At 32.8% G+C, this 119,931-nt stretch overlaps 12 protein-coding genes, 1 long non-coding RNA gene and 1 pseudogene across 18 annotated transcripts; 6 read left to right on the top strand and 8 right to left on the bottom strand.

The window, feature by feature from the left end:
* Nucleotides 1–3,954: 3,954 nt before the first annotated feature.
* On the bottom strand, nt 3,955–5,897 carry LOC25493641 (bifunctional dTDP-4-dehydrorhamnose 3,5-epimerase/dTDP-4-dehydrorhamnose reductase). The gene is made up of 2 exons (XM_013602207.3): nt 5,317–5,897; nt 3,955–4,644 (listed from the first exon to the last, which is right to left on the bottom strand). Exons 1-2 carry the CDS (start codon nt 5,761–5,763, stop codon nt 4,195–4,197), a joined length of 897 nt encoding a protein of 298 aa, XP_013457661.1. The 5' UTR covers nt 5,764–5,897; the 3' UTR covers nt 3,955–4,194.
* An 11,861-nt stretch (nt 5,898–17,758) lies between these two features.
* Nucleotides 17,759–25,347, top strand: LOC25493640 (agamous-like MADS-box protein AGL19). Of its 2 annotated transcripts, none has more exons than XM_024782925.2 (8): nt 17,759–17,973; nt 18,087–18,293; nt 21,411–21,492; nt 24,272–24,333; nt 24,451–24,550; nt 24,644–24,685; nt 24,806–24,847; nt 25,014–25,347. In XM_024782925.2, the coding sequence occupies exons 2-8, from the start codon at nt 18,112–18,114 to the stop codon at nt 25,119–25,121; spliced, it is 618 nt and encodes a 205-aa protein (XP_024638693.1). In that variant the 5' UTR covers nt 17,759–17,973; nt 18,087–18,111; the 3' UTR covers nt 25,122–25,347. The 2 variants fall into 2 exon arrangements, with proteins under 2 accessions (XP_024638693.1, XP_013457660.1); XM_013602206.3 differs by having other exon boundaries at nt 17,760–17,973; nt 18,082–18,293.
* Nucleotides 25,348–28,978: 3,631 nt separating this feature from the next.
* LOC25493639 (pre-mRNA-processing factor 17) lies at nt 28,979–36,029 on the top strand. 4 transcript variants are annotated; one of them, XM_039833024.1, is made up of 4 exons: nt 28,980–29,180; nt 29,389–29,398; nt 29,966–31,762; nt 35,596–36,029. In XM_039833024.1, exons 1-4 carry the CDS (start codon nt 29,051–29,053, stop codon nt 35,600–35,602), a joined length of 1,944 nt encoding a protein of 647 aa, XP_039688958.1. In that variant the 5' UTR covers nt 28,980–29,050; the 3' UTR covers nt 35,603–36,029. The 4 variants fall into 4 exon arrangements, with proteins under 4 accessions (XP_039688959.1, XP_039688958.1, NP_001411959.1 ...); XM_039833026.1 differs by having other exon boundaries at nt 29,038–29,180; nt 29,394–29,398; XM_039833025.1 differs by lacking the exon at nt 35,596–36,029 and having other exon boundaries at nt 28,979–29,180; nt 29,966–31,766.
* A 1,430-nt stretch (nt 36,030–37,459) lies between these two features.
* Nucleotides 37,460–43,142, bottom strand: LOC25493638 (protein FIZZY-RELATED 1). The gene is made up of 10 exons (NM_001425031.1): nt 42,521–43,142; nt 42,311–42,433; nt 42,056–42,160; nt 39,960–40,139; nt 39,814–39,876; nt 39,519–39,713; nt 38,888–38,989; nt 38,735–38,797; nt 38,553–38,621; nt 37,460–37,996 (listed from the first exon to the last, which is right to left on the bottom strand). The coding sequence occupies exons 1-10, from the start codon at nt 42,992–42,994 to the stop codon at nt 37,943–37,945; spliced, it is 1,428 nt and encodes a 475-aa protein (NP_001411960.1). The 5' UTR covers nt 42,995–43,142; the 3' UTR covers nt 37,460–37,942.
* Nucleotides 43,143–49,025: 5,883 nt separating this feature from the next.
* On the bottom strand, nt 49,026–56,549 carry LOC112420957 (uncharacterized). Its single transcript, XR_003010888.2, has 2 exons — nt 56,421–56,549; nt 49,026–49,346 (listed from the first exon to the last, which is right to left on the bottom strand). It is a non-coding gene; the product is annotated as an uncharacterized lncRNA (long non-coding RNA).
* Nucleotides 52,805–56,755, top strand: LOC25493636 (albumin-2-like; annotated as a pseudogene).
* A 678-nt stretch (nt 56,756–57,433) lies between these two features.
* On the bottom strand, nt 57,434–59,470 carry LOC25493635 (expansin-A18). The gene is made up of 3 exons (XM_013602201.3): nt 59,257–59,470; nt 58,623–58,938; nt 57,434–57,943 (listed from the first exon to the last, which is right to left on the bottom strand). The coding sequence occupies exons 1-3, from the start codon at nt 59,414–59,416 to the stop codon at nt 57,631–57,633; spliced, it is 789 nt and encodes a 262-aa protein (XP_013457655.1). The 5' UTR covers nt 59,417–59,470; the 3' UTR covers nt 57,434–57,630.
* Nucleotides 59,471–60,366: 896 nt separating this feature from the next.
* LOC25493634 (PGR5-like protein 1B, chloroplastic) lies at nt 60,367–64,299 on the bottom strand. The gene is made up of 11 exons (XM_013602200.3): nt 63,990–64,299; nt 63,760–63,887; nt 63,340–63,436; nt 63,131–63,231; nt 62,722–62,778; nt 62,318–62,394; nt 61,678–61,729; nt 61,169–61,279; nt 60,990–61,087; nt 60,800–60,875; nt 60,367–60,665 (listed from the first exon to the last, which is right to left on the bottom strand). Exons 1-10 carry the CDS (start codon nt 64,168–64,170, stop codon nt 60,818–60,820), a joined length of 960 nt encoding a protein of 319 aa, XP_013457654.1. The 5' UTR covers nt 64,171–64,299; the 3' UTR covers nt 60,367–60,665; nt 60,800–60,817.
* Nucleotides 64,300–74,811: 10,512 nt separating this feature from the next.
* Nucleotides 74,812–76,029, bottom strand: LOC25493633 (F-box/kelch-repeat protein At3g06240). The gene has a single exon (XM_024780750.1). It carries the CDS (start codon nt 76,027–76,029, stop codon nt 74,812–74,814), a length of 1,218 nt encoding a protein of 405 aa, XP_024636518.1.
* Nucleotides 76,030–78,017: 1,988 nt separating this feature from the next.
* On the bottom strand, nt 78,018–80,564 carry LOC25493632 (subtilisin-like protease 4). The gene has a single exon (XM_013602198.3). It carries the CDS (start codon nt 80,518–80,520, stop codon nt 78,253–78,255), a length of 2,268 nt encoding a protein of 755 aa, XP_013457652.3. The 5' UTR covers nt 80,521–80,564; the 3' UTR covers nt 78,018–78,252.
* Nucleotides 80,565–84,224: 3,660 nt separating this feature from the next.
* LOC25493631 (FAM10 family protein At4g22670) lies at nt 84,225–90,447 on the top strand. The gene is made up of 11 exons (XM_024782595.2): nt 84,225–84,457; nt 84,545–84,584; nt 84,824–84,970; nt 85,050–85,137; nt 86,453–86,533; nt 86,635–86,699; nt 87,351–87,491; nt 88,292–88,408; nt 88,501–88,806; nt 89,290–89,347; nt 90,142–90,447. The coding sequence occupies exons 1-11, from the start codon at nt 84,348–84,350 to the stop codon at nt 90,249–90,251; spliced, it is 1,263 nt and encodes a 420-aa protein (XP_024638363.1). The 5' UTR covers nt 84,225–84,347; the 3' UTR covers nt 90,252–90,447.
* A 10,957-nt stretch (nt 90,448–101,404) lies between these two features.
* LOC25493630 (MYB-like transcription factor ODO1) lies at nt 101,405–102,944 on the top strand. The gene is made up of 2 exons (XM_013602196.3): nt 101,405–101,719; nt 102,153–102,944. The coding sequence occupies exons 1-2, from the start codon at nt 101,457–101,459 to the stop codon at nt 102,706–102,708; spliced, it is 819 nt and encodes a 272-aa protein (XP_013457650.1). The 5' UTR covers nt 101,405–101,456; the 3' UTR covers nt 102,709–102,944.
* A 3,123-nt stretch (nt 102,945–106,067) lies between these two features.
* Nucleotides 106,068–109,783, top strand: LOC25493629 (uncharacterized). 2 transcript variants are annotated; one of them, XM_039833748.1, is made up of 5 exons: nt 106,068–106,205; nt 107,668–107,890; nt 108,158–108,273; nt 108,467–108,961; nt 109,229–109,783. In XM_039833748.1, the coding sequence occupies exons 2-4, from the start codon at nt 107,762–107,764 to the stop codon at nt 108,948–108,950; spliced, it is 729 nt and encodes a 242-aa protein (XP_039689682.1). In that variant the 5' UTR covers nt 106,068–106,205; nt 107,668–107,761; the 3' UTR covers nt 108,951–108,961; nt 109,229–109,783. The 2 variants fall into 2 exon arrangements, with proteins under 2 accessions (XP_039689682.1, XP_013457649.1); XM_013602195.3 differs by having other exon boundaries at nt 108,467–109,783.
* Nucleotides 109,784–117,658: 7,875 nt separating this feature from the next.
* Nucleotides 117,659–118,702, bottom strand: LOC112420928 (uncharacterized). Its single transcript, XM_039832797.1, has one exon. It carries the CDS (start codon nt 118,700–118,702, stop codon nt 117,659–117,661), a length of 1,044 nt encoding a protein of 347 aa, XP_039688731.1.
* Nucleotides 118,703–119,931: the final 1,229 nt, after the last annotated feature.

Here is a 119,931-nt window from a genome sequence, read left to right as displayed (position 1 = left end):
TCTCTCTCTTTGGTTCTTTATTCCATTTTTCTTTCATCTTCTTTTATTCAAATCAAATCAAGAGCAGCAACTATGTGTTTATATGTAAAAGCTAAAACGATTTTGCTGGAGGACGACAAAAGGATAAATTGTTGCATTTGAGTATTCTTGAATAATTACTATCAAGACAGCAATGAACTGAAGCTAATATTTTTGCAACATCAACAAGAATAAACCTTATAGCAATATTTTGTTCCTGGGTTGCTCTTGTTATGGAAAAATAAAATTAACCCAAACGGCAAACAGATTTATATCAATGATTGAAATTAACCCATTATTACTCTTGTGATTGAAATTGTTATCTCTCCCATAGGTACAACAACACTCTATTCAGCCCAAGAATTAGGAGTCATTCACCGTTTCTCTCTGCACTATCACTTCATCTCACTTAATAATTCCATAAGAACAAAACCCAATTGAATGGATTTAAACTTAATTTTGGGTCAACAACATCCTATTAGAAAATGAAGACATCTGATTTTGAGATTTGACATTTGAAAAAATGGTCAGTCTAACTCTGAAGCTTCTAACGTCAAAGCCGCAGGCCAGCCTCTTCAGCGTCACCGGAGCCACCGATGAAGAAAACCTTCTTTCAGGATTGGGATATTCTTGGTTGAACAAAGGAACAAAAGCAGTTAATGGGGATGAGAGAGAGAAAGATGCCCCCTCCATAACTAATAGATCGTTCAATTACAATTTTATCCCCATTTTTTATTTATTTTTTTCCTCCATAATTAATAGATCGTTCAATTACAATTTTATTCCCATTTTTTATTTTTTTTTCATAAAGCAAATGTTGGCTTTTTGACCAAATAAAAAAGGTTCAGCATGCTAAAATGGACCTTCATAAAAGAAGATGGGTCTATTGTAGCAAAACTTTTATATATATAGGGTTTGCTAATAGACTCACTCATTTTCATGAAAGTCTGTTTTAGCAAGTAACACCTTTTCACTTGGACCAAATGACCATATTTTTGTTTTTTGAAATAAACTAAAATTGAAGGGCACAAATGTAATTGTCATTTTTTCTTTTCTTTTTAGTTTTTTTTTTACGGGAACTCAAAAGGTCTCCCTCGTTCTCTCTCTTCATTCTCTTCTCCATTGTTATCCCTCTTTCTGAATACTATACACGCATACTCCTTGTATTGGCATACTGTTTTAATGGCTTTGAACCTAATTAAATTTCTTTATAAAAAAAAGACCTAATTAAATTAAATTAAATAATTTGTAACACAAATATGTGATTTGCATAACGTCCATCAAATTGAGAAATTGACCCATGTTCAAGCCAAGTTCGAATACCATGGAAGCATATGACAGTGAAAATCATATGGAATTTTCTATAGTTATGATGCGTTTTTGAGTTTTGGTTAAAAAAAAAATTGTGTTTCTAAAGCACTGATCAGAAATGTTAATGGCAAGCAGCGAGGGAGAGGAGGGATAGCACAAAGAAGAGAAGGAAGAAAGAGAATGAGGGAGACCTCGTAAAAAAAATAAAAAGAAAAGAGAAAATGACAATTACATTTGTATCCTTCAGTTCTAGTTTTCTCAAAAAACAAAAATATGGGTCTTTTGGTCCAAATGAAAAGGTGTTACTTGCTAAAAGAGACCTTCATAAAAATGAGTGGGTCAAAAGACTATATATATATATATATATATATATATATATATATATATATAGTCAAAGCTGGTCAAAAGACTATATGTGCTTCTTTAAAAAAAAAAAAAAAATCTATTACAAAGCTGGTCAAGCAGTACAATGTGTACACATAATCATTGTAAGTCTCTAGTTGATGCCCTTACTTCATCTAATGCTCCCATCACCGAGTTTTATGATCTTGTATCTCAATATTGAAGTCTGTTGACTAGTAATCCTGACTTTATAATGGTTTTTGTTCGGATGGAAACTAATAGGTTGTTTATAGTTTTGCAAGAGCATCTTTATCTCACCATAACCTTGATATTTTCTATGATGTACTCAGGACCGTTCTTTGGGGAGTGCAAAGAGTTCAACCGAGTTGAGCCTCCCAAATGATGAGCCTCAAGAAAAAAATGATTACTCAATATCCCCACCTCTACTCAAAAAAGAAAAATAAATATGTTTCATATTTCAATTTCTAAATAAAAAAAATCATGTTGCATGTTTTTACATGATAGGTTAACAATTAACTAATTTTACATGATGGTAACTAATTGGTGAGAGTTTAATATTTTAACCTCGAATCTCTAAGGAACGATTATAAAAGGGCATTAGTATCAATTGAATCAATAAAAATTTATATCTTCTCCAATTCATTGAAAAAAGTTTCTTAACAAACACTTGTCAATATATTAAACAAGTCTTGCAACAATTATGAATTTCGTAAAAATAAATAGCTTATTGCATAAATTGAAATTATATTTTATTTCTCAAATTATTTAGAACCTCTCTTCGTTTAATTATTTCATAAACACCAACAATTTATAACTGGCAAAGACTTCTATTTAAAAACAAAAATATAAATTTAACAAGAATTATTTTGATTGGAAAGTGAAAACCTCGCATAACATGAGCTGAAATGAAAACCTCGCATAACACGAGCAGATCTAAATTTAACAATTATCATTGTAAAGGTTGTAATTTTTGAGAACGAAAACTATTGATAAAAAAACAAAACATGTGTCGTGTGTGTAATACTATAAGAGTAAGTATTTGCTGAATTAAACTATGGTGTGCGGCCACTTCCCCTGGCGACTGCTTATCCTTTTAGTTGGTTTGTCCCTTCTAAACTTTCTAAGGAAGGAAACTGTCCCATGTCACCACTCCTTTTTAAGAATGATAAATTGACATCTAAAAGGGCTTATTTCAAAATTAATAATAAATAATGTTGTACAATATTAATTTAAAATACAATAAAAAAGTAGCTTGACAAATTAAATTGTTTTGTAGTGTTGTTTTTTACAAACAAGTAATACTAGTGAATCCACAAGCTATTTGTAAATATTTTTGCTTCAATAAGTTCTGTTACCGATCATCGGAAGAAATAGAGTAAGAATCTTCTTCATTTGAAGAATGTCCTAACTCCAAGAAATATGGTCTTTTAGCAGGAATTTTTGCGAGGGGTCTTGAAATACATTTCAACAGTTAATGAAAATTATGCTAGTATTTTTATGAAAATATTACCCCATATTTAACATTTAATAACAACAAAATCTGAATTTATGTTTTTAACAAAAATTATTTTTAATGAGACTTTTGTGTAAAATAAAAAACATAGAATCTTGAAACCTTTTCTTTCTCTTTAACATTTTGGCTGCCTTATATACTTTTTTACGAAAAATGTGCATCGGGAGAAAGACAAAAAATCACTTTTTTTCTTATATATTTTCTCTATCATAAGAAACATGCATCACTGTAAACTTTTTTTTTTTTTTTAAACCTAAACTAACCCCTTCAAATCACTGTAACGTTTTCTAATTATTTATTTTTGTAAGTTTAACGCATATATTTTTTTAAATGAATCCTAAGAAATATAGAGAAAAAAATATTACTTTCTCATCTCATATATTCCACATTATTTATGATGTCATTTTTCAATACATTTAAGAAACATTACTACACCCCTCAAAAAAAAGAAACATTACTACTATAACTTTAAAAAGAATATGACATGACATTTTTTATATCAAATCATGACTAATTTAACTATTGATCCCAAGAACAGTTGTCCCAAAGGCCAAAACTGTTTATTGTTCAACAATACCTTAGAAATTCTATAAAAAAAATTCACAGGGTGCGTTTCCTGAAACAATAGATCAAGTGTTACTAAATACATATCTAGGTGTAACCAAAAAAATACATATCTAGGAAATATATATTTTTTCTGCATTGATCCTGCTGGATCATTGTTCCCTCCCACAGAAATCCGCAAAAGCTCTCGCTCAAACGGATCAAATGCAATTAAAATTCATACAAGAGATAAAACATACAAAACAATTCCTTCTTAATGAGTAACTTGCAACTAATTTATTCAAGAGTTGGTACAAATACAACATATAAATAAAAATACAGGCACTGAATCATATGAACGGAGAGGCACATCTTTGTAGCATCCACACAACTGAAATAAATCAAAACAATGATATGATATATGATAAAATTGTGAGCCTCGCTACTCAAGCTTTAACCTTCTGATTTGGCTTGAAGACATTCTCAATGAGTGATTCCTTGATAGACAATAGTTCTGGAAATTCCTTCTTCAATTTTCCCGCATCAAGCTCATTGTTACTTCTTGGAGCAACTATCACCTTAGCTTGTTCCTCAAGAGTGAAATTCTTCCAGGTGAAGCTTGAATCGATATAGTCTTTGTACATCTGTAAGATTTCATTGTGGCTAACAACTCCAGGATTTGTGAAGTTCCAGATTCCAGTGAGGTTTCTCTTTGCCATCTCAATTGAGATGGGAAGAAGTTCATCTAAAATGGTCATCGAGTTTGGAATATCTACAACCTTCTCATATCGAGTGATCTTTGTGATGAAATTGCGAGGGTTGGATAAATCAGATGAAATAGGCATCCTCACTCTCAAGGTGCATACATTATCGTAGTTCCTGAGCAGATCCTCTACCTGTGTTCACAAAAAAGGAAAACAAGTTAAACACATATCTCAAGTCTAACCTAAAATCCCACCTTGCTTTCTTTTTGTTAATATGTTTTTCTACATGCGCAATCAGTACGACTAATGCTACAAAATGACTAAGATCCGCTTAAGAGACTAATGTTTTTCGGGAAAAAATTACAAACAAGCTTCCCCGTAGTCATTTGTTTGGAACAACATTAATCATTCAATCAAGACCAGACAATCTAGATTCAAACTCAATATTTTAAATTATAAAACAAAATTGAAATCTGCATTTTTTTTCTAGACAACCAATGATACTCTAACTACATGAATGAGAGGAGAATTCATGGCTGCATATAAAAGTTAACATTAACACATTAAAGAAATCTTCTATACGCATCTGAAATCTGAAATGTATACATCAAGCATAAAATTATTTTAAAAATATAATATAAAACAGATCTAAGGTAAACAAAAAGAAAATGAAAATGACACATAAACAGATCGATCCTAACCAATAATTCAATAGATCAGCATTCACGTTTTAAATAAAATAGTAACATTCAGTAAGCTCATTGTGATTGCACAGCACGATCCGAAACAAAAACATGTAATTATATTATATAAACCATCAACCTTAAACATGTTTGTTTAAACAGAACAATTAATGTAACATACCATAGCCTTGGTCTTGGAGTAAAAAGAACCAATGAAATTAGGAGTATCTTCTTCCTTAAAACCAATACCGGATCCAAGAACATGATTCACATCATACTCAAAAATACATCCAGTAGCAAAATTAATAACAATAAGTCCACGTTCACGGCACACGTCAGCAAGAGTGAGAGTACCAACAACGTTAGCACGAATAGTTTCAACTTTATGAGTCTCACACCAGTCCACGTTGGGTCGACCCGTAACACCAGCAGCGTTAAACACGTGTGTTGGTTTAATCTCAGCTATGTCAGATTCCAATGAAGATCGATTCTCAAGACGACCCGACCCGTATTCGTATTGGATCCCTTGGGCGGTGCACAGTTTGCCTAAGAGTCCTCCTATCCAGCCGGTGCGGCCGTATATGAGAAACTTGAGGGGGGTGTCGGAGGAGGGTGCTGGGAAACCCATGATATGTGGAGTGAGAGAGACACGGAGATAGTATTGCTGGCTAGATCTGTGCCTCTGCTCTCTCGATGTGTATTGTTTTGCGTTTAGTAGCGTGATGAACCTTTCTTTATAATGTTAAATATAAACGGAGAATCAAATCAATCGATACGGAGCACGATGTAGCACTAATAATATTCCCATTTTAGTTTTCTTTTTTTTTTATAATTTAATGGAATATGTTCTACTCGCATACGCAGAGATTAATCTTTGAAATGGAATAAAGGTGTCAAAACTCTCTATGTATTTTTAAAGTAAATGTCAAAATTGTAGGTAATGTTGAAAAGAAATCTTTTATCATTTCGTCAATTCCTCTAATTGTTGGTGAGGTGTATGATAATTGTTTAACTTCCTTTTTATGCCATTAAATTAATTAAATATAAAATTAAATCGAGAATAATAATAAAAAAGTAAAGGATAAATGCATATTGTATCCAAAATTGCTGCAAATACGCAATCAATCATGCATGATGATATTAGTTTGATTATATATTATTAATTGGTCATTTTAATGATCAATTCGATTTATCGGTTTATTCATTTTATTAATCGGTTTAGTTCAGTTATGTGAAAATATAACTAAAAAATTGTCTCGTTGTATAAATCATATATCACTGGACCAAAAACCTTTATTGATGTAATTGAGTCTATAGTATCAGGTTGTTTTAGAGTCATGATATTTTCAAATGGGTATTATTTTGTTTCTTAAAATCTACGGTTCTCATGTATATAGTTGGTGTTTGCTAAAAAATGTATATAGCTGGTGTGAAAAATCATCTAGATATCAACATTGTCGATACCGTTGAATATTGAATTTCTTGTAAGGTGAGATTTATTTTTAAGAGTTTTTCGTAAGAAGTTTAAAATAGTAAATTTGTATTGGAATGTTATAAGCAACTTTCCTTCAAAAAAAAATATTATATCGTTGGTGTTATTAAAAAAGATAAAAAAAAAATTAATATTGTTATATTATTGTTGACATTGAAAAATATATATGTGATTTTTTTTAAAGAAAGATATCTATAACTTTCTCAAAAAATAAATATCTATACTTATAATTTTGTATCTATATATAAAATTTATATAAAATATCATTTATAATTTACACACAAATTTTCTATAAAATATCATTGATAATCTACAAGTGGTGGTGTAATAAAAGAGCGGAAAGACGAGCACATGAATGTCCGTTTTTTCGCTAGTACTCCCTCCGTCTTACAATAATTGTTTCTTTATCATTTTTTCTTTTTCTAAAAATAATTGTCACTTTAAAATACAAATGCAGCATTTATTATTATTATTACTTTCATTATTATACTGTTATTTATTGAATTTCATCTAACTTTACTAGTATTTCACTAACTATAATTAATAAGGGTATTTTAGTAAATGATCTTAATTTTACCATTGAAATCAACACAATTAATCATTTTCTTAATAATCGTGTACAAACATTAATTGACTATAATTTAGAACAGAGGGAGTAATAAATAAATAAATCTTGCTAATAAGTGTTCCAAGGACATTGTTTAAAGAACCCACAAAACGAAATTTTATCTTAAAAATACATGTAAAGGTCATAAATACACAATTTTCAATTTAAAAGTTACTATTTTTATATATTTAAACAGTGTCTTAAAAACACCTGTTAATATTTTCTAGAGTATAAACACACAAATTGTAAGTTTAATTGTAAGTTTCCCTATCAAATCCGGTGTAAGTTATATATGCATCAGTAACTTTCAATCATAGTAAATTTGAACACATCTATAGCTCTCATTTAACTCGGAAATTGTAAGTTTTTCATATCAAATCGACCGTTAATTTTGTTTGTTTGGACATTGACTGGTTTTGTTCTTTGTTTTATATTCTAACATTGTAACGTATTTTCGGTATCTTTTGACATGTCTTGTGCTAAGATATTGCTTTGTTGGTTTAATATATTTTATTTTGCCTTATTAATGTGATAAATGTTGTTTTTTGATTGAATATTTTATGATCGTAAATGCAGAGAATAATCTTTTAAATCGGATTAGTTCTGCTTATAAATGTAGCGATTAATATTTTAAACCGATTAGTTCTTTAAAAAAAAAATATTTTAAACTAAATAAAGGTCACAAAGCACTTTATCCCTTCTCAAAGCTAAATTCAAAACAAAATGTCTTATGAGCGTCGAAAGAAATCACTTACCATTTCATCTGGTTGTTGGTGAGTTGTATGATAGTAGTTGTTTAACTTCCTTTATGTCATTAAATTCATTAAATAATGAGCAGTGATATATGTACAACCATTTGTGACAATTTTGATGACAACTTTCATTTTTTCTCTTCTCATTGGTCCAAGACAATAGAGAGAGAATAAGAATATAATGTGAGTATTAGATAGATATTTGTCAAAAAGTTGTAATAAAGTGGTTGTACAAATATCATTTCTCTTAAATAATATAACTAAAGCGAGATGCTAATAACAAATTGGAGGAATACTGGCAACACATATTTTAACACACACTTTTCAACACATTCTCTTTATTTGGTTTAAATTCACATAAGTCACACTAAACCATGTGGGTCCTATGTGAATTTTAACCAATAAAAAAGTGTGTATTAAAACCTGTGTTGCTAACATTTCTCAACAAATTGTTCCCCTAGAAAAAAAAATACTCTAACCAAAATTGCTGCAGACACGCAAGCATGCATGGTGATAGTTTCATTATATATGTCATTTTAGTAATCAGTTTAGTTTGGTTTGGTTAATTTAAAAATATAATTAAAAAAATTGTCTTAATTTATAAACCATATATAACTGGACCAAAAACCTTCATTGATGTAATTGAGTCTAAAGTATCAGGTTGTTTTAGAGCCATGATATTTCTAAATGACTGTGGAAGGAAACAACAGAAACTAGAGGGAACCGATGGATACATTAAATTGATTTTGGAGCTTGGTTTTTATTATTTTGTTTCTTAAAATCTACGGTTCTCATGTAGCTGGTATGAAAAATCTTCTAGATATTAAAATTGGAGATGTCCAAATGAAGTCAAACAAAAAAAAATGAATGCTAACATTTATATCTACAACTTTTCATAAAGATTTTTAAACACAATTTAAAATATAAAGGGGTGGAAAAGACACATTTGCACGCACTAATAGAGGCGCAATGCCGGTGCCGAGTCTGATACACTATAAATACATTTTTTAACATGTTGGAGAAATCTTTTAATCAATTTTGAGTTTAGAAACTTGTACCCTGGAAGAGAAAACACAGAGGAGGCAGAGTCCACCACCATTGGAGGAGATTTCTCAAGAACCGTTCATTGGTTGTTCTTGTAATTTTTCTTTAATCTATTTCTCTTGTTTATTTGTTATGGTAAACCATCCATTGTTGGGGATGAATAGACCTAGATGAATACTTTTGTTATGTGATTTGATATTTGGTTGTTGATGAAACTTACTGAATTATTTTTCTTATCTTCATGCTTAATGCTTTTATTCGCTTGATCATCGATTAACTGATTTACGGTTCATATTGTGAAACAAGAGTTGAATTTATGAATGCTTTGAGATAAGATGTCTTTGTAGTCTAGGGATAGATGCAAACCCTTGAAATCATTGAGAATTCTTTATTCATTCATGTTTAGTTCTAATCTTAAATTCACTAAGGAATTAGGGGTTGCTTTAGAATTGATGATTTTGTCACTAAAGAATTAGGGCAAAGGTAATTTAGAGAATTTGGCAATTATTCAATAGAGGAGTTCAATAGTCATAATCAAATCATCAACTCAAGTTTGAAATTTAGTGAAACTCAACCGTCACAATTTTATTATTAAAAAGTTCAAACCAATTTTATTTTTCTTAATTTTCATTATTGCTATCAAACAAGTCCATTACCTTTTTGTTCAATTAAGTCACAAATATTATATAACGAGATCTTCGAGTTCGAGACTCAGTCTTACCGTTTTAATTTTACTACTTGCACGATTTCATACACTTGCGAAAATCGCCGTCAAATTTTTGACGCCGTTGTCGGGAATTGCCCAATCACTGTTGAATTTTATTTTATCTTAATCGATTTTTTTTGCTCTACAATAGAATTTTTGTTTTTATTTTATTTTTGTTGATTTTCTAATGTCGTGTGTCAGGGGTGTTTTTCTTCTTTGTTGAGATAATTCACCAAATATAATGGGAGATTTTAATGATTATCTTATACAACTTTCGGAAGAAACTGAAATTTGTATTCTATTTGCATAATGTTGTATATTTGAGGAGTAGATTATGAGAGAGACACATTTGAAAAAGACCTCCTTCGATTTCCACCTCATAGGTTTGATTTTTTTATTTTATTTTAAAGAAGGATATATGAGTGACAGTTTTGATTATTATGTCTCACCATCATAAGGTGAAGAACTATTGGTCTTGGAAGCAGAAGAAGATGAGTTTATCATGAAAAGATCAATTAGAACCAAATGCTACCTACTCAAGTTTGTCACAAAGATTCATATGACAAGAACTTTCATATCAAGGATGTTTTGATTGAATTCATGAATGATAATCAAGTTTCAATTGAAAGATTTGAGAGTCAATGTGAGAGGTTATTTGAGCAGGTTGTTTATTTTGAGAAGTTGGAGATCTGAGATAAATTCTCTGTTGTGGAAAAGAAAGATGAGGGAAAAGTAATAAGTATTGAGGATAAAGCCTTATTTATCTGTATACAAGGCCTTTTTGCTTATAAAATTTAAAGAAAAAAATATGTTTTCCTTCATAGGTCTAAAATAAAAGTTTTAGTGGTCTTACCTTTGAGCTGGCCCTAGATGTTTTGAGCCTAAAATATACTATTTCACTTATATTGCATGAGACTGGCATGAACTTCCATTATTTTGTTACAAACCTGAAAATATCTCATGATATGTAACTCTAATAGATTTTTTGTTTGTTTGTAGATGTAGGTAGGGCCGGTCCTAGGCCATAGGCGGGGGTTCGACGGCCTATGACCCTTGCCGATAGGGGGCCCAATTTTTTTTATGGTGGGGGATGTATATAGAAATATTTCGTTTCGGGTGGTATATATAAGAAAGTTTACATAAAGGCCCCAAACATTGACATGATAATGGACTGGGCTAAAGTTTGTTAATGTTTTTGGCACAATTGTCTATATGTACCCCCGTATAGTACAAATATTTCTATATACACCTTCCCTACAAATTTTTTGGTTGTTCTTATTAAGAGAAATGTTAGGGTCACACCCTCTAACATACATCAATCACATTTTGCCATGCCATCCACTTTTTTTTGCATTATGACTTGTTAACGATTCCACCATCCTTCATTACATTTATTATTATTATTATTATTATTATTTAAATTAAAAAAGGGTTAATTAAGTTTTTGGTCCCTATAAATATCTGCAGTTTTGTTTTTAGTCCCTATAAAAATAAATCACACTTTTTAATCCGTACAAAATTTTTCGTTAGTGCTTTTAGTCCCTATAAAATTTTCCGTCGGCATTTTTAGTCCCCATCAAAAATTTCCATCAATATTTGGTCCCTAAAATGCTTAAGAAAAATGTCACAGCGACTAAAAAATGTGATTTTATTTTGCAGGGATTAAAAACAAAACTGTGAATATTTATAGAGAATAAAAACTTAATTAACCCATTAAAAAATAAAGCATTTAATCTTGGAGTACTTCAACCTTCCACCCAACAAGGTCTCCTCCAATTCAACAATGAAATCCAAAAACAATCCAACACAAACCTTCCTTTCACTTTGATAAAATTCAGAAGCCATTTTTACAATTCAAATACTCTTTCCGTTCCTTTTTAAGTGTCACTTTTGGAGAAAAATTTTGTTACTATTTAAGTGTCACTTTCAAAGTTCAATGCAACATTAAATGTTGTTTTACCAATATTATCCTTAGTTATTTATTGCGGAGAGAGAAATATATAAAATGTGATATTAAATGAATAAGGTCATGATAGTAAAAGTATAGCTTATTGCATCAAAAGTAGTATTAATTGTTGATTGTCTTGATTTGTGTAAAATTTCAAAAATGTGACAATTAAAAATGAACGGAGGTAGTATCAATTTCGACAATCTTTTTCATCGAATTTCAATCCCCAAAATCTTTTTTCACATTTTTTCTTCAATTCAAACATCAAAACTTGAACCTTTCTAAATAAACTCCATTAAAAGGTTGCCATCAAACAGTTCCAGATCCGGGTACCTTAGTTTGCATATCTTTAATACAAACCACATCTCTCTCTCTCTCTCTCTCTCTCATGCCACAAGCTTCTGGTTCGTTTCACGTTTTCGATCTACCCTTGGATCCGAGGCTTACAAAATCATCAGACTTTTCCTTAACAGAATACCTAGATCTGCCTTTACAAAAATTAGAGTTCACAACAATGGCAACAAAGCTTGAAAAACGAGAAAATAAACATCAGGACAAAGATGAAGGAAGCAGTAACGAAATCAAGCAACAAAGAAGATGAAGGCTAACAGAGAGAGAGAGAGAGAAGGGAATATGCAAAGTCATTGAGTTTGTGTTTGTGTAGAGAGTGACGATGGTCACAAGCAAAACCTGCTCAACCGATTATCAGGTAATGGTATTAAAAAATGAGTTGATGTGGCTTCACATAATAGGGTGTGTTAAAAGGTGTGACCCTAACATTCCTCTCTTATTAATGTGCCAAAAAAATTATTATCAAAGAAATTAGTGATAATTTTTTCGGCCATTTCTTCATGATAATTTGCTTCACTAATATTAAAAATATTGGGGATATTTATTATCCAATAAATTGGGATAATTTTCATAACAAAACAAATTATATTTTAGTTGAAAATGAACCTACTAAAGAAATTAATCTTAATCTTGTCTTTCAAAGGTTTCAAAAAAATAAGGGTTAAATATGTTTTTGGTCCCTATAAATATGTCAACTTTTCATTTTAGTCCCTCTAAAATTTTCCTTCAATTTTTAGTCCTTATAAAATTTTCAATCACTACTTTTGGTCCCTATTTTTAATTTAATTTTTGTATTTTTTAATAAAATTGCGCAGAAATGTGTATAATATTCTAAAAAAAATTCCTAAAAAAATTAGAATTTTTTAACAAAACACAAATTAAATATGAATTTTTAACCGAAAAACATATAAAAATTCATATTAAATTCAAGTTTTGTTAAAAAATTCTAAATTTTTTTTGGAGTGATTCTTGTAATATTTTGAATTTTTCTGGAAAATTTTATTAAAAAATATGAATTCTACATATGAGTTTACTTTAAAAAAGGGACCAAAAGTGAAGATTGGAAATTTTATAGGGACTAAAAGTTGAAGGAAAATTTTAGAGGGACTAAAACGAAAAGTTGACATATTTATAGGGACCAAAAACATATTTAACCCAAAAAATAAATTACATCAATATTGTAATCTCAACTTTCTTGAATTGATTGAAATGATTGCATAGTTGAATTTGATAATGCAAGATCATGCGAAACACGTTCATGTATCATTATAATGAACTTGTTAGAGATACTTCTAACATATAAAAAGAGGAATGATGTACTTCTAGTATACAAAAGAGTTCTTGTGTCTATGATTCTTCTAAAAAGTAACACTAATTTTGTATCATGTATTATTGTTGTTATGAGTTTAACATTGGAGAATTTGCATCTAAGAGTTTAAAATTTAGTTAATTACGTGCTGATATACTTTTACTTTTTTGGTGTTAATATTTTTAGGTGCTAAAATTTCAGTCTACTTTGCGTGTGCTATTGTTCTATACTTCTACGATATTTTATTATGTTTTGATGATTTGATTTATTTTCAGACGTTGTCTAAAAAAAATTACTTGATAATGGAAAGCGGAAAAAACAAATGAAAAGTTAATAAAATTGCAACAATGAACTAACAAGTTTTATTTTATGTGGACAAATAAACTAATTGAGCAAGAAGCTCCAAGCCAACAAGACTTTAGTAATCATAAGCCAAAGTGAAGAAAGTCGAGCTGCAAGAGCTTATGTGGACGAATAAATTTAAGTAGACTTTGATTTTTGGTACGAAAATTTATGTAGACTCTCAATTTCAATTTTTGTTATGAGAAATGATATTTGTACAATCTTTTTTGACAACTTTTAAACAATTTTCTCTCTTATACTCACATTATATTCTTACTCTCTCTCATCATTTTTCTCTCTCCATTGTTTTTGACAAATGAAAATAGAGAAAAAGGAGGTCGTCATCAAAGTTGTTAGCAAATGGTTGTTCAAATATCATTGCTCTTTTGTTATAATGCTACGATGTCTCATACTGCAGTCGAATCATACCATTTTCTTCTCGACATTTTACTTTTTTTCATCGGCTGCATTTAAATAGGTTTGAGGTTTAATAATGTGTTAATGTTATGTATGTAGCACACTAATTAACGGTCCAAGTAATCATCTAAAAGACGGTTCAATGATATATTTTGATTTGAGGATTATTGCGTTCTATGTATGTTTTTGTTAGGGACTAAAAGTAGTTTAATTAGGCGTGTTATTTGAATAATTGTTTTTTTTTTTACAATTTTGAAGACAACCATAAATTTACAAAGAAAAGTAGATGTTAATACAAAAATAAAAACAATAGAAACAAAGAAAATAAAAACATAGTTTAAGTATAAGAGAAAAAATTGTCTCAAGATGATGACTGTACAAATATCATTTCTCTTTTTTACCTTTGTTTTATATAAGATCTCAAAAGGGTCTTATCAACAATTGTAGCTTACATACTCCTAATTTGTTGAAAATTGCAAATTAACTTGTGATATTTTTTTTATACAAAATTAATTTAATTTATTAATTTATTTGAAATGATCAAAATAACTTATAATTTGACATGGAGGCAGTGTTTTTTATTTTTATAATGCTTTATTTAGGGAATTCTTCAAAGCTTTCTATATCGCTTATCATATACTTTTTTTTTTTAGTTTTAGTGTAGTCATTTAGCTTTTAAATTTTCTAGTTAGGTTTATGAATTTAATTTGCATGCCATGATATTGCGAGAATTATTTACACTATCAATTAATTATAATTGTTGAATCATTAAAATTATTTGATTTTAATCTCGTGTACCTGAAAAATCATATCAAGGGAAAGTTCTGATTAATAATTTTGAGATTTTTTTTATTTCAAGTGGATTTTTTTTTTCTTTGAGGTAATTTCAAATGGATATCTTATTTTGAAAAAAATCATACTAATATTATCTGTTTTTAAATCTCAAACTTGCTCATCCAACCATCAAAGTTTAGTTTGCAGTTATCCTTACGAGATTTGAACTTAATCCTTATCAATCGAGCGAACCTATATTAGTTCATAATGCTTAATACACGAAGTCTCATTTTATACCTTTCTTAGAACAAATTCTCATATAACAATCTCTGAAAAAAAGTTTTTATAAAATAAAATGAAAGAATAATTTGATAATTTTTTTTGTTTGTCCCATGCCAAACATAATCATCTTTTTGTCTTCTTCGAACTATGGGCCAAGAACAAGTTGATTTATTCCAATTTTATCATCACACTGTATCTCACTTCTTTATCTTCTTATTTTTTGTCACCAAACTGAATTATTTTTTGGTGATAACTAGGGTACTCATGGAAGAATGGTGGATAATTTATCCTAACCAATACACATTAGTCACATAAACACATTTTTAAGTGGTATCCATGAACTATTTTGACCCCACCAATAAATTGGTCATTTATCCACCATTTTTCAAGGATAATCTAAAAAAAACCTTATTTTTTTCTCACGCTTTTATTTTCTTTCAACAGTCTTTTTCTGTAGAAAGAAAAATATGTATAATTTCCCTTGCAATCCATACTGGCACTTGGCATGATCTTGTTGGCCACTTACTGTCGGTGATTTGCTTATAAAACTAAAAGTGTAAAACTTTAACGTGGTTCAAATATCAATTTTCGTACGGATGAAATTCCCTTTTCTTCACCATTGCATTGCTGTTAGTATGTTACTATGTCCGAAAACTACAGGCAACGGACAAGGTTGTTTGGTCTTAAACGATGCAACTTGGGCTGTGTGTTCCTACACCCACGAATTGTCCAGATACACGGTCACTACCTGGGATAAACATGCATCTTCTTTTTCAAGAGTGAAGCAAAAGTAGCTAAAATAGTTTAATAATGTGGATTCTCGTGCGCACCACAAGGGCATTTATATTACTATAACTTTCTTAATTTGGGAGTTGTCTTCATTTGTTTTGAGGGTTTGCCGAGAAAAGAAAAGGATTCGGTTCTTTTCTAGTTACCTATTACCTATCCTAATCTTCAAATATACTATATTTTAGAGGTAATCTTCAACTTTCTGTTTAGTACTTAAAGTGAGAGTGTTATATACATTATAAATCTATTTAAATTAAAGGTTAAATTACACATAATAAGTTGATTTTTGAGTTCTTTTTTACCACCTACATAATTGTAATAAGTTGGTCATTTAAATATTTTTCGTACCAACCGATTTGAGGTTGACCTAATGGTTGACTTGGGATCTTGATGTTTGCTCCCCTCAAAGTCTAAAGTTTGATTTCTTTTGGTGCCAATTTCGATCGGCAAATCTATACAAAGCTAAAACTCTGACTTTAAATGGGCCCCCCACAAGTGGGCGGTTGAATTGGTCCCCTCGAATTAGTCGGTTATTAGATTAGATACCGAGTTTAAAAAAATGATTTTTCGTACCACTTAAGTATTGTGATATTTAATTGTAACTTTTAGGCCCTGAATAACTTACATTTTTTAGATCTGAAATCTAACATATTGTTACGATTAAATAACTTAAAGGCCTAATTGATACTGAAAAAATTTAAAGGACCAATTTATTACAATTAAATATTTTAAAGAACGTAAGAGTTTAAATATTATTTATCTTTTAAATAATTATTCATGTGGTGTGTCGAAATAAATTTTATTTAGGACTGTGCCTATGCAAGAGCGTCCTATAATTGATATATATATTTTATAAGACTCTTAAATAGGAGGAATTCTTTTATAGTCACTAACATAAATGAACAGTGTTTGGACATACACACATTAAAATTCTTTTTCTAATAATGAAAAAGAAATTGATAATAAAATAATTTAGTATTTTAAAGAATATCATTTTTGTGTGTTTGTGACTAAGGAAGAATGTCTCGTTAAATAGTTGTTGATTTTTAGATGTTCAAATAACATACATTGTTTTCCTAAATCATATATCGTTGATAAACGTTTGTCATAACCTTTATACTCCCTCCGTCCCAAATTGTATGTCACTTTAGAAAAAATATTTGTCCCAAATTGTATATCACTTTAGAATACCAATGAAACATTAATGTTACTTTTTCTATTATATCCTTAACTATTTATTACTCTTTCTTTTTTCAATTCTTTCATTTATCTTTCTCATATCATTTATTAAGGATAATTTTGTAAAACAACTCATAATATCTCTTTTCCACACAATATTAATTACATTTCTTAATATGTGTGAAATGCCAAAAACATCATACAATTTGGGACGGAGTATTTTATTTTTAAAAATACTAACAAATGTTTTTGTAGCACTTGTTAAATAATTAAATACAATAAAATTATTTTAGAATTTATGTAAAAATATATTTTTTAATATAAATTTTATTTCATTTTATTTTTCCATTAGCCATGCTAATTAGAATGATTCTATTTTTTTTTAGAGAAATACTTATAAAGACACAATACCAAATCAAAATCATATAATCATACACTCATTATAATATCTATTATTTAATTATTTCAAAAAGATATTATTATTTAATTCTTTTCTTTTTCATACTTTTTTCTTTTATATGTGCGCTTAAATGACTTATATTTATGTTTCTGACCAAAGAAGTGTTTTTCCTATTTTTTTAGTAATTGTTTTGCAAATCAGTAGTCTTTATTTTATTCTATATTGGCTAAGATAATACCTAGACATCTAGGTAGGTTACATAGGGAGAGTGGGGCATTCACTGCAATCAATCAACTGGTCATTCATCCCCTCTGCTCTTTCTTATTTTTCTCTTTTCATCATAGCAAAACTTCTGCTAGGGTTTCTCTGATTGAACCTGTATTGGCTTCTTTGAGGGTTGAGATAACAAAAGATTCCATTCTTTTCTTCCACTAAATATTTGTCAGGTACAATTACTTACTTTCAGCACCACTTTCTATTTTTGGATAAAAATACGCCACTTGTGTTCCAACCTTTGGTTAACTAGATCTCATTCCATTTTGTGTCTTTTTCAGTTCAGATCTTACCCTCAAAGAGAGTTCATAATGGTGAGAGGAAAAACTCAAATGAAACGCATCGAAAATGAGTCAAACAGACAAGTAACTTTCTCAAAGAGAAGAAATGGACTGCTTAAAAAGGCCTTTGAACTTTCAGTGCTTTGTGATGCTGAAGTCGCACTCATCGTCTTCTCTACCACAGGGAAACTCTATGAGTTTTCTAGTTCAAGGTATGTTTAATTTATTCACAAACTATATATTTAATCTATTTTGTTTATTAATTTGAACAGTATTATTGTGTACTTGGAATTTATGTACTATTATTTCTATATTAAGTATTAATTTTGAGAGCCCTTTTATGGAAAAGATCGTTGATATATATATCTATACACAAACAAATCAATCATATCAAGCAATATAAAGATTTTCACTGATGCTATAAAGGTAGGTTCGTACGGCTCATGATTTCAGCTACAAAGAACTGTGCAAATTAAAATTAAAACTGATTTGGTTAAATATCCCAACCATAAGGTCTGCTGCATCACCTAACTCTAGTGGTGTTACAAAACAGTAGTGAATAATTAACATAAGGTTTTAATGGATTAAAGCATCAAGGTGAGTGATTTAGCAGTAGATTTGATAAAAATATCTTGCTAGTTAAGTGGATTTGAGGTATATATATGTATGTTCAACCACACGTGTCAAATTTTCTTTCAAATGAGTTATTTGACACCTTTTCCTATTTTTAATTTGTGGATTCAAGAAGTGGAACCGAAGTTTAGAATATGATAAAACACAATTAGACAAATATAGATTTAAAATTCGTCATGAATTAAACTTTTAGTATAGGAGTAATTTAATTTTAAACATCTTGTTGCTACAAACACTTAACATAAAAAAGGTAAATTTCCCCCTTCAAATTGGTCATGGAACTAGTTAGTTATTTAGCCTCTAGAAAGTAGTGTTATAAAATGCAGTTTCTTGATTATAAGAGAAATTTGATTGCATGTTAAATCACCATAATATATGTATCAGAAAATCATTTTAACAAATTCACCTTAAATCTAAACCCATAATTATTATAATTGACAACCTCTTTCCAAAATATTATAATTGATAACCAATTGGGAATCTTTAGATTAACATCAAAATAAGTGCCAGTTCTTGATTTACCAGATATTACTAGTACTATTTTAATTATAATAATATGTTTATCTTTTTTAATTACATGTTAAAAGCATTGTTTCTCTTTCCTCGGCACGAGCATTACCTGTTGGAAAAAGTTAACCTTGTTGGTTTAAATACAGTTTTTGGGTTTGCGATGTCTTGTTTATTGCTTCCCCCCTCGCTTAAAATAATATCAAAATCTTAGGGGTTATGCATTGAAAATATACTGGGGACTTGTCTTTTTGTATTTGTCAAACAACTGTGGAGGTGTAGTGAATGTAGTAGTTACATATAAGAACCGGTTCGGTTTGGCAAGAAAACTACACTAAACCGATACCACAATTATAAAAACTGATCCGAACTGTTATAATGGTTTTTCTTGAATCGAACATAATTGAACTGATAAGTTATATATTTTGGAGTTTGAACCGAACCAGAACTACCTTTACATAAGAAGAAAAATGTGTTTTTTAAAATGTATTTCTAAACGAATTGTATCAAATTTCTATTATTAACTAGTAATTAGACTATTTAAAAAATATAAACCAAATCAAATTTTAAAGCTATTTAAAATTAAAAAGATTTTATCGTATGCATAAATAGTCTGTGAATTGAACCTAACTAATTCAGTCCAATTCACAAACTATTAGAACAAGTTCAATTTTTTCGGTAGAATAAAATGTAGTTTAGTTCGTTTTTTTTTAAACAACCTTAATTACAAAAACAAATAGCATTGTCTTATGCAATCCATGACTCACATGCATATATTTTACGTCTAAATTATTGTAGCACAATTATCTTTCACTATGTCAATGCAAGTTCAATTAGGTATATATTTTGATATTGTCTTTCCTAGAAAAACCTTTCTTTTATTTGGATTGACTTATTTATGTGCACTTATTTACGGTCACAATTGTTTGTCAAACTATTTGGCCAGGTTTATGAAAACAACTTATAATGTTCATAAGTTCTTTTTAGTCGTAGAGGTGGTTGGATCGAGTTAGGCTTTACAAAATCCAATTTTAATATAATAAAAAAATTCAAGGCTTAGACACGATATATAGTATGTCATAGACTTATTTTTAGGTCCGACGTGTCTAACCTCTTTAAAAGTTTGATATGACATATATTAGCATATTTATAAAAATGTCTATTTTATATGAATGTGTTTAACTACGTAATTAATAATAGTCCAATATCATTAAGTTCCAATTTTATAGTATCTAACAAGAGAATATAGATGATATGATTGTGTGTATATCATGTTTAAATTCTAGTTTATTTTGTCACGGTATCTATCATTTCCCTTGTAATAATACATGAACATTGCTATTTATCTAGAGAGTTTTTATGAATTGATCAAGAAAAGATTTCAACCAATTAAATTTGTTATTTGCCGGAAATCAAGGGAGGTAATGATGTGTAATTAAGGAAAGGTGTTAACAAATACACTGTCTTAAAATTTTCTTGATACATTTTGTCATTGTATCTATCATTTTCCTTATAATAATACATATAAATGTGTAGAAAAATTATCTAGGTTAACAAGTTTAAATCACTAAAATATTAGGAAACTTAATAAATTTATTTAAAAGTACATAATCTAATATAATAATAGTAGTGAAAATATATTATTCATATTTACCTAAATTGATCAAACCGGCAAACCGAAAAGTCTATTTATAGCATATGTAGTAGTCTGATAAATAGAATTCTAGATAATTTTTTACCTTCACTATTTAAAAAAATAGGCTTTTATGATTTCAAATTCACTTTTATTTTAAAGATGTTAATGAGTTTTCTTAATGCATTGGTTAAAAGGATAAATATAAAAATATTATCTTAACATGTGTAATCAACTTTTTATAAGTTAAGAAACTGCATTTTCCAATGTTAAATTTTTATTTTTTGCTTTTTTAACAAACTTGTTAGTATAACTTTAATTTAATCTATACCAAACTGATCCATATAATAATAATATAAGCTGATGGATTTTTTGAAAGGGTCTAAGTCCTTTCAATTTGTAGCTCGGATGGTTATAGCGTTTCCATTCATTTGTTGCATACTTCAAAATGAATTACATGATTTCTTCTTTTGGTTATATATAAAATTTCTGTTCTTCTCGAGTTATAAGAAACTTTAACTTGATATACTTGTTACTGTCCTTGGAGATACTTCAGTATAAGCAAGACAGTGGAACGCTATCAAGGGAAAGTCAAGGAACTGGTTCTCAGCACCAAAGGAATCCAAGAAAATACACAGGTTAGCTCTTCATCATCGTCATGTATATATCCGGTGAAATAGATTCCTAAATAAGTTTTGTTGTAAAAAATATCTAAAATTTGATTAATTGAAGCGCGCGCATATATATATATATATATATATGGAACTAGTTTATATTTACACTTGTGGACATGGCTTTATCTTATTGAGGATCCAGTTTCTTGTGCATGTACGGGTAACTAACTAATAACTATAACCTATGAAGTTTGTTTTTAGTCTCTCTTTAAAAAGTGACCATTTGTCCCTCAATTTTTGAAATATATTATTTTTAATCCTAAACTTTTTAAAATGTGTTGTTTGTAGTTCTCTGGAAAAATATTGAAGGGGATTAATACTGAATTTTATGAAGAAAAAAAAAAGCATGTTCAAATTTGAAGAACAAATCACGCCACTTTTCAAATGGGAGATTAAAAACCAATTGAACTTTATGAAATTTTGAGGGATACAGATATATTTAGCCCCAAAGTTTTAATCACACATTAAATAAATTACAAACTTGTCTATGTGAATTTAACTCAATTAGTAGGGATATTGCATCATACATGTAAGGGTCGTGGTTCAAATCTCGCACACATTAATTATTATAAGTTTTTAGGCATTAGGCAACTTGTATATTATCTTCTATTCAATTTTGTATATTGAAATTATTGAAATAAATGTTTTTGAACATATATCGTAGTGAGCAAGTCTTACTTGAGCACAAACACAAATAAAAAGTGGTTAGAAACACTAACATAGATGGAAGAAAATAAATGATAAAGAATTAGTCTCATCATTCAATTATTTTTTCTTTTAATTTTTTTAAGGGTGTGCATAACCACTTTTTATTTGTGTTTGTGACTATATAAGTATTTCTCATATCGTAGTATTGTTTACTTAATATATCTCTAATAATAAATAAGAAATTTAATCAGTATACTCTATCAATGTATAATTATTTTACATATATGATGTGTTACCATAGGACAATACATCATTGAATACATATATAAAATAATTATACAGACATATTGTGTTAATTAAACTCATAAACAAGTGGGCTCATTGGCACACTAACACGAAATTCTATTCTCATGGCAATCTATGTTAGCTCGTCCCATTAAGTCCGCATACCCATTTTTGCATCCGAAAAAGTCTTACCCTACTGTCATGCTTCAAATCTTGTTTCTTATCTGATATTTATGGAAATCTCACTTTGCTTTCACTTATTTGAAAATTGCCTAAATTTTTTGTGAATTATATAACTTTATTCATAAACAAAATGACTCTCATGCAATTTTTGTATCTTGATCGTGAAATGACTCTAAAAAATTATGCATGACTATAATAGGAACTAAATTTGCTTTGACATGCACATAGAAATAATAAAAGTATAACACTAGCTTTGGTGGGAGAATTGACCTGATAAACTCCGTTGAACAACATTCTTATTTTCGACCTATCATTTCTTAAGATGCATGTCAATGTTTTGAAGCTTATCATTCAAATCCAGAGACGATTCATATTGGGTGAATCAAAAGGAAGAACAAAAATACCTCGGGTTTGTTGGTCAAATGTGTTTAAGGCAAAACACGAGGGTGAGCTTGGGATAAAAAAACTTACGTTTGTTTAATCTTAGTCCTTTAGGGAAATGGAGATGGGGATGCTTTTGGACGGCTCGATACTTTGGCGCCATGTCCTGGTTGTTGGGTACAATATTTAACTCAAGATTGGCCTTTGAACTACTTGAATTCATTGGCTTGGTGGCAAGATATCTCTTTGTTGGGATCCAACCCTAAGTAATAGGTTGGTTGATTCTCATATGAGACAGTTAAAAATCTTTGGAATGGCCATCAATTTCTTTCTGGCACGAAGAGTGGATTGGGTTATGACAACTTTTTCATCAATTTCCCATGTTTATTAGATAGCAGAGAATGAAACCTCGATGGTGGCCTATGCGGGACACTCGTCGTATGACATTTGGGTTTGGGATCTTAAATGGAGGAGACCTTTATTCGTTTGGAAAGAATAATTGGTTTTAGATATTTTATGTCTCATGGTGAAGTCTCTTTGACGTAGATGATGAGTGGTCATGGGTACATGACACTAGTGGTCAAATACTTTATAAAATCAGCCTATTTTGCGCTATCGGCAAAGGTCCCACCCAACCAGGGTCTCTCCAACAATGGGATTAAAATTCTTACTAAGGCGTGGAAAAGTATCACACTATCAATGGTTTTTGCTTTCTCTTGTTAGATAAGACTCTGGCTTTTATAAACCTTCTGCGTCGTTGTGTTATCCCATATGTAATTGCAACTTGATTTATGTTTTGTAGGTATGGGCTAGAGTCTGCGAGACATCTTAAGGTGACATGTAATTTCTCTCGTAAAATTTAGTAGTGTCTTTCGTTGGTTCGGGTGGCAATTGACAATGTCACCCGATTTGTTTGGCTTGTTTTCGATTCTACTCTTTTGGTAGGTTAATAAGGGGCAACAATCAGCTTTGATTTGACATTCAGTTGTTGAGATGATTTGTAAGACACGAAATGATGTTATTCTTATCCTTTGTTGTGTTTTTTTTAGACTCGATTCATAATGGGTTGGACACTTGAAGTATCCATTGTACTCATTTTTATTTATCTATTATCGTTTAGCCTTAAAAAAATTAGCAATCACATCTGAATTTATAATTCGTTGGTTTATTGGTGAGTGATTATGTTGGAAATCACATTGCATGCATTCTTTTAAAGAATTTTTATCCTTTTTCTTTCTTCATGCAGCATCTAAAGGAATGTGATATCGACACAACAAAGAAGTTGGAACACCTAGAACTTTCCAAAAGGTTTTTAGAACCAACTTTCTTTAATTTGGTTCCATTTTGACTGTTACATATTGAGAAGACAAAAGGACACATGAATGATTATTCTCATGTTCTATTGGATATTTTCATGTATTGTAGGAAGCTGTTGGGAGAAGAATTGGGTTCATGTGCTTTTGACGAATTACAACAGATTGAAAATCAACTTGAACGTAGCTTAAGCAAAATAAGGGCAAGAAAGGTACAATTTAGATCAATCAAGTTTTGCTAAGTTTTAGTTATTAATGAATAACCAAGTAACCTAATTGAAGAACTTGGTGCTATTTATGTTCAGAATCAATTGCTCAAGGAGCAAATTGAAAAGCTAAAAGACAAGGTATTGAACAATGTTACTACTATAATGATTGCATGTTTCTTCTTTCATTCAATTTATTTATTTATTTATTTTCGATTGCTTAGTATAATTATCAATATTTTTTGCTCTAACTTAATTCAGGAAAGGTTACTTCTTGAAGAAAATAAACGCTTATGCAAGCAGGTTAGTCTCTTTAATTATGAAAGATTAACATAAACATAACTAAATAATAGTAATTAAATGTAATCACAAGTGTGCGTCACCCGACATGCCTTTATTAAAAGCTTAATTTTCCATTGTTTTTCACCTTGATTAAAAGAAAACATCTGACTTCACTTCATTGTTGTAGTGTGGAATTGGACAAAATGATTGTTTAAATAAACAACAAGAAAGTGTGCATGACGAGGAGGTGGAGACAGAATTGTTCATAGGGCGACCAAAGAAAAGAATGAATTGAGAGCTGAAACCAGCAACATAAGAAGAATATAATTAACATTGAAAGTTAATAATGTCTATATAAATAAATATTCATCCGCATTGAAAGTTTATGTTATATCTAATTAAATACGTAACTTTTGTTGTACTGCATCAATAATATTAATCACAACGTACGATGCTTGTGAACGTTGTTTGTCAGATAATAATCTAACTCATATATCAATTGTTAATTTTTGTTTTGATAATTATAAGGCGTGTTAGCCTCTGTGTCATGTAGTGAAAATGGACAAAAACAATAGGAAACAAATAATTAGGTAGTGGAGTATTGTACAAATAGATAGTGGCAAAGCATTGTTTGAAGAACAGGAAGAGACGTGTGTTACAATATGCCACCAATACCCCTAAGTCCTAATCATTTATGGGGCAATTTCATTTTTATTTACACAGTAACTGTGTTGGGTGTTGTTACGATTTGCTAGCTTCTATTTCATAGTATTGAACCCAATTAGCTTGAAGACGACTCAGAATTCTGTCTATTTAATATTTTGAGGGAGATATGTTTGGACCACACTTGATTTTTAAACCCTAGAAGACGCAATGTTACCCACTCTTATTATTAAAATCTTAAAAAATAGTGTTGCACATAGCTCAAAAATTAGCTTCAATGTTACCCACTCTTCACAATGCAAAGGCATCAGAAGAATGCTTTGTATACAACACATCTCCATCCATAATGATTTAAGATTGGATCATGTTAACGAGTGTTCCAGGCAGTGCTACAGAGCACTAGTTAAGCAATTAAAAATGGAAAGAAATGACAAAGTTAATATTAAAAACAACATTTTTTCAAGTTTTAAAAAAAGTAAAATACACGATTTTCAAGAAAAAATTTCTTGTGATAATTCCTTAACTAATGTCCCGGGGCATTAGTTAACATTTTCCTTTAAAATTTAGGTATGTCTACCAGATCGTAACAAGTAATAATGTAGTAAGTGAATTGTTTTTATAAGGATTGTCGTTCAACTTGGTAATTAGCGGAATTTATTTAGAAGAGTAAATAAGAGAAAAGATTTGAAGTGGTTGCATGTTTTAATTGTCCTGCCCAATGCGAGATTAATTTTAGATGATTCAGATGTTTAATAGTGATTAAGGAATCCTTAAAACCCCTTCGTCTTTGTTGGAATTTAAATAAAGAAATCATTCGTTTATAACTTGCTTATATTGGATTTAAGAAAGTAGAATATAACTCCGTGATGAATCAGCTAGGAATCAGATGACGTTTATTTTAATCCCCGTAATTCACCTTGCAAATTAGAGGGTCCCTAAAGATGAGTTATTATAACACTAAACTCATACTTATTATGTTAGAAATTAACTGATTCGCTATTGTCTTGTTATTTATAACACTCAAATTAAGGTTGAAAAATACTAGGAACATTCTCTATCTAACACTCTATCATTTTATGTGATATTTATTTCTATTGTGTTGTATCCACATGGATTTCACTCAAGTGAGTGTTAGAAAGAGAATGTTTATAACACTCATCAACTAGGGTTAACTATTCATATTTCTATTTTAGCCCATCATAAAAATAGAAGACTATTACTTTTTCACCCTACCCATTTCTCGCACGCCTTTTTTTTTTTACGAAAATGCTTTGTGATTTTCAGATTTTATAATCCGAATTGAGTTTTCCCTTTGCTTTGGGGTGGGAAAATGATTTTTTCACCAATTCGGATATTAAAATCCAAATACCCCCAAAAAATAGGACGTGTTCCTTGTTCTTTTTGGATTATAGAATCCGAACACCCCCTAAACACCCTTATTTAGAGGCAAAATTGTTCGGATTATATAATCTGAATTGTATCAGCACAAATTATGAGCTTGTTTGTAACTTATATAGCTAGTTTAAGGACCATATTAATCTTTCTAACTCTCATCATTTTGTTTTAGGTCATTGTTAGTTGTTCTAAAAAAAAAAAACCAAGGATCAAGACTCCCATGGAAGGGGCTTCTTACAGGACTCCGCCCCTCAAAATCTAAAATTTCATTGTTTAGACCTATTTTTTTTTTGAATTTTTCACATTCTCTGAAAAATCAGAAAAAATTTGCAATAGTTTTATATGTTTTTTAATTTTTTTTTGTGGTATTTTTATATTTAATTTGACATGTTTTATCATTTTTTTTTACTTTGTTTTTTGTTGTTTTTAAAAGCAAAAATTTTCAACTAGTGAAGTATGAGAGATTCTAATTGTTGCTTATGTATAAGCAGCAATTTGATCTGCCAAATTCATATTCATTGAATCCATCCACTATAAAACTCATCTATAAAAAAAAAAAAAAAAAATTGTTAATGAATTGGATTTAATCCATACCTTTAAAAATATGGATGAATTTAATTCTTCCAACTTATTTTAATAATTTAATGGATCAAATTGCAACCCTAGATTTTTTTTTTAAGCTTAAATGCTATTTTTGTCCCCCCTGTTTTCAATTTGGTTAACTTTTGATACCCTTATTTCCTAAACCAGTTTTTTCGTCCTCCTATTTTAAAAGTAAATGAAATTTTTTAGTCTCCCTTCTCTTTAGATAATGTGGCTCGCTTATTAATGATGTGAATCCTACCTAATGTTGTTGACTTGAAACATTCATCATACTTTCATTTCCACGTCATTAATATTAAAGTTAAATTGAAAATTTAATAATTTTAACTTACAAAAAATCTGAAAAATTAAATGTCTAAATTAAAGAACCCTAATTTTGCAAAATTTCTAAATTGATTTTCCTTTCTAAATTGAATCAAGTATCCATCATTCCATAAAAACATTTGCATTGTGAATGAACAATTGTTCTTTTCATTGTATGTCTTCAATATTCTTTTTTACGGCCATTATCCTTTTCTTTCTTTTTTTTTTTTTTTTTTTTTTGGTAAAAGAAGAGGGCTGACGTCCTTACGACCATTATCTAATAATATGGACTAGCAAAAGTGAAATCTGAGTGTTGGGAAGATAGACGCAACTGAATGGCTTTCTTTCAAGGTTTTCACCGTGAACTTCATGTCTGACGACTCACTATACAACACCACCTAATCACGATAGATGCCTATTCAATTTAGAAAAGAAATTCAATTTGGAGATTTTACAAAATTTAGGTTCTTCAATTTAGACAATTTTTATAAATAATAATTATTAAATTTTTTATATTTAATTTTGACATTAATGACATGGAAATGAAAGTATGATGAAAGTAATGTCAACAATGTCATGTAACATCTACATCACCGATGGATACGGCACATCATCTAACGAGGAGAACTAAAATTTTCTATTAACTTTCAAAATAGGGGACTATAAAACTTGTTTTTAGAAATAAGGGTATCAAAAGTTAACAAAATTAAAAATAGGAGGGTCGAAATTGCATTTAAGCTTTTTTTTTTTGGTTTAAATGTGTCATTGGTCCCTGCACTTTCATCAGATTTTGGCATTGGTCCCTGCACTTTTTTTTGTTTGGCATTGGTCCATGTACTTTGTAAAAATATTGGTATTGGTCCCTCTGTTAAATTTCTATTAAAAAAAAACACAAAACTAACGAAGTGCCACGTTGCCAAATCATTTCACACCACGTGGCACCAATATCAAAATTTTTACAAAGTGCAGGGACCAATACCAATATTTTTAAAAAGTGCGGGGACTAATACCAATAGTTTTGTATTTTTTTTTAATAGAAAGTTAACAGAGGGATCAATACCAATATTTTTACAAAGTGCAGGGACCAATTCCAAACAAAAAAAAGTGTAGGGACCAATGTCAAAATCTGATGAAAGTGCAGGGACTAAAGACATATTTAAGTTTTTTTTTTTATTAACTTAAAAATAAAGAAACAATTCAAAATTAAAACGACAAAAAATATTTGGGTTCACCTCTCCTTACCCTTTCACCCAAATTCGGATGAACCCTAATTTCCAATTTCTTCCCCAAATTTGGAATTCTCTCAATCCACATCAAACCCAATCGGTTGTTTCTAAAAACCTCCGTGTCGGAGACGGTACAGACGCCGTGTTCATCTTTAGCTTCAAGGGTAAGTCACATTCTTCCTTAAATTGCTATTGAAACCCTGATTTTTTTATTTCTTTGAAATCCGGATTTTGGTTACTAAGACAGATTTTGCTCTGTTTGGATTATGTTTTGGTTAACTAAAAATCATGCAAGTTTACTACTCATTTTCCTGGGTTTTCTGAAATGGGTTCTTGGGTTCTTAACGTGTAGTCTTGGGTTCTTTTTCATAGGGCAGTGGAGGTAGATGATCCAAGTTTACTCAAAAACAAATTTGGCCAATATTTTAACTTCAATTCCACTCAATATAATCGAAAGCACAATCTCCAAATTTAACTTAAAATACTATTTGTAAACTTTTATGGGTCATTTACAAACAATATAAGCTGTTGTATGGGTCAATTGATATGTTTGAATTTTTTGAGTAGAATTGAATCAAAGTTATTGTGTGGAATCGATTGATATGTTTCAATGTTCTTTTGATTGAGATGGGTTTCCATTCAAGAGTCTGACACCACTATAATGTTTTTTTTGTGATTTGAATCATTATTTGGCTATGGTGGCCTGATGGGCTTAATTTTGCGCACAGTTTTGATCCTACTGTTTGGTCCTATTGCGCTTCTTGTTACTTTATTATTTCACTTAAATAGGAAATACTGCTTGGAACTTAGAGATAATACTATTTGGTCCTTTGTCTCTCACCTTTAATTATTGATAATACTGTATAAGGCATTGGTTTTTCTCTCCACTTGTTGTTTTCTTCTTCTTCTAAAAAATCTCTGTCAAGTGATTGTTTAAACCTTCTTGCAGCAATTTTAAAAGCTTCATCTTCTTTCAATTAACATTCACAACAACAATGGATCTACTCAACCAATACTCCGACAACAACAACAGCGATCCAGGTTCACCAACTCAAAACCCTAATTCACCGGAAAATTCTCCAACCCGTCTCCTCCCATCCCGTTCTGCCGCCCCTAAAGTTGACGACACCATGCTCGCCCTAACCGTTGCCGACCCCAAAACCCTCTCCAAACCCATCGACCCAACTCAACACCTCGTCGCCTTCAACCCTACCTACGACCAACTCTGGGCCCCCATTCAAGGCCCATCTCACCCTTACGCTAAAGACGGTTTAGCCCAAGGTATGCGTAACCACAAACTTGGTTTCGTCGAAGACGCTAATATTGAACCTTTCCTCTTCGATGAACAGCATAACACCTTTTTAAAATTCGGTTACGCTGCTGATCCTTCTGCGTCGAATTACATCGGTGATTTCGATGCTTTGCAGAAGAATAACGCTGCTTCTGTTTACAATATCCCACACCGCGAACAGAAGAAGAGGAAAATTGAATCTCTTAAGAAGAAAGAAGAGAATGATGATGAAGAAGACAAAAATAACAACGACGAAGAGGGTGTTGAGATTGAGAATCCAGCTTCTGAGGCGTGGTTATTGAAGAATAAGAAGAGTCCTTGGGCTGGGAAGAAGGAGGGTTTACAAGGAGAGTTAACGGAAGATCAGAAGAAATATGCTGAGGAGCACGCCAAGAAGAAAGGCGAAGAAAAAAGTGGTTTTGGTGGTGAAAAAGTTGAGGCTGTTAAGGATAAGAGTACTTTTCATGGGAAAGAGGAAAGGGATTATCAAGGTAGGTCTTGGATTGCGCCTCCGAAAGATGCTAAGGCGAGTAATGATCATTGTTATATACCGAAGAGATTGGTGCATACTTGGAGTGGACATACGAAAGGGGTTTCTGCAATTAGGTTTTTCCCGAATTCAGGTCATTTGATTCTCTCGGCTGGTATGGATACTAAGGTTAAGATTTGGGATGTTTTCAATACTGGTAAATGTATGAGGACTTACATGGGTCATTCCAAAGCTGTTAGGGATATTTGTTTTACTAATGATGGAACAAAGTTTTTGAGTGCTGGTTATGATAAGAATATTAAGTATTGGGATACCGAAACGGGGCAGGTTATATCGACGTTCTCCACTGGGAAGATCCCTTATGTTGTGAAGCTTAACCCGGATGAGGATAAACAGAATGTTTTGTTGGCTGGTATGAGTGATAAGAAGATTGTTCAGTGGGATATGAATACAGGGCAGATAACTCAAGAGTATGATCAGCATTTGGGGGCTGTCAATACCATTACTTTTGTCGATAACAATAGGAGATTTGTTACTTCTAGTGATGACAAGTCCCTCAGGGTATGGGAGTATGGTATTCCCGTGGTTATAAAGTATATTAGTGAGCCACATATGCACTCTATGCCTTCCATTTCGCTTCACCCCAACGCGAATTGGCTCGCCGCGCAGAGCTTAGATAACCAGATTCTTATTTATAGCACAAGGGAGAAGTTTCAACTTAACAAAAAGAAGAGGTTTGCTGGACACATTGTTGCTGGATATGCTTGTCAGGTCAATTTTTCGCCGGATGGACGTTTTGTCATGTCGGGAGATGGTGAGGGTAAGTGTTGGTTCTGGGATTGGAAGAGTTGCAAAGTCTTTAGAACTCTCAAGTGTCACGAAGGCGTTACCATTGGTTGCCAGTGGCATCCTCTGGAACAGAGCAAAGTAGCGACGTGTGGCTGGGACGGGTTGATAAAGTACTGGTAAGTAAACTCTCATGCTGTGCCGTATATAATTAGAGTCTTATATAGTATGTTGTTCTTTGAAACATGCTTCACTGTCAGTTACTCATTGAATGCTAGTTTTTTGGTTACCATGTTGATAGAATTATGTGTATCGTTATTCAATTCAAGCTAATATAGGTCTCTAGTTTATTTAGCTCATAACACATCTCTTAGCTTCTTTAGATTGCATCAAATTATAGGATCATGATAGTCATCATTAGTTTATTGGTCCAACAGTCTAGCAGGAGAAATGTGAAGGTGTTTGAGTAGAGATCTGTGTAAAGTTTTATTTGGTGAAGTCGCCTGAGTCCTTAGACGATCTTCATAATGGCAACCTTTAGGGTGCGTTTGTTTCATGGATACACAATTTATTCTCAGGAATTATCTTTCCCTGGAATATAAAGGTGTGATTTTTATTCCTAGGAAAATATGAAAAAAGTGTTTGGTTAAATAGTTTTGTTCCTGGGAATTTTATTAAAAAAGAAACTGGGAATAATTGAAATGTGTTTGTATTGCAAAACTTGTTCCTGGGAATGAATGATGTAATTCCAATTTTACCCGTTTAATAAGAAATAGAAAACCAACTAATTAAACATGAACTGGAATAAGAAAATTCTACAAAGAAACATTCAAGGAAATCAATCAGCAAGTAACCACATGTAAATGATGTCAATACGATCCTTTCTGCATTATTATTTTTATGCATATGCTTTACGAAAATGGAGCCTAGTCCATGTAGACAATAAAGCAACTTATTCGTAATTATTTTTTTTTGGGTCAAGAACTTATACGTACTCTATTATTTATACACTAGTGATGCAATTGCATTTAGTATTAGAGAGTTTTCAATCACTTTATTGTCTCATTAACTAACATTAATTCAACAATATAAGGGATCCTCATCATTTCAGTATCTTAGTATGTTACGATGGTGAAATTAAAGGGTAATAATGGGTTTTCATTTCATCTCATGGGTTTATGGTTACCGGGAATAAAGTTTTCCCAACCCCATCTCATGGGAATAAAATTGAGGAGAACGTGGGTAAACATGGGTGTTTTTTTGTTCCTGGGAATTATTTATTCCTGAGCTTATTTTTTTGTTCCTATCTACCAAACAAAGGCATGTTTAGTTCCAACGTAAGAATCCTGGGAATATTTTTTTCAGAAGGGAAACAAACGCCCCCTTAGCTTTTAGGAAAACAATCCCTGTTATCTACAACCCTTTTCGACACTGGTGTAGGTATTGTCTCTTGTCTTCCTAACCCTTTATTCTCCATAGTCAATATGAGTGTGAAAGCCACTGTGCATGGATAACTTGTTTTAAGCTTGCTCTTATTCAAGTAAAGAATGTTCTATTTCTGCTGAATATTTTAACTTGGAATGAGAAGAGTTGCATGGCTATTTAACTCCTATCATGTGTATATTAAGGCGTTTAACATTCAATAAACTGCCATTTTCATCCACAACTTTGGCACACACTTTCACATTAATCTCTACACAAAGGAAACCTGAAAAATATGTCTCTGACCTGTGAATTTATTTGTTGCACTGGTCATGCCATTTTGGGGTCTTTGTTAGCAGTAAGTTGGCTATGTTGCCAGTAGCGGTGCAATCGTGCATGATAATAGGATAGTGGAGACGACATACACTGCGACCCCTTGTTCCTGCAACCTGTGTTCAGCAGGAACCGTATTTGCGGCCGCGAATCGCGATGAAATCGCAGCGCAGTCACTCTTTCCCGTTGGCCGTCTAGGGTTTGAGGGTGAAATCTCACAAATACCCATATTTTTAAACTGCTCTGTTTAATTTTAGGGTATTCTGGTCAATGCGCGTTTCTTTAAGGAGTTGTGTTATTTGAACAACCATTTGATTGACAACTTTTGGGACAACCATAATTTCACAAAGAAAAAGAGGTATTGGCACAAAAACCAAAGCAATAGCTCTGTTGTCAAAGCGGAAATGCGGCGTGGCGCGGCCACCCCAAAAATTGACTCGGCCCCCGCTTCATCCGCTTTCTCCAAACGCTCCGCGTTGGAGCACTGTGTCGTGCTTTGTTGTTTTTGGCCGCGCCGCGTTCGGCCGCTATTGACAACAGAGAGCAATAGAGAGAGAAAGTAAAAACATAATGTGAGTATGAGAGAGAAAGTTGTCAAAAAGTGGTTGTACAAATATCATTTCTCTGTTTTTAAGTTGCCCGTTTATTTATTTGTATTCGAGAACATATTTCTTCTGGTTACAAAAAATAGTTCTCCTTCATTGCGACACTTTGTTCTCCCTGTACTAAGCTTTGTTTCCCTGCGCAAAGCTACAAAGCTGTGTCTCCTTTTGCACAAAGTTACAAAGCTGTTCTTCTCTGTGTTGTTGTTGGTTTTCTTACCTTCTTCTGCATGTGAAGGAGACTGCTATGTTCTTCTCTGTTCTGTTGGTTTTCTTTGTTTTTCTCTGTTCAGTTAGTAGTTAAGGTATTAGGGTGTTTATTTTTAATGTTAGTAGCAAATGACCAAAATTAATTATAATTATCAAGTATGATTGCCCTTTAGTCTTCACAATAGTGGCTATCCACTATGCTAAGATTAACAAGATCGACAAGTAGCAAGACACATGCTTGTTTGGCACGTTTAATGCCACATGGACTAACACTCATTACTACTGATCAAGTCTTCAGAAAGGAATTGGGTTTGTATTTTTTAGATGCCAACTGGCATTAACATGGCATATTAGGCACCGTTGTTACCACTAATGGGGACCCTAAACAGAAGGACTACTGCAAAGGTCATTGGGTATATTTTTTGCATTTCTTTAATATAAGGACTACTGCAAAGGTCATTGCCAAGGTTTCAGATGAAAGTGGTGGTTAAATTATTTAATGTTCTAATGATACATTTGACATTTGGATAATTATTGGAATTAGGATGTGAATAATACATTTGCTTTTGGTTAGAAATGAACCCCTTTTTCTAAATCATGATAGCCATGGTGTCAAATTATTGAGTTAAATCATAGAATCCTTCAAGTTTATGATTTTAGGTATCAAAATTGGCTTAATTCACCCGCAATCGCTTTTATGTAAACTCAGGCAGTTTTGCTTTGACTCATATAGCTAAAGTAATGATAAGACTCCATAATGCACAGACATTAACCTCTTAGTTGTAGCACTCAACTCCAATCGCTTTTATGTTTTCTGGTTCATGATTACATAAGCAAACCTATGGTTGCAAGTTTGCAACATACCCAATAGGCCAACAAGATGATTGAATTCAACCATGTTGAGCTGAAGCCTATCACTACCAAGCTGAATCCAGTTCCTCATTGGATTTGTTCATTTTCATCCTTTTGAATGTGGCAGCCAGCTCCTCATGTTTAGTCTGGTCTAATCTGAAGCTGTGATCCCATCTTAGTTTAATTTATTGGTCGCTTACAGAGTTCAATTGACACCATGGCTATGCTTTATGATAGAACATTATGGCGTAATTTGATCCAGGTACCCACTTAGTGGGATTAAACTTGGTTGTTGTTGATGTTGTTGTTACAGAGTTTTAAAACTTAGCTATTGTGGTTTGCTTTAATATTAATTTAGATTGTATTTGTTTTGCACATAGTATTAAATTGTATTCAGCAATCAGGATAGGTAATGCTACCAACACCATTTGACTTTGAACTACTGCAAATATCCATAATTGCACTCAAAACAAAATGTGATTTGGACCAAATGTATGTATGAGGACATTTAGCCGTGTTCATGTTCATGCTCTTAGTTCAAGTTTCTGGATATAGATGTTTATTGACATCAATGTCTGTATGTTGGATCGCAGGGACTAGTTCTAGTCAATGATGCCTGTTGCTGGAACTAAGTAGCAGAAGCAGGGTAGACGAAACACCACTTGGCGACCAAAGGAGTAGCAACATAGTGAATTCACTTGTTGATTTGGTCTTCCTTGGCTCAATGGCATTAATTGAATATTATCATGAAATTTTTCTTACACTTTTCAAGATAGGGTCGCCAAGCATTACGTGCTAATTGCGTTGCTGTAGTACCATATCGGAGATTTTTTTGAAGATGTTTTAGTCTTTTGTATAATAGAACTTAAGTTAGATATTCACCAATTTGAAAAATTCCATTTCATGTTGCTGTTTAATTTAGCTTTGCAAGCGCATGTAAATAATTTTGTTGGGATTTTTGTCATTCAGTAAAGCAAAATCCAATTTATTATGCATGTGCTTATAATAATATTGTCATTGATTTTTATTTCTTTTTATCAAAAATTGTTTTTTTGTCAAGTATACTAGTGCCTAGAAATTCACCCTTAAGGTGAATAAGTGAGGCGTCCGAGGTTTGAACCCCAACCCCTACATATATTATGTAATGTCCTTATTAACCGAAAGAAGCTCACACATACTTTTATCAAAAGTTGATATTACTCATTTTAATCTCTAAAATGATTTGTTCACATAAAATGAATAATATCAGTTGTTGCTCATTTTAGAGGAGAATTGTCCAACACGTTTATGGTGAAATGATGTTTATGCCAATTATTTGGCAAAGAAAGGAAGGTATAAATCAAGTTGGGGAGTTGTGGAGGGACCCATAACTGGAGATTGTGGGTTGCGATTCTATTTCTATTGGTAGGGATGCTTCTATTAAATAATTAGTAGAGATCATTGCAGGGATGGAGCTTAACTGCTTCAATTATAGGGAAATAAAAAAGTAGCAAGCTTTCATTTTTTAAAGAGACAGAAAATAGATATGTACAAACACGTATCATCAGCAGAAGATTTTTCAGTATGTATAGCTAAAGGATCCTAATAAATGTCCAATAGATAAAGTTCGGTTTAGATATATTGTTGATTGTCTAATAATTTATAGTGTTTTTTTAGTCTCATTTGAAAAGCTACATGTTTTCTTTCCCGGTTTTTAAAATGTCATTTTCTATCACCGAAATCTAGTCTTAACTCTTAACCCATGACCCATCTCTAATGTTTAATAGGAGGACCACGACTTTTTATTTTTTTATGTGATGAAAGAGGACTGCAACTTATCTTTTCTTTTTTAAAATATTTTTTTAAAAAAGACAAAAATTATATATTTCAAAAGTTGGAAATGAACTCACTTTCCAAAGGAAGTCAAAAATATAATTTTGAAAAATTTTGGAAACTAAAAAATTATATAAACAATTTAATATATTTTTGGAGTACTTTATTCTTATATCAGTGACAATAATTGTTAGTTGAAGTAATCCATACCCCTCAGTCAGGGTCCTACCTTACCATGAAACCCTACAGCGAAGCTGGTGTTTATGAATTATGCCTCTTATTTGGCACAGAAAGGTATTAATTTAATCAAGTGGAGATTGGGACTTGCAGAGGGACATATCACATATAGGTGGAGCTTGTGTGTTGCGAAAGGTCTTCAAAGATGTAAAATACAATCATGTGTCAGCAGAATATTTTTCTTAATAAACAAAGGGGCTTGAAATAAAACCAATGTCTCATTCTACATTAGTTTGGTAGATCATCCATGCAGCATTTTAGTTTAGGTAAGAGGTAAAAAGCTCACCAACTCTGATCCGGTTCAGAAGATAAAATTTTCTTCTCGAGTCATAACATAAGTTGATAGCATAGCATTGAAACCATGATTTCAAAGAAACTTAAATGCACAATCAGAACTTAGAAGTTTTTGTGAGGGGAAGAAAAAAGAAGTATTGATATAAAGAAAGCATTGACCCCACGTCACCACAGTGAAGGAAAAATAATTATATACAAGTTTGTTAAGGATGTTTTCTCTGTTAATGCATCTTAAAATTATATATAATGCAGGAGAGCACTATCAAAAAGAACAAAAAAAAAAGAGTAATAAAAAAACTTGGCTACAACTCCATCAATGCATTGTATAAGTCCAAGACAATAAATTACCCATTTGTTATCATCTTTTCAATATAAAATGAGACTACACATGAATGCAGGAATAGATATCACCGGCAGCCATATCAAAACTTTTATAGCTCCCTCCAAGGCTCTCCCAGTTGGTAAAGATGCTACATTGGTGGTGTTTTTATATTCAAGGTTTTTCCACCATGGTGTTCTCTGCTCTGAAATTTAGTTCTACACAGCAACCCAAACTTAGAAATATGCCACATGATTAGGCTGCAATGCCAGGATCAATCACCTGATAGTAGTTCTTCCAAGAGATAATGCTCCGATTTCACTTTCAGTATTCTGCATCGTTGGTCACATCAGTTTGTCAATTAACATATTAACAATGAAATAATCAATAAGATTAGTCGGTTTATATTACATTCAAGTATATCTTCCCATACTAAATGATGTTATACGGACATAGCATTTAAAGATAAACTGATGAATTTGAAAGTAGGCATTTAAATTTGTCATTTGGTTATGTAGGTAATTGACATTTGATAAATCTCACACATGAGATATGTAAGACAAACTTTACGAGCAAGAGATAATATTTCTCGTATACCCGGTCTCTTTCATGAGACTAACATAAAATAAATAAAAATAAAACAGTGAATGGTACATCTTCATGAATGCAAAGCAACTTATAATTAAAAGTCTCTCAAACAACAAAAATAGACGAGAAAAGAAAATGATACTGCAGCCCTTCTAGAAAACTAGTGAAGTGAATTAATGTAACCTAATCACCAGACTCAAGTCATATTTCCAGGAATAAAAGACTAATATTCAAAAACCTAAACTGGCAGGGCCAGTGGACGGGACAAGATTTTTCTCCATCTTTTAATGAATAGTTTACCTGTGATTTAGGGGAAGGGAAAACATTCCAGAACCTAAGCGTTTCATCTCCAGCTCCAGTTACAATAGTCTGAAATAGTACTCATCACAATCAGGAATATAGCATAGATGATAAAAAAATATTTTCTTTGTCATTACATACTCAGTAATCTAGAATGAGGATTAGTGAAAGAACTAAAATACCTGTCCATCCGGAGAGATGGCAAGATAGAGAACCCTATAAGTATGGCCGGTAAGAGTCGCCAGCTGCATCAAAGGACAAAAAAATATGGTAAAACTTGTTTAACTTAGGTGATAACAAAAGACATACACTTTATCACAGAAGACACTTTGTACCTTTGACATAGTGGGGTATCTCCAAACAATTATCTGGTTCTGGGAGTAGCCATGTGTGCTTACTAGTTCATTGACATTTTTGGACCAGACAAGATTGCAAACCTGCAAAATATATAGATTAAAAATCATTTGATTTGTGTTAAGAAAGAGAAAGAGCAGAGAAGACCTATTTATCCTTCTCTCAATATGTGAAGGCAAATACCATATATTCTGAAACTTATGAACTGAAAAAGAACTTCAATAATCTAACTTTTGCAGTTATGAATGGTAACCAGCTAGAACTAGGATCTGCTTTAGTTTTATTTAGGATTTTTTTTACAACCTTTTAATAGAGTAAGAAAACTAGACTGGAGCCATTTTCCCAGTGATGTCTGAGTAACTACATATGATAAAGTAAGGAATGATTTCATAGCACCACATAAAATGCGTGTGTAAAGTGAGCAAAACATGAGAGGGGAAGGTGTTTGGGGGAAGTAGCATTCCCCCTTCCCTTCCAACAAATTAAATATAAGTTTTCTAGCAACTAGACAACAACTATATAAGGCCAACAACCAGCGGCGCCAAATTACAGCAAATTTTGAAATACAGTGCATTTGTATGAAAATATAAACCAGTTAAGAAGTACTCTTACCTGACTTCCAGTGTCCATACAGCTTAGGTGTGAGTTTGTGGTTGTATTCCAGAAACGAATACATCTATCTGCAGTTCCTCCTCCAGATGCAAGAAGTCCATGAAGATGAGGAGACCATGCAATAGCTTTAACAGCTGCTGTGTGCTCACAGTACTTGAGGACAGGCTGGGTTGAGTGTTGATTCCAAACAAACAACTGCAACAATATGAATTGAGTGAGTTTCAGTGCAGGAGAAGAAAAGAATAATAGTGCAGTTGGATACTTCAGATAAATCATTAAGTTTGTGATTGCATACTTTGTTGTCATTTCCTCCAGATGCCAACTCACGGTTATCATATGACCACTTCAGTCCACAAACCTTCGAAAAATAAAAAATCAAAATCAAAATCATGATGAATAGCATGTAAAGTGATGAAGCTAGGAAATAGAACTAAATCTAACCTCTGATTTGTGTCCTGACAGTTTACTAACAAAATCTTCTTGTGTGCGTATATCTCGTTGATAAATATTCTTATCCCGTCCACCAGAAGACAAAAGAGATGAACTCCAGGCCAAGGCACCGACACGTAACCGATGGCCCTCCATTGATCTTATCTTCTTGCATCTTGCTGCATCCCAAATCTACATGGATATAGTAAAAAACAAGGCATGAGTTAATTTGCAGCATAGAAACAGAGAGCATAAAGTTTCCCTAAAAAAAAGAATAAGTAGACTTCGCAAGTTCCAGGGATGCAATGGGAAAATAGACATATTTCATATTTTGATACCAGAGCAGTTAAGCAGAGATCAACTAAATACCAACTTTTCATGGGGAAGGCAGTCCAAAGGAATATTAAGATGGAAGTGATGCACTTTCTATATACCTATGGTAGAACGAAAACAGGGTAATCCTATATACACTCTTGAGGGAGAATGTGTATGGTTTATGGATCAGTTAAGATTCAATCAAGCAAGCAAATTAAGTGTTCTGCGTTAAAAGTCAAATATAGAGCCTGCCTAAAGAGTATAGACTATCTCAGTAGATAGCTATCAAGCTAGTACCAGTTGCCAAAACCAGATCCTAAGTTGCTTAGACCCGCTTTTATTAAAAGGCTGCATTTCCTAGATCTGGTAGAACCTCAGAGGTACTGAGTTGAGCTGACAGATTATACAAGTAATACAGAAACCGTCTCATTTTTTTTTTCTTCCAGCAAAAACAGTACAGAACCAATAAATTAATTAACTATTTCATTAAATGATTAGCTAACAGAAGCATGATTCATGCATCAGCTGGTTCGAGTGGTGAATTATCATAAAGACTCTGACTCTCTCCCCTCTTATCATATTGGTGTTTAAGATTGGTTCTAGTCCACATCAATTAGTATCGAAGTATTGACTACTAAATTTTTTTAACCCAATGGGTTTGACATCGAAACATGAGTGCCACATGGGTCATATGTGAGAGACATGCGCCACATGGGTTAATGGTGAAGCCTATACAAAGCAACATGTCCGAGAATCAAAACATAATTGAAACTTATAATCATGTGAATATTATAAAATTAAATGCCAGATGTGTTAGCTGGTATACGGTTCACCATTGACCCAAGTTTATAGTAACAGAACTTTGATGATCAAGAAGAGTAAAGAGTCATGAAGTTCAGATATAAACAATTAATATAGACATAATACACAACACGACACGACATTAATATAGACATAATACACAACACGACACGGCATTAATATTGACACAATGCACAACACGACACAGAATGAATATAGACATAATGCACAACACGACACGGCATTAATATAGACACAATGCACAACACGGCACAGAATGAATATAGACATAATGCACAACACGACACGACACGACACGACACGGCATTAATATAGACACAATGCACAACATGACATAGAATGAATATAGACATAATGCACAACACGACACAACACGGCACATCACGACAAATACACAGCAACACGACAAGAGCTCATCACGGCAAATACACGACAAGAGCTAATCAAGGAAAACTATCAAAACATATAATTGTATCAGTATACATAATTGCATAATCAAACATTAAATTCATTAAATATTATAATATACCCTTTTATATGCCTTATGTATGTTACGACATATATAGAAGGTATATAACTGTCTAAGAGTCTACCCAGGAACAGGAAGCTCCCTGTCATCAGGAAAAAGGCGTGCTTACCAAATAATTAGGGTTTCAGTATCAGTAATAGCAGTTAATCCACCACATTTAGAATGATAAAAATGGCTATAACACTTATTCAGAATGTAAGATAACACATGCTGTTATCATTCCAATGCCGTGTCCATCCCAAATGGGAAAAAGTATTCCTTTCAAATGGGAAATAGAAGAACAATATATGGAAGCAAAATAAAACAGACAAGGGAAAACCCAAGAAGAAAATCACAGCAAATAAAAAAAACGTAAAGAAACCTCTAATTGCCACAAATACAATCAAATACACTCATTAGGAAACCCTAATTTATGATCAACATTTAGCACATAAACTCTTACCTGAACTTTACCATTGTTAGTTCCAACAGCAAGATGAGTACCGCGTTGAGCCCAACCAACAGAACAAACACAATCATCAACCCCCAAATCACATAATTTAGTTACCTGCATAAACCATATCAAGATCAAATAAATCAATTAAAAAAACAAACTTTCAGGTTACAATCTTCCTAGCCAAACACCATCTAGCTCATAATCACATAAAAATTGAAAATTTTGAAATCAACCACATAAATCATATGATAAAAAACTCACCTTGCTGCTACAAGCATTCCAGAGATAAACACAGTTACCCAAACCAACAGCCAACACATTGTGTGAAGACCAATCTACCAGATTCAGATAAAAATCATCTTGCAAAGCAGGTGCATCCAAAACCTATATCAAAATCAAAACCCTAAATCAACAACATTCAAACAAAGATCAAAGAAAATAAAAAAAGATAAGTTTTTTTATGAAATTCACCTTATAAGGCGATCGAGGAACCTTCCTAGGAGCCTTAACCGGACTATGATTAATACCAGGAACAAAATCATCATCCATAAACGGCGAAAGCGAGTGCATGGACTGTCTCGTCTCCGTCTTATACCTAAAAATATTCCTATTCGGCAATGTCATCGACGGCGAGTCGGTTTTCTCCGGCGTAACCGGACCTGCAACATCCGGTCCAAACAACGCCGTTCTAAGAAGAGTCGTATAAGCGCTGGAACTATCATCGCGTCCTTCCGTCGGAGTATTGATATCAAACAAAGCGAATTTCGAAGCAGATCTACTCGGAATGAACCTATCGGAGTAGATTGTTCGAGAAGGTGAGGTGTAATGGTTGCTGTTGATCATACGGCTTACATGGCGGAGACTCTCCGGTGATGGCTCCGGCGGTGGAGAATTATCTCCGACGGTGGAAGTCGGTGGTGGATTTCGATTACCGGTTCCGTCCATGGCGGAGCTGTGTTAATTTTTCCCGGGAAAAAAATAACGCTGTAAAAGAATTTTCTCTTCAGTTTTTATATAAAAAAAAAAAAATTAATTAATTTTTTATTAAAAAAAATAACACTACTCGATAATTGTGCAGAGAGAAAGAAAGAGAGTTTCTTTGTTTCTCTTTCACAACACTGTTTCCTCACTCTTGCACCACCCAAGCTTCTTCTTATATACACACTTTTTTTTTTTTTTTTTTTTTTTTTCTCTCCTCAATCTTATGACAGAAGAAAAGAACAAATTGTTTTTTTGTCTTTTATTTTTTGTTTTCTAAAGCGTTTCACTTATGACTAAAGATAATGCTAAATCTAATATCTTATTATAATTAATGTGATTTTTTATAAAAGATTGTGTGTAATTATATTTTAGCATGTTAATATCTTCCTTTTTGCTTTTTTTGTATGGCAAATATCTCGCTTTTGTTAAAATTAAAGTTTTGTTTCCAATTTCATTCCGAAAAAAAGTTTTATTTTCTTTCAATATCTTTTTGACGGATATTAATATCTCATTACTACATTTGGCGTGAGTGTACTTTAAAGAACAATGAATAACTTTTAATTGAAAAATTGGAATTTTGATTTTATAATAATTTATTACAAGATTATTCATTAATTGTTTCAATAGATTTCTTTTAAGAAGTTAAATTAATCCATCCAAATTAACGTCGGGGATATCGAACCTAAAATCTTGAAAGAAAAAGATTTTGCATCAAAATACTTCTTTTTTTCACTACCAAAAAGTATTTTGCATCAGTCAAATATTGAACATCACTAAATATATGTTTGGTTATACGTTCAATTTTATGTTTAAAGGGTCATCACGCATCAATTTGGGTCAAAAATGTCTACATTAGATTAAGAATAACTACACAAATAAGTTGTATATCACATATTTACTCAAAACCTTAGGACATTGTGTTTATGAGTCATCTTACATATGTACTGCCTCAATCTTTCTAAATAATATGTGAACTCACCTCACACTCAAACGTTAGTTCTTTCATACATTATCTTTCCCCTCAAGCGAAAGTTTTTCATTTACATACATTTGCATTTGTATCGTCATTGGCCTCACTCAACAGAACATGCAACTTGACGACCATTGTCAAGAAGACTTTCGACGCAAGGAATCAATCGAACCATTCATCGTTGGATCATGATGGAAGTCCGGGAGATCTATATTAGGCCAAGAGCGACCACAAACTTGAGTTAGACATTACAACTTTATCCCAGGATTTTAAGACATCGAGTTTATGGATCATCTCACTTACATATTGTTCAACCTCCACTTTTTCAAATAGTATGAGACTTTTAACACACCTCACACTTGTCACAATTATATTAAAAAGAGTGTTGTCATTCAATTAATTTATTTAATTATTGCTATCAAATCAAATTCCTTTAGAGATATAAAAATTATGTTGACCAAGGACCTTTTGGAAAGAAAAAAGTTACGCTGACTAGACAAATTGGGTCCACTGAGAAAAGTTAGACTTCCATATTTAGAGTGTAGCGTATCTCAAATATGAATAATTCTGATGAACAGACGCTGTGGAAACCAAAAACATCTATATGATAACACATATTTATGAGTACAAATTAATATCGGTATTTATATTTTACAAGACTTACATACATTACACACCAACCACTTCTGCTAAATCTCATTGGGGTATGTGTAGACGTCAATATCATTAATAATAATAATGATAATAATAATAATAATATAATCATTAATTATTTAAAGGTTTTGTCTAGCATATGCAATATTGCACATCTTAAAGCAACTAAGAGTAGCAACATTTTATTGAAAAACATCAATTATTTATTAAAAAGTTATATATTTAATTTTTTTGAGGAAAAAAGTTATATATTTGATATAAAATGCACAAGTTCCAAGACAAATTTATCATATTAAATTTCTTAACATGTGCAAATTTGCACATGATAGAAAATCCCTTATTTAAAATATTATAATTAATTATTAAAATAATATTAATTTATTTTAGAGTACTACTATATCATTAATAAAAGTTTCATATTTTTATAGTTCCACATTCATAATTTTATTATATTTTGCACCCCATTTTTTTTCTTCTAAAAATATAATAGCATTGTTTCAATATAATTAATAATTGAACATTAAAATTGTCATGTCTGGTGCAGAACAAATAATTGTTGGTGGTGGTTTTCTGGTAGAAATGGCTCCGTCGCGGTGGAGAACAGAGTTTTAGCATGGAGGAGAGCAACTTTCTAGGGGAGAGGATAATGGTGCATGCAAGCACGTTAACACTCCAACGCTCAAGTCAATAAAAGAAAAAAGTTTATTTTGTGCTAAAAAAATGGTGAATGAATCATACCTTGTGTGTGATGCAAGGGCACACTTATATAGGCGAATAGGTTGACAACGGTCTTTGTGATCTGCAACGTCATCATAAAAAACTGTTAGTGAAGGGTTTGATGGCAGAGATTGCTTCAAAGCATGCTTATGTGTCGTAAGCCGCTCAGAGCTTCTTGTGCACCCCTCGTTGACACCTCTCTTGGATCGGTGGGCCTTTTGTGCTTTATGCTTGTTGTGCCGTCTGTGTGGACGAAGGCCTAGTCTGGAACAAATAAAAACAAAATTAACCCTTCGGTTTTTTAGGAAAAAAGGCTTCATGTAATTCAGGTTCGGTCGAAAAGTAAACAAATATAAAAAAAAATGGTTCAGATAATTCAGAGTTCGATTGAAAAGTAAAAATTGTAAATAAAAGTTATTGACATTTTCAAAAATACTTCTAACAAATATACATACTTAAAAATACTATTTCAGATTCTTAAGAACCTTTTTCTTTTAGAAGTCTTTTTTGTTACAAGGAGATTCATATTTTTTTTAAGTAGACAAGGAGATTCTTAAAAATCTAGTTACTATTTTTATTTTTTTAATGACAACATAATTTCTTCGTTTATTTTTGCCGGATATCTATTCACAAATATCTATTCTTCAAAGAATTTAGTTAAAATAAATTGAGTCAAAAAAATCTTTAAAGAAGAAAATATGTTTTTATATAAATATTATGATATAAATTTTTTATAAAAGATCACGATGAAGTTCAAACTTCAACTTTTCTATTTATATGTGAGTTTTAAATGGTTACTATAATTTCATCTATTAAACAAAATTACAATATATCAAAAATAATAATTATTATGTGCTTAAGGACCTTAATATTTTGTAGTTGACTATAGTGGTTTTATTTTTTTCAAGTTGTTGACCATAGTGGTTAAACAACGTTATTCACATGAATGCTAGGATCTAGATGTTGATGCATCACATCATGAAACTTTTTTTTGAAGGAAGGAATCATGAAACTTGTTAGTGTTTTTTTAATAATAATATATATAAGAATAACTGAAGTCTCATTCTGATATATGTTCAAAAGGTTTTGTTCGTCGGTCCTTGATTCAAAACTAGGTTTAATCTACTCAAACCCGAACCAAGTTGCTTACACATCGACTTGGTAGATTCATACTATCAACGAATCTATAACAGGTTCCGTATAAAATGAACCCATGAAAATATTGATTCATGATGGATCAATTTTTTCAATGATTAGATTATATAAACCCTTAAATTTTATCATGGTCTATACACACTCTAATCCATCTTCCCTTATAATTTTATAAAAAAAATCATTTTCACCCTTTATAATTATGATAATTTAAAATATTACATATTTTTACGGTAATTTTTTTTTGAAAAATTTTGTACAGTAATTTTTGTTGTTGGTATTTACACTTTTTTTTTACGAATTTGTTACGGTTATTGTTGGTCAGAATATTGTTATTTTATTTTATTTTTACGAAAACGTACAAGTTTTTTTATAAGGAGATAGGACATTTTTTTTTACAAATGGGAGAAAAAGTACATTTTTTTTTAAAGAAAAAAGATACTTTTTATTGTTACCTAAAAATTATAATTCAATTACGGTTATCAATTATTTATTTTTTTTCGTTGTTTTTGTAGAATAGTCATATTATCCTTTCAAAAATAATAATAATAGCAGTAATAATAAATAATAAATTCTCTAACCGTTCATACTTCAGTGCTATCTTTTATAATAAAAAAGTTTTTCATTGCTATGTTTAAGTAAATGAAAATAAATATAATTTTTTTTGTGAGTAAATATTAATTTAATATTATAATATAAAAGATATGATAAATTATTAAATTCTAAATATTGATTGAAAACGATGAGTTTAAATTGATAACAATTGAAGATTGAATATTAAAATTACAGAAAGAGAGAGAAGGCAAGAAACTATTTTAGAGAGAGTAAAGAAAATAATTAGATGTGTGAGGTGTATTGTGTTATTGTGCTTATATATAATCCAATGGTTATAAATATTGGTCCATTATGGACCAATATTTACACAGGTCCAAGCTAAATGACACCTCTAAAACATCTCCCTCCCATTCGATACGTAAAGCTTGACGGATACAAAATCCATCTTCTATAATCGTCAACCAAAGACATTGTACCATCATTTGAAGGATTTCTTCCTTCACATGCATAAGAGGATTCAAAAAGTCCTCCAAAGTAGGATCCATTGCCTCTTCTATTCTTATACTATATAGTTCACATACTAACTTAAGTGTTGAAGTGTTTTTTGCAGACAACCCTGCCATTTCAATCATTGGATACAGTGGTGGAGGTGGGCCACGGTCCACCCCCCAATTTTTTTTTATACATGTGTAAGTATAAATATACCACTAAATTTAAATACAAACTTCAAGCTGGCCTACCCAATTATCTTCACCTCCACGTACCACGTGTATGTTTCGTGATTTGTTTACTTTAAGAACAAATATATATTTGGATCTCATCAAATGATTGATATTTCATTTATTTGAGAAGTGTATAATACGTTAATTTTAAGACATTAATTCTAAATATAGCATGAATATTTATATTGAAACTTGAATGAGAAGTTAATGTAAGTATTAATTTTGATTCTATTTTATATGTTTTCAAGTATTTTGGAATGCGTAGAGAATTATTTTAAATTTTAAATATATGTTGTTTAATTTATTTTTTTTCAACTTTATATTTGATGCACACTACAACATAAATTTATTTTATATATTATAGTTTATTTAGGTGGTCCACCCTAATTTTTTTTTTTGCTCCGCCACTGACTGGATACTGTTTCAAAAAACACATAATTCATATTAGTTTTTTATAAAAAAAAATATACTTTTTAATCTGAACCTATACAACTAATTTTTGTCGTTGTTATTGTTGAACCACGACAAGTTTGACGAGGCAATTCATTGATCATGTGTATTTAAAACTTACGTCCCTGTAACAAAAAATATTTGGTTCAAATTTAGAAAGATTTTTTAGTTTTTTTTTTGTAACTTTATATCGAAAGGGATTAGAAACATAATAGAGTGAAATGAATTGGACCGATTGAATTCAAATTTGTAATAAATGAAAAAGTTTGCTATTAAAATCTGAATATAGTAAAAAATTTAAGGACATCAATTAAGTTCCAAGTGTTTGTTACCACATGGTTACGATGACTAACATAACAATAAATAAAACTTCATAATTCTAAAATCCTAATTGTGATTCAAAACTCAACAATACCATATAAGAAATAGAACTCTGACTCGAGTTCAGATTCAACTAATTCTCCAACTATAATGAATTGCATTTAACATCTAATCTTGATACAACAACGGTTGCTGTTTCGGACTAGAAGAAGGCCAAATCCGTTAAGCAATTCGCATTAGACGGGAGGGTATGTTAACGACTGGTTGGCTAAATGAGAGAAGAAGGGAACATGATTTATTTTTTATTATTATGTATTTTTATTAAACAAATATTTTAAAATCTCAATCGTTAGATATTTTTTTGCCACGTGTCTTGCATCCAAACCCTAAATAGAGTAAATGAAGCTTAGCCTAAATGGAGTATGAACTCGTCTTTTCTCAGGACCATTCCATCTTGATTCACAATAAAAATAATAACTGTTTTTCATTCTTTCTACACCGAAAAAAGTGTTATAAAAAATTGTATCGTAATTTTTTTTTCCACACTCAACTCAACCAACATATAGCACGATCTGTGTACAGAATTTGTCATGAATACTTGTCAACTGCAATAATCAAAACTTAATTAAGTAATACTCCTATTAACTTTGTCCATACGCAACAACGCTCTCATAAACAGATCCTATCATACTTGTACATGAGATTTATTAAAGGTTGCTATAAAATTGGTGAAGATGCCATGCCAGCCTTTTTTGAATAATGATGGTATGCCAACCTATTTAAAGAGTAATACTATAAGTCTCTAACATAATAACTTTCAGCCAAAATGGTATATAACAAAATAAGGAATGGGTTGAGATAAATGGAGAGAAAAAACAACAATAAATCACATCACACTATATCATTTCAAATGACGATAAGGCAAATAGAGTAAGCATTTTGTTTTTTCCTTGCATTTTTTAGGTTGGTTGAAAGTAGGTGACTATTGGATTGATCTAACTGCTAGTTTTTTCTAATGTGTTTAAATAAAACAAAGTAGGGCCTTTTGGCCCTCTTTTGTACCCAAAGAAAAGATTAGAGAGCACTTTTTGTTCAAAAAGAGATACAAGTAAAAAAAGAATAAATATATTTGTATAACTATTTTGTGACGACTTTCTTTTTGTTGGTTAAAAATAATAGAGATTGAAAGAGGAAAAGAGAATGAGAATACAATGAGAGTATGAAAGAGAGAGTTGTTTAAAAGTCGTCCCAAAATAATTATACAAATATCATTTCAAAGCATTCAACACATAATCAAGTGATTTAGCTCAAATGGTTAATGAACTTCATCAAATGATGAATCGTTTGGGAGAATTCAGGTTCGATTCTTAGGCGAAACAATTTTTCTATTAAACTATACTTACCTCACGACCACTCCATATTTCCAGGTCCCCTTCCTCTAAGAATCGGAGGATTAACAACAAAAAATCAACCTAGAGAAAGAAAAAAAATGGTCGTCTAACTTTAATTAATTTTTTTAATTTGAATTTAAATAGATAATATTCAATCATCGATATAGTGAAAAAATACATTATTTATTAAAAAAAAGTAAAAAAAAATTAATGAATCTAGTCACATCCGCCTGTATATCAACTACGAGTAGAAATAGGATAGATTGAGTTAAGTTTTGCAAAGTCTAAGTATGACTGTCCAAACATTTCAGCTCAGGTCTTACATGTTATCCGAGGTAGATTTATTTTTACACTTGAGTTTGATTTTTATAAAAGTTTAGAAAGATATGGTAGTCAACTCAAAAGGCTATTTCATATTAATGATTTAAAATAAATACACTAAATATACATCAACAATTAGACTTAGCCTACCAAAACTCTAAAAACACATAACTCTCAAACATATATTTTTTTCATCCTTGTAGAGGAGGGGTTATTTTCCCTTATCACCACTCACCAAAGTGTAGTAAGGGGTGATATCCATGAAATTAAGCTTTAATGGGGAGCACCTAATGACAAGAAATCATATAGGGACTTTAGTGTCATTTTAGGATAAAAGTATGCAGTTTATGTTTCTTTTAGTCGAATCTTGTAAAAAAGCGTTCAAAAAGTCATGAAAAGATAAAAGGAGGAAAAATGCCTTGAAGACATGAAAATCTACCCGAACCAGACAACTACGTGGTTGAACAATGCTTTTTACAAGTTTATCATTGATGATTCTTGGGGGAATAGTTGTTACAAACGTTCTAGTGAGAAGAAATGGATAAATGAAAGAAGAAATCAACGAGTCAACTACTGTGTACCTCAAATTGTGGGCTATGAGCCCCACATCGTGAGCTATGAGCCTCACATCACAAAAATACAATTGGAAATCAAGGAGATCGATACTATCTATCTCACATCGCGGGCTATGAGCCTCACATCGTGAGATAGAACAACATACCAAAAGAGATGCTCACTATTAGCCTCACAACACGAGGTCGCATCATGGGACAATTTCCATAAAACTTAGAGAAATGAGTGCCTATAAATACTGACCCCTCAACCAATAGAAAAATACTTTTTGACCGAAGCTATTCGGGAACCAAATAATTATCAACCGGTGATCCTTTTCTCAAGTTTTCTTATTCATATTTTCTTTATATGTGTTTAGAAAAGCTATGAGTAGTTTTTCCTCTTTGGGTTAGGTCAAGAAAGAGAAACTTCTTTGTAATTGTTTGATTATGTAACTTTAAATAATTCTATGCATTTCCGTCAATTACTTTGCTATTTTATTCGGTTAATACTTAATATTGTTCTTAATGATTTTTATGCATTGACAAATGTTCATAAATCGATTTAGGTCACATTGATTATTAACCATAACTTTGTTGGCTTGACCCATTTTAACTTCTCAATTATTGATTATATTTAGACATAAACTAATAATAATTGTTACTTACTTTGATGTTCGTAAACCTTCAAGGGGTACAACTCACCTAAGACATCAGGGAGGGGTAATCGTTGAAGAGAATTAGTGACCATGACATTAGCCTAACTATTTTGTTCAAAGGTATTCATAGTTTGTAGTTACTCAAACGATTCAGGGAAGAAAATCTAAAATAGTAGTTGGGTTGAAACCACAATCAATATTTATAAAAGAGTTCTTCTCCACATGAATTGTAGTTTCAACTTAACTACTACGATTATGGACGGTCTAATTTACTTTGGGTGGCCTCAATTTGGTGTATTTAGGGAGAACCCGAACGATGGTCAGTAGGTGAGCTAATGACTCGAGAAGATCTGATTCGTTGAGGAAATGGGTATTGGCCTAGTTCGAAATGAAATATAAAATACAATGAGAAGAGTTGAAGGCAGTAAATATGAAGATGGGTAAACGAAAAAAAGGTAGCATTTGAAAATTGATGGGAAGCTTCTTTCAAAATGGAAATTGATGAGAACTAATCGAGACTTGATCTTCTTTATTGGAAAGAGAAAAATATAGTTCATGAACAAAAAAAATTTAAGGCCTTTTCTCTTTTGTTAAAAATATTTTTTTGTGAGGTCTAAAGTCTTTGTTTGGTTGCTCGACCCTTGTGCCGACCGGCCCTATGGGCACATATGTGTGTAACCAACCAATATATGATTGACTGTGAAGTCCCGATACTTCAAAATGGATGACGTACTGTATTCCCTGCGTATCCTGCACCGATACTTGCCCGATACTTCCCAATACGTATCCGGAGAGTATCCAAATATTAAATTTTATTTTTAAAAAAAATAATTATCCGATACATCCCGATACGCACGGATACTTGTGTTTTTTATATTATTTTGATTTCTGTTTTTTTTTTTTTGTGTAAAAAATAAGAATAAATTACTATAATATATATACATTTTCTTTATCTTTCTTTAGTGCCCGTACGACCCACACCACACCACACAACCAATTGCATCTTTCCCTTTCTCTTAATCGTCAATATTATATTTATATTAATGTGCTACGAGCATGATTTCTTGTGTTTGTTAATATACTTGCATATTAAAAAAATTGGTTATAATTATATAGTACATTTAATTATATAATTTTTTTTTTATTAACGTATCCCAGCCGTATCGTATCTTGATTTTTGAAATTTTTCCGTATTGGCGTATCGGTGCAGTGTCGTATCCGTATCGTATCTCGTATCCGAGCTTCACATTGATTGTTTATGTTATCTGGCTCAGTTAGTATCTCTCTTCTGCAAATTTTTGACCAACAAAGCTAATTTTGAGATAGCAAATAGCATGACACATCCTAATTACGTTATCTGCCTCAACAAAACTACATGCACATAAATCACACGTTCTAACTTATTAATCTCTCCCTGTCATTGAGGATTCAGGGCACATCCACATGAAACATCCACTCACATGCAGTAGCAAATAGCAATACGTTACACATGACACATCCACTCACGGGAGAAAACGAAGCTCCCTTATTTTATCATTGCGTTGCGTGTGTCTATATATATCCTTTTTCATTTTCCTGTATTTGCACACACAGCATTAACCTTCCTTGAATTGGAATTCAAATAATTCCTCCTCGTCCAGTAAAATGACAAAACCTGGTTACATTAATGCTGCATTTCGTTCATCTAGGAACAACGAAGCTTACTTTTTCATGAATGATAAATACGTACTATTGGATTATGCTCCGGGAACCCCCAACGATGAGGTTTTGAACGGACCTGAATTTGTTCGTGATGGGTTCCGTTCACTTGCTCATACCGTATTTGGAAGCTATGGAATTGATTGTGCCTTTGACACGGATAACACCTAGGCATTCATATTTTATGAAAACCTTTGTGCTCTCATAGACTATGCTCCGCAGTCAGATGAAGACAAAATAATCTCGGGTCCTAAGATAATCTCTGACATGTTTCCTTTTTTCAAAGGGACCGTGTTTGAAAACGGAATCGATGCTGCGTTCAGGTCAACCACAGACAAAGAAGCTTACTTATTCAAAGGAGACAAGTATGCTCGTATAGATTATGGAACCAATAGTCTCGTTCAAAGTATCGAGAACATCAGCGATGGGTTTACTTGTTTCCATGGCACTGTCTTTGAAAATGGATTGGATGCAGCTTTTTCCTCTCACAAGATCAATGAAGCATACAAGATGAATACAACACATGTGTCCTATTTGTTCCAGGCTCAACAGACATGTATGATGAAGAATAATATGGAAGTCTCTAGAATGGTGAAGAATAATATGGAAGACTCTAGAATACTGGGGAATAATAAGGAAGCTACTAGATACTACTAAATAAGCACTAGGGAAGTCTTAACTTTTCTAGATCCTTCTAGGCTTATGTACTAGAGTATCCATATCTCTAGACTTTTCTTTGTTTCTAGATATTTCTAGTTTGTAATGGAGAGCCTTCCTAGAGTAGTATAAATAAGGCTCACCATCTAGTGTTTTGGATACTGAAGCATCATCAAGCATTGAAGCATTCAAGTAATATAACTTTTCTTTGAGAATATTAGAGTGTTTCTCTATTTTCTCTACCTTTCCTTTTGTCCCTGAGCCAGATTTGGCATCAGAGCTGGTTACGATACCACGGAGTTGAGTTTGAGCGAAGAAATCAACGGAAAGTGAGTTTTCAAGTGAGCAAGGTGTTGCTTTCTTAAAACTTCACTTTGCGGCCATTTGTTCGCGAAACTACGTCGAAGTTGAGTTTGAGCGAAAAAAATCAACGGAAAGTGAGTTTTCAAAAGAGCAAGGAGTTGCCTTTGTGAAACTTCACTTTGCGGCCATTTTGTTCGTGAAACTAGCACCGTCATTTTGTTTGGAAAGTGAAGAAAACCCTTGGTTAACAAGTCTTCACCACCAACAAAATTACCGCTCACCACCACAATCTTCACCAAATAGTTTGTTGAACCTTCATCGTTAAAATGCCACCTCGAAGACAAAATGAAAGAAGTCTGCAAGAGATGGAAGATATGAGGCGACAAATTCAACAACTACAAGAGATCATTAATGCCCAACAAGCCCTTTTGGAAGCAGAACAAAGGAGATTCGAAGGTGATGTTTCCTATAGTGACTCTTCATCATCTAGAAGCAGTCACTCACAACGACGTCAGCTTCAGATGAATGATATTAAAGTAGACATTCCAGATTTTGAAGGGAATCTACAACTGGATGATTTTCTGGATTGGTTACAAACTATTGAACGTGTATTTGAGTATAAGGAGGTTCCAGAGGAGCAAAAAGTAAAGATTGTTGCTGCCAAGTTGAAGAAACATGCTTTAATTTGGTGGGAAAATCTTAAAAGGAGACGTAAGTGTGAAGGGAAAAGCAAGATCAAGACGTGGGACAAAATGCGTCTGAAACTAACCCGTAAGTATTTACCTCCTCATTATTATCAAGCTAATTTTACTCAAAAACAATTGCCAAAAAAATCTTCATACCAACCTCTTTTCCCCACCAAAATTCATATTGATTCTCATAAACCACTAACCCATCAACCTATTTTCTCATTAAGACCCCAACCTAACACAATCAAAGAGAAAAAATCCAATATACCTAAATGTTTCATGTGTCAAGGGTATGGACACATAGCCTTAGATTGTGTAAATCATAAAGTAGTCACCATTGTTAATGGGGAGACAAACAATATTTTTGAAGAAGAAAAAGAAGACATTCATGAATCGTTTGAAGAAGAGTTGATGGAAAAACCAATATATGATGAAGAATATGTTGGTGCTGATATTTGTGAAGTGTTTGACGAAGAGGGAAACATAGATCCAATATATGATGAATATGGTCCCGATGACATTCATGAAGCATTGGAAAAAGAGGAGCATGACGAACCAATATATGACGAAGAATATGTTCTTGCTGAATATGGTGAATATTTGGAGAGTGAAAAAAGTTTCCAAACATCAACAAACAAAGACATGGTTTTTAATGTCATCATCGATAACAAAAGTGGTGAAAACGTTGCATCAAACTATATAGAAGAAGAGTTAAAGTTCCGAATGATTAATCACCAAGATCCATACAAGCTGCAATGGCTCAACAAGGATAACGAGGTAAAAGTATCTCAACACTCCATTATCTCATTTTCCATTGACAAGAATTATAAAGAAAATGTATGGTGTGATGTTATTCCAATGGATACTTGCCACACTCATCTTGGGATGCCATGGCAATATGATCGTCGTGCATTATATGATGGTTATGCCAACATCAACACTTTTGTGAAATATGGTATTAAAATCAAGTTGGCACGTCTACCACTTAATGAATTCATTGAAGGAAAAGAGGAATTCAAGTTACTAGAACTTCTAGTCACAAAGGAACCATTGAAGGAAACAACAAAGTTATGTATGTCCCGTCCAATTCCTAAGCCACCTTGGGAAGTTGTTAGTATGGATTTTTCCTTGGATTACTATGGTGTCTCTGCTACTTTCAATGTTGCTGATCTTTCACCATACTTTGGCGATGAAGAAGACTTTCGACTCGAGAACGAGTCTTCTCCAACCCGGGGAGAATGATGAAGAATAATATGGAAGTCTCTAGAATGGTGAAGAATAATATGGAAGACTCTAGAATACTGGGGAATAATAAGGAAGCTACTAGATACTACTAAATAAGCACTAGGGAAGTCTTAACTTTTCTAGATCCTTCTAGGCTTATGTACTAGAGTATCCATATCTCTAGACTTTTCTTTGTTTCTAGATATTTCTAGTTTGTAATGGAGAGCCTTCCTAGAGTAGTATAAATAAGGCTCACCATCTAGTGTTTTGGATACTGAAGCATCATCAAGCATTGAAGCATTCAAGTAATATAACTTTTCTTTGAGAATATTAGAGTGTTTCTCTATTTTCTCTACCTTTCCTTTTGTCCCTGAGCCAATGTATCTTGTGACTCGAACTCTTGACAATTGGAAATCTCTTTGGGGAATAATACCTGAACAGAATTAACCGTGACTGGTATGACTGTGTAATCGTCATAATGCTGCCAGTACTGTGATACTTAAAGAATAAAAATTGATGTAATAAAAGTGTGACTCCTTGTTGTTTTCCACATAATTGTTGGCTTCTGTTGTTAATTATGTAAGCTAGCTACATATTGACCTGCATCACGCAGGATGAAAATAATATAAGCTTCATTATGTATTTCATCCCTACAAATATATTGTACTAGTCAATATGTCTTTTCCATTAATAATGAGTGTATGCTTATTGAGCTATTACTTGCTCAGATGTGTCGAAGTTTTCTGGTCTTTTTTCTCTCTTGGATAAAAGATTCAACATTTACTGATAGAAAACTCGCTATAAGAATAAGATGCCATGATTTAACCAACTTTACTGATTCAAAAGAAAAACAAAATAATGAGACAAAATTACTTTATTATATGAAGGTTGTGTGGAGGAAATTCGATTCCCAAACAGTTAGAAAAGTCTATAAATACTTGTAATTGTATCACTTGTATTCATTAATTCACTTTTCATAATCAATACAATTCACTCGTTCTCTCTTAGAGTGCAAGAAACACATCTTGCACAAACAAATTTGTATCTCTATCCTTTGGTTTATGCGTGTAGATCAGGACACAGGTCCTGGGTTTTCAAATTCTATTATCAGCCAAGTAAAGATGACTGGCGGTAATGGTCTCCTCAACACACTCCCAATTCTTGCTATCAAGAAACGCTTTGGTTATCAAGAAACTCTTAGATGTGGTCAATAATGGAGTTCAAGAACTCTCTGCAAATGTAAATGAAGCAAAGAGGATTCTAAATAATGATACAATCACATCTCACCATGTACATTTTATGGAGTTGTTTTAAGAATTAATTCAGCGAATTAAGTGATGTTACGATGTGATTTGATTAGAGATATATGTAAAGAATTTGATAATATCATTGCATAGTGATTAATTAATCTCTCGATTACATTGAGTTTACATTTCACTTTCAGATTTGTAAAACTAACAAAAAGTCTCTTTGATTGTGGAAAATTAATCACAACAGATAAAAATATATAACCGTGGTGTATTTAAACAAGTAAATTAAAAGGATGAGCACTGATGGCAACATACTTCAATGAAAATTGACATGTGTGGAATAGGTTAGTCCAGCACCCCAGTTGGAAGGAGCAACATTCCAAGCTATTATAGTTTCTTTGGTTGTGTAAGAAGTAATCTTGAAAGAAAGAGTTTGGCCACTAAGTGTTGCAAATGCTTGGTAAGAAGCACCCCAATTGTGGCTCATGCTAATCCATCCTGTTCTACTTCCTTTAACCCACATGTTTGCTATATCACCTCCACCTCCCACATTCATCACGTACACCAATAACCAATATCCATTTCCTTGGAAAGAGAATCGAAATCCTTCACTTCTCACGCAAGGTACTCTAAGAAATTCAAATTTTTATCAACAAATCACATTGTAAGTATGATATCACTCAAGCCAATGACAAATGATGCAACACATTAATTATGCAAGAAAAAAGGTTGAATTTGGATCACAAAATCATGCAGTTGTTGACCTATATTGTATCAAGATTGGATGATTCATATTTCAACTTCACATTTTAGACGCAATTTACTAAAGCTTAAGCATGAACTACCTCTTTTTGATTTGACCGTTTATATCACATAACTGCATCAACTGAGTCATTATTATGACCATAGAAAATATGGACTCTATGTCCATGCAATCATGCAGATGTCAATTTGGATCATTAGATAAGGATCAAATAACTACTCTTGGATTAAATTCATCAAAGTTGAAACGTGGAATGTCTGATTTTGATCCGACGGTCAAAATCATGTGACCGGAACAGACGGTCTGTCCACACAATCATGTTGGATCAAGATCCGATGACTCACGTTTTCACTTTATATTTTGAATTTGATTTACCAAATTTGAAACGTGGACCGTTTGATTTTAATACGATATTCTAGATAGATCACGTGACAAAATCAAATGCATGGTTACGTGACATTAGAAAACATGGATCGCCCTTTTGTTATTAATCCATTCTATATTTTATATATATGTGGAGCAAATAAGCTAGATTTGTTAATTACCTGCGATACATAACAGGGACGATACCAGCCTTCCACTGAGCAATTTTCATGAAAGCAGGCTTAGACATGTCAAAATGTGAACGTGGTGGGTTGCACCATCCACCGTTATCAGAGGCCTGAGACCAATTAGGAGGGCAAATATTTGTGGCAGTGACTGTAGTGTAAGGAACATTGGTGTTACATGCACTCGATTGAACACATTTTATTTGATAACAAGTCCCACATGCATACCCATTATTGAACAATGTTGAACTCAATGCTGCTGTGTCTGTCCCATAACCGTTCACAAACAAATTCCCATACCCACATGCTCCTCCTTTAATAAGTCCGTCAAATTTTAATTAGTTACAACAAAAAACATGTTAATGTAAAGTAACATTTATTTAAGGGAAAATTAGTAGTATTAATCGTGGTAATTCTAATGACCAATTTACAAACTATTTAAGATTATAATTTTTTTTTGTCTTAACCCACCCTAGTAATCTAGAGTTCGGGGTCGCGAGGTAAAGTTTGGTCAAACATTGTTTTAGTTATGATTCAAACATAGATTCTTCTCAATGATTTGTTCTAAGTGATAGCGAGATTGATTTTGGCTTATACATCAATTGCTGAAATATATATATATATAACTTACCCATGGTGGCAGAAGCTGTCTCATCGCCATAAAATGTGGCATGTGCAAGAGTCCATGGACTGGGTTGAAATGTGCCCATTACTAAAGCTGGCTTTCCAATGATTGTGAGCATCAATGTAAGTGTAATGAACAAGCTACAATATTGATAGATTGCAGCCATTGTTAAGATTCTGTATAAATTAATGAATGTGATTAATGGATGCTCATTGATTTGTACTTGTACATGTGTTCTTATATATAACTTTCAATTTCAGTTGCACGTCACTAATTGAAAGAAGTTGCCTTCGTGAATCCCACGAATATGTCTCTATCTTTGCTAGTCAACAATATTACTGATGTTGTTTGTTTGTTTGTATATTTTTTGTTAAGTTATTGTCTAGAAACAGTATTGCTAGCCAATGATGTAGTTACATGGAGAATGATCCAGGAATATTATATCATTACCGTATTTCTTAAATAAGTAAAGAAAATGGTGTTACTGTACAAAATATAAAGTCGTGCCAACATGTTTAATCATATGATATATCCTCTCAGAGGATTAACAATTCTTTCACAGCTGCACGTTGTTAATTATATAATTAAACATTTTCACTAGCTGAATTTAGATATTCAAAAAGTACATAGAAGTCCATGAAATTGAACTTAAATACCTCAAAGTGGTTTTTAGCTAGTCTAGAGTCTAGGCATTTATATTTTTCGAAGGTCCAAACTTATATTCAAGAATCAAGATGTTGATCTAGTGTTCATTTTAATTTTCCATGCATTGTATACTTTAAGCAGAGGCCATAAGCAACTAACCTATGAAAAGGTTATAATAATCCCGCTGAGCTTTTAATATCAAGCAATTTATTCAATCATATTCGCTAAAAATGTTAACATTCGATTTATTATACCATCATACAATTGGAAATCCATGCTTTATTAATATCCAAGAATGGCACATAGTGCATTGCACCGATCTAAAGGGCATATTTAGAAATCAACTTGGTGTGACACAAATGGTAGATGCTTGAGTCACTTAACAATGTGACGTAGGGTTCGATCTCTGACCTCTGTTCCAAGCAGGAAGGAAATTTATTTCAAAAGCGCGTGACAAAACTCCAACACACGTAACACATTATTAAAGGTTAGACTCATTGATGGTGTTAAGCACCCTCGTAACTCTTCCAGTAAACAATGCAGTGTATGCTATACAGAGTCCAGATTACTTTACAAGTATACAAAGCCCATATACTTACAAGTTGGATAGTGACAATATTCAAACATTGAGATCAATCACATTATTATGCGTGACAGTGATAACATGACACATAATACAGCATGTTGCTGATTGATAATTTGTCACTTTCATAGTAATTCCTATTAATGAGCTCACATTGCTTGAACAATGAATATGATTCCAGGAATACCTGTATGCATACACAACATAACATAACATAACATGAGGATTGCCAAATGCTTCAATATTATATTTCAACCCTAATTCAAAACATTTATGCTTCAATATATTTGGCAGAGTTATTAGAGTATGCTAGGAATGTACCTCCACCTATGCATTACTTCATTCTGGCAATGTAATCAATCTTGTACCGGAATCATACACCATTTCAGTTCCACAGCTGATTCAAATGTTACATTCGATTGTTAAATTAATGTAATACCATGAATTAGTTTTAAGGATAAAATATGAATCATATGAAGTATATGTATCATGAAATAATTTTTGTACTTACTCAGAGCATTTGACTTTGTTGTTGGAACCACCGCTTGAAATCGACAGTATTGTTCCAAAGAAGGAGGTATTTTCAGTTCCGCAGTTTGGACAGGGACCCTTTAAGAATTTAAATAATCAGTGTATGTAGGCTGTAGCAGTTCAATATAACCTACAACATCGTGTTAAAAAAATTCATACCTTTAAAATCACAAAATCTTTTATAATGGCCCTTGTTAGTGATAGAGCTAGATATACAATGAGGGGAACAGCCGCAAACCAAGTGAAAATGAAACTAAAAGGCTCCGGCAGCTGCACTCAACAATCAAAAATATTAATATCTGTTATCGTACCGTGAAGTGTAATATATTTTTCAATATAATTGGATGAGTTTTGCAAATCTTCGGACTGTTATCATGTCATGTTACATTGTGAAGCACTGGTTTGTTTTCCATCAAATGGTTAATCCATTTTCACTTTCCTATCTGAAGTTTATCCTACAGAGGATTTTTTTTTTTCCACCTACAAGATATAAAAAATCTAATGGTGTACAGATAAACTGCTTCCCGAGGTTTAGAAGGCAATGGAATGCAAGAAAGAAATTAACCTTAAAATTGAAACTATTGTCTGATGCTATGACATTCTGGAAACAAATTACAACCAAATGACCAGTTTGCAATTTAAGGTACAAGTACAAAACGAGAACATACCTCTAGCAAGTAAGTGATCTCAAATCCTGTCAGATCATCAAGAAAGAAGAACCTAACAGATTACAAGGTAAAATTAAAGGCAAAAAGGTCAGCACCCTAAGTGCAAACGTTAAAATTAAATCAACAAAAATGTACTTTAATCCATCGTTAGGGATGAAACCTTTGATTTAAGAAAGATAAATGATAAAAAAGCGGATACTGATATGAAGATTATAAAATATGTAGGAGCAGGTAGAATGTGACATCAGGTTCAGGTCCACGAATGGATATGTAAAAATCAGCATATATTTGACATTTCTTGCATTCCTTCCAATCCCTCAAGTCATAGTCATAACGTATAAGACTATTCGATCCACAGAATCAAACATACGAAAGAAAGATAAATACTTTATTTATAGGTCAATTCCACAGCAAACACTCATATGGGTATTACAACATTGTTTTAAAACTTTCAGTTTCGCAATATATTACTTGTCTGAGACCAATTATATATTTGGCAGAGGCAGGAATCAAAACTAAAACCAAATAATACAGAAAAATGTTTACATCAAATGGTGAATCAAAGGTTTCTACATCATGAACCATCGATGTCAATATTAATAATAGAACACAGATAGGAAGAGAGGTGAAAGCTACTTACAATCCTAATGCAACCACAGTGGCTGGAACATTCAGCAGGAACATCCTTAAATAGTCAACAGACAGGTCACTGTAAACCTATAACCGAATTGTAATAAGCATATTATAAAGGTTCGACACAGAAGATTCAAACAGCGAAGTACTCGTGAATCCCATATGATAGGATAAAATTCTGAAGCTGAATTCTAGTAAATAAAGAAGCATTTATATGACTGATCTTAGTTGCTTTTATCACAATTCAAAAAAAATCTCTTAATTGGAACAAGAAAGTTACTCCTGTATTCATTACTAAACATCACAGGAATGACTTGCTCAAAAAAAAAAAAAAACTACTCCATATAACTATGACTAAGTGACTAACAATCAAAACTGAAACAAGAGAATAGATTACATATCAACACTTACCTTTTTACTTCGAAGGCTGCACCTTGGACCCTCAACAACAATTTCACTCCCTTCTCTCTGGAAAACAACCATGAGTTCAGTAAATTATTCCAGAAAGAGGAAGATACAAAACTACTAAATCAATTACAACTGCATTCGAAAAAAATTGTGACCAGTATAGCAAAGAGAACTGATACTTAATATCTTAAACTTCATAAAATGGAACCTGAAAAACAAATTTTGTTTCATGAACTGCAGTAACCGGTTGATCTAACCTTTAATTTGGTCCAAATGATATACTACTACTACATCTAATTTCCTTTAGTTATCACTTCATGAAATCCATTTATAACTTATCAGTGACACAATGACGACTTCGCACCACAAAACACAAAAGACTTAATGAACTGAAAATAGGCAAATTGCATACCTTTAGATTCAATTTCAACTTATCATACTCTTTGTCAGTCAAAATTGGATTTCCAGAAACATAAGCCATAGAAGCTTCAAGAAATTTTTGTTCATCCGAACCTACACAACAGTAATTCAACAAAGACTTACAAAAATATAGACTTACATATTAACACCAATCCATTATTCATATATATAAGAGTAATAACAGAGAAAATTACACCATACTTAGCATGACAACACTGCTTCCTTCCCACATAAGTTCCTCCTTGAGATTATCAAATTCTTCATTTGACATAATAGCCTTTCCCTCATAATAGAATGACTGTTAAATAAAACAAAAAACCAACCACAAATTTTAGTCCACATATCCAAAAGCTGTGTTGAACAGTATCAACGGTCATAAGCACTTATGAGACTGTTTGGGAGAACTTATGAAAATAGCCTATGACGTGTTCATAAGTTGATTTCAGCTTATTTTCATAAGCTGTCCAAATAGATCATACGAAAACAATTGAATTTTTTTTTTTTTTTTTTTAGAACTAACTTATAAAATAAGTGCTTATCCTATAAGCTGAAAATTAAGTTGTTTATCCAAAGAGAGACTTAATGGAAGAAAAACAGAAACTAATTTGGTGGGATATATACTTGGAGTGCTTGAAGAAATTCTTGCTCGAGTTCACCAACGGATTTCTTCTCCTTTTTTTGATCTATGCTACAATATGGGAGGACATTGGTATCAATAACAGCATCTCCGTCAAAATCTCCAACATTCCCTGAAAGAAAAATAAAACAAGTAATAATTAGTCTCTGCAGATGCGCAGCGATAATATCCAAATTACACGCAAAATAAAATGAAAAGGTGATTAAAGTAAGACCTTGTTGATCTGCAGTGGCTTTAGGTGAAAGTAGGAATAATCTGCGGCGAAGGCATAAGTGGCGGGAATTAAGGTGAGGAGGAGAAACAGAAGAAAAAGAGAATGGAATGAAGGGTGTTGGGGGTGCAGAACATGGACGAGGGGGTGCTAAAGTGAAGGCTACTTTGGTAGCAGTGAACATGATGAATGGTGGCAGTGTAACTGAGAAAATTTGAGAGTAGTGGTTTTGTTTAATTTGGAGTGTTAAAAAAAATGGAAAAAAATGAAGAGTAGTAGCTTGGAGATAAGGCAATGAGAACGTGTGGAGGGAAATGCAACGGCTTATTTTCATATCGTCGTTTCTTGTTTATATATCTTCACACAAGTCATCATATTTCGTTGCTTATGTGTATGTGATGACTTGTCCATCTGCGTGCTGTGGCAGTGTGGCATTTTGATTTGGGCACCATGGTGTGTTGCGTTGGATTTAAGCTTGACAATGGTTTTTTGTCACGTGGGCAAATGGGTCCCACAAATAAGAAAATGTTTCATTAAGTTTATGGAAGTTTATGCTTATAACAAAAAATAGCAAATTGTTTTGGCATGATCTTAGAGGCTAGATTTATCTTTTTTCTTATACTATTATTTTTCCTACACTATCTCATACTCATGCGCCCTGTGTTATTTTTCAAAATGTCCTATGAATTACGTAATTCGGAAAAATACGAAATGCAATTTGGATTACGTAATCTGAACTGCTTCGATATATATAAGGAAAATCACTCCTCCTATTGTACAGTTTTACAGTTTCAACTTTTCACTTTCTCTCACCCTTTTCCCAAAATTTGAATTGCACAAATCTGTCAAAACTTAGAGTTTTTTTGCTCAAAATCACTCCATGCAAGTTAATTAGGTCCCAAAATTTGAAGCTTTAACAAACATCAAATTGAAGGTTAGTACTGATTCCTTATGCATGCAAGTTAATTAGGTCAATTTTTTTTTTCTGTGCTCTGAAGTTGTTTGGATTATAAAATCTGAATTGCACTTGTGTTATTTTTTCCATGTGTTGTGTTGTGTCTTTTAAGTTGCTTACCCTAATATGCATGTTACAGGTATGAATCATGTTCATCGCAGAAGGGGTGATAATGAGGTTATGCACGCTTCCATTAGGAGAGAGCGTCGGCAGAAGGCAGAGGCAGAGGGTATAGTTTGAGTTCCCAGAAGTAAGGGTGGCAGGGAACGTTGTGTTGATATTGTCGATGAGCCTCAGCCTGAGTACGATCAGATGGACATGGAGCATCGAGTGGAGGATGATGCTGAGGCTGAGGAGGATGTGGATGATGACCAGCAGTAGCAGCGACAACGGAGGGGGATGCGTTTGTTGGAGCCATGAAGGCTGCTGATGGCGAGGTGCCTATTAATGTGATACTTTAATGATTGTAAACTGCTGTTAATCTTTGTGAAACTCATGTTAATGTTTTGTTTTTAATTTTTTGTAGTAGCGAAACAATTTAAAATGCATCAACAACAAGAATACAATTGATTTGATGCATTATGATGATACCAAACCTATCATGGCTGCATGGTGGTGGCGTGATAGACTGAGTGCCACCGGTATTTCTTGACTTCAGGATACAAACTACAGCCAGATTAACCATGACCTATGTTCTGCATTTGCGGAGAGGTGCCACGAGGAGACTTCGAGCTTCCATATTCCAATTAAGGAGATGACAGTGACACTTGATGATGTGTCATGTTTGATGCGTCTCCCCATTGATGGCATGCTTTTTTCCCACAAGAGTATTTCAAGGGACGATACGGTGGAGATGATGATGTGGTATTTGGGGTTTTCTCCGGGATATGCTCTTAAGGAGGTGAATGACATCGGAGGTGCACATGCATGGTTTAGCTACTTGAGGAGGATTTTCAAGGAGAGTCTTTTGCAGCAGTTGGAGGCTGATAATGAGGGTGATATGGAGGATGAGGTGCATAATTTGAGGGCGCATGCTCTCCGCATATATTTGTTGTACTTGGTGGGGATCACTATCTTCATTGACAAGAATGCTACCTATGTGGATATTGTCTATCTGAGGTACTTCAGAGACCTGGAGGTTGTTGCTGGTTATTCATGGGGAGTTGCTGCACAATCACACTTGTATAGGGAGTTTAACAGTGCCGGCCATTGGAACACCAAGCATCTGTCAGGATACTTGACTTTGTTGCAGGTATAAAGAAATAATTATGTTTGTTTTTTCATCTGTAAGTGTTGATTGTTTGTATATTTATATGTGGTTGTCTTTGTTGCATGCTTGAGTGTATCAACATTTCAGGGGTATAGGCAACAAGGATGCGTGGGGTGGATATTGGGAACATCAACATCCGTGTGCCATGCTTTCTGCACCACAGGTGGGTTTATCTGCACCAGACGAGTACATAAAGCATCTGGTTCAGCTGGATCTGGCGGGCATTGTCATGGCCCCATATGGAGAGCACTGTGTTGCATGTCCGTTTGAGCGGGCCAGCCTTTACTCTGGATGACTCATATACGGTAACTGCAAGGTAAGATATATGTCGGAGAGGGTGCTTCGTCAGTTTGGGTACATTCAGACTGTCCCCAGACATCCACATGAGAGTGCACCTCCCCAAGAGACCTTAGTGGATATCACCTACCGCTTTCATCATTTTCTCGATCATGTGTTGACACCTCAGCAGTTGTGTCACCATGCACTGCAGGGTGTGGAGGCGGAAGAGGGACACATCAGATGGTTTTATCGCGTCTCTCATCCGCGCATGATTCTTCCACTGGAGGATGTTCAGGTGTCGAGGCCACTAGAGCAGCAGACCCTTGATGAGGTTGCTACTGAGGAGGATGGAGATCAGGGGTACTCGGAGCTGTCTAAAACGTTGACCCGTATCAGAAACCGTGTGTATGTTGTGATGTACAGTAGTGTGGTGTCGCAAGGGTCTGAGGCATGGAAACATTTGGAGGAAGTCTTGAGAGAGGTTTATGGTGGAAAGGTTTATCGTCGTAGGAATAATGTTTAGGGTGGCAGGGGTAGAGTCATTGGATTATTGTAATTTTTAATTATGATATGTTTGAATAATTTGGATAATTTTTAGTGATGTAACATTTGGATAATTTTATTTTTATGTTTGATTAATGTTATGCTTGAAAATTATGTTGTGTTCTTTTGAATTAAATTTTATGTTTTGCATATGGTCAATGCATGGTATGTCGTTTAGAAGCAACCTAAATGCGCCAAAACATGCATGTTTCAGCCAAAACATATGGCTTATGCCTCTGTGCTGATGCAGTTTGGATTATATAATCTGGAATGATTTTACACATGTTGACTTTTTACGGGGTGATTGACACATTTCAGATTATATAATCCGGAATGTGTAAAACCAGGCAGAATTATATAATCCGAACCCATCCAATGTACTTTAGCATCAAAGATCTTTCGAGGTGCTTCAAACTCCAAAATGCACGAAATTTTCTGGATTATATAATCCAAAAGTAGTTCGGATTATATAATCCGAACTAGGGGTATTTTTGAAGAAAAAAATAGGACGCGCTAGAATCCAGCAGGGTGGGAAAAGTAATAATCTTGTATTTTAATTAAGTAAAAAATTGTATTTTAAATTTTGGGCCGGTTTTTGGGAAGTTAATTTGTTAATCCTTCAACTTTTTGTGGCTTTGGCACGGGCACACCCCGTTAACACCCCCAGTATAAAGATCATCTCGGTAAAAAAATTAGATGAAGTTTAGTTTAATAACCACATTAATATCTATAGATAGAAATTTGTTAGAGGAAGCATAACCATAGTATGTGCACAAACCCAACCCAAGTGTTAGGTTTCTTAAGCTCTTGCTTTAGGTCTCACCTTAAAAAATTATGTGGTGAAATATCCCCCCTGCCTCCCTTCTCTCTAAAATTCAAATCTTCTTCTTTGTGTCATTTTTCAGGATCTTCTGTTGAATTATAAGCTACTGATCAGGCCAACCAATTAAAAAGGAGAAGTAAAATTGACAAATGTTAAATAAAACATGAATTATGAATTTTTACAAAATATTTTTTTAGCTCTAATTAGTATTATTTAAATTAAAATTGTAAGCTTATTATTTATAAATAATTGAAGAATGGTTGGATATTATCAAAATAATTTACATAATATAATTGAAGTAGAACATTGGGCCTATGAGTTAATAAAAAAGGAGGAAAAATATAGAAACGAGTTTGGGTCTCAATACCCGAATAGCCCAGCACAACATCCTTGATTCTCACTACAAAACCCTAGCTTCTCCCTTTCACTCTTTATAAGCGCCTCACTCTCTCTATCCCTCACCTAAAAATAACGCTTCTCAAAAACTGCAATCTTTATTCCCTCTTTATCTTCCCTTGTTTTCTGAATTTGAATAGATCGGTAAATTGAATCTTTCATTATATGTCTACCTTTCAATATATATAAAATATGTATGTGTTTGTTGACTTTTATGATTGAATTGTGTATGTTATGTTCGAGAGGGGAAAATTTGTTATTATTATTTACAAGAAGAATTTTAGGTTGTTCACCTTGTTTTGTAATTTATTGGTCTACTTTTACAATTCCTTTTGCCTATTTAATCTTATTTTGGTTTGCGTCCACCATATCCACGAATGAAGCAACAAAACTCAATTCATGGACTTTCACTTCAGATCAGGTCAAAGGGGAACTGAGTAAACATCCCACGAGTGTGATTTCTTTGATTAAATGTCAGTAAGATGATCCACTTATAATTCCTTCAAGTTTATTATTTTTAATTAGTTGATTTTACTATGATTGAATTCAATTTATTTTATTTATTTGAATTTGTAGGTTTTATCTTGGTGGTATGATTTAGTGATTGGTTTATGTTTTATATATTTTATCCATCGATATATAAATTTTTTATTATGTATTTCATAAATTCTCCTACCACAAGGAATTAATTTCTAAGCACTTATTATTCACTGTATTTTTAAGTACAATGTTATGTATTTTTTAATAATATAATATTATTGTAATATATATCAAAGATAAATTACATATGAATAGAAGGCAAGCGAGCAACAAGTTGTGCTGCTAAACCTTTTTGAATGACAAAGTCAATTCTCGTAAAAACAACATTCATGGACCTAGAAAACATGACATTGTTATCCATGATCATTTGAACTCTATGTAGAAGGTTAACAACCTCTAGCACTAGGAAGCCAAAATTATTTTAAATAAAATTTTTGTAGTTAAGTAAAACTATTGAGGTGCAATATTTGAAGTAAAAATAATACTTTTATGCAAAGTCCTTAAAAAAAACATAAACAATAAGATGTTGTATAAAATAAACATTTCAAAATATGCTAAGTTACAATAAGAGATGTCATTTTGTCAAACTCATTCATGAGAATTGTTGTTTTAGGTTGAACATTTATGTTTTTATTTGTATTTCTACTAACCATTACATTTTTGTTCAGCCAAACTCGTATTGTTATTAACAATGGTGGTGGTAGTTGTTAACATGAATTTTCATATGTTCATTTTGACAGGAAAAGTGATGTGCAAGTGGTTACTCGCAAGAAGACACAAGTCCACCATAGATGTGATCCTTGTATAGGAAGCTTTCACTTCCTTAGGATCAGAGTGGTTAGTTGCGACGTATATATGTAGGATCTCGTCATAGACCTCATCCTTTCTTTCAACATCATTTATTTCGTCTAGTATATCAACAAGCTTTTGGATTGTATATTAAAAGAGAAAAGTGATGATCAAGAGTACAAAAAAATTTAAGTCCAAGGAGGAAGCATGGTTTCGACAACAAAGGAATTTGACAGATGTTTGGATTTCGACTTAAAGAATTTCAAATCCTTGCTGAAGAGGCAAGATCAAAGGTTCAGACACGTGGAAAGAAAGCTAAAGTTGTTGAAAAGATTTAGTTTCAAGCCGTTACTTTGTTAGTTATTTTTTCATAGAAAAAATGGGTCACAATTCATTAACAAAAGTTCTATAAACTCAAAGTACACGAGTGAAGAATGTATGTAACAATGATTTGTTGAACCATCTTTACTTAATGCAATGCAATTTATCTTTCTTTAAGTTTCTTTGCCTTTTAAAATTCTATGTATTTTAGTTTTTTTAATCTTCAAAGATATTATTGATTTATGTCAAAAGACAATTATCTTCATCGTAGAATAGTTTTCTTCATCTTGTTCATAAGCAAATCCATGAACATTCATATATTTTTTGGAAACTCATTGCACACTATGCCATAAAATTTCTAGTTTGATCCTGCAAGTAACAATTTAAAACTAATCTTATTGTTTACCACAAACACCGGTAAACATCAAATCGAAATATTAGGAGTCGAGGTCTAACTTCTACCTCATTGTTTTTTGAAGAATTAGAATGTCTCTTTGTACCATTAGAAAGCATGGTGCTAATTGATAATGCTAGTTATATTGGAAGGATTTGCAATGTCTCTTGTGGCTAGTTCTTTTGGAGTTTTATTCATCAAAACTAGCATAAATGGATATGTTAATATTGCTTCCCAATTTCCTTTACCATGTTGATGAACAACGATCTCCAGAGCGTCAAGTTCAGTCTTAGTCCAATCGTCCACTTGATATCTTATAATTGAAGACCTCTTTGAGGTAGTTGTGTCAATGGTTTTGGATCTAGTTGTATAACCTGAAGATGAATCATTCTGAAAACAATTAAATAAGCTTCCTCTAGTTAGCAACATGATGAAAGTTATCTATGAATTCTACTACAACATTTTTTTACTTACAACCACACTATAAAAACATATCAAAATATGAAGATTTTTTTTTTCTATTTAAGATGATGATGCTTTTTAAACTATGGTGACTTAAGGTATTACATATTCAATCCACAATGATTATGATATAAGGAGTATAATCATAGTACATTGGATATGATGAATACTTATGATTAATCTTATCCTTGCTAGTATAATCCATGCAAGATGGAAGTGGAGTATGTGCACCTATAATAAGGAAATTTTATAGTTATATTATCAAGGATTTAAAGCCTATTACATGTGTATGCATTAATTTTCCATGTTCCATAATGTCAATATGTTAATCATTTACCTTAAACTTTAAAGTCCTTTAGAGGATATGGACTGAGCTTAGATTTATGAAACTTTGAATTTGAATTGCACTGTAAGAAAAAATTAGATTAGCATCATGAGTTTACTACCAACTATAAGAGTGATTATTCTCAAGATGTAAAAGTGATTCTTATATTATTTTTTTAAAATGTTTCCTTCAAAACAACTTTAGTAAAATATTTGTTTTCTAAACTGGTGTATATAGTATATATAATATCATAGAACATAGCACTGTGAGCTCCATATTATGTTTCATCGTTGTCCAAAGGGTTGAATACTTCTATATTATTCATGAATAATCAGTGGAGTGATTTTTCACATGAGTGATGCTATTTGTCCCAATAGAAGATCGTGAATAGTTCCCGAAATTAAATCAGCCAATTGAATTTGTTTATGTCCGGGATAAATGGGAGGTAATGGGGCAGTTTTTTTGGATGATACATGGAGTAGCTATCGTGAAGTTTTCGCTGAATTTCTTTCGCTAAAAGTAGCAATTTCCTTTTCACATATATGTAAAACCTATGTAAGTATCTTTTGTAATTAATAATGTTGATATCATGAATATTATCACTCGCATTTATAATTGTAACTACAATAAACATAATTGTACAACTGTGCAAGTAGTTTATAAATCTTGATCGCAACTAGAATATTGCATAATTGGACATACTACAGTATCATGATCATTAGGTGGTATTTTCGGATGATTTAAAGGAATAAAACCTCTAAAAAAGATTTGATTGAACTTTTAAAGTTTTTTGTTGGTCAAAGAGACTTCACTTAATGTTAGTTTCTTTCACATAATATATCTATAAGTAAGAAATAAAAAGTTTATGGAAGAGGTAAATTAAAGAAAGTTGTGGCTTTTAATATGGACACGACTTCGTAGTTTTAATTAGATTCTTAAACCACAGTACAAGTTTTGTCTTCATGATTTTGATTGCATTCATGTCTTGCCGTTTACATTAGTTTGTTTTTAAATGGCGGATTTATTATTAGTTCTACAAGTGATATACCAACAAGTGTATAGTTTTATCACATAGTAAAAATAACGATCCAGAGACTTTTCCTAAGTGTTTAGCTAGATGTGCTTGAATGATTGAGAGTTTGATGGTTTTTGAAAATATGCAAATTAATAAAAAAAGTTGTCCTTGAATTATTCGAGATCATCACAACAATTTACAGTCTAAATCTCAATCTTTTCTAATGTTGTGAAAAATCAAAGCCTAAAGTTGAAGTAACTCTAAATTAACCAAGTTCTTTTTCAAGGTACAAATGTGTGTTTTATCCAATACAACCCCCTATTATCACATTTGCTATGTTGCTAAAATTCATTAAGTTCTACTAACTATGTCACCTCAAGGCCTTCTAGACTATTCCAATGCTTCAAAACCCTTGTCTAATCTTATAAGTCCATAAACTTCCTTTGTCTTAATTTCAACAAAGGTTATTGCTTTGATTTTTCTTAAAAACGATAAGATTAGATTGGACTTTGAAATCCCACAACAAAAGAAATGATTTAAATTATGGAAAGCCCATTCTTTGATTACTTTACATAATTCCATGACAATAAATAAATCAACTCGTTCATCAAAGTGGTGGGCTTAAAATAAAAATATAAAATAAGACATGAAAGTAAAAAAAAAAAAGAATTTATTAAATACAAAGATAAAATACATGAGATTTTTACTAATTGCTTACAAAGATGGAATGTGCTTTTAGCTAGGATTATAACTCTATTTACTGGGGAATTCTGTTCTTTATCCAATCAAAAATGTTCATTCTCAACTGAAATGACTATAATGCTCATGCGTGAGATAACTCACGTTAATTATAAATCTTGCGTGAGTTAACTCAGGTAGGCTGCGTGACTTAAGTCACACATGAGTATTTTCGAAAGTTTGGTTGGGAGCAAGCAATTTTTTATGGGAGAAGAGCATAATTCTTTATAGGGAAGCTAGATTCATCTATAAACCCAATATCTCAATCTTTCACCGGGACAAATGAAATTGGCTTGAGATTTTCCCGTGTTCACACAGTTAAGTTCATTAACAATCTATTGATTTTGATCTAGTGGTTCACAAACAAAACTGACTTTTTTTTGGTGGTAAAAAAAAACTGACTTTAATTTTGTTTTATATTTTTAAATATCAAGTTTAAATTTAGATTGTTTGATCTTGATCAAATGACTATTGATGATCGACAACGTCGATGCATTAAAATATTAAATTCAGAGAAACATGATCCAGCAAAATCATGTATGTTCCGAATCTTCCTTGCATAGGATCATTTACTATTGTAGTGTCTTTCATCTACTGAATAGTTGGTTGGACCATTCATTTGTATTTCACATAGCACTCACTCAATCAGCTGGATTTAAAGCATCTAAAATAACTTGGTCATTTCAACAAGTTAAACATATTAGACCATACTAAAAAATCAATAAAAGATCTAAAGAGTAACTCATGTCAGTGACCTCATGCATTGAAGACTCCTAATAGGAAAAGGGACACAAATGGAGTGCAAATACAAAATGTTAGGGCACTGATAACTATCTTATACTGGCACATTCTTTCATCAAATAAATGTTAGTAAGTCTTGGATGGCCACACTATTTGAGCACAACATTTAGTCACACTCACATGTTTGAAAAGAGGTAGAAAAAGAAAGAAAATAAATAAATAATATGTAGCGGGGCCGCTCTAAGAGTAAGGCTACCAAAACCCTCGCTTTAAGCCTCCAAACAAAAGAAATATTTTAAAAAGAAATTATAAGCAAAAACGTCTCATATGAAAACAAAAAAAATCTCATATATTAAAATTTGCTTAGACTTCACTTACTTTTGAGGATTATTGGACGGCCTGTTTTTGTACGTGGGTGCCCGAGCGTTTTATCCAAATAATTGTGACCATGTAAGTATTTTCTCAAATAGAGACATACATTAATTAACTGAGGATGTTTAATCATTAACCGAGGACGTTTAATCATGAGTATAATATTTAGTGTATCGCAATTTCTCTACTCTTTTTTGTTTCAACTCACATCACAATGGAAAATATAGAGTGAAGAGCAGTGGTAGATTATTATATTAGTATATGTATCCTTTTACACACATATCTTCATAAACCACCTATATTTTACTCCCTTAGGTGATCATACAAATCTAATATTATCGCTTGATTCAACTCAAACCTCTTGTTTATTATGTTTTTACGTAATGCAAGAGAATTTAACACCACCACATCACCAGTAAGAGAATTCATGATCCTCGTGTGTGTATTAGTCTGCATAGGGAAATGTACATATTTCCATGCTGAGTTAAACCTCAAATGCTGAACATTAGATAAAGCAACGTTTAGTGCAAAGGGAGTAAGGCTAATCACATATGGCAACTGTGTCTGTGCATGTTTCAGAAACAAGACTGAGAAAAATATGTGTTTCGCTTCCAATATATTAAAGAAAAACATGTCAATCTTTCCACATATTACCTAATTTTTAATATGAAATTCATAAGCTCAATTGCTAAACCATCAAACTTGAACACGCCTAGTTAACTGATTTGGAACATAAAAGTAAAAAATAAAGCACAAAATTAAACAAAGGCGTAAACAATTCATACAGAGTGTAATGAAGTTCGAACATATATATACAAGTTAAAATCCTAATATCGAATCACATACCTCGAGCGAAAACAATTCATCCTTTGATCGGAAGAAAGCTTTTCTTGTACTTTCCTATGTGACAATCAAATTTGTCTCCTTTAACACCAAGCTTCTCAATCATTTGAGTCCTTAAATCAACCCAGACTAGTTCTTTATCACCTTTGCTGAAGAAGACTATATTGTTCTTATTCCCAACTCCAATGGGGAAGTTAACAAAAGGTAAGGGTCCAACAATAAAGAGATTGATCCAAGATTCTCTCGCACCAAGTTTACCCAAAATTGATATGCGAAAAGTACTCATATTCTTTAAATAAGTTGAGATCAAAGTAATAGATTCATTTAACAGAGTTAGGTGCCTCACCACGAATCGAGAGTCAAAACTACCATCCATGTTTGAGGGCTTGGGTGTTGTAAGCAACACCTCGTTGCTAAAGTCAAATGAAAGCAAACATTCTTCAATATTTTTTGATTCACTTTTTGCCCACCAATGAAAAAAACCATCCATGTACACTCCCATACCTCCCAATGATGAATAGAAATAACAATTACGCATATCAAAATCAAGTTTCTTCCAAGAGTTATTTTTGAGACTATATACTTCCCACAAGGGGTCGTAGGATTTATCTTCCCATATCAAATCACCTTCGTCTTCTACACTATTTTCGGCAAAAAAATCTATCATTTGAATAACTTTATAATCACCACTAACATGATCATACCCAAACCCGTGAAGAAATAACCAAGGGGTCCGATCAGGTGGTATGTTTTCAACAGGGCTAGTAGGGATGACCTTAGATTCACGAGTAGTTGGGTTCCACAATACAACTTGACGGGTACATGTAAATCCTTGTTTGAGACAAAGAATACCATCAACACTAGAACCCACAATATAAATATCTGTATCATCCTCTTGAAATGGATGCGGCCAATCTACTTTAACCCGATTCTCAAACTTGTCACCAGAGAGCCAATAAAAGTCGCAATGATTACTGTATTCATATGTCCTAGGAAGCAATTTGTGCAGGACAAGAAATGTATCATCATAATAAGGATGATTACCATGGATGATATTGTCGGTGTACATTTTCATAAAACGAGGATTTCCAAATAAGAGAGACCATAGTTTGCATACGCATTGAAATCTCTTCAATGATTTTAAGGGAAGTTTTGACAAAATGAAGAGCACTATATCATGAGGTAAATAGTTGCAAACCTTTTCGTTAGTGACAGCAACTAACACTGATTTTTCCATCTCCGAGTCCGATGGTGGATTCCTGCAACTAGAGGGGAATGAGATTGAGAGAAATATGAAATGCAAATGTGAAAATATATTGTATTGAGCAAAGTAATCTGAAACCCTAATGACAACGGGTTTTTTCAACTGATATCCGTTTCGGAAGTCATTTTTCTAGCGTTGGTCCCCACGTATCCCTTCCCTCGTAAATTTCTAGCGGCAGTATAGGCAAAGCTATAACAGACAATATAACTTAGAGGAAAAAAGAAAAGAAAAAAAATAAACGAGCTTATCCATAAGAATTTTTCAACAGAGAAATAAAATAAAAGGTTTCAATACAATTTTGTCTCTCTATTTTCCATCTAAAATTAATTTTTACACTATGCTTGTTTGGTAAAATTTATGAATTTTTACACTATGGTTGGTACAAAAAAATTTGAAGGAAAGAATATGATCTGATCGGATCAACTGAACTACGTCCGGTGCGGTGAGCTTAGTTGTTCTTAATTGTTTGGACACTCGACACTCAAATCAGTATTTGAATGAAATTGTACCTTGGGAGACCTTACATAGGGAGTTGCAGGTTGCCATTGTGTTCGACGTGTTGTAGCTGTTGATCGGAGGGTGTGATAAACGTTGTTTGTCCAAAGTTGGATTGGGCCTGTTCGTTGGGCATTGGATTGTGAGCATCTTTTGAACATTCCAGAACAGTAGCCCCCCAATCATCATTTTTGGAGTGAGTGAAGAGTGACGACTTTGAGCAGTTTGATGTTCTATGCGAGGGCAAAGATTATGCTCAAAGAAAGCTTTTGCTTGTATGCGACTCACGATGACTTTTCAGTTCGCAGAGAACTGAATTGTAAAAAAGGTGATGCTCGTGACGGATTCGTGGTTCGTTTGGAACCTCGAGCATCAAAGGTCCTAGAAAGTGTAGTGCTCATATGGTACTTGTAGTTTCCGAAACTTCAAGTTTTGGGACGAATTAGTTCGAACTCTTGGTGAGCCGTAGTTAGCTAGCAATTTTAAGAATATGTTGCTCGAAGAGAGTCTATAGTTCGTGATGAACCTCTTAGGGTATTGATGCTCGCGAGGAACTCATAATTTGTGAAAATGACTTTTAAGATTGTGGTGCTCGCAAGAGAGCTTTAATGGTTCGTGAAGAACGTGAGGGAATGACTTTGACTTGCAAGGAGCTATAAGCAGGTGTTGTGCATGTGAAAAACTTGCTAGTTCAGAAAGGACTTTCGCTCGCTGGGAGCTACTGGGATTAACGAGAGAATAGTGCTCGTATGGGCATCTAATTCTTGTGGAACTTCTGGTGTTTTGATGATTTACATGTTATATTTCTTCCGAAATGTTTTGTCATTATTTTTAGTTTGTTCCAAGTTTGTATTCCATGTGTTTTCCGAAATGTTTGTAAGTCACTTTATCAATACCATATAAAGTAAGGGGTTTTCGTAACAGTTACCTGCAATTTTTGGTAGTAACAAATCCCACTTTTCTTGAAATGCATGCTTTGTGTTCATAATAACTTCCGCTAAAATCCTGAATTCTTTACTTATTCACCGTGTAAATTACTTGACGAAAAAAATAAACAGGTTAAGTTACACTAGTGTTTCGGTATTTGTTGAAGTTCTAAGATATGGAAATGACATGTTCTTTGAGTAAATTCTGATTCTGTTCCCCGATTCACATGCTCTTCTACTTCTAGTGTTGGTGTACTCTAATCATTATCTTTACATTTTGCTAAATCTTTATTAACGAAGATATTGTAAATTAAACTTCAGTGTTTAAACTTTAAACATCTTTAAAATTGATGGTCTAACAAATATATTAAACAGTCTTGTATATTGGGCTATCTGGAAAGTTGCTGATAATGATAGATACCAAAGTATCTTGTATCTATCCATGCATATTTCTGGCGAGGCATAATTATCATGAGCATTTTAATCCCAATGTAATTTGTTTTTGGAGAATTATTTGACACCAATGAGAAAAGTGGATACTGATACCCATTAGGCAGTTAACCCAAAATTTAAATTCACTGAACAAATAATTAAATATGAAATAGTAACATGACATCAAATGATTGGATGTTGGGTAACATATCCAATAAAACTCCAATCTAATGGTGTTTTCACATTTTTTTCTTTCTATTAATGTTGTAGCTAGTAGGGCAATTTTCTGACCATTGCATTTGTTCTCTTGTAGTACAAGCTGTTGCTTGGCTTCATTATTGTCTTATGTGAAATTGACCAAGATAGGACTCCTGACAGTGTGTTTAGCAGAAACCCATTTTAGAAATCCTTGACCGTGTTCTACTGTCTTATGACCGGACCCTATACGGTTGAATGTTACTGAATATGTCTGTTTCTGGTTGGCTTCTGAAAAGTAGAGCTTGTTTGGATGGACGCTCACATCAACTCCTTTTGGTGCTGCGACTATGGCAAAATAAGATGACTGAGCCTCACCGACATTGGTAACTGTCCTTGTGAATGTCTGCGAGGAGCCAAGCACGACAGAAAATGAGGGGTAGTTAAGCTCTCCCTCGGGAATGCTTGATGTCTCAGTGCAGTTAATTTTTCTGTGTGCGATGATCCCAACTTCCCTGTCACTGTAGCCTAAACCACATAGATAAGGTATATAATCATCAGGTTGGATATCATATACTAATCCAGGATCATCTGCTCTTGGTGGATTCACGTGGCCCGAACCTGTGGCAAAAAGATTTGCCGGCTGAAGTGTTTCATCGACAATGAGTTTGTTTTCTAAATTTAGTGTGTCTGCAGAAGTCATTATGGCAGATTTTATGGCTGCTGGTGACCAATCAGGATGAGAGCTTTTGAGCAAAGCCGCAATGCCACTAAGATGTGGGCATGACATTGATGTGCCTGACATAATGTTGAAATTTAGTTTTGAATTGGTGTTGTTATCCAGGGGGAATGGCCATGCCGCCAGGATGTTCACGCCTGGTCCTATAATATCCGGTTTCAATATACCAGGACTCGGCAAGTTGGGACCTCTTGAAGAGAATGATGCAACGGATGGCGCTAAGGAGTTCCCGATAATCGTTCCCTTAAACGAAATGGTTGCTGTCGGTGAAGTGGAATTTATGTAGGCCTTGATCTTTAGTCCAGCAGCATAGCTTACATGTGTTGCTGGTAGGACATGTACATCAGCTGAGAGACTGAAACCATTGAGTTCATCATTCATGAGAATCATGGCGGCACCACCTGCTCTTTGTACTTCCTGTCCTTTGGCAATTCTTCCTATACCCCCTCCCCTCTCACACAAAACAACCTTTCCTCTGAAGTCAATGTCACTCAAGGATCCATTAGCACAAAATGAAGATTCTACTTTGCCATTTATTCCTGCATATGCTAAGGGCAACAGTGTTGGAGAGAAATCGGAAGGCTGGAAAACAGATTCGCCCTCAAATTCTTCCCCATTTCCAAGCACTGCTGTTGCCACAATGGTTCTGTCAATAGTGCTTGCTCCAACTGTGAGCATCCATGGGGCTCCATTAACCAAGGAGGCATCAGAAGGACCAAAGTTTCCTGCTGCAATACTTACAAAGATTCCCTTCTGAATTGCTGCAAAAGCGCCTATGGCAGTGCTATCATTGAAAAATGGAGGAGGCTCACTTAGACCAAGTGATATCGATATTACATCCACACCATCCTCCACAGCTGCATCTAATGCCGCAAGTATATTACTCTCGGCACAGTCTTCTCCAAAGCACACTTTGTAAATTGCTAGGTGAGCATGAGGAGCCATCCCTGCTGCCGTACCTTTAGCATTTCCTAGCACTTCTGCATTTTCGACAAAAGCACCAGCCGCTGTACTTGCTGTGTGAGTCCCGTGTCCATCCTCATCAATTGGTGCTTCAGCTTTCTCTCCTTTTACTGCTGCATTGTTGAAGGATCTTGCTCCAATTAATTTGTTGTTACAAACTGTACCATTAAGTTTGCATCTCCCTTTCCATTTCGACGGTGGTGGTGGTATTCCTGCGTCACTAAACGAAGGATGATCATCAGGTGTGATTCCTGAATCTAGAACACCAATAATAATTCCCTTTCCAAAATTTGATTCCTTCCAAGATCCGATATTTTGCTGCAACCCCAAGAAATCTGGGGTATGTGTGGTTTGACGACGTAGTGTCCTTTCGGGATGAGCTGAAACAAAACCATTCTTCTGTTGAACAGCTCTCAACTCTTCTTGAGTTAGTCTTGCGGCAAAACCACTCAACACATTTCGGTATGAATAAATCATTCGCGGTTGTTCATCAGAGCTCATAACCGTAGTTGGCATGAATGAATGATGCCAGCTTTCTAAATCTTCTTCTGATTGAGTGAATAGCTTACCCTCTGGCTTATTCACATGGATAATGTATATTTTTGAAGTGCTTGTCTCAGTACTCCGAGCGGTAGGGTGCAGTTCACTTCCTTGAGTAAAATGAATATGGAAACTCAACACGAAAGTGAGAGCAATGAAAAGGAAATAATCCATGTTCAAGAGAAACTTTACTTTCTGCTTGATGGAAGAATGAAAGAAGTGTGCTCTAAATAAATACATTCACAATGATTATATATTTATATGTAACTTTGTAAGTAACACTTTTTGCTGGCTAGCATGGTTATATTATATATGTCATGATTCATGTGGTGTATATTTATTCTTAAGTCGGCAACAATGACTAGTATTTGTTTTTAAAAGGTTGTTGTTGTCTTGTTGTTCCTACCTACCATATTCTGTTTAGCTTAGTTTTTTGGAAGATTGCTTCATGGAATCGTGGATATTTTCTTGAGTTTTAATCTCTGCAGGCTGTATCTTTGCATTTGCTGTGTAGTCCCACTTGGAATTTTTCTACTGCTTCTGAGAATCAAAATGCACACTGTGTATACTTTAATGTCAAGTGAACTTTAAAAACTAATGCCAAATTTATATCAAGACAAATTTATATAATTTTGCATTCATACAATGTGCAAGGAACACTTGTCAAAGCCACATTATGCCTTTTCAAGAAAAAAAAATAATACAGCAAAGACCATTTTAGTCTTTAAGAAAAACTATGAGACTTTGTTTCTTAGGAAAAATTAAAGTACTTGTTACTTGGAAATTGGATAATTAGGTGGTTAACAATAATTAAAAAGATCCAAATTTGTTCCCAACAATAATTATAAAGAGACGATTTGATTTTTACAACAAAAACATCCTTAAATAATTTATTCTTCAAAAAACAATCAATTTTTATTCTTTCACATTCAAACAACCATCGTCTACATAAATATATCATTGTAAATTTGTAACTAAGAATTAAGAAATACTACCATTATTTTTAATTATTTGTACAACCATTCTTTTTAAAGATTAAATTGTCTCCTTTTAATTATTGATAGGACAATACCTTCTTCTTTAAGATATTATTTTCACCCTTTCGCTTTGATAAATACCTTTTAAATGAGGGATGATTCAACACTTTCAATTAGAGGGATTCATAATTTCTTTTCACAGCTAGCTACTTTAATTAATTCAACTTTTACCACAGTTTAACAAGAAAAAGTTTACATCAAAGAAAAAAAAATAGGCTCAAAAGGAGGCACTAGTGGGAATGGGGCCAGAAAAATGCCTAGAATGCTTCAACCATATATCTCCTTATCAAGCCAATAAAAATCGTTTTGGAATAGTCTCAAAACAAGTTCTAGAATGCACTACTTGAAAAATATCACTCAAACTAAAAGAGGGGTATAAATTCATAGTTAAGCACAACCCTTTAACAAGCTCAAGTAGAATTAGTAGTGGGCACTAGTGTTCAAAAGTGTAGGGCACTAGCGTCAAAATATGTTTTGGGCACTAATGTTCAATTAGAAGTATAGTTCTCTATGTTTTGGAATAATCTTTATCTTTAATTAGCATAAATCTTAAAAACAAAAGTGTTGGCTCCAAATTAATTTGACTTCCTCCTCTTTCTCTCTGTTTTTAACCATGATATCTTTCTTCACCTCCTCCTCATACATGTTCCTTGCTCCTTAGTAAGAGTTTCACATCTATCTATTGATTCAGCTTGGCTTAGTAGGATAACTGGTTGAACTTTGTTTCATACTTAGCTATAATTTCTACCAATCGTTAAATCTGCCTCCTCTTGTCATAGTCTAGAATTTAGTAAGCAAGCAACTCATCGAATGTGTCCTAATTAAAAATCATATTGGCTCCAATCAGAGTGGTTCTAATCTAATGTACATCTGAATGTGAGGATCTCTTCAAGAGGTATACCATTCATGGTTCTCACGATAGCTTGCAAATTGGATGCAAATCAGGCTTGGGAGATGTGTGTGTGAGTATCAATAAATTAAGGTAACTATAAACAAAAGTTTTTTTTATTTTAATAATAAGATAAGCTTTTTATTTAAGACTCGATTTGGAACCAAAAAAATTGGATACGGGTCATTTTAGTCTATGCGAAAAAATATAACTCAAAATAGTCCCTCGCAAATATATAAAGGGGACACATTAGTCCCTTCAAATATTTTTAAAATATTTTAAATTATTTACGTCTAATTTTATGCGAAATATTAAAAAGACTCAAATTAGTCTGTCACTAATTTGAGTCAATTCAGTCTTAGAGTCTTGCTAAGTTATTTCTCTCATTCTTTTTTCCTCTTGCCAATTACTGAAGTCCTATTCACTGCAATTAGGCATTCTTTTAACTTTTAGCCATATAAGTTAAATATTCCAAAATCTTAAATTTGGTTCAATTATATCCGGTTGAAGTTGAGTTCATTTAATTAGTGAACTTAGTTTTTAGAATAAATTCAACTCATTTGGTTCATAAATCAATATAACAAGTTAATTGTTGAGTTCAATACTAAACTATGTTTGAGTTGACTCAAATCATTACCAACTATTTGTGTATATGATTTGAGCCTAAAAGTTAAATCTTATTCTTTAGTAACAAACAAAAAGAAGAGTCGAGAGTAGGGATGGCCAAAAAGAAACATGTCCACATGCACCCATAAATAAATTAGTTAATTCACTAACATATCCATTTATGTTTATAAGATTTAACTTTTTATTGCTTTTTAAAAAAAAAATTGACTTTTTATATATTTATTTTTACATTGATTAATTGAAAATCTGTATGAATTTCAAAAGTTTGTATGAATTATGTACGGAATATAAAATTTGTATGAGTTATGAAATTTGAATGGTTTATGCATCGATTATGAAATTTGTAAGCGTGTTTAAAGTTGAAGTTTTTAGGTATTCTTGTCATGCCCCTTTACTGCCATTTCAAAGAAGATATTTGTATTTGGAATACTACGATTGATGGCCTGTTTAGTTTGCATATCATATGTGTTCAGACCTGCTGCACCCATATACACAAGCGCAAAGACATATCAACTGGACAACTTTATGGAATCTCAAAGTACTGCCTCGAGTCCGCTCATTTCTTTGGCGCCTTGCTCATCAATGTCTACCTACCGGTGTCAATCTTATTAATAAGGGTTAATAGTGCTTTTTCCCCTGTAAAATATGTTATTTTCGGTTTACCCCCTAATTTTTTTTTTAGATTTGGAATCAGTCCTTTTAAATATTTTTTTCTTCATAATACAGGCTGAAACTGTTCTAGAAGCTGAAACTGTTGCTTTACTAGAATCCATCAATTTGGCAATATCAAACAGATGGAATAATGTCTTGTTTGAAACAAATTGTAAGACCTTAGTTGAAGCCCTCGCTTCATCAATTGTTTCCTACCAATGAATTTGGTGACCTTGGATCCTGTTGTCGAAGTCTCTTGGTTAGTAATTCCGACTTTGCAGTGTCGGTTCATTAGGAGGCAAAGCTAATAAAGTTGCTCATACTGTTGCTAGAGCATCTTTATCTCACATTAACCCCCATATTTTCAATGATGTACCATCTACCACGTACTCTTTATTTACGAATTAAATGATTAAGTTTGCTTCCGCTAATAAAAAAAAAGACAATCAATATTTTTTTTTCTTCCAAGAATCCATGATATCCATAAATACTCATAGATACCTTCTTACATAAGGATTACTTGTATTGCAGATACTCGTATCTAGTTACATATTTATTCAACGGAACGGAAACACGCATCATCAATTTGTATCCATGAATATTCATTCTCATCCCTAATCGAAGGGTTGAGATACCCTACTATATATAGCAAAAATCCAATAGAAGATACTAGAAGCACTTTACGTCAAGAAAAGTCTAGACCCCGTCCATAAGTTCACTCACCCACACCTACTGTTTAACATAAAACCCAAAGAAAACAACACGCCGCGCCGCAGTCACAGTCTCACACACACACAATGGAACCGTCGAAGCTGAAAGAATTGAAGCATTTCATCGAACAGGTTAAGTCCAATCCTTCAACTCTCGCCGATCCTTCACTCTCCTTCTTCCGCGACTATCTCGAAAGGTTAATTTCTATCACTCTCTTTCAAATCGCACCTATACAAAACCCTATGTTGTGCTTTAATTTGTTCTATTTGGTTGTTATTTTCAGTCTCGGTGCTAATCTTCCTGAATCTGCTTATTCCAAATCGGTAACCTATAAATCCTTGTTGTTTTTTGTTTAATGTTTTCTGTTGAATATCTTTGAAATATTGACACTGACACGGCATACGACACTGACACGTTGACGCCGGTTCTAATTTTAGAAAATGATATAATTGAGTGTAATCACATGTCAGTGTCGTCTCAGACACGTATTCGTTTGGAAGTGTCAGTGCTATAGAGTTGAATATGTTTATTGATGCATTGTGATGTGTGTTGTGTATGATAGAGATCCGTGGAGAGCGATGATGATATCGAGGATGTAGAGGAAGAAAAAGTGAAGGTGGAGGAAGTAGAGGAGGAAGATGAGATAATTGAATCTGATGTTGAGCTAGAGGGTGATACCGTTGAGCCTGATGATGATCCTCCACAAAAGGTTATTTATTTATATATTTATTTTAAATTTATTGTAGAGTTTGAGGTTTGACTTGAGGTAAATGTATGTGTTGTTTCAGATGGGAGACTCTTCTGTTGAGGTTACTGAAGAGAGTCGCGAGTCTTCACAGTTGGCGAAAGCTAAAGCCATGGAAGCTATTTCTGAAGGTAACATAACATTCACTCTTAACTCTAATAATGATGATTGATTTGTGGTTTTTTATTATATTTTTATGGTTACTATTACTGGGAGGTGGATGGATCCACAAACAATGTATGCGAAAAAATGAACCTATGGCATGGAATGGTTTCAAGTTGATATTAAGGAGAACTGTGGAAGTGCTGTCAAAATTGCAGCAGTATTGCAGTCATAGCAACGTAAAATACTTTGATTTGGTGACCCATATCATCGTCGTGAACCTTTATTTTAAAACCCTAGGAGACTGGACTGGGATCCTTAGAAGGGATGAAAAAACTCTATCCTCCGAACAGTAAACAAGTTACAATTTTTTTAATGACCGAAGTTGCAAACCGTGACTGCTAGTGATAAATAGCTGGGAAGGAATCTAGTAGTAGACAGGGTGGGTCCAACATGTTAAGAGGCCTAAAGCAAATTCTCTAGTGAGACCTTTGAAAATAGAAAATTCACACAATGCTTGTAAAAAATCCACAAATCAATTTTTTATTGGTCAAAGGTTTGAACCTAAGACCAGGATCCGAGGCTATCATCTTGACAAATTGAGCTAGGTAAACACCTATAGTTAATCTGTTATATTAGTATATATTTATAGCTAAATTGCATCTTTTGGTGACCTTTTTTGGGCCCAAAATTTTGAGGCCCAAAGCCCTAGCTTGGACTGATTGGCCCTTGGGTCGGCACTGGTAGTACACTTGACTTCAGGGACAGGAGTGTCAGTTTTCAATCTCTTGTGTTCGAAGAGCATACTTGTCTGTCAATTTGGGGCAGTCGATGTAACTGACATCTCTTGTGTTGAGTCTGGAGCCGTCTGCAACGCCAAAATAACAAATAAACTCGTTGCTTGTAATCAAACACAGTGCACGTTGTTTTAAAAAAAAGAATGCCACCACTTCGTCACAATGTAACATTTAATCTTGTAATAACCCATAAATTACATATACCTATGCTCTATATATAACCAGGGCACTTGATTCATACCAGTTCATAATTGGATCTTATTTTTTTTTTTAATGGCAACTATGTTATGGGATGATGTTTAGAAGGGATAAAATTAATCAATGGCAACTATGTAATCTGATGATGTTTAGAAGGGATAAAACTTTATGCAAACACATGTTATTTCTTTGAGCTGCCTAACGTGCGACCTGTCCCCATAGATTGGCCCATTGAATTTCCTATTTCAAATATCTCGACTGTTTTGGGTGGCAACTCGTATTCTTTCCAGCACTCAAAGATTTATAACAATGGAATTATGATTTGATCTTACGTGGCTTTGAAATGCAGGTAAGTTGGAGGAGGCAATTGAGAACTTGACAGAGGCAATTATACTCAATCCTACCTCTGCCATAATGTATGCGAACAGAGGTATGACTTGATTTGATTCTTTGCTTTTTACATGCTCTAGTTTTTTTGTTCTTATTGTCCAGGACAAACATTCATTGAAACATTTTTCTTATCATATACAGCCAGTGTTTACATCAAAATGAAGAAACCTAATGCTGCAATCCGTGATGCAAATGCTGCTTTAGAGGTTACATACTCTCCTCTCCGTTGTACTGCTTGATAAACTGAATTATACATTTGCTTAACTTAAAATAGACGGTTGAATGTGTTGTCCATGCATAATGTTCTTGTTGCATTATATTCCAAAAAGGACAACGTTTCTTTGACAAAATCTTACCTCAAAAATGAGAAAGGCGTCTTAACTTTCAAATTACTAACAAAGATAGGTTCCAAGTGCTCTTAAGATTAGATCAGTGGTAAATACACACTTCTTTGCTCCTTTAGAGAAACAAATTCTGAAGAGTTTTTTCTGTTTTGAAATACATGCTTCTTGATAAGTTTTTGATAAGATGCAGAACTGTGGCATCTGAGTAGCCAAATACTGTCAAGTGTCAACGTGTTGTATTACATATTTCTTTAGACACTCCTTTAAAGGTTCAATCTGTCTCATATAAATTTGCTTTGTACTTTTTCTTTTATAATTATGCGAACCCTACTTTCAAATACGGCAGTGTGGACGGAGATGGACTATGAGTGTATAGAATTTATTGAGATATACCTTTTTTTCAATGGTCATAATTCACAATTAATGTAGTATTTGCCAGAATTTATTATTATGTCTATGTAGCTGCAATCTGATATGCAGGCAATATTTTTAATATTCTATTCCTTTTTCCAGATTAATCCTGATTCTGCTAAAGGATACAAGTCACGTGGTATAGCACGAGCGATGTTAGGTCAATGGGCAGAGGCTGCAAAGGATCTCCATGTAGCTTCAAATATAGACTATGATGAGGAAATAAATGCAGTACTTAAGAAGGTTTGCTTTTTTGCCCTAGTATCTTTTGATGGGAATATTCGTCAGGCTAGTGTTGACTGTGATAAATGTCGGGCACAAAAACAATGCTTATTTGAGTTTGGCTAAAGCCTACCTTCTTGCATTTAGAATTACCTCACTTGTCAATAACTGGACATGGTATGGGTAACATAAACGAACTTATGAGGATATTTATTATTTTTAAAGACTTAAGTAACCTATTTCAATATGGAAATTTGCCTAGGGATCTATATTAAGCAGGAAATGTAGGAAATGCCAGCATGGTGTACATAGTTATGGATGCTAACCAATTAATTAAGAATGATGTAAAACCCTAAAATATTATGCAACACTTCAGTAGCCGCAAAGGAATAGATGCATGATAATAATGATAATGAGGAGTGCATCTAGGAGAAACAAGTTAGAAAAGGGATGATATTTTCAGCATTTACTTGAGGTGTGCATGAGTAGTGAAGATATTTCCTGAAAACAAGATCAGATTGAAGAAACATGTGTATAGTGAAAAACATAACGTGTTGACTAACTTCATAGTTCGTCCAACCAATTTAGGTTTTTACTTGTATTTTCCATACCATCTGCAATCACAACACCTAAAAGTTTGTTTGAGCACAAGCCCTGCTTAGTTAATGTGCTTATTGTATCCTCTGAATATTATTCGCTTACAACCTTCCTGAAAGTAAAATCTTGCAATTTAGGAATGTTATGGATATGCACCGAGGGCATCAGTTGTGTTTAATGGTTGGATTTATTTTGTATCTTATTATAAAATATGGATTGTGTAGGTTGAACCAAATGCCCACAAGCTTGAGGAACACCGTCGGAAGTATGATAGGTTGCGCAAAGAAAGAGAAGAGAAAAAAGCTGAGCGTGAGAGGCAACGTCGCCGTGCTGAAGCTCAGGTTGTCAATTGTATCATGCTTAAAAAACATGTCAGGCGAATTGTGATAGATACATATGTAATATAGCTGTTGCTAACTTGTATACATTACAGGCAGCATATGAGAAGGCCAAAAAGCAAGAGCAATCATCTTCCAGTAGAAATCCTGGAGGCATGCCTGGTGGGTTTCCTGGTGGCATGCCTGGTGGGTTTCCTGGTGGCATGCCAGGTGGGTTCCCTGGAGCTGGAGGCATGCCTGGTGGGTTCCCTGGAGCTGGAGGCATGCCAGGTGGGTTCCCTGGAGCTGGAGGCATGCCAGGTGGCTTCCCTGGAGCTGGAGGCATGCCAGGTGGCTTCCCTGGAGCTGGGGGCATGCCAGGAGGGGTGCCTGGAAATGTTGATTTTAGCAAAATCTTGAACGTATGTCAATCTGAACATTTAATGTTTTTGCGTGCTTTTGAACTGCTATAATTCTCTGTTCTTTCCCTCTCACACACTTGGGGGGCGTTTGTTTCACGGACTCAAAAATTATTCCTTGGAACAACATACCCGGGAATATAAAGACGGGAGTTTTATTCCTGGGTATTTTTAAAAAAAAAAACTGTTTGGCACACTCTTGAATATTCCTAGGAAAATTGGAAGTCATTTATTTTTTATTTTTTTTTAAAAGTATGCAAAATTTCATGGGAATCCAATTTCCCTTCTTTTAACATGGGAAAAATTTCATCGAAATGTTGGGAGTTATGGTTCCATTAGCATTACTTGTGCGGGACTCTATCCGATGGGGTTCTCTCTCTCTCTCTCTCTCTCTCTCCCCCTCTCCCTTCACAATCACACATACTCAAACACACATATTTACATGTTTAAGTCTTGATGTCAAATGTTCTTTAACATGTGTCTCAGGACCCTGATTTGATGACGGCATTTAGTGATCCAGAAGTTATGGCTGCTCTTCAAGATGGTAATTTTCTGTTCTAATACTTGGCTCTATTCTTTTTCTTCCCAAACTTTTTTTTTCTTTCATGCGAACTCATTTTACTGTCGAAGCATGAATTTTCATAAGCCTTGCACTTAATTGATAAATATTTTCTGGTTAATTTAAGGGCAGTTGCCATTTTTTCAAAGGAAGGTAGCTCATAATTCATAAGAACCTTTTCTATCCTTAGATTTGGAATCACGAAAAATCTGCTAAGAACTAAGGACAAAGTGAAATTCAAGCTATTTTATGTTTACTTCACAATGCATGATTCATGATTTCCATAGAGATCATGTGGACCAATGATGGAATCTGTTAGATTTATCATATAAAGAGGGGAGACATTTAATTGGATATCTTGTTCTCGGTTTGAGGGAAGGGATGAGAGGGTAGATAACTCTTGTTTGGTTCTCTTTTTTGGATAGTCATAAGGTGAGAAGGGAGATGTTAATTTAATTAAGGTATATAACAGTATGCTTTTTATACCTTATAACTTTCTACTTAATCTTTTATGTAAAGACATGTGTTTGAAGGTTTGTCAACCATCAACCGATAGGAATCTGGTCCTAAATTGAATATTGGAGCAGACTCAAAATTTAGTCAATAAGGATTTTGCTCCCATTCTTTACATTCCTCGTATCTTCTTCTAACCAAATAATTTTAACACAGTCGGACAATGGCTGTCACTTTTTAACATATTGCCGTATATACCCATTTTAGCTGTCTTCTGAATGAAAAAAGACACGAGTTCCTCATTTGTCTTTTTTGGTTGAGTGCAGTTATGAAGAACCCTGCTAATTTGGCTAAGCATCAAGCAAATCCTAAGGTTGCGCCTGTAATTGCGAAAATGATGAGCAAATTTGGAGGTGCTGGTGCTGGTGCCCAGTGATCAATTCTACATGTTTGTGATTTCAGCATTCTAGGCCTATGCTCGAGTATTTAATTTAATATTAATGTTAATTATGTTGCATTTTTAATTGTACGGATATCATAAAACTTTTTTATGCAAGGCCTGTTTTGTAGGTAAATTGCTCCTGTTCTTTATTTATCAGCAACATAATATTCTACTGACTGGATTTAAATGATATAGTCGTTATCCTTCTGTTAATGGAAAAAGTATTTTATTTAAGGGTTTTGTTAGAAGACACCTTTTAGGAAGGTGTTTTTTAGCAAGTTATTCTATGAGCATTTGTTAAAAGACACCAACTAATTTTTATGAAGGTGTCTTTTAGCAAAGTTATAACTAAAAAGTGAAAATCACACCTTGAGGTGTGGAATGCTAAAAGACACTTTCATGGGTGGCTTCTAGCAAAATTCTTTATTTAATACTATTAGTATTAGTTTAATATATTAGAAAACAATTTTATAAATATTTGCTTCTTTTTGATGAAAAGTAAATGTCTAACTTATTAAATGTAAGTTTGATAGCTTTAATAATATATACAAACAGATATTAAATACATCTAAGAGATTATATATTGTTTTTATTTACAGTTGTAAGAGATTAATTTTGATCCACATTTTTTACGGTGGATAAAATTAACCACTTATGCGTGTGATTTTAAACTAGAATGTACCGTTGGATTTTAGAGTTGCGATTGGATTGTAGGATTTTAAGCTTGTTTTTTAGGGTTGATAGCGCAGATGAGAAGACAAAAGACCATGGATTTTTCCGGTAAATCAAACACATAATAAAACCAAAAATTTATCGATTAAAATAAAGAACTAGATACTGTGCCAAATCCCCAATGTATTGACATTTGACATACTAAGATTCAGGAAATAATACGTAGAAGGAAGCTCAATCACCTAATATCCACTCAAGGGATAGAAAATATGTTTAGCTTGAACAACATTAATTTTATTTTTATTTTTCTTTTCTCTTTGTCTTTCTGTTTTGCTGGCTAAAGTTTAGGGATGTCAATGGATATCCATGAGTACAGATAGTATGATATCCGTCTCCGCCCTATTGGATAAATATGGTGATAGCAAGCTGGAGCAAAAGGGACTCAAGAAAAAGACACAGACACCCTTTTGGATGAAAGACTATCACTTGAAATAAATTCCAAGTTACATAGTATGTATGCTTTACGGTATTATTTTATATGGACTCTTGTAGTAAATCAAGTGGCTTAGGCCCATCTAGCAGACCCGACCCATATGAGGAAGGGAAGACCTAGGTATTTAAGTTGTATCTTCTGACACAGAGGCATGAATGAAGTTGTTGCTTGTTTAATTTTCTCCTTTCTTTATCCAGCCGTTTTTATTTTCTTAATGTCTTCTAGTATAGCTTGAATTGTTGACAACCTAGAACCAACTATCATATGGTATTCGTGTCCGTTCCCGTATCTGTGTGGGTATCTTTATACGGGTAATCCACGGGTATTTAGATACCCATGGATATTCGCGGGTAACCATGGATTTTTGAATTAATTTTTTTTTGTACAAAGAAAAATACCTTTTTAATTACATACAAACTTAAACTTTTAAAGATCCATAAACAAGTAATAACAAATCTAAAATCATAAACAGATAATAATGCTAAGGAGAAGAAGAAGAAGAAAAAAGATGAGGAGAAGAAGAAACCTAGCCGCACAAGAAGAAGAAGGAGGAAGATAACTTTTTGAAAGAATCCTTGAGAGAAAGAACATAGAAGAGCGTCGTACAGTACACATGATAAACTAGGGTTTTTTAGACACCAAACTCATACATGCACGCACACACATGGATATTTTAGTAATTTACTTAATTTATTAGTGGGTACGGATACCTGCGGGCATGAGTATCATCAAATCCGTGTTCATGTCCATAAAGTAACAGATAATTAAATACCCATTTATTTTATCCGTGGATACCCATTTAACTATCCGCCTCGTACCTGTGACAGATTTTATGTACGGATTTTTTTTGCCACCCTAGTAAAGTTTACAATTTCAATTTCTTCCTTTATTTTTCTTAAACCTTTTTTTTTATTATACTAAATAATTAAATCATCTTTTTTCTTTTCTTCCCTCATTTCCCTTCCTTTCACCTTTTTCCTCCACGAGTTTTTTTCCTTTTGAAACCAAGCATATTATGAGCAATAACATTCTTCAAATACCCAAGTCGGGTTTTACGGGGAAAACGATTCATCAACCATTGGGTGTTTGCACACGTACAACAATTTCAAGCCGTACGAACATTGCGTAGCAAGTAATCATCACGTGAACAATCAGTCTGAAGGAAGCATGTCTCTTCTCATTACATTCCATAGACTATCAGGTAACCCATCTAACTCTCAAAATATGGCTTTCACAATGTCACAAGTCTTTCTAATTTAGTATCGGTTTCACCGCTTAAGTTCAACAATGTTTATCTATTAGAGTTTTACTTGTGGCATTCACGTATCGTTTGATTTTTTTTTTTTTTTTTAGGATTCACTTTTTACAAGATAAATAAGTAGGGTGTTCGGAGTTCGAACCCCAATCCCTGCATATAACAATGCATGTCCCTGCCAACTGAGTTATACCCATAAAGGCTCGTTCATTGAGTTCTATTCTAACTTATGATTTAACTTTGAAAATGAAAAATTATTTTAATGAAATGGTGCTCGTTAAGTATTTGTTGTATTGAAGTTTTTTTTATAAAGAAATTAAATTAACCCACCCGTAGGGGTGGGAATAGGCCAGGCTTTGATAGGCCTGAGCTTGGCCTACCAAATAAATCACAAACTTGAGTCTGGCCTATGGTCTATCATATGCCGTTTTTCTAGTCCTGATCTGGCCTATTTAAAAGTCTGGACTGGCCTGAAAGCCTACTTACAGGTCTACTTCATATTAAGGTCATCAAATAGTTCATTTGGCCTACTAAATAGGTTAAACATGTCTTAAAGCCTACTTAAAAGCCTATTTCACTACAAGTAAATTTCAACAAGATTAAAGCCTACATAAAAGCCTATAACAACAAAGCATATTAAGGGACTAATAGATAGAGAAAAAGATGTTTATATTTTTAATATATGCAATTATTTTAATATAAAAAAAAATATTTTTAATAAATAAGTATTAATAGGCCGGCCTATTAGGCTTAACAATCTTTTTTTGAAGCCTAAGCTTGACCTATTTAACTAAACAGGCTTTCTAAAAAGCCTAAGCCTAGACCTATCTACTAAACAGTCCAGGCCAGGCCGTAGGCCGGCCTGGCCTATTCCCATCCCTACCCATCCGGGACCGGCCCAATATATTTTTAGGCCTAAAGTCCATTTAAAGAGAATAGGACAAAATTAAAAATTCCATAGGTTACATCAATCGAAAATAATTTTATATGATATGTGTCTGACACTTATTAAATATGAGCCTCTTTCGCTATAATCAACTCCGTTAATGTGTAGCCTTTTTGCAGGGGGGGGGGGGGTGCGAGCGCGCACATGAACATGTTAGTGTGGGTGCACGCATGCGCTTGCGTGTTGAAAATAAAATTTAATATATATATTATTTACCAATTGTTAGAGATATTAAAATAACAAAATAATATTGAAATAATACAAATATAAATTAATTTTGTACTTTTACAAACTTTGATTACACACTACTTGTCCTAATATATTTAGAACAACCGAAATCGAATTAGATTGATAGAAATCTGAAGGCACAAAGAATTCAAGGTTCAAATAATCAATAAAATAATTAGCATTGAAATCGAATTTGCTACATGAACTATGATTCCTCATTTACATATATACCACTTCAGCTTCAAGTGAACATGTTTACAAAATTTGACCTACGAAAATATGAGGCCTAATACGGGACCTAAAAAACTCGGGGGCCTAAAGCCTTTGCTTTAGTGGCAGCCCCCTTGGACTGGCCCTGAACCCACCCAACTTAGCATCAGGGAGAATCAAATATGAGACCTTGAGGATGATCATACTCCCAGGACTCAAGTCAATACCACTAAGCTAATCCAACTAGGTTTTGTATTGAAGTTGCCTACTCTCCTATGTGTTATCTTCTAGGGGTGTTCGCGGTGCGGTTTGGATCGGTTTTGAGGCAAAATGTCAACCCATCCAAAATAAAAATTACATGCGGATCGGTTCGGTTTGGATGAGTACTCTAAAAAAATCTGAACCGAACCGATACAAATATATGCGGTTTAATTTGGATCGATTTTTGGACATCCAGAATGCAAAATATATTTTTTATTTACTCTTTTTTGAAGAATATAAATTTTTTATTAATATTAATATTACACAAACACGGTAAAATAATATGTTTGATGCAAAATATATTAAAAATTTAAAATTATTGCATGAAAATTATCGATTAATTTTGAAACATATGTAGTCATAATAATATAGATTAAATTAGTGCAATATATAAGATTAAAATTTAACAAGCAACATAATAATGCAATATATAATGCTAATAAAAGAATAAATAAGTATTAATATTTATTTTTGCGTTTCGGTTTGGTTTGGTTTTGAAAAAGTGATCCGAAATTCGATCCGATCTGAGCGGTTTTTACAAAACAACATCCAAACGGATCCAAATATATTCGGTTTTTTGGATCAGTTTGCGGTTTTATTTTGGATCGGTTTGGATTTGAACAACTCTATTATCTTCTATATCAGCTTAAGAAGTACATTGTTAACAAATTTAAATTAGTTTTTGAGATGAGATTCAAGCTCAGTTACGATGATATCAAAGAAGAGTCATATTAAGGATTGTAATGTGAAAATTAGACTCAAGACTTACACTAAGCATTAATATTGATATTAAAGTTGTATTGAAATCTTTCATTATTCAAATTTTATGATTGTTGGATGTATAAATATGTTTGAGTACGCTCATTATTTGAGTTAACTTTTGAGACGAGATTAAATTCATTTAACATGTATGTCTTTTCTTTACTGTTTACGCATTTTATATGATTTTTTTTTTAATGTAATGAATCCTGTCTTGATGTGGGAATACTTGATTGAATTTATTAGTTTGAACATTAAAGTCGTACTACGTAGCTTGTCCTTAAATTTTTTCCTTCCAAATCAACATATATAGAAGACTAAAATATGAGTAGCCTTGTTACAAAATTCTATGATTCATGAATGTTGTCTTGCCCTCGTCTTCTGACCTCCAATTACGTTGTTGAAATTTTTGTTGTTTTGGTCTGAACTCTAATCAAACTTTCATGTTGAAAGTATCTAGTAACCTCCTTCTCAAGCATGCACAGGACTATAAGAGGGTGCACTAACACACCTAAGTTATTGGCACTATAAGTGCAACTTTAATTAGTCACGTCACTTTTCCTTGAAATTAATTAGTTTGCGTAGTGTTCCTCTTAGTGACGACTGCATTACCACTAATTACACACTTATTTAAAATAATTACTTTCAGATGTAAGCTTAAATGGGAATATATAAGGTGGACGGGGAAATATAAAATAAAAAAAAATTCTTCAATTAACAAGATTAATCATTCGTGCGATAAAAAAAGATTAATCATTCGTAAAAAAAGTAAGATTGATCATTTGCGTCAAAAAAAGAAAGAGAGATTAATCATTATTCTATCGTTATAAAAAAATGTTAAGCCATCCTGTGAGCATAGCTCATTTGCATGGACATGCATTGTTATATGCATGGGTTGGGGTTCGAACCTCGGACACTACATTTAAATGCTAAGCTTAAATTGATGATCATATAATGAGCTTAGTAGATTGTAAACACATTTAATTTAATTATATTTTAGAACCTGTCTCGAATTTTTTCACGTTCAAAAAACCAATAACGATATACTTCATCCCGTCCTTTTTATAAGAATATATATATATATGGTCTATATCAAAGACCATAGGTAATTAAATAAACATGAGACAATTTTTCTTCTAAAATTAAAGTATAACAATAAAGTGAATGTATAAGATTATGCTGACGGAAATAATTGATTGTTGGTATTGGAGCTTACAATGTCAGTTTATTTTATAAAGATTGTGCTTTATTTCTTCGGTTGAGATTTTCTATGATGGTTAAAGGTATTATAAGTGTAAGACTTGTTTTTAAATTTAGAGAGAATTTTTTCATGCATAGCACACTGACATGGTTGAAAATGTCAAAGTGATTTCATATAAATTCTATGCTACTAAGTTTGACTCATTATGTTTTTTTGGGTGGTGTTTTTAGGTTTAACAAATTACATTGAAAGATTGAGGACTATCCAATAACTTGTTAGTCGTCTAATTCTTGAGTCAGAGCCGAATCGCATCAAGTGTCTAGGGTTAGTGTGTAATATGAACTAAACAATTTTAACGATTGAGATAAATTACTAAAAACTGCATATATTAATTACTGTAGACGATCCCGGTCCCAAATGTAGACGATCTCGGTCCCAAATTTTACCACATCTAAAGTTGTTTGTCATGTGTTTTTCAAGGCAACAAAGAGTAAAAAAAGTGAATTACTTGTATATCGTGCAACCAAGAACAATTTAGACAGCTACAAACAAAGAAAATTCAAATTGAAAGAAATTCACAGTAACAACCGTGATGTGAAGATGCTTGGAGATTAACCGTCGTAGAGTAAATAAATTTGACAATGAACTCACAACTGCTACAGTATGGTGCGGACACAGCTCCAACTTGCATTGCAAGCAATATATCCAATATATCATGACATACACGATTAATTAGTTTATACATAATTGCTACATGCATATATAACACACAACTACTTCGTACCTAACTCCTATAATGAGTAGTAGTAAGTGACCAGTGGTATTATTAACCTATGTAACTGAATTGCTGTCTTAATTTGCTGGCCAATTTCAATTGTATTGTTTTGAACTTCTACATTTTATGGTATTTTTTATTGATTTAATAAACACAACAAGATATGTCGGGGAAGTGTATAAAATAGTTTAGCCCCGGAACATTATACGACAATTGTTTCATGTTTACTTTAAAATATTTTTCTTCTTCAATATGGGGAAATTATACGTGTAGAGTTCCTAAAAATTATGACTATAGTGCCTTGCAAGTCAATATATATTCTATTCAAATACGATTTAGACACGTTGCCCTCTAAATTTGATGCTTGGATATGATTAGACACAAGTCATTCAGTTTTAATGATTAAATTATGGAATTTGTTTATGAGAAAATTCTTGGAAAGGAGAAGATCTGAAAAAAAAAAAATTAACAAATAAGATATATATTTTTGAAAAATGCTAACAATTGTCATTTAAGATTTTAGTTAAGATTAAAAAATGACAAATTTTGACTAGAAAAATGTGTATGTTATTTTCACATGTGTTTGGTTTATATTTTTATGATAAGATCGTTAAACAATGTTTTTGAAATATTTGTTAGCATGATATTTTTAAGATATATACTCTTTTTTTTTCACATGCGAGAGTCTCCTCTATTAACTCTCGTGAACTCATTTCAACTGATCATCATGTACAACATTGATGATATATTGAGATAAAAATAACCAGATATTCATGTTACAAACAAGCTCATTCAATTTTAAGGAGTTTTAATAATGTATTACCCTCCGTAAAAAAAATACCTCTATATATTACTCCCATTTAAGAATTTTTTGTGAGATATTAGGTTGGAGGGATTGAGTTTTTATTAGATACTACTATTAAAAAATTATAAATAAGTAACGTGTACACGTGAGATCCATTTAAAAACTCAAAAATGGATGTGTGGATGCTCTAAAACACTCATGCATGTTCCTAGTGATCTTATAACTCTTTTTTGACCAATCGAAACGAAGTCCAATTTTGTCGTGGGCAACTATAAGATGATTACTATGCTACTTTGAAAAATAACATTTTTGTTCAACTGAATTAAATTTCTGTTTGTTCACATTAGATGTTTTCCTAACATGACTTTAAGTAGTACACTATCTAATAGTTTGGTATAATGGAAAGAAAATGGTTATTGAAACAAGATTAATCAAACCATTATATTGCATGTTAGGTTTAAAGGAACACAAATGTCGCTATTTGGTCCATTCTTTTATTAAAATAATACCATAATACTCACACTTAGTCCTAAAAAGCTATACATTTCATATATAGCTAATTAACGTATTTAGGATAGAATCCGATATCAATCCTAACTCACTACACAAAATCAAATTAGTAAGTAAGAATTGTCTAAACATATATGGTTAATATGAGACTAAGAGCTCTCCTACTTAATGAAATAGTCTTTTGGCATGAACTCTCTATTTACTCATAACATTGATACTTTTATTGAGAAGGTTGTAATTCGTGGAAATGAAACTTATGAGTGTCATCGAGTAAATTACCGTGGAGTGAAAAGTTATCAAAGGGGAAAAATAATTCATTTTTTTTCAAGGAAGGGAAGAATAATTCTTGGGTAAACACATTACATTCACACATAAAAAAATACACATCATTTTTTTTTAGGAAAAAAGAAATACACGTCATGTAATTATTTAAAAAGTATACTATATTGTTTGATTATTATTTTTCTACTTTTGTTTTTTTTTTCTTCTAGTAATCTAGTGACTAAAACTTACACATGCAAATGTGGAGAAGTGGGGTGTTTAGGGTTCGAGGTTCGAACCCCAACCTCTGCATATAATATGCAATATCCATAGCAACTGAGTTAATCTCATGGAGATTACTTTTGTTTTTTTTATATGACCTAAATGTAATGTCCAAATTTTTGTGTTAAGAATTGCTCGACTATGAAACAATAATGTATTGTAGTCAGCGACGAAGCGATGTGTGTTAATGGGGTAGTTTTTAGCTACCCAAAAAATATATTTTTTATATTTAAATAGATTAGTATATTTAGTAATTAGTTATTTATTTTTGTGTTGTCTGGGGTTTGAACCCTATATCTTGCATATATTATGCATTGTCCTTTTTTAGGGAATATTATGCACTGTCTTTATCAACTAAGTTAAACTCATGAGGACTGGTAATTAATTATCTAATAATACTATATATTTAGCTACCATAAATGAATCTATTTATCAAAAATTAGTAGAAATACATTTTTTTAAGAAGTCACACTAGTCCATCGAATAAAAATGAAAATATTAATAGATACTCATTTGTTTCATATATGTATTTTATTTTGACATTTTTTATTTTTAAGCGGCTACAACGAAATTTTTACTAACAATAAAAATTATCAAAACGACACTCTATATTTTTTTTTATCTTATTTCTTTATATTTGGCCTCTTGATACAAAGATGGTTTTACTTCCCCATCTAGCTACTCTAGACTAGGGTAGGTCCTTATAGACATTTTTCCATACTTTTGTATCTAGAGTACCTGACGTAATTTCTTCAATAGTATTTTGACGGTATTTATCATGCACTTCTAGAACCCGAGCTAGACTCTTGAAGAATCCTTTTTGTTCTTTGGTTATGTATGGAAAGATAAAAACAAATAAATGATTACTATTTTTAGTATTCACTTAACTTTGTTAGGATTAGGGGCTTTTCTTCTGTTGGAATGACTCCTATTAGTATTGAAGGCTTATTTTGCTTTGCCGTTGATTGTATTGACCTAGTGAGTCTTCGGTTGGAATGTTTCACGTAAAACTTAATCATATATATAGGCTTACGCTCATAAGTCATAAGAGATAGCCAAATTGATTTTCACACCGATGACAGTTTCAATATCTACTAACATATCTAGATGAGCTATTTTCCAAAACTCTGACTTAATAAAATTAATCTTAAGTCTCAAACCATTCATTCCAAATAAACTAAAGTCTTTAGCACACTAAACTACTTATAAATGCGGTCATACATATACGCTAGGCACAGTAATAAGTTATTAAATTTCCGCAACTCGTATTAATGATAGTCAGTTTCATGGATATGCTATGAAGAGCTATAATTTCCAAAGTTGAAAACAGAGCAAAAATTGACTTTAAAATTGTTATATTTAAAAGTTTAGGTAAATGATCATTTTTTGTTCCCGAATGTGTAACGAGTAATCAAAACTTCCTCTCAATATAGAGAAGTTAAAAAATAGTTTTTGATTATGCACTCTTTAGTCAAAATAGTCATTGACGAGAACAAATGTTCATATTTTCGATTAAGAAATGTTTACATCTTTCATGCCTACTTCAAGTTTAAATTGTCTTCGCGTTATCCCACCACACTTCAACCCTCCAAAAGCTCCAAGGTTATAGTGTTAAAGGAAACATTTTAATGTCAGAAATCATGTTGACTAACAGAATACACAATCAGACACTTTTGTAATTTCTCTACATTGATGGACTTGACTATTGTGGCTACTTGTTATACATTCAGGAACAAAAATGATCATTTGCTCTTAAAAGTTCACATTAGTTTTATAAAACTAGCTCATCTGAAAATGTCAATATTATTAGATTGTAGTATATATTTACACTAGTTTGAACTCGAGACCCTCACAATATTTTAGGTGGTGTTTGCCATTTTATTTATAGAAGAAAAAAATTATACTATTGAGTACATTTATGTTAAATTAGTATTAAAAAATTATAAAAACAGAAGTAATTAAATTTTGTATGTTAATAAACATCTTTAATTCACCAACGTAGGATCAGTTATCATGGAGTTTCATAAAATCAACCGGTTACCTTGTTCATGAAGAACATAGATAGAGTTTTCTAGCAATCACCTTCACCATATCATGAAGAACACAATACGTAGTGATGACGAAATGATTGAGTAAGAGTGAAATCATGGCAGTGTCTATGTAATGGCAAAATGTTAAAAAAGCATAATCATTTCACGCATTAATATTATTTTTTTACTTTTTAAGATATAAATAACCTTACACAAATCCATGCTATTGGGTCACACATCTTTCAGCATCACCAATTTTGCGCAGATAGGAAACACCAGAATTCCTTATATTAGTTCCCACATACCTTTCACAACCCATAGTGGACCCCTCCAACCTTCTCCTGTTTATCATTGTCTCCTAAAAACTTTATAATTTTTTTAATTATGCACATTTTTATTACTTATGATTTAATTAATTACAATAGAAAAAGGTGAGGGCTATATATAAAGACAGTGTTGGTGAGACTTTTACTTTTGCATTACTTTGAAGGACTTGCATTGGTCGTGAGTTATGGGGAGACAACCTTGTTGTGACAAACTTGGTGTGAAGAAAGGTCCATGGACAGCTGAGGAAGACAAGAAACTCATCACTTTTATTCTTACCAATGGACAATGTTGTTGGCGTGCTGTGCCTAAACTTGCCGGCCTTCGGCGTTGCGGTAAGAGCTGTCGTCTTCGTTGGACTAATTATCTTCGTCCTGATTTAAAGAGAGGTCTCTTAACTGAAGCAGAGGAGCAGCTTGTTATTGATCTCCATGCCCGTCTTGGCAACAGGTTTTCTATTTATCTTATTCAGCTGTGTTATTTGAACATCAAAATAAGGACATCAGAACGATATTATATATGTTTATCTCTATATGACATCATTTGACACTAAAATTCCGAGGTCAAAAATCATTTCTCTTTTAATCATTTAACTAGCAAATCCTTCAATTAACATGTCTAAATTAGTAATTGATGTTAAAAGTAGGTGGGCATTTTGTATCATGTCTTAGACAGGGTTTTCTTGTGGCATAAGCAATTGAATATTTGTTTTGCTTACTAGATTATATGGACATATATTTAAAGATTTCTATATATTATAGCATAATTATCTTCTAGTATTAATTTTTTTTTTTATAAATATGGTTTTCGTCCGTGCGCAATTGCATAGACTAATTTCTTACGTCAGTGAGGGATTTTGATATATAGTTGATTGTTGTCTCAGGTGGTCGAAGATTGCTTCACGGTTACCCGGGAGAACAGACAATGAGATTAAAAATCATTGGAACACACACATCAAGAAAAAGCTCATTAAGATGGGAATTGATCCCATTACTCATGAACCTTTGAATAAACAAGCATCATCCAATGATAGTAGTACTTCATCCCCTGCAGAAAATTTTTCACAGCCTGTCAACAATCATGAAGTGAAGGAAACTGATGGGGTTGTCAATTCAGAGGAGAATTCAAGCTCATCCCCAGCTGAAAATTCTTCTGGAGAAGAATCACTTTTGCTAGATAGCATTTGCAGTGACGATTCTCTAATGAATAGTATATGGTTGGATGAAACACCATTGGTGGAAGCCCTTTGGGAAATGGACACTACACCTATAGCAGAAAATACAAAAAATGACATAAATTTTATGCCTTCTTGGGAGGATAATTGTGCTTGGCTATTTGATTGTCAGGACTTTGGTATTCATGACTTTGGATTTAACTGTTTCAATGAGATTGAGTCAAGTACACTGCAAACTATAGGGATCAAGGAAAATAAACATTAGCATATGAATAAGCAAGTATATTTGGCTTGTGAAAAAAAATACCATGAGCTCAAATTAAAGCTGTGTTGAGTTTTATTTAGTTAGTGTTTCACAAATGTTCTTGAAATTCCTCTTATGAGGTTCCTAGTGAACCAAATCATAAAAATGATAGCAAGCCAAAAATCATGGTAATGCTACATAGTAAATATACTTTCTTCCAATTAATTGGTGTAATTTTATGTGTACTTTAGTGGCATGAAAAAGTGAAATGTCAAAGTAAGATTATTAGAGGTTTCTTTTCTAACATCAATATATTGTACAAAGATGTTTAATTTGAAAATAATGGAAAAATCTTATGTGATTATTTATCCTGCTGTATTCTCTTCATTAGAGGGTTCTATTTTCTGTCACATTAGATGTTGGGGCGCATATGCTGATGTCATAATAACATTTTGACATGCTAATGAAATGAATTGAAGCAGAGACATATAAGTGTTACACATACTGTTTGTCATGTGCACAAAAACTATACATTTTCTTTTTGTTGTGATGTCGCCCCCACTCTTAACCTTTTGTTATTAAACTATGTTATTAAGTTCCTTTACAAAATCATGCGAGAATGGTGCCCCATAAAATGATACTAGGAGTGAAAGAGGTCTAGAAAAATGATAGATAATAAGAGGAGAGAAAAAGAAGAGATAAAAAAGTGCAAAAAAAAATTGATAAAGTATATAGAGAATGATGAAGTGATCTCTATAAAAAAACTATGTTATGAGATGAATTTTTAATTATTTTCGAATTTAAATAACGGATTTAATATATTTTAAAAATATGTTGAAGAGTGATTATAACTTACAGGTTTTGGAGTTTAGGAGGAGGAGGGAAATGCTTTGAAAAAAAAGGAATGATGAAGAGAAACGAGTAAAAATATTCATTTATCATTATGTACAAAAACACTAACTCAAAAATATGGTGTTTTGCCTGTTTTTACCCCTCAAAGGATATATGTGTGTGTGATATTTAAAAAAACATAACTATATGTTCATGTATCATTCATTCATTCAAAAAAAAAAAATGTATCATGTTATTCTTTCAATTTTTTCAGGCCAACGAGGATTGATTGAGCCACGAAACACCCATTCCACTTTCTTTGTGTCTCCGAGATTGAGTTCGTTGTTGATTTCATTCGGTTGATTCTTTAGACCTTTTAACGTGATATTAATATACCGAACCTTGAACAAAAGATTTCCACCGTTGAAGTGTATGCAAACACTGAACAAATCGACCATTGTTTCAAATCTACATCATAAAAAATTAAACAATCAATGAAAAACTCATTCAAACATTTCATCAAATACTGGAAGTGAAAATTATACATAAACCCTAAAACTCATAACTACAACATAAACATGCAAACATCTAAACAATTCAGCAATATCAGTCATTTACATGTAACATTGAATCATTTTTTGCAAAAAAAAAAAAAATCAAAATTTAAACAAAATCCTAAAACTAAAAAAAAAAATCTAATTTAAGAGGAAAAATGTAACATATAAACATAAAAAGGTTAATGGTGTTTGATTATGAAAACTTACTTGTTATTGGAATGTTGTTTGATTTGAACTTGAAGGAATTTGGATTTGGGTGATTTGAGAGAGATTTTGGAGATTTTAGATGGGAAATGAGAAAATAGGGTTCTGTCTGACCTTTAAAACGACACGCAGCGTGAGTTAACTCACGCAGGAACAATTTTAAAAATTTGGTTGGAAATGAGCAAATTGTGTTGGAAGAAGAGCAGAATTCATATATTGTTAGGTGTGAAGACCTTTTAAGAGATTTGTAAGAACATTGGAGCAAAGGATGTGCTTGGAAAAATGGTAATTTGGATGCTCTTGTTGTTGCCGAGATGTGAGCTATGTAGCATGAAATGGAGATTGCTTAGGGCAATAGAGTCACAAAAGATGTGGCGGAGAGTGACTCTAAAGTCTTTATTTTATATGATTACTTTTGACATGACGTACAATCATATTTTACCAACTTTGACTTGCCAGTTTCAACCATATTTAAGGTGAGGGAAATCGTTGTGCATATTGGCTTTGCAAATTTCAGTTTTGGCTTGAATAATACATATTTACTCATCCTTAATAATTTTCCTCCTTATGGATTCTCTTTCTCTAAGCTTGTTAAAATTTCGTTAATTTTTTCTTCGTTCTCGATCCTCTTTTATATATATGGTTGGGAAGCTGCGTAGGGGGATGATAAAAATTAACACACTCCCTCTGTCCTAAAATATAAATGGTTTCGAGAAAGAAAAAATTTGCCTCGAATTATTAGTTTTACAAAATCAATAAATGATTTTTCATATTATACTCTAACAATTTATTACTACTTTATATATATATATATATATATATATATATATGGGATAGGATCAAATGACACCATGGTGTCAAAATTAGTTTGACACCAAATCTCATCCATTCATTTCATTTAATCCAAAGGCTTAAAACTATCACCAAATTAATTAATATACACCAAATACTCTCTATCACCTAATTAAGAAACATATCTATCATTATTAATTTATAATCAAACATTCCATTTTTATTTCCCCAAATTTATTTGTTCATCTTTTTTATTTCCCCAAATTTATAAATTTTCCCAGATTTCTATAATCATACTCAAACTTTTTTTCTAAACTTTTTTATAAAATGAATGGTTGAACTCATATACCTATGGTTGTTTGAGTCATCATCACCATCAATGATATTTCTTTGTCTTTATCTCATATACTCATATTTTTTTAATAATTAAGTAAATTGTATTAAAAAAAATCAACAAGTTCGACAAATGATTCTTGAATTGTTCATGCTAATTAGATTATTTTGTCACTCAAAGGTCTAATGTTTTTTTAGAGGACTCGTTGTGTCTCATGTTTAACTGAATTAAGATTTATCATGATTTTATAAAAATTATAAAGTTTGAGTTTGTGCTTATGGCCAAAAGAAAAAAATTAGGGGAAAATAAAAAGGGTTTGAATCTACCAAAAACAAGAATGTATTATTTGATTATGAATTAATGATGATATATATGTTTCTTAATTAAGTGATAGAGAGTATTTGATGTATGTTAATTAATTTGGTGATAGTTTTAAGCCTTTGGATTAAATGAAATGAATGGATAAGATTTGGTGTCAAACTAATTTTGACACCATGGTGTCATTTGATCCTATCCCTATATGTATATATATTTTAAACATTTAATTTATCTTTCTTATACCTTTAATGAAATATAATTTTATTAAATAGCATATAATTTTTCTTAATTACCCTAAAAAAGATGTAATTTTTGTTTTTAATACAAAATTATTTACTTTTTTAATTTTGGTGAAATGGTCGAAACAATCAAACAATTTTATTTTGAACCAACGTATGCGTATTGCTCCAGTCACCGCCTTGCTCCGCCGTGATTCCTCCTCACTGTCGGAATCCAAATTCGTCCTCATATAGTTCGATTCGGTACGTTTTTTCATCTTCCACCTTCAAATTGTTAGGGTTTGAATGATCCAATTCCACTTCAACAGAAAAATTAAGTTGTTCTTGAGGTTGCATATATGAATTTAATCTGAAATATTATCCTTCTGTTGTGTAGACCTGGAAATTTTGGATTTTTTACAATAATATGTGATAACACTGCCACATTATCTTTCTTTGATTATTCAATTATGCTTTTACAGAACTCCACTGAGAATGTATCATGTTGTTCGATGTGTTTTAACACCAAAATTAAGAAAACCAAATCATATTAATCATAAACCAAGATATAACACATGATGGTTGGTGTTTTAAGTGCTTTCAAACCAAATTTTTTATCTTTGAGCTAGTTGCCTGGTTCAATTTTAGGTTGACTTAAGTACTCTCTTTTAATTCAGACCCGGTTTCTACTTTTTATTAAACAGCTCTTGTAATTAATTCAGACCCGCATGCATAATCTTGTTAGTTTCCAGGCCATCTTTGTTGAAACAATGGCAGAATTTTGTTAGTTTGAGTTAGAGATTCTCTTGGCATGTGAAATTAAAACTGAATGTCATACATTTTTAGTTTACTCCTCTTTCTGGACGAACTTAATGCAGTAATTAGTAGCCAATTCATTGAGTGTACAGATAATATGTTAAGCGAAGAGTTGAGATAGGTTTTTTCCAAGAACCGTAAATTTGAAAGAAGATAAAATCAAGCACTGCCAATAGCTGGTTCTTGTGTATAAACCTGGAAAGAAGATCCTTTGGATGATTTTGGCTTCAATAACCAAGTAAATGATCTTCCTCACGAAGGTTAAGTTTAGCTTCTATGATACATGATAAGAGCCTGCGACCTTTCAAATCGAAGAGCCTGCGACCTTTCAAATTACATGACCTCTAAGGCTCTAACCTACATGTCTGAGAAATTCCAAATTACAATTATTAGCTATAGCTTCCTTGACATTATTCACCTGGAATTGAATCTAATTGACTTTCACCATTAAGCCCTTGCTCATCAAGAGACGTTGCGCCTTACAAATTAGACACTTGAACAAATAATTGTGTGTAAATACAAAACACTCAATTGGGTACTTCAAATTTAGTACTCTTATCAACTTGTTCACCTATTTTATCAATATTCCAAAATAGTCTATGACTAATCAAAACGTTGATCAAGTTAATCACTCAATTAGTTTCAGTTAAAGTGGTGATGTGCCACTTTAAGTGATACACCGGTACTAATGGACCATTTTGAAATATCTCTTAAGCAAGGAATTGGATTGATTCTAGTTAGTGACAAAAGTATCATATATATGACATGATGTGCTAGCTGTAAACAAAAGCAGTGAAAATTAGCTGGAATATCTTGAAAAACTAAATATAAAAAATTCCTATATGAATTATAATCTTAGCACCGATCTTTTTCCAGCATTATTATAACTTACTTCTGTTAAATTGTGCAGGAGTTCTCGTATTTGTAGCAGAAGGAGGGGGGTTTGACAGATTGAGCAGAAGAAAGTAGAAAGACGGGTCAGTTTATGCTACAACAGAGGAGGAATGCGAGTGATGGGAAGCAGCAAAAAAGGAGAAGTTGTGGTTGGCAAAGAAGAGGTTATCACTAAACTCAAGGATGACGGTGACTTCGACAGGCTTCGTTTAAAGATCATTCGTAAACTCAAGGACAATGTATGCTTCACTCCAAATTCCCTATTTATATCATATTACATATTCATGCCTTTTTTGATGTAATTTATATCTAACGGTCTAACTAGGCTATGGATATGATAATAATATTTTCAATCTGACTTATGATATATTTGAAGTAATATTGGTATTTGTTATTGAGTTTTATGGCTTTCTGTAACGGACCATTTATTTGGTTTATGAGATTGGAGTTTTCTAATTTAAAAAAAAAATACCAACTAGAATTCTGAATCTGACAATTCATTACAGGAAGAGTTGCGACAACATATTATCTCAATTGTGAAACAGTCGGAAGCGCTCAATCGTGCTGGAGCAGAAAATATGAAACCTAGACAACTTTCCGATGTCATATATGAAGAAGTTGGGTAAGTTTTCCCCCACCTAGTATCTGTGTAAATTGCATTTACACACTTGTACTCTTGATTCTTGATATTCTTACTCAGATTGCATTTTCTTTCAACCATGTTGCGACTCTGTGTGTACCCTCTTTTGAAGTAGTTGGGTCAATTGAGTTTATGTTTATGTGGGAACTGTATTTTATTTTCCTTTTTTTTTCAGTGAGAATGTAATGAGCCACATATCGGATAGTTTATGGCAAATAATTAGATCAAGTGATGGCATGAAAGGTGAAATCGTGGAAACGGTGCAATCTGTCTACGATAAACTGGCGAACCCCAAAGGGAAAGATGAGGTTCTGTTATCAACATCTGATGCAATGTCAATTCAGTGTCAAGGTGAAACAGCTTCAGCTACTGAGAATGATGATACTTTGTATGAAAATGAGCCTGAAGAGCCGCCTGGTTTCACTCTCTTACCGAATCATCTGAATAATAACAATCACGACGATCGGGATAAAGGGAAGGCACAGGTTCAGAGGCAAGGATCCACCACAGAGTGCAAGGAAGATTCCCACCTGTCTCAGGATACACCTGGTGAAGATGATCATAACATTCCACCACCTGGATTTTCGAAAGACCCGGAGCACAATCCTGTAGCTAATTGTAGTGATGAAGACCCTGATTTACCGCCTGGTTTTAGTTGATGAATTGAAAGGTGATTTATTATTTTTCTTCTGCTCTGGGTCTCTTTACATCCCAATCTAACGTAGGATGCATTATTTTTTCTGATACGCACGAGGTCAATAGTTATCAATACTTTTTGTAGGAACTCATCCCAATTTTTTATGAAATGGATATTGGATTTTCATTATGATTTGTCTCAAAAGCTATTAACCAATGGAAACCCTTTTTAATAAAAAGTTTCTGGTTTTCTATAGATTTATCATTCTGTTTGTTGGTACAAAGAGGTTGAAATGAACAGGTTAAATTTCATGAGGGTTTCAGACGAGAATTCAAAGTTATCCCAGCTTAAAATTCTTTTGGAGAAGATACCCTTTTGCTAGATAGCATTTGCAGTCACAGGTCTCTCTAATGAGTAGCCTATGGTTGGATGAAAACATCATTGGTAGAAGCACTTCTGGAATGGGACACCGGACATTACACCTATAGCAGAAATGGCAAAAAATGACATGGGCTTTATTCCTTCTTGGGAGGATAATTGTGCTTGGCTATTGGACTGTCAATTCTTCGGTATTCATGATTTTGGGTTTACTGTATCAACGAGATAGAGTCAAGTACACTGCAAACTATAGGGATGAAGGAACATATTCATTAGTATACGAATAAGTACATCTGGTGGTGAGGGAAAACGGCTTCAAAGATCAGGGTTAGAGAGGTCAAATATGTACATGTGACAAAATATCATGAGCTCAAATTTATGTGAGTTTTAACTCTTTTTTTAGAATGAAAAATTTAGTATGTTAGTCTATTTAGAGTTATGTTGTAGGTGATGATAGAACCATCAACCTTTTTATCACTCCATTCCTTAACTCCCCACCCCAACCATCACCCCACTCTTTAAAGAATGTCTTTAAAGAATGTACAGGTGAACCTTTCCTTCCTAGAGAGCCAAATAAAAATAATAATAGCAAACCAAAAGTTATTGAAATGCTGCATAGTTCACACACTTTCTTCCAATAGCTCTATTTTTATGTGTGCGCTAGTCATAAAACAAATGTGAAATGTCAAAGTAATATTAGATGTTTTACTTTGAAATACACAATCCCTCACCACTTGTTACTGTCGGAGTCTCAGAGAAGCTACATTTTGTTAAATGGCACACTTCTCCTAAGATATATGTCTTAATGACACATACACTCTATTTTATAACTGTGAGTGTAATTGAGGGAAGATTACTCCCTTAGGATGTGGGGTGTTCAAATCCAAACCGATCCAAACTAAAACCGCAAATCGATCTAAAAAAACCGAAAACCGCAAAAAACCGAATATATTTGGATGCGTTTGGATGTTGTTTTGTAAAAACCGCTAAGATCGGATCGGATTTTGGATCACTTTTTCAAAACCGAACCAAACCGAACCGAACCGCAAAAATAAATATTAATACTTATTTATTCTTTTATTAGTATTATATATTGCATTATTATGTTGTTTGTTAAATTTTAATCTTATATTGCACTAATTTAATCTATATTATTATTACTTCATATGTTTAAAAAATAATCGATAATTTTCATACTATAATTTTATCTTTTTTAATATATTTTGCATCAAACCTATTATTTTACCCTGTTTCTGTAATATTAATATTAATAAAGAAAAATTATTCCTTAAAATATATTTTGCATTTTGGACATCCAAAAACCGATCCAAATTAAACCGCATATAATTGGATCGGTTTGGTTCGAATTTTTTTAGAATACTCATCCAAACCGAACCGAACCGCATGTGATTTTTATTTGAATCGGTTGACATTTTACCTCAAAACCGATCCAAACCGCACCGCGAACACCCTAGATGTGAGAACATGACCACAGTTAGCTGAAATAGTGGATTTTGACTCAACTCTTCTGATTAGGCAAGATATAAGTTTAACTACATCCACTCCTTTAAAGATAGGGCGATATGGAGAATGTGGACAACGAACAATTAATCTACCAGTCGAAGCAAGTGATTTTGGGTTGTAACTCAACTAATTTGTGTGTTGTTAGCCATGATAATGTGTGTGGGTCGTGAACGTGGCACAATTAGAGTTCTATAAATACTAGTTGTAACAATTATTTTTGACACACTCAAGTATATACTTATCTTTATCATTTTTATCCATTACTTTCATAGAATCTTAGTACTTTTTTTTCAAAAAAAAAAAAAAAAGAATCTTAGTACTTAAATCTTTTGTAGTAGACGCTATTTGTTTTAGTCCAGGACCCACAACTGAGTTATTAAGTCCTTTTCTCAGCTTGATCGTATGATGAAAAGGGTTAACTATCAATAACTCATAACTCAGTGAATTTATTCCAGTTCTTTGAAAAAACAACACGAAAAATTCTGTATAGTTAGGTAATTGGGTAATGTCTTGGAAGAACTTTTCATCCAAGTGAATTCAACTAGCTCGAAGTAGACTAATATAATAAAATTTCCCAAGCTAAAAAATTCGCATTCACAGTACCAGTCTTGAATGTTGGCACAAATTAACTTTTGAATTTTTTAACCCTTAACAAATAATGAAATAACACTTTTTATTTATTTTTTTAATAAAAAAATGACACATTTTAAGGTTTAACACTGTACTTTTTATTTAATCACTTTATCATCATTTTTTTGGCAAGTGACATAAACTTCTTTTAAAGCAGTGTCTCCTCCACTTAGTAAACAACGAATTGCGATTCAAGAAACTTTCTTAATCATGATAGATTAAAGGAGCAAATATGTCTCCATTAATTAATGATGCTCAATAATGCATATGATAACACTCCAAGAAGAAAACAACGCGATTAGATAGCAAACTAATCCCAACCTGTGGCCTAATAAAGCCTATAAGGATTGTACTTCTGACTTCTCTTCTACTGAAGTGTTTTTGTTATTATCGACATAACTTCTACTGAAGTGTTGTGCACTACAAGTATGGTTATTTATTGGTGTCTTCTCTTATCTTCTCTTGAGTTGGCTTAACATTTGCTACTTGTCCTTTACCTCTAAAAATGGTAATAATTGTGGCTATTAGCTATGTTACATGTATAACATATTTATATATATTAGAATAGATTTGTATATATGTCGCCATGAATTTCTTGCGGTACACGTTGGTAGATATTGCAAATCAAAAGTGCTCACCAACTTTAACATGTGGCAAACCAAATAATGTCTTAATATACATGACAAAATAATATTTATGAATTTACTGACCACCCTTATGAGCAATCTACAGTAGCATTGCTGATTTGGTGATAATAATAATCATCATGTATATTTGCTTTAAAACACTTCATATTTTGAGATAGTTGAGATATCTTACAACTTAACAAGAGGTCATAATTCAATAACGTTAAAACTCTTGATAGTAATTTAGTCTAAAAATAGATGTGTTGATTAATGTGTCATTGTATACTTTCTTCGTCCAACATTATTATATTTTTAATTTAAGTATAAAAGTATACTATTAGTAGCATAAATAGGTCCTCGAACCACACCTAAAGGTAATATCTATCCATTTTTATCTCTCACTCTTTGTTCTCATGCTGACTTGAACGTCAAACTGCTTGCAAGCACCCTTCCCCGTCCCTTACTCGCATCTCAATAGTTGTTGCTCGACTTTAAGCCAATATTTTGATGTTCTCAAATCTGGAGTTTAAAATGTTCATGTAATCATACGTAACCTTAGTCCACATACACTTACGCAAAGTCGGTTGACATGAAATTTGAATTTCTAAACATATGTAAACATTAATAGCATAGACATACGTAAATGCAGTTCTTGTAAAGTTTAAAATGCCGAAATTGGCAAAATGCAGAATAGCATAGACATTTCCAGAAGTCATAGCTCAACTGGCAAAATGCCGAAATTGTTAGGCCAGATGCCATGACCGGGGTTCGAACCCCGGTACCTCCACTTATGTGTGTGAGTTTATAATGGCTTTGCCATTTCGTCTATCTATAAAAAAAAAAAAAAAAAATTATAACTTTAAACGATGTGTATGCAAACTTAGGTTCACGTTCAATTTACACAAACAAAATTCATAAAGCTAATGTATGCAATAGAGTATTAATGAAAGACTTTCCGAGTCAATCTTTAATTTTTATTAAATTTAGATGTAACCAATATTTTTTTAGGTGCGGCTGAATAAATCAAACATTTTTTTTCTTTCAAAACCCAGAATCTGACCAAATAATCGATTAATATAGATAATTCAACTCCACCGTCTACTTGTTGGGTCTCGCCGAAGCAAAACTAACTCTTCAAAATTGACATCGGAAAAATCTAATCATAAACGTTTAGAGGAGCACGTCTCAAGCCAATGCCAGTGTGCTAACCCAAGTGGATTAAAAAAAATCAATACATTAATATCATCTATAATTTCAATCTTACGTCCCCGTGAGCATAGCTCAGTTGGCAGGGACAATGCATAATTATATGCAGGGGTCGGGGTTCGAACCCCGGACACCCCACTTATTTACTTTAAAAAGTGAATTTCTAGCCACTAGGCTACTTGACCAAAAAAAAAAAAAAAAAATTTCAATCTTACCCATCCATTTAATTTAAGTACTTAATTTAATAATACTAAAAAATAGGATTGATAACAATTAATTAAAATTTCCCCTAAAAAAATAAATTTGTTATGAATATAAGTAAATAGAGACAGTAATAGAGAGAAGGAGAAGAAGAGAGAAATATTCTTATTCACTAGTGTGTATCAATGTTACAAATGAGCTCTATTTATAGGGAAATAGAGTAGCTTATGAACTAAGCCCAAAACCTAGTAGTATGGCCCACTAACACATTTGCTATTTGGACATCCAATATTAATATTTATAACACTCCCCCTTGGATGTCCATCGAGGATATGCCTCATTAAAACCTTACTAAAATAAAACCCCGTGGGAAAAAAAATCTAGTGAAGGAAAAAGAGTACAATATCCTTTTGAGTTTGAATTGCCTCGTTAAAAACCTTACCAGGAAAACCCAATGGGATAAAACCTTGGTGAAGGGAAAAAGAGTGCAGAACACATTTATTTCTCCCCCTCATGAAGACAAATATCTCTTAGACGGCGAAGACCAATTCTTTGTACAAGTTTCTCAAAAACTTTACTTGGGAGCGACTTTGTAAAAACATCTGCAAGATTATCACACGACCGAATTTGTTGAATGCTGATATCACCATCCTTCTGAAGATCATGAGTGAAAAAGAATTTTGGAGAAATGTGTTTTGTTCGGTCTCCTTTAATGTATCCTTCTTTCAACTGAGCGATGCATGCTGTATTATCTTCGTAAATTATTGTTGCATCCATTCTTCCGGAGGATAAACCACAATTCTTTTGGATGTGCTGAATCATGGATCTTAACCAAACACATTCTCTACTTGCCTCATGTAATGCTAAAAGTTCCGCGTGATTTGATGATGTTGCTGTTATTGTCTGTTTCACAGATCTCCATGAAATTGCTGTATTTCCACTTGTAAACAAATAACCTGTTTGTGATCTACCATGATGAGGATCTGATAAATAACCTGCATCTGCATAACCAATTAATTCTAGTTTGGGTACTTTAGGATAAAACAAACCCATATCCATTGTACCTCGAAGATAACGAAGTACATGCTTGACCCCATTCCAATGTCTTTGTGTAGGTGAAGAACTGTATCTTGATAATAGGTTAACAGAAAATGATATATCTGGACGCGTATAATTAGCAAGGTACATTAATGCTCCTATTGCACTAAGATATGGTACTTCAGGACCAAGTAGTTCTTCACCTTCTTCTCGAGGTCTGAAAGGATCTTTCTCCACATCTAGTGATCTAACAACCATTGGAGTAGGCAATGGATGAGATTTGTCCATGTAGAAACGTTTTAACACTTTTGCTATGTAAGTTTCTTGATGCAGAAAAATTCCATTATTTAAATGTTCGATTTGCAATCCGAGACAAAACTTTGTCTTTCCCAAATCTTTCATTTCGAATTCTTTCTTCAGGCAATCTATGGCTTTTGGAAGCTCTTCGGGAGTCCCAATAATGTTTATGTCATCAACATAGACAGCAATTATAGCAAATTCATTTTCAGATCTTTTCATAAAAATACATGGACAAACAGAGTCATTTTTGTATCCCTCCTTTAGCAAATATTCACTGAGGCGATTATACCACATGCGTCCAGATTGTTTTAGCCCATAGAGAGACTTATTTAATTTTATGGAGTAGTCTTCCCTAGATCCTGAACTATTTGTATCAGGTAAGTTAAATCCTTCAGGGATCTTCATGTAGATGTCACTATCAAGTGAGCCATACAAGTAGGCAGTAACCACATCCATCATATGCAAATTTAGCCCTTCATAAGCTATAAGACTAATTAAGTATCTAAAAGTAGTTGCGTCAACTACAGGTGAATATGTCTCATTAAAGTCAATCCCAGGTCTTTGCGAAAATCCTTGAGCAACGAGTCTTGCTTTATATCTTGCAATTTCACCATTTTCATTACGTTTTCGCACAAACACCCATTTATACCCAACTGGTTTCACTCCTTTAGGTGTTCGGACGACAGGTCCAAAGACTTTTCTCTTGTTGAGCGAGTATAATTCTGCTTTAATTGCATCTTTCCATTTTGGCCAATTCTCGCTTTGTTTACAATCTTTAATAGACCTTGGTTCATGATCCTCGTTATCATTCATTACATTTAGCGCAATATTATATGCAAAAATATCGTCAACGTTGACTTCATGTCGGTTCCATTGTATTCCATTAGTGACATAATTTATTGAGATCTCTTGATTTTCATGTATGTCGGGTACCTGATCAGCTTCTTCTGGAACTGAAATATTGATTATGTCAGAAGGGTCTGTTGAAGTTTCTATATCCTCATTTGGGCCGTCTTTTCTTTTAGCTCCTTTTCTTGCACGAGGATTTTTATCTTTGGAACCGATTGGTCTGCCACGCTTCATGCGTGGTTGAGACTCGTTTGCAATATGAGATAGTCAAACAGGAACATTCAATTTTATTGGAGCATTAGCAGCTGGTATGTATGATTTAGTCACACTTTTTGGATCAGTGAATGCATTTGGCAGTTGGTTTGCTAAACTTTGCAAATGAATTATCTTTTGAACTTCCAGTTCACATTGTTTAGTTCGAGGATCAAGATGAGACAATGAAGGTTCATTCCAACTGATCTCCTTTTTCAGCTGCATTTTCTCTCCCCCTAATGTTGGGAAATTTGATTCATCAAAGTGACAATCAGCAAATCGAGCTGTAAATAAATCTCCTGTCGTGGGTTCGAGATACTTTATAATAGATGGAGATTCATATCCAACATATATTCCCAACCTTCTTTGAGGACCCATCTTAGTGCGTTGTGGTGGAGAAATTGGAACATACACCGCACATCCAAATATTCGCAGATGGGAAATATTAGGTTCTTGACCAAAAACCAATTTCAAAGGGGAAGAGTCATGATAACTGGTTGGCCGGATGCGAATCAATGTTGCAGCATGCAGAATTGCATGTCCCCAAGTGGAAATTGGGAGTTTACATCTCATGAGAAGTGGTCTTGCAATTAACTGTATACGCTTAATAAATGATTCTGCAAGTCCATTTTGTGTATGAACATGTGCTACAGGATGTTCAATGTCAATTCCAATGGACATGCAATAATCATTGAATGTTTGAGATGAAAACTCAGCAGCATTATCAAGACGTATTTTCTTTACAGGATAATCAGGGAAGTGAGCTCTTATTCTAATTAATTGAGCTAGCAATCTCGCAAACGCCTGGTTGCGAGTTGACAATAAACAAACGTGTGACCATCTTGTTGATGCGTCGATTAAAACCATAAAATATCTAAATGGTCCGCACGGTGGGTGTATTGGCCCACAAATATCACCATGTATGCGTTCTAAAAAATTTAGAGATTCACTTCCAATTTTTGTTGGTGATGGTCGAGTTATTAACTTCCCTTGTGAACAAGAAGTGCATGAAAATTTATTAGATTGAAGAATCTCCCGGCTCTTCAATTGATGACCACATGAATGTTCAATTATTTTTCGCATCATTATAGATCCGGGATGGCCCAACCGTTCATGCCAAACCACAAAATTATCATGATTTGTAAACTTCTGGTTTACAATTACATTTGCTTCAATTGTACTAATGTAGGTGTAGTACAATCCAGAGGAAAAAGTAGGTAGTTTTTCCAATACACATTTTCTATCTAAGTCATGTTTTGTGATGCAAAGATATTCAACACTTACTTCGTTTCTTGTTTCGAGATGGTATCCGTTTAGGCGAATATCTTTGAAACTTAATAAATTTCTATGAGACTTAGGTGAGTACAACGCATTCTTAATATATAATTTTGTCCCTCCACATAATGATATATTAGCTCTTCCGGAGCCTTCAATTATCTTTATAGTACCAGATATGGTATTAACGGTTGATTCTCCTTTTAATAGGTAAGAAAAATATTTTTTATCTTTGAGAATTGTGTGGGTAGTTGCACTATCAGCGAGACACATTTCTCCATAGCTACTCATTCTATAAAAAAAAAAAAGAATAAGAATGATAAGAAATTGTTTAAACGACGAGGAAATAACTTTTATTGTCAATAATATTGAGAAATTCAAAGACACACTTAACATGGAGAAATTCAAAACTTTCTAAAACATAAGACTTTATTACTATCATAAAAAAAAACTACTTCTTCACGGTTCCATCTCCAATAAGATGATCAATTTTTTCATTTGGATCTTCAAAGAAATCACCAATATCCAAAGGAGTAGTATCCAGGTCACCATAAATATCATAATCAGCATCATCACCATCATTATAAGCATAATGAGTTTCAACCTTTTTTCCTTTGTTTTTCAGTGATTGCTGATAAAGGTCAACCAAATGCTTTGGAGTACGACATGTACGAGACCAATGACCTTTGCCACCACATCGATAGCATATATTTTCATTTGTTTTGCTATTTTGTCCACCTTTTTCCTTTTCAATCTTTTCATTATTTTTCCACTTCTGGTGGAAAAATGGGGTTTTGAATTTTCCATTAGGATTGTGGGAATGACCACGACCACGACCACGACCATGACCACGACCGCGACCACGAGCTTCTCCAAAATGGTTGTGTTGTGATGCATTCGCTTCAGGGAATGGAGCTACACCAGCAGGGCGAGCTTCATGATTTTTCATTAGAAGCTCATTGTTTTGTTCAGCAACCAAAAGACAAGAAATTAAATCAGAGTATTTTTGAAACCCCTTTTCACGGTATTGCTGCTGCAGGAGCATGTTGGATGCATGAAAGGTTGAAAATGTTTTTTCTAAGAGATCCGCATCTGTTACCTTTTCACCACACAATTCTAATTGAGAAGTAATTTTGTATACTTCAGAATTATAGGCAGTTACAGATTTATAGTCCTGTAAGCGCAAATGCATCCAATCATACCTAGCTTTTGGGAGGATAATGGCTTTCAAGTGCTCGTATCTATCTTTTAGTTTATTCCAGAGCACAAGTGGATCTTTCACAGTGAGGTATTCATTCTTAAGTGCTTCATTAATATGGTGACGAAGGAATATCAATGCTTTTGCTTTTTGTTGTTCGGATGCCTTATTTCCTTCTTTTATGGCATCTACATTTCCTTCAGCAGCTAAGTACATTTCAGCATCTACGGCCCAAGTCAAATAGTTGTGTCCAGAAATTTTTAGGGCCTCAAAATGGAGTTTTGACAGATTTGACATTCTTACTATCATCAAATTATAAAATTAATCAAGTTAGATAAAATATAACAGAGTTAGAAAAAAAAATAGAAGAAACTATTATGTAGATTGATCATGTGAAAAATAATTAAGACATAACTAATAAAACATTAAGGAGCATGACTATTATGAAATATAAAAACTTAATTTGTTTCGTAAAATAGAATTTATTTTGATAGACAATTTTCCGGAAAAGATAGGCTTTAAGAAAATTCCCTCCGTCCTAGAGTGATTATCTGATGCAACAACGTATCCGGATTTAAAGTCCCTTATTCCATAAGCTCTAAGTATTATAACTAACTAGGACTATCTCTTAATACGTGTCTAATATTATGATTATCCAATCTTAGAGAATCCTAGTTATGTGTTATAATTTGTTACGAAAAATTACGCATGACCCTTTTGATACTACAAATTTGAGAGATATTAAAGAAAAAAAATTGAAGAGATACTATTTTTTATTCACAAGCCTACAGAACAGTGCCTTCCACGGGGGCATAAAATTCACAATAGTATTGTAAACTATCTATAAAAATTGATATGTTAGACTCACGTGTTGTTTGTTAAAATAGTAGCATTCATGTACGTTCATATATTATGCATCACGAAATTAAAATATAACTAAAAATGAACATTAAGAACAAGCGTACGATAATGATAATGAAAATTGTAGTATTTTTACAATCCTTCAGGGATGTATACTTAGTAAATTCTTGAGTTCTGCAAGAAATACATATTAATTTTGATAAATTATTTGTGCAATTCTTCGGGATGTTTAAAATTCATCAGGAATTTATTAGAAAAATATTTAATTTTAGCGATCCTTCGGGGATGCAGTAGTGTCTTTAAGAATTCATTAATAAATTTTATTTGTGCAATCCTTCAGGGATGCATTAGTACTAGTGTTGAACTCTTCAAGAATTCATTAAAAAAAAAATTTGTTTGTACAATCCATCAGGGATGCATTAGTACTACCGTTGAATTCTTCAGGAATTCATTAAGAAAATTATGTGCAATCCTTCCGGGATGCATTAGTATTGAATTCTTCAAGAATTCATTAGAGTTTCTTTATTTACTTTTAAGCGGTCCTTCAAGGATGCATGTATGTTGAATTAAAATAAATAAACACTATATTATTTGCAAAATAACAATGATGTGTATCTATTAGGTCCTGATTCCAATTGATGGAATTGTAACAGTGACCTAAAATC

Source organism: Medicago truncatula, chromosome 4 (assembly GCF_003473485.1).
Source record: "Medicago truncatula cultivar Jemalong A17 chromosome 4, MtrunA17r5.0-ANR, whole genome shotgun sequence".
In the NCBI taxonomy this organism is placed as follows: Eukaryota; Viridiplantae; Streptophyta; class Magnoliopsida; order Fabales; family Fabaceae; genus Medicago; species Medicago truncatula.
Note: the sequence above shows the minus strand (reverse complement) of the source record. Positions and strands in the feature narration are given on the sequence as shown.

Coding starts and splice junctions, on each gene's coding strand:
- LOC112420928 (XM_039832797.1), bottom strand. CDS start 118,702: ATGTCAAATCTGTCAAAACTCCATTTTGAGGCCCTAAAAATTTCTGGA.
- LOC25493634 (XM_013602200.3), bottom strand. CDS start 64,170: ATGTTCACTGCTACCAAAGTAGCCTTCACTTTAGCACCCCCTCGTCCA. Junction 63,888..63,989: donor AGCCACTGCAGATCAACAAG/GTCTTACTTTAA, acceptor TTTTTCTTTCAG/GGAATGTTGGAGATTTTGAC. Junction 61,280..61,677: donor AGATCACTTACTTGCTAGAG/GTATGTTCTCGT, acceptor TGTTGAGTGCAG/CTGCCGGAGCCTTTTAGTTT.
- LOC25493630 (XM_013602196.3), top strand. CDS start 101,457: ATGGGGAGACAACCTTGTTGTGACAAACTTGGTGTGAAGAAAGGTCCA. Junction 101,720..102,152: donor CATGCCCGTCTTGGCAACAG/GTTTTCTATTTA, acceptor TTGTTGTCTCAG/GTGGTCGAAGATTGCTTCAC.
- LOC25493631 (XM_024782595.2), top strand. CDS start 84,348: ATGGAACCGTCGAAGCTGAAAGAATTGAAGCATTTCATCGAACAGGTT. Junction 86,700..87,350: donor ATGCAAATGCTGCTTTAGAG/GTTACATACTCT, acceptor TCCTTTTTCCAG/ATTAATCCTGATTCTGCTAA. Junction 88,409..88,500: donor GTCGCCGTGCTGAAGCTCAG/GTTGTCAATTGT, acceptor TATACATTACAG/GCAGCATATGAGAAGGCCAA.
- LOC25493635 (XM_013602201.3), bottom strand. CDS start 59,416: ATGGCTGCAATCTATCAATATTGTAGCTTGTTCATTACACTTACATTG. Junction 58,939..59,256: donor GACAGCTTCTGCCACCATGG/GTAAGTTATATA, acceptor GACTTATTAAAG/GAGGAGCATGTGGGTATGGG. Junction 57,944..58,622: donor GTCCCTGTTATGTATCGCAG/GTAATTAACAAA, acceptor TGAATTTCTTAG/AGTACCTTGCGTGAGAAGTG.
- LOC25493640 (XM_024782925.2), top strand. CDS start 18,112: ATGGTGAGAGGAAAAACTCAAATGAAACGCATCGAAAATGAGTCAAAC. Junction 24,551..24,643: donor GCAAAATAAGGGCAAGAAAG/GTACAATTTAGA, acceptor ATTTATGTTCAG/AATCAATTGCTCAAGGAGCA. Junction 24,848..25,013: donor ATAAACGCTTATGCAAGCAG/GTTAGTCTCTTT, acceptor TCATTGTTGTAG/TGTGGAATTGGACAAAATGA.
- LOC25493632 (XM_013602198.3), bottom strand. CDS start 80,520: ATGGATTATTTCCTTTTCATTGCTCTCACTTTCGTGTTGAGTTTCCAT.
- LOC25493633 (XM_024780750.1), bottom strand. CDS start 76,029: ATGGAAAAATCAGTGTTAGTTGCTGTCACTAACGAAAAGGTTTGCAAC.
- LOC25493629 (XM_039833748.1), top strand. CDS start 107,762: ATGCGAGTGATGGGAAGCAGCAAAAAAGGAGAAGTTGTGGTTGGCAAA. Junction 107,891..108,157: donor TTCGTAAACTCAAGGACAAT/GTATGCTTCACT, acceptor AATTCATTACAG/GAAGAGTTGCGACAACATAT. Junction 108,274..108,466: donor GTCATATATGAAGAAGTTGG/GTAAGTTTTCCC, acceptor TTTTTTTTTCAG/TGAGAATGTAATGAGCCACA.
- LOC25493639 (XM_039833024.1), top strand. CDS start 29,051: ATGAACCCTAATTTCCAATTTCTTCCCCAAATTTGGAATTCTCTCAAT.
- LOC25493638 (NM_001425031.1), bottom strand. CDS start 42,994: ATGGACGGAACCGGTAATCGAAATCCACCACCGACTTCCACCGTCGGA. Junction 42,161..42,310: donor GGAATGCTTGTAGCAGCAAG/GTGAGTTTTTTA, acceptor TGGTTTATGCAG/GTAACTAAATTATGTGATTT. Junction 38,798..38,887: donor GATACCCCACTATGTCAAAG/GTACAAAGTGTC, acceptor CCTTTGATGCAG/CTGGCGACTCTTACCGGCCA.
- LOC25493641 (XM_013602207.3), bottom strand. CDS start 5,763: ATGGGTTTCCCAGCACCCTCCTCCGACACCCCCCTCAAGTTTCTCATA. Junction 4,645..5,316: donor ACTCCAAGACCAAGGCTATG/GTATGTTACATT, acceptor TTGTGAACACAG/GTAGAGGATCTGCTCAGGAA.